The sequence below is a fragment of the Gordionus sp. m RMFG-2023 genome, chromosome 5 (assembly GCF_954871325.1).
Source record: "Gordionus sp. m RMFG-2023 chromosome 5, tfGorSpeb1-WG-v2, whole genome shotgun sequence".
NCBI lineage: Eukaryota > Metazoa > Nematomorpha > Gordioida > Chordodea > Parachordodidae > Gordionus > Gordionus sp. m RMFG-2023.
This window is the reverse complement of record NC_088779.1, coordinates 23,874,588-24,018,766: the sequence shown is the minus strand read 5'-3', so window position 1 is coordinate 24,018,766 and position 144,179 is coordinate 23,874,588. Positions and strand designations below refer to the sequence as shown.

Sequence of the window (144,179 nt, the reverse complement as noted above, 5' to 3'; positions counted from 1 at the left end):
TTTTTAAGTTATGGTTGGTATCCTGTCCCTGTGATCTCTATATCGTGTAAAAGGGTATTAAAATATAATAAATTATATTGGGAAATATATATTATTTAATATAATATTCGATATTTTAAATCAATAAGTCTAATCTATTCCATTCAATCTTATTTATCTCGATAATTAAATTAAAAATCTAAAAAATAAGAATTGTCTGAAAATGCCTAAAATTGACATTCTAATAATATTTTTGTTTATAAATAGTTATTTATTTTCTATTTCAATGATAAAGAACTTATATAATAATGCAATATCAAAAGAAACAACGATTTTCAATTTTTATTAGAGAGGGTTTGCTCCTCCAAAACAGGCAGGCTCCATGATATGCCATATTTCGCGTATGAGACTCCTTCAAGCAGAAACTCCTAAATGGCCGTTCCATCAGAACAGGAGGTTAAATTTTTTCTAGTTAAGTTTAAGTAACCCTTCTTCAAAATCCTACACTTATTTAGGTTTGAATACACATTTCTTCATTAGGATATATTGAGTAAAACAATAACAAATTGCATAAAATAAGACTCCATTTATTAATGAAAATTTTGTTTTGATATCATATTGATTTATTTAAATGAGGAATCTTTCATGGAATTATAAGACTATTTCATATTACAAAATTGTTTAATTTATTTTAAACAATTTAAAATCTGTGATTGATCAATTAATTTTAACAATATTAATAGCTTTATTTGATGATGCTAGTATAAGGACTCGTTAACAGTTTTGATATTTACACGGGAACTGTATGTATATATATATATATATATACTGATTCCAGAAATTTGGCATCGATGTGTCAGAAAGGATTATTATTTCAAGTATTTCAACAATTACATTCTAGTTGCTAAAAACATAGATATTTTTTTAGGTAATGGAGACCATGCCCAACTGAAAAGGATTTTACAAAAAGATCATAAAACCTAAAACCATACTAAAATGATGGAATAAAACATCCAAAGATAGTTCCCTCTATAATATAGCAAATCATACTTTTTCCACAATTTTTAAAATTTTTTTCGAATTTTTATGAAAAATGTGGTGTCAGAGGAGCCCAATGTAGATTTGGAACATTTATTTATTTAAGATGATCTTACACAAATGTTTATATCATTTAATTATTTTTGAATAAAAATATCGAATGTAATATATAAATTAATACAAATTTTTCATTTCCAAAATTTGACAAATATTTTCAAATTAATGTAAAAATAAAAGATGCCTACAAATTTATTTGTTCAAACTGTAAAAAAATATATCCTAAAACAAATCTAGTAACCTCAAAAACAATTAAAGGTAATTTTTTAAATTCTAATAGTATTTATTTTATAAGAATGAAGACCAATTCAATTCTAGCTAAATTGATTAATAATATTGCACATACCAATATTTCTCAGAAACGATCTGATAAATTTATTGTCGATTTTATAATTGATACAGTTCAGCCAATATCATTTGGTTGATAATCTATCATTTACCATGATGATTAAAACTCTATCCCCTCGTAAAACAATTTTTTGTTGCCAGACACTGATTGAGATAGCAGCAAAGAGGCCCTAGTTGGAACCATAAAAACGACTTCACTGATCATTTTTTTGAAATAACGGATACAAATATAGTAGAAAATCCCCTAAACGCCTTTTTTAAATTTCAAAACTAACTATATTTAAATATTTATAAATGTTGATTTTTATATATTATATACTATGCAATTTAATTTATAAGCAAAAAATAAAACTAATTTTTCTAATTTTTTTATAAAAAGTAGCCAAAGCTACTTTTAAAAATTAGTAGCTAATAGCCCGCTACTTTTTTTGATGGGTAGTGATAGCGGTATCGCGCTACTTTTTTTGACAAATATCGATAGCGGTGACGCGCTACTTTTAAAAGTAGGGTTTAACAATTCTGTAATTGACTTTTACAGTGTAAAGAAAATATTTTAATTTTTTTACTAAGAACTACTGGGTTTTTCTTTCTAATATCATATGTGTATGTCTAATAAACTTTGAACAGATAATTTAAAATAGTCGATAGATCAATAATTGGTATGTTAATGTTTCTTGCCCTGTTCCAAAGGGCCTTTACACCTCACTTTTGACCAAAAGCTAATGCTAAAATTATTATAATGAATATATATTATATACTTTATAAATGTGTTTAATTTTCATAATATTCATAATTGTTAACGCCAGTGGCTTATGTTACTTTAATAATTTTATAGCAAAAAAACGATTGCAGATATGGATACATCAATTTTTAATAGTATGGCTATTTCTAATTAATTTGATTAATGGTCTATAGAACTAATCACTCCCATAAAGATCCTGTCAAGATAAAAAAAACATTAAGAGAACATGTAGATTTGTGTAAAATACCATAGATAAAATACATTTAAGTTTTCAAATTTTAAATTTCGATCATCAAACAGTAGATTTTATGTATATAATATAAATTTAAACCGATTATTAATACTATTACATTAAAATATAGATTTACTAATAAATCTAACGATTTTAAATAAAAATCTTCAATAATTTAAATTGACAAAAAAATATGTTGAAGATGTCTGCATTTTAACTGAGTAGTTGTTAGCATTGATTAAAGCTACTACTATGTATAATGTTATAAACTCAGATCTCCCCTTCTCTCCATCAATTGTTTGTAGGGTACATAGACAAAATAGGTATTTTAAAGATGCACCACAATGATGTTGGAAGAATGAAATCATATTTTTATTAATAAATTATTAAAATATAATATTTCATATTTCATATTATATACTATAATATTAATATATGATATTCGAAAATGAAGGATAGAATTGATTTTCAAGCCTAATATCTCATTAAACATAGCTCGAAATTTATATTTTATACATGGATCATCATTCGTTATTTCTGGCAATCATACATTAATGATATAGGATAATATAATAAAATATTTGAACATAATTTGGAAAAAAAGCCAATCCAAGCCATTTATCATTATATAATATTAATAATTTATCATTGATAACCAATATTTTTTCAACATGAAATATATATAAAATCCAAAATTTATGTTAATATGAAATTGAAATAACAAAAAATTTTAATCATTTTTTTTCCTTCTTCTATAAAATATTTTTATGAAAATCATTTTAATAAAATATTATCTTATTATGTATAATATTATACAGATAAATTACTATTCAGTGAATTTAATACAAAAAAAACTTTTGTATTGTATATTATGAATATATATCTATAAATGGTATATTTTGTTAAGTAATGTTTATGATGAAGGAATATAAAAGGATAAGTGTAATATTATTAATATATTCAGTGTCATAATTGGGAAATTAGGACTTAAAAAATTAATATTATGACTTGATTTAGATAGTTGTGATTGTAAAATGACCTTTACCCATAAAAAGGAAGGGAGGTTAGGGGGGGTATTCAATATAGTATAGCCAAATCTAAACACTATCCATGAAGCAGTGGCAACCAAGAGCGTCGTTAGACATTTTTTTTTAAAAAAGGAAAGTGTTATTTTTTTAAAAAAATAATATATCTTAAATTTTTACTAAAAAACGCATCTGTAAAAAAAAAAATTCCTTGAGGTAAAAATTATTTCAGAACGATGAATTTTTTTTGTTTTTTATTATCATAATTTCAAATTAACATATATTTATTTTACGCACATGAAGGGTATATATAAAAATAATAATTTAGGTTTGACTAAAGAAGAAGAAAAATTATTATCATTCTAAGGTATAGAAACATATATAATATATGTTCGCGAATTCAAATAGATATCGTTGCGGAACGCGGGTTTCGGTAAGAATCCCATAATAAAAATATTTTAGACCCCATATAGCTAAGGCCTCATTTATAGTAGTTAAATTCAAGCATTGCGTTATTACAAAATAAAGCGTATATGGAGCGTTATGATGATAACACTATGATAAAATTTGAAAAGCATATGTTGCGATGCTTTGATAAAATATATGCTATACGATTATAAAAATAATAGTGAATTCGATAAGTATATAAAATAATTATCTCTATATTAGCTTTATCTTACATTAGTTGTTTAAAACTGAATAAGTCGTAATAACTCTGCGTTAAATAATGCAACGCTTGTAAATGCAGCGTAACCCTACCCCATACGTGTTTTAATGAAACTTATATATTAAAACAAAATTGAAAAATCATAATCAGGTCATCGCCTATATCTAACTAACCCCATTAGCCTACGTATGAAATTATCTAACCGACACCTTCATTCCATAACAATAATTAGCAATGGCAAACTCTAAAAATATAAATCCTTTATAGAGCGCCTCTTTTAAAATTTTTTTTTTGGAAGAGATGCACGTGTAATAGAATATATTTACCTTGTGATTTTCAAACAAATTTTGCAATTTTTATGTATTTCTTTAAAAAAATTCGTATGAAGAAATCTATCAAATGTTTATAGCGAAATTCCCAGGGTATAAGTATACTGTATATTGATTGATAACGATTTTGGCAAAAATCAAATTTTAAAAAAATATTAAAATTAAATGAATATAAGATTTACATATATATATATTTTAAATAAATTTAAGATTTAAATATATATATATTTTAAATAAATTTAAGATTTAAATATATATATGTTTTAAATAAATTTAAGTTGATATTTTTTTTAGTGTCATTTAATGTACAATTTAAAACAAAAATAGGGTTGATCTAGCTTATTCTGTGATTCAGTATGCTTTAATAAATTGTATTAGATTTAATCTAGATATTTTTAATTTAAATGACAACTCTCTATATAAACCACTGACCTTAATCCATCTAGCTAAATTTTATTTAAGACCTAAAATTAACTAATCCAATATACAATCTTTTAATAGGTTTTTTTTCAAAATATTTTTTAGAAAATTTTGGCCTTGAGTATAATAAAAAAAAAAGAAGAGATTTTTATGTTTTATACCCATGTTTAGTGCTTAATCCCACGTTTCGCATGTAGTCGTGAACGCAAGTTGGATCAAATTTTGATAATATATCACTATAAATACGGTGTCTTTTTTGCCCGCCGTTACTCATTCCATTTTGTTTTTTCGTAATTTCGGGGCCCGTGTCATCCGATTTCCTATTTTTTATCATAATATGTGTATCCCAATTGATGTTATCGATATCGTGAAGATAATTCGCTCTTCCAATGTCTACTTCATTCTCCATCAAAGAAAAAGGAATGAATTCGAAATATAAAAAATCAAATTATATTTAATGACAAATATAATAATTTTTTTATTATTACTATCCAAAAAAAGTGTAAATTTTTTTAAAATTTTTCTCCAAATTTTTAAATTTTCTCAAAATTTTATTTTATCTCCTTAATTATTAAGATTTTTGTTGTTAATAAAATATCGATTTGGTTTTTTTTTTACAATTTATTTTAATAAAAAATTTAATCTTAAAATTTAGGAGAAATAACAAAATTGTTTATAATAAAAAAAAATATGACAATTAAAAAAAAAATGAGACATCTAAAATATTTTAATTTAAATTATAAATATTTAATATTTTCAAGTTTGCTTTCTCCAAAAATTAATTTAATGATTTTCATATATTATTTTATTTTTTTTTACCCTTGACATCTTGTTGCATATTGAATAATAGAAATTCTCTTCCGATCATTTAATCTTAAAATCAATATAGAATTATTTTAAAAAATATATGTAAAAATCTGTAAATATTTAAAAAAATATTTTAACATTTACATTTACACTATCATATTATTAATATAAAATAAAAATATTGTATATTTAGATTTAAATTACAATAAACTTTTAAAGTATTGCAGGGTTGGCAAGTCGGTCAATTGATCGTTCACCATTCAGTCAATTGACAGGAGAAGTGTTTGACCTGGTCAAATAGGGTTATATATTCTAAAAAATCTGAAGACAAAGAAAAGTTGAAAATATGTTTAAAAAATAAAAAACGATATAAATACATGTGATCACACATCTCCTTATTTACTGGGCCCACAATATCAAGGGAAACATCTTACTAGTAGAATTTAATGAGGTATATATGATACAAGAATTAGGCATATTACAAAGGTGGTTCTGGTGGATGATCAAAGTATTTCAAGTGATATCTAAATTTCAGATGTAAAAGGGGCATGTTTTATAATAATTTATGCTGAAATCTGTAACTTCCATATGAAATAAATCAGATCGCCCCAATTTAGTGGAATGCACATTACTCACCATGCAAATTAAGAGATGACATTTTACTAACAATTCCTAGTCTAACATCTTCTTCAAAAAAAAATGTTTCGATTTAGGTTATTATTCTTACTAAAACAGAAATCGATGGAAGATCTCGACAACAAGTGGGTTCGGTTTAGGTTCAGTAATAAAGGTTAATACCGGTTTAACAATTCAAATAGTACGAAATTTCCAATTTTCCTTTGTTTTTAGCGATTTAGAATAGGAACCAAATTTTTTATAGCTTTTTCTCAAGTCGAAAGTTAATATTTTTATAAATAGAAATGTTTGGTCTTTTGTCCTACTGTAAGAGAAAATCTCCATCATTATTTTACTTTGATAATAGAAGATTTTTTTAAAATTTTTTTGAAAGACATGAGATGAGATATGTTCCCTTTTATGAATAAATTTAAATATTCATCATTTTCTTTAAAAAATGAATAAATTTGAATTGTAAAATGTAATATATTATAATATCATCATTTATATTTTAAGAAATATGTTGATTTAGAGGATGTTACAAGGAGGCTAGATATGCAATTACATTTTACTCAAGTTCTCGAAGTCAAGATTTTATTTTATTTTTTTTCATTTCAAAGTAAGGAATTGAAGTTAGCATTCGTTTTATTATTGTATAATATGTATATAATGGTTTTTTAAGAGAAAATTGAATATTAATGTATTTTTTTTTCACAGATTTTGATAACTTTCCCCGTCACATTTGCTTCTTCGGAAATCATTCTTTAAAAAATGAATAAATTTAAATGTTTTATTTTTTTATTTAAAATTATATGCCCAAATCGCTTAGAAAATAAATGAATAAATTTTAGATGTAAATAAATACATATAAGTATAGTAATTTCTATCTTTGGATAAATCTGTTATAGTTATAATTGTATATAGTGGCGTTAGACAAGGGAGGTTTGGATATGGAATCTCCCTCAAGTAAAATATGATTGTGAAGAATTATCTGTTTCATAACACTTTTATAATTAATATTTAGACAATTTCCTTTTAATTTTAAATTTATAAAACTCTCCGAGATTTTATTTTCTTCTATTTCTTATAAAATCATCCCAGAGAGGAGCTTCATCCCCCATTTAAAAATACGAGAAAAAAAATTCTATCCATGAATAAATAATACATATTTATTAGGCACATTTCTTTAAAAAATAAAATTCATAAATTCAAAAGCGGGACCCTTCCCAAATATTCTAAGATTAGGAAGGGGCTTTCTCCAAAGAACATATACTGAATTTTCTTTTTCTCAAGTATAAAGGGTCACTTAGAATTAGTTTTTTTTTAAAAACTCTTTACTAAACAAATCGCTTTACCCTAGTACTTACAAGTAAAAAATTATTTATTTTAATCTATTTATCTTTTTTTTGATATCACATTTTATGCCACAAGTCTATTCGAACGCTTTTTTAAATACTACCGCTACTAAATTATAAAGTTATCAAAGATGGAGTCAGGGCAGTGTCATTTTGAAGACAATAAATGCCAATTTTTTATATTTATGATAGTTTATTTTAAAATTTAAGGGATCCAACTTGATGTTGTATATTAAATCTAATGCTCAATTATATATCTCAGATAAAAATAAAATTAAATAACAAAATCAAACGTTTTATTATAATTGCGTTTAATTGCCTCTATATTTTTTTTCTTTATATCTTTCTACCAATAATTGAGTTTTATTATTTTTACTATCAATAAAAGGGATTGAAAAAACTTAATTAAATATATTAATTAAGCATCATATATTGATATAAACTTTAGAATCAGTGCTTTTAAAAGTGTCAAACTTTTGGCTTAAGGTTGAATCTTAGTGTGAGATCATATTCAAATAAAATTTTTAAAAATATAATTTGATTCATAATATAAAAGCATTTATTTTACTTCTATATCTATTAAATAAACAGAAAAGGATAAATAATATGTAAAGATCGTAATCATAAGATTCAAAAATACTCATCCGGGAAAAATGCATCATAATTTTTTTCGATGAAATTTATTTGTGATTCCAAATTTGATATTAAGACGCAGCCTAGAGCGTGACGTTATTATTTTTTATTTCCGCCTATAACTATTTTGCTCGATAAAGAGTACAATCAAATCTTCAATATTATTGAAACCAAATATTCAGTGCTTTATCATTTTCGTTATGGCATTTCTTACCTTGCCAATAATACTTTTTTCTTTTAAATATCTGGTCTAAGCACTAAAATACCAAATATACCCATAATTATTGATATATATGTTAAAAATGAGGCTTCTAGAAGTTGACTAACTTCACGCTTTAAGCATGATATCATATTTTTTATTTTGCTCATATTACTTATTAAGTAAGGCGATGATGCCAATTGTAGTCATTTAATCAAAGCAATTTTAAAATTATCTTAAAGGAAAATAGGTCAACCCGTTTTATATATATTTTTTTTTGCGAATGCCCTACATCACAAAATATGCCAATCTTAGATAAACAAATTTGAGGGAACAAATATTATTCTCATTAAAAATCGAGTTAAAAAATATGAGCAAATGTCGTGTGATGAAATGGCGCGTAATAAAATTTCGCATGGCAAACTGTCGCCATAAGAAATACCCGTCATGATACGGTATCGTCTTGATGATGAAGTATCACTTATTAAAGTATCTATTAATAAATGACTTCTGGCGCTTTAAATGGTAGTGTTAAAATATTAACAGATAACTACTTGTAACTATTTACCCATGCCCATGACTATTAATTGCTCCTTAGGGAAAATATAGTTCTAACTAATTAGATTATTGTGTTTTAAATGTAATTTATAACTAACTTTTTTTTACTTGTGAAAATTTTACAAGTTATTCGATTTAAAAAAATATATATAACAAATATCGGATCCAGTCACTTTTTAGCGATATAATATATAACTAGTGATGTCAAACGTTGAACGATTTTTAAAAACGATTAACTCAATATTTTATTCAGAAAAGTATTTAGCAAGTCTGAAGATTTTCTCATAGATGGTACAAAGGTTAGGGCATCTATTAGTAAAATCTTGAGGCTTTAGGCAATATTTTTCTGGCTAAAATATTGAGTTAGCCATTTTTAAAATAATTTTAACTATAAAGAAGAGTAAACTTAAGCAATACTCTTCAATATATCCTTGAATTAGTTCTCCCGTAATCTTCAAAGATATTTTTTTTTTAAACTATATTAAGATTTCTATCCAGATTATCTAGCCTAAAAACTTATTCATCTCTTGTAGTGTGTATATCTATATTTTAAGTATTTTTCTCTCTCTCAAAAGTTAATATTTATATAATAACCACAAAAATAAAGTTTTTGTTGTGTTATTATAATATTAGTAATATAAGGGATTACAAAAAAAATAGACGTAGAAGGACTAACTAAAAATCAAGAAATAGATTAACATTTAATCGATTCATATAATCTAATTATCAAAATAAAAATATTTATATAATAATATCAGTTTTTATTTTATACTTCAACGAAACTTTAAAAAGGTGACTCCATCTTATCTTGGGCACTTTGACTTACCGAGCCAAACTACTCTATTAAGAAAAGATAATGACAAAATTTATAAAATGTTTACAAATTAGTGTTGTTATAAAGGGAATTTCTCGCGACTCCGAACCCGAGCTATTAAAATCGGTTTAGACTCTAGCCGATCCTTTAAGCCGACCCTTGGGCATTTTTTACATCAAGCCATAGCCAATTACTTCCATAGGTATTTAATTTACCCTTTATTTGGCTTAGATTGGCTTTTGAATTCGAATCGAATTTTTTGCTACCTATATTTTCAGGAACAAAAATCATTTTTTTTAAAAAAAATGTGTTGCTTGTCATTTCAATAGAAAGAAAGATATTTACTTATCAATTATATTTTTCATAGTGCTTTTTTTTATTAGAAGTTATGACTTTCGGTTAAAAAAATCTTATCTGAATTTCGAAATTGCAATAAAATATGATATTTTTTAAAAAATTATGCTGCTAAAGTGGAAATTATTTTTAAGATTTATAACATAAGTTGAAGAAATTAGGGACTTCCAATCAGGAGAATAAAATTGTAGGATTTCCTTTTATTTTTACTAATTTTGATTTAGAAATCTTTTACACTTATTTGCTTAGTTTAATTTTGGCACTTTATAGGTAGGAAGTCAAATTTTACCCCTGTTACTTTTATGGGGAAGCCTCTACATCTTGTGTTACCCCTCTAAATAGAAAAAAATTATATTGAATTCAACATATTTATGGTGAATCGATAGCACGGGTTATAAAATATTAATTTTATCTGTTAAATCCTCAAATGAGCATTTTAATATATATTTTCGCCCAAAATTTTTAATTAAAGATCTTTGTAGATCAACAAAGTTCCATTTTTTAAATTCATCATTTCATCATGAAATATCTTTTATTCATAAAAAATAAGCAAGAGATAGAATTTTAAGCAAAATCTCATAAAAAAAATTTTAGTCATCAAAAAAATTGAATTTTGAATATGAGAAAGAAGTTCTATAAAAATTTAGACAAAAATAGATAAGGATAAGGAAATATAAAAATAATTTCAACAAGATATATAAAACGAATGATTGATTTTAAAAAAAAATTTATATTCTATATTTCTACGAGTATTCCCATTTGGCGACAAGACTTCTTGACAATTGTTTGATTCAATTTTCTTCAAATTTTCATATTAAATTTGTTTTTTTTGTTAAATATTTATAAGTTAGTGCGACAAATTGAGCGTTTCCAACGTTTCAAAACGCTAATAAAAAAAACGTAGCCGCAGCTCTGTTTAAATTAAAGTGGTAACTTTCATTTTTTCAATATGAAACGTTTATATTTTTTTAAAAAAATGGTTGCCTTATATCTACTTAACAGAAACAAAGGAAAGAAGAGGGCGCAAGGCATCGCAAATATATGTATTTTTTTTTGAATATATTAATTTATAAGGGGATTTGAAAAATTCATAATTTTATAATTATACATGAATGAGAAAATCAACTTTATTATACATTCTCGGGTTAATATTATGCTGATATATTTCCAAAATTTACTAATTATAACAAGCAATTGATACTGAAGTTAGATTAAAAATTTTTAAGAACGGGTAGGTGGTTGTTTATTTCTATATTTACCCTTTTTATTTTAATTTTATTTTTTATAACATAAAACATATTTTTTAATCTAATTTTTATTTGTAAATTATATTATGAATAAAGAATATATATCTAAAAAAATTAAAAATATTTACAAGTTTAGATATTAATAAACTTAAATCTTTAATGTGGGGAACAATTTAAAATTATTTTCGATGGAAATGACAACAAGCTAGATTGGATTCCCCTCAATGATTGCGAATCCATCTATAAATATAATAACAAAAGTAGCACATCCTTCTCCATCGGCATTAATGTTCATCAGCAAAATTATGAAAATTTGATAGATAATAAAAAAAAAATAAGAGGTCATTATTAAACAAAACGCTAAATCGAATTTTTATTTTAAGAATATCGTGCTAGAGACATTAGGTATTTTAATTTTTATTATATTATTCTTTAATCTTTTTTAGGCCATTTCCAGCCATTAAATGACCTGAATTTATATATCTTTTACAAAGATTTGTAGACTTAGACATATGGAAAATTGGATGTCGATAATTATTCCATGCCCCACAACAGTTAGCAGGCACGTAGCCAATGTTACTGAGGATCTTAAGGATATATTATTACCTAAAATTGGAGAAATGATAAGAATTTGCTCATGCAATATGTGGTGTGAGGCTTTTACTAAAACCTATTACATATATCTATCAATCCATTTTATACAAAATTAGAAAAAAAAATCTTCTTTGAGCAAGCTCAAAATTTTTTTTATCGAAATAATTTTAGCATTTTTTTTATCTTCAAAAGAACCCTGATTTTAAAAGTAAATAATAAAAATTATTTGTGTGAAAATTTTTTGGTTTCTTACACTTCAAAAGAGATAATGAAACAATTTCCATGAATTCTGACAAATTTTGATGTGCTTGATGATTATATTGTATTTACAGGATGTATTAATAGACTTTACTCTCGAATATAGTCACCTATTACTAAATATCTTGTATTATAGATATAATACAAGTTTTAATTTATCATGAAGTCTATTAATAAAATAAATATGCCTTTAATTCCTAAAGAAAAAAGATAATAGATATTTAACATTTTTCTTAAACAGATTTTTGAATTATTTTGAACAAAGTATTTAACACCATCTATATTAAGTTTTAAAATATCTAATATAAATTATAATATAAAACCTTAGATGTTTTTCATATAACCCCTATTAGAACTGCAATTTCTCCTACTTAAAGGAAACGGAAACTGTCTCTTAAGAGTAAATGATAAGATTTAAAATAATTAAAATAAGAGTTTTTATTTTTAGGGAAGTTTTAAGAATAATTATTCAAACAAAAAATGGCACTCGGAAAGACCCTTGTGCCAAATATAAATTATTATTGTGTTTAATTATCTAGCACCAAAAGTTGCGCTCTTATGCTCAACTATGTCTTTCAATTAATTGATAATCACTAAAAAATATAGATAGGGGCAAGCAAAAATACGAACCTTTTTCATGTATAATTAGAAATTCAAGCAAAAAGATATTTGGCCAAAAATTAATTTTATAACATAAAAAATTTAACCTATTGAACTATTAATAGAACATCTTTACCGAATTTCTAAGGAACGAATCAAAACTTAATAATTTCCAAAATGATTTTAAACCGTTTTCTTCGAAACAGTGTTCAAAGAAAAAACTGAATATTTTTTTAAGAAGATCAATCATTTAAAAATTTTTTGATATCATCATTTAATGCATAAAATTCACAAAAGATTTTTCAAAAAAGATTTGGAATTTTAGGTAAAATTTGTAAAAATTTATTTGAGAAATCTTAAAAAAATATATCTTCAAAGATCAAAATCTTTGTTGATTGTTTATTTTGAAGAGCATTTCAAACTATACTTTTACTTTGGATTTCAATTTAGTGATAATTTATTTATTTAATTTTGCTATTAAAAATCTATTTCATTATATTTTAGGTTGGTCCAATATATAAAAAAAATTAAATTTATAAACTTTTGAAACTTTAATGATAATAAATAAAATATTTAAAAATATCCTATACCATCCCTACCTTTACATATTTCGGGTCGTATAATATATATCGCTAGATACCTGCAACTATATAATATAATTAAATATAATATCACAATTTAATGATAGATATCTCTTTTTTTAAATTTCTTTGTTAAAGTAGTGATTTATTCAACAAACCTAACTGTATGTTTAGTAAAAACCTCTTTGTTGGGCTCCCTAAACCATTAGATTTCTTGCCTCATATTGAACAAAAGAGTGTTCTTTTTATTTCTTAAAATTGATAATTATAGAATAATTTTAGCGTTGTTAAAAGGCTAAATTATATTTAAAAAAATGCTGACATATTATTTTAGCCAAAAAATTTTACGCAAGGCTAGAGATTATTTATTGATGGTAGACTGGTTTGGATATCTATCAACGAACTCGAGTTATTGAAATTATAACTGTGCGAATTGGGGGAAAAAATATATGTATATAATAGTTTAATTGTGTAAAGAACTTCAATTGGAGTAGTGTTGTTTTAGAAAACGGCTAACTCAATATTTTTTCCAGAAAAATATTATGCAAGCCTGAAGATTTTGTTCATAGAAGGCATAAAGGTCTAGACATATATTATCGAAATCTCGAGACTTAGTCAATATTTTTCTGGCTAAAATATTGAGTTACCCGTTTTTAAAAATCGTCTCAAAACGAGCCGTTTAACAACACTAAATTGGAATCCATATAAAAAAAGAATTATTATAAAATTATTGATTACTTTGTAGATCGATTTTTAGAAAGATTGACACAAAATGTTTATAATCTATCATGTTTAAATATTATCCCATTTTATATCAAATAAAATGAGCCCATTAGAATCAAAAACGTTATATCATGAAATTAAAATAGCAAAAGGATTATTAGCTGTAGAAGTTTAAAAAACATAAATTTGAAAATATATTTTAAGAATTGTATAAATGCTCTTTAGCAGCCATCATCATGTATCCGGGTTTTTTCAGGTCTCATTCTCTAAACTAAAGAGAGTTCTATCACTGGAGAATCGCTGAAAGTTCGACGTAAAAATTTAATATTAATGGCTTATGGAAGAAATAATATTACAGAAAAATTTTTTGTACGCAAGCTATTATAATCTCTATATTAGGACAAAATTTAAATATAGAAATATCTTTATTTTAAAAATGGGATGAGGTGGCTTGCCCCCCCCCCTCAAGATTCAACTAGTCCCGGTCTTACCTTTCTTTTAAGGGGTGGGTTAAAAAAAATAAACAATCAGAAATAAATAATTGCACACAACTTTTTTTTTTCATTATGCCTAAATCTAAAATAATATGAAACCAAATGAGTCGAATACAATTTTTGAAAATGATAAAAATGGAAACCCGATGTTCAATACACAATATAATTTATAAATATAGAATGTAAAAGTGGTATCTCTATTAAAAATATAAAAATGCCATTTAAAGACAGTTTCCAAACACATTTCGAAACTTCAATTTTGAATAAATACAGACACTTTAAATAAAATTAAAACAAGACTTCAAATATAGTATAGTAAAATTCGTGGGAAAAGTTATAATCCCTAAAAAAAAACCTTCTTACGAAATGCGGCTTCTACAATTTAAATTTAATGAAATAAAATTATCTTAAAAATAATATTAAATTAAAATTACGAAAAATAAATATTAAAATTATAATAAATATATAATAAATACATCAAAAATTTTATAATTAAGGTTAAATTAATTTTGATCATAATAATGTGTGTCCTCTGTAGGGGTAGGCAGAAATTATTAACATCTATAAAGCGCATTTAATTTTATTAACACCAATTTTATCGGCCAAACTATTCTATATCGATGTAAAATAGATTGTATTAATATGTTTTAAAAAAAGAGAAATTTTATGTATACCAAAGATGAAATTTGATTTGTGTGATATTTCACTCCCATTTGTTTGTCGGCTTCCTTCATATGACTTCTAGCTAGGTCCCCGGGTACTATAACTCGATGTTGTTCCTCTAACTTAATAATAAATTTATTTATTTTAGAGGAGGAGGGGGGGGGAATTGATTAGGGATATTTTAGGTATGAGTACTTTTATTCTTTCCGCCAATTTTCCAATATTAGGATATGGAATTCCATGGGAATTCGGAATTTCTCAATTTTGAATCATTTATTAAGAGCAATTTATTGAAAATCGAATTTGACCGGAAATGTGTTTCAGTGTAGAGGTAATGGGGTTGTAAAATTTATAATTTTTGCATAAATTTGTGTATTTTTCAATTTATGAAAAATGTGTATATAAACATGAAGATAAATTAAAGTGTAGTTCTAAAGTTAACAGCGAAACTGTTTGAAATTCACAGTGTTTGTAATAGCGTTGTTAAAAAGCCTGATTTGGGTCGATTTAAAAAACGGCTCGATTAAGATTTTAACCAAAATAATATTGTGTAAGCCTAGAGATTTGGTAAATAATGTCTAATCTATGGTAAAAATTATCAGGCATCCATAATATTATTTTGGTTATAATCTTAATCTAGTCGTTGTTAAAAATTGATCTAAATCGGACTTTTTAGCAACACTAGTTAGTACTCTTGACTTATATAGGAATACATTTCCAATTTAGATGTTTGAAATTTAAAAGTGGCCCTTAGTAAATGATTCAAAATTTTGAGATTCTGAAAATCCCCGTGGATTCCAAATCCCAATACGATACATATAAAAAATTTTATAATAAAAAATTACATTAATTTAAACGTCCAATTTGTATTAAATAGCGTACATATTAAAAAATATATAACGCAGATTAAAAAAATAAACACAACAATTCGAAAGCATTATGTCAATTTTTTTTTTATTGCAACCCTTAATAGGATCATCGAATCATACCTTTTTTAAAAAATAAAAATTAGAAAACAAATTCCCTAATTGTGCGATTTAATAACCATGATACAAATTACAAACCTCACAATTTAATTATATAAAATATCATTCATATGATATATATAAATACAAATAATGACATAATAATCCCTCATTGCAACTATTATCTATTATTTCTTTGAGGGGCTTAAACCTTAATTACATTTAAGATAAACTCAATGAAAGGGTAAACGGGAAAATGGATATATAATAATGCAAGTCTAGAAATACTATGATATTAATAAAAAAATTATTCCTTTAATGACACACTGTCAATAAAAAATGGTATTAAAATTTTTTTGAACAGAAATCAATTTCTGAAACTCTATTATTTTACAAAAAAAAACTATAATCTTAATTGTAAAACTAATGAATAGAGCCGATAGATAAAAACGGTTCAAATAAATAAAAATGAACTTTTACTAGGGAGAGATCCCAAACCCTGAACCGGCTAAACCCGGTTTTGGGTTAATCCAAGAACCCGAAGCTTATTTATTTATTTGACTTGAACCCAAAACTAAAAAAAAAGTAGGTTCATAAAAGAAAGGGGAATTCATAGTTGGCACAAATTAGTAGCGAAGTATATAAAATTCGCGGGGGAGAAAATACAAAAATACAGCATATTTTGTAGACTTCGCCGCGAATTCGTGCTAACTGTGAACGCAGAGTAAGATATACTCTAAAAACTTGCTTTATTAGGAAAAAATATAATGTCAAGATATCATTTGGGTGAATAAATGCATGAGTGAAATGATCGATGATATATTTTTGACCGAACAAAAGTTTTGCAGGATAAACAATTAACATTGGGTATTTTCTATTATCTGGCAAAAATATATTCTATAAATTTAAGCGAACACTCCTCTGGCAACTTAGAAAAACCAATGGAAAGCAAACTGCCTTATAAATAATGAATAATATTTCATTTTCTTTTTGTCTTATATTTGGATACTACTAGAGGCCTGCAATAGGAGGGCGTTTAGCCCGCCCCCCATTCTCCGGGTGGGCTCTAAAATATCTTAACAGGGTGGGTTGCAGGCTAAGAGATATTTTAAGACAACGGACGGGAGATGGGCGGTGAATTTAAAATATTTTTCGGGCAAAATGAGAACAGACTTCTATTTACTAAAAAAAAATCATTTTTTTTTTTTTATTTCACATTAAAATAAAATTAATAAAGAGCCAAACCAGCCATATAAAATAATTTTTAAATATTGAAAGGGCGGGCTGGTCAAACAAAATTTTCAGATAAATAGGGCGAAGGGTGGATAAATTAAAAAAAGCTTAGACGGGCGGGAGAGCGAGACAAATTTTTTTAAACCTGAGACGGTCGGGTGTTCGGATTAAAGCAGCCCACTGAAGACCCCTTCGCTAAATACTAACATCCAAAGGACATACACTTTTGATAAAAACGTGCCATTTAATAAATTTATGAGGCGAGAATGAAGAAATGTAATGATTTTATTAAAATTATAGATAATGGTAAAATTAGCGACGACGTGAATTTATTCTCTAATCTTGCCCTAGTGAGTTGTTGAAAACGCAGATAATTATGAGAAAATATTTGGTCAAAAATCAATAAAATGACGAAAAGTATATTAGAAACATTTTCTTAAAAAATTAACTAAACTCGTCTGAACCTGCTCCAAACCCGCGAAGAAAAAGGGAAGTAGAAAAATAATGCATCATATTTACCGAATTCGAGTTTCTCAGATTATCCATCAAATCACTCATCCTATCTTCAAAATTAGGCGCAAACATATTTGGATTAATAACCAAAAAGCTATGTCCCTGTATTTTAAAAAAAATAATATTATTACATTTATTTTTGCCGTTTATTTCTGAGATTTTTTATAAAATTTTATTTATTTCTAAATAAAAAGTAAATAAAAATAATAATTAGATATATTTAGCAAGATATTCATTCCTTTATATTATAATCATTATTTAACTCACCAAATTAGCGGGACGCGACTTATCTGTCCACTTTTTAACGTGGGGGCCATAATCGCTTCCACTAACTATACCACTCATTATTTCAGCCATCATTGCTAGACCGTAACCTTTGTAACCGCCAGTAATCTCTTCGCCTCCTAAAGGCAACATCGCTCCCCCTTTCAATATTTTATCGTGTTTACAAGTCGGTTCTCCCTTTGAATCAACTCCCCAGCCTTTAGGTATGTCCAAACCCATCATTTGATTCATTTCAACCTTTTTTGTCACGTAGAAAATATGAAAATGTATAATCTACCCTAATAAAAAAGCACATTATTTTGTCCAAAATTTTGATTAACCTTAAATAATATTATCTATTGGAAAATTGGCTTGAATTGAAATTGTCAGAATATCATAGCTAAATGGTGCAAAATTAGGGTAGGTATGCTATACATAAGAGATAATGCCCGACTCAATACTCAGCCAGACCTATGAGTCGGATTACGTCTGAAAAAATTTTTTTGGGCCAGGCTGGACAAATAAACTAACGGGCCGGGGCTAGTGTACAAGAAGTAGAGATGCCTATCGCGCTTAATAGAGAATAGGAAAAAATTATTCTAAAGTCTAATTTTGTTAAGATAGTATATATTTTACTTTGCTTATAATTTATTCATTCATGAATACGATTTCTTTTTCCTATATTTGGCGTTTATTGCTCTAGAAAATCATCAAACCTAAATTCTCATCATAATTAGTAAGTATTTTTTTCATAGGATATATTTCTGAATTTAATAAAAAAACACCCGCCGGACAACTTTCGTAAGAAAATTGAAACCCGGCTGAGTAGACACGATCGGTCAAAAACTAAATACTAACCGGGTCGGGCTTGAAAAATTGAAAGTCTAACTTTTAGAAATAACTCACGCTATAACCAATTTGATTGCTAAAAATACGCCCACACTCAGCGAACTCACTAAAATCCTGCGACACACACGCGAATTATAATACTTATATATTCTAAAAAAAACTTTTCCAAATGCTACAACTGATGTGGCCATATCGAGAGAAAAATAATCGCCAAATAATCCCGGGGCATTTACGGATAACGGGTTTGATCCTATGACAATGTCTTTTCCTCGTGTCGGAACGTTGCAGGGGGACGTGTTTGAGCAGACGATTCCCTTCATATCACATTATTTTATTTTTATTTTATAACAACTATAATATCTTATACTATTAATCCACGATTCGAAGCCAAAAGAGAGTAAAAGCCAGCTATGCCAAAATGATTGGAATCTAAACGAAGTTATATGAAGATTATGAAAGTCAAGTAATGTGAACTTTTGCAAGTGACATATCCTATCCCGGTGTTCAAAGCTTTTTCGATGGCCAAGGACATGCAATATAACCCAACAACAGGTCCCAATAAATTATTACCATCTATCCAAGCTATCGATTGGGTTTCATTGAGAATTATAGGCTCTCCATCTTTGTTGCAGGCCCCGGAGCTGACATCTTCTACATAATTGACTAGATTATGTATTTTTTTAAATGTAAAAGTGTTAAAAATTATATTTTCGATAAAATTGATTTTTTAAAAAAAAAAAAAATTACATAGTCTATTTATCCCGTGGCTAAAATGTCCTCTGTAATCAGCTGTGTATAGCAAATCGGCCAAAGCTTTTGAATGTTTTTCACTTGTGCCTACTGACGTCATACAATCAATTATAAAATCGTGAATTTCATTTTTCCCAATTAACTTAAATTGATTGCTCTCTTTTTCTTTTACGACAGATTTGGATATATCGCCATTGGTCGAACCATTCAAATATATATTGCTCGCCATTTATAATTAACTGCTTGTAATATAATGGATTAAATAAATTGGATTAGTAAAGTATTTAACTGGCATATATTGATTAATATTAAAGGATATGAAAATTAGGGCAACAAATTGATATTGTAAACAAAATAAAAATCAAAAATTAAAAGCCATAAATTATATAGAGATTTGTTTAAAATGAAGGGAGGTTAAGAATTGGGTTTAATAATTTTAATATCAATGTGTAGCTCAATTATTGATCTATCAAATTAAATTTGTATTCAAGACTTTACGAATAATAATTTCTGAGTTATCTGAGTTGATGTGGGAGGCACATAGCCAGAAATTTCTAGTGGGGGGGGGGAACTATTTGGGAGGGCAAATATTTATATGAAATAAACCGAATAGTCAGGCCCTCATAAATATTTTAATTTGAAAAAGTATTTGTCCTCTTTGAATTGTTTTGAAATATTTCCTAGATCTAAAAGTATCTTTTAACAACTTTGGGATTTTCATTTAATTATTTATAAGTGAACGGATAACTATTTTTTTTTATTGGAGGCCTTATATGGGGGCCAAAAATTTATCTAGGGACCAGGTTTTGGGGCGAAAATCTCCCAGGGGCTAAGAGTTACCTGGTTTTCTTTGACTGCCTATATACCGTTTATTAAATTATTTGAGGATTTCATTTATAAATATGAAATATTACAATATAGAATACTTGAGTAAGCAGCTAACCTAAATATATCTCGATTTAAATATTCCAACCTAATTGAATAATTTTAATTAATATACATCTCAATTCATCATCAGACTCATCTATTCAATTTTTTTTTTAAAGATTGGGATAATAATTGTTATGTTAAACATACGATTTGTTTCAATATAAATTTAACCAGACTCATCTATTAAGTGATATTTTTTTATGGCTACTCAAAAAATGCATGTCATAAATAGTCACATTTTAAGTCATTTCAAAAAAAAATTGGGTTATAAAAGTTAAAGGAGGTGGCCAGTCTACCCCCATGACCTTTGAGGCATCTTCTTGCTACTATATATAAATAAGATATCCTACAAATGACAAAATTTTAGGCACGGGTTTTAATTTTTTTAAATTTATTTTCAAGCCTAACTGGCTTCGACTTAATTTGTATTTTCAAGCGGGACTCGAAATATTTTTTTAGAAATTTTTTGAACCTCGCGAAATTAAAAATTAAATTTTCTTTATTTTAAATAATTTTGGCTGCTTTTGCTAATTATTTTTAAAGGAAAATTATAAATATTAACAATAAATGAATATTAAATTATCCATTACGAGGTTTTCCAACCCTTTGATTAATATACCTAATTTAATTCTAAAAAATTAATATCGATAAAATTTATTGGAAGATATTCCAATGAAAACCTTCCGAAAGTACGGTCATTATTAGTTACTTGCCTTTTAGAAGTTATTTTAACAATCAAAATAAACTAATAAAATATGAAAATATTTTCAATCAAATCTGAAGAAAACAGTAAATATCAATCAGGAAGTTTATATTTAACAGAGACCCGCAGGTCCGGACCTGGACACACGGGCCGGACTCTATTCTAATTTTTTAAATATACCCCGGTCGAACCTTGCCTAAAATTTTTTTAACCAAATAAATTAAATCAATCACCATTATTATCTATTAAAATAATTTTCGTAAGGGCCCTGAAAATATATATTTTTTTTAAATCTAGGCGCCATGTAAGTGGGGCCTCTGTAGGTCTCCGATATTTATTAATAGTGAATATAAAAATTCAAAAAAAAAAGGATTTAATTTTTCAAAATTATAATAAATGTTCAGCCTTTCTCAGGTTGAATTATAATTTTTTTTAAAATATATCTATGACTATAAAAAGAACTTTTCACGATTTCCGGTTTTATCTAGCTTTGATATTTCTCTAAATATATAGTCGAAAATTATTCAGATCTAAGAATTCTAATTCAAATAGAGTTCATATTCCTATTCTTACATAATATCTTATGAAATAAGATTAGGGTTTTGAAGACCCATAGGGTTAATTTTTTTATAAATTATAATTAATAATTATTTAGATTTTAAAATAAATTCATTTCAATTAGTTTTATTATTAAATCAATAAAATATATTTTGTGGATTCAATTTCTCTTAGTATCATTAGGATTATAAAAAAATATTAAAAGCGCAGCACATAGCTAGGCTTATGAAAATAACTTTTTAAGGTTCAGTTATTACCCCTTTAGTACTAATCGTGGATAAACACACTGAGTAAAAAAAACTCTTGTGGGTTCTGACCTGTGTTTAACATTTGCTCAAATTCTAAAAATCTTCTAAAACAAAAAATATAAAGTTTTTTTTGTAAAAAATTAATAAAATGCTTTTTGTAAAAAAAATCTTCTTTGATTTTCCCTTTGATGTTTTTTTGAAAAGAATAAAAAGAAATTTACATTTTTCTCAAAATCTTCTTTTAACGTGCTCAAAATTTTTTTTTACGTAAAGATCTTCAATTTTTGGATCTTCAAAATTTTTTTTGCTAGAAATTCATTTGAAGATTCTTCGAATCCGTCACAAATGGCTAGATTTTTAAATCTATTGAACCTGGATATATGTGACTCTAAGATAAATTTAATTGTAAATGGCAATTTCCAAAAAAAAAATTAATTTTTTAACATGCTTGAGGTCCTTTAGCTGGTTCCTAATTTAATCGCTCAGAATAAAAACTGAAATGCTCAATATATCTCTTAATGCTCAAATTGAAAAATAACTTATTTGCTCAGAAAGAAATACTATATTGTATAAAACTGAAACGCTCAGAAAAACGAATCACTTATATAAATGTATGAAACTCTCAGAATTATCAAAAATTCTGAGCTTTAAGTATTTTCAAAAATATTTTGACCGTTTCAGTTAAATATAATGTCAATATAAAATTAATCCAAAAACAAAAAATATTTTTACTTGATTTTTGAGGAATATTCCGGTGGATCGTTATTTAATTTTATTAAAGTGGAATGAATATTAAATTATTTTACTATTTTAACTGATACATAATTGTCAGAATATTACAATTTTGGCCTTTTAACTAAATTGTAAAAAAAAGAAGAAGAGATAAGAAAAGCAAAGAAAAGAGGGAAATTATAGAAGTTAAAATTATAACTATTTTAATAAAACTCGGCCATAGAGTATAATTGACGACCTTTGAATTTGTTTATCATTCGAAACAATTGTAAACGTTATTAAAAATTTAGGTAACAAGATTGTTTATTATGCATAATTAAAATTATGCGTATTAACACAACAAACTGGTGGTAAGCTGATTTTTTTTTCTTTCTTCTATTTTAAATGTTTTCTATGAAGGGGGGTGGTTGTTTAAAAACGGCTAAATCAAGATTTTTAAAGCTAAATTAAAATTACACCTAAACCTCAAATAAATATATCATTCTGCAATCTATGAACAAAATTATTTTTTTGGCTAAAATTTTGAGTTATACGTTTTCAATAATCGCCTAAATCTAGCGGTTAACGAATATGAAGATTTTAAAGGCAATAATAAATCTCCGATATTTTTTTAATTTTTTTTTATAATTTAAGGGAAAATTTGATTTGCTTGAGAATTCTTTTAAAAAAAATCTTCTCTTAATCTTCATTTAAAAAGAATGCTATATTTTGAAGAACATACAAACTCTAATTCGAATTATTCGTTAAACTATTATCGTTTTAATTATATTTAAAAAAATGTAACTTATTACAGTTACTAGTTATATTTTTCGTAAAATTTACAGTTTTTATATACAAAAAACAATGTAACTATAGGAGCCACTAATGATCTCGTTTATTCCTCAAAAGTGTATTCCAGAGTATAATATTAATTTTTTTTTAATGAATTCACAAATAAATTATTTTTGTTTGTCAAAACAAGATTGAGAGGATAGGCTAATATTTTTTTTAAAAAAAATCTCGCAGTTACGATATCTTACTACTTATATTCTTTTCCTTTCTTTCTTTTTTTTTCTTTCTTTCTTTTTTTTTTTTTCTTTCTTTCTTTTTTTTTCTTTCTTTCTTTACTGTACCTTTTTATAATTCAAATTTCCTAAGGTTTTGTATCTTAGCTAATCGGTAAGAGAGATTTGACAGTAAACCTATTTTTTTTATTGAAACATCATTTGCACCCTTAATATTTGAAAGTAAGGCTTGCATAACGTAATATTGGATTTTAATTTTTAAATAATAACTTTATTTGACACTTTTTTAAATTTATAACTTTATAGATTTCGTGATCTAATTTCAAATGATTTTTTTTTTGATTATTAAAAAAATAGTAATTTTTTTTCCTCTTCCCCATTATTAAATACTTTAATTATTGGCGATTGTAATCGAATTGTTTTATAAATCAAAAGTAGGACATTAACAAGTTAAAATAAAATTCCATGTTAGTTTGCTGATAACTAATATTATATATATAATATAACGACATTGTATAATTTATGCTTGTAAAAAGTTCACATTTAATAGAAAGAAAAAAAATAATGTTTTTTGTTTTGTAATAAATTATTAAAATAAGTAATTATTCTATTATAAAATTTCAATAGATTAAAAAGCAAATTTAAAATTTTACAATAAGTGTATATAGGAAGGCAGCATAGAACGTTTAGCGGCCCAATGATACAATTTCTTCCTTTTGTATAATTTTGGGAGAGTTTTTTTCAATTCGCTGTCTATCATTCGATTAAGTATTGAATGTTTAGTTAAAACCGGTCCGTTATGGCGTTTCTTCTTACTAACTCTGGGTGTTCTGATTTTTCTAGTGTTAATATTATCTTTTATTAAACTAATTTTCTTGATCCTATTGGACATCCCTAAAATCTTACTTCTCAGTGGAGCTACAGTACTAGGTTTGGATATCTTTGTACGATTGATGTTAACACGGGGTTTATTAACTAAACTAGAAGTCGTAATTTTATCTATAATTTTACTCTTTAATGGTTTAAGCTGGGTCGTTAGATTTTTCTTGATGCAGTATAAGGCGCTGTTCGTTGGGATACTATTCGATTGTAGCTGAAGTTGGGTTTGATTTGCGACCGAATATGTTATCCTCAACACACTGGCAGTGAAAATGATAGATAATATGCAATTATTGATGAACATCTTTAGAGTAAATGAAAAAATATAATTTATTAGAATTTAAAATAAATAATATAACATAAAAATCAGATTAAATTTTAAATATAAACCTAATTATTTCATTTTAAAATAAACTAGTCTCCATTTCTTTCTTCTTCTTTCGCAAATAAAATCTTAATCTTCGATTCGATGCATGTTAATCTATGTGTTTTTTGGAAGTTTTTAAATATTAAAATGATTAAAACAATATAAGGATTCATTATCTTTGAATCGTTTATTAAAAGATGTTTATAAATTTTAATAAAGAAAAAATTTAAATATATAAAAATTAAGAAACATGCAATATAAGGATTTTATAAAGTATAGAATAAATATTTAAAAAAAATTTTTTTTTTTTAAATTTTATGATTGATTTTCCCCCTTATATATCAAGAAACCCAAACCAGGATATAATAGTCAATTGAATTATATTATCTTACCTTTTTTCAAAAAATAAAAAAGAATGATTAAATTTGACAATTATAATATTTCGATGTTTGATAAACTACTCTACAGATAAAACTTGGTCCGAGGCTACTAACTAATATAGAAGAATCTTTAAAGACATTTAAATTTGACTAATCAGATGGTGAAAAGATACTAATCTATCTGAAGCTGAACAACTATAATCGCAGTAAATAAAGAACTATTACTGACATTTAAAACACATTGTTACACTAAATGTAAAGAAAATAACCTTCCATTTTTTTAGCTAACAATTTCAAAATAACCTTCCATTTTCTTTAGCTAATAATTTCAAAATGACCTCCTTTATTAAAGTATTTTTAAAAAATTCCAAATTTTGGTTCTTCAAATCTCTCAGGAAAAAATTGATCATAAAAGATATTTAACATCTGTGGCTTCAAGTATTTTAATACTAGAACCCAGAATTAGCCTAATTTGTCCAAGAAAAAATAGTTTTTTCTGGTCCGGTCCTATCCCACCCCTAATTTTTAAAAAATCCGGTCATCCTCTTAAAATTATTATAATTTTTAATCTATTAAATTTACCGTTGTATAATGGATTTTTAAAATCAATTTCTGAGGTAAAATTTCTTATAACTAGATTAGATAGATTGGACTCGTTTATTAGTTACAACATTTACACAATATTCAGAGTTCGGGTAATTGTTCTATTTTTTTTATAGCTTTTTGTTTAAAAATATAATAAACTTTGTGGAAAGCTTAAAAAATATCTAGAGCGCCTCGATTCTTAACGAATTTTCTCTGGCACACATAAATTCGAGTCGAATCGGCTTATTATTAGCTACTCAACTGTAAATATTCAGTTTCCAGAATATCAAACAACTAATCATCATATTAATCATTCTATCCAATGGCCATGGAACTAATAAGACTCTTTTTTTAATACATATTCCTAGTTTCGCTAGATTAGTTACGCATTTCGTCATTAATATTAAAGTACTGTACCCTAAACTTTTCAGCTAAAATTAGTCAAGAATGCTCGAAAACTAAATTTCAAAATCATATTTTTCATATACACCATCTTAGTTTAATTAATGCGAAGGTACAAAATTGATTGTGGGACATGATATAAATTAAAAAATAAAATTGCTTGGATAAACGAATTAATTAGTGATAGGACTAAATATTAAAATAAAATAAAACTTTTCTCCGAGACACTTATTATCTAGGAAAGTTTAAATAAAAATTCAAAAATAAAAAGGAAGGTGAGGATTACTCAAATTTTTTTTTGTTTGAAATAATATCATTGTAATTTGTAAAAAAAGGAAGGAAACTCTTTATAAATTTCAATTTGTAAAAAAAATATATTACTAGTACTCCTTCTCTTCTTAAAATATTATACTAAATAAATTTTGAAAACTAATCCATTTTAAATGGGTAAGCAATATACAATCTAAATATATTTTTCAGGTCCGGTTAGATAAATTTTTTTATAAATATGCTGAATCAGACACCTGAGATCAGAAGAATTTTGTCCAAATCAAGCCAGGCCCATATAAACATTTTTAAAAATCAAGGTCCGACCTCACCGAAAGAATGTATCTCCGTGTCTAAACGATTCTAGTTCGGTTGGATCGGACAAGTATGAGCAACGAGGTAATAGGGAAAAAACTCCATGGAAAAAACCCCACCAAAAAACCTAAATTTTTTTTCTTAATTTATATTTTTCTTCCCATTTAGCTTTAACATTAGATATCTATCTTTTCTCAATTTTTTTCTTCTCAATTTAATTTTGATAAATAAATTTATAAGTGATTGCTCATGGATGTATTACCTTATTGTTTATCATTAAGGGTTTAAATTAATATTTAATCAACAGAATTAAAATTGTTTATCAGAATTGAAAACGCTATAATTCCTGGTATTTAGAAAATTGAAAATTTAATAATTTGTTAAAAAATATAATTGTTCGACAAGTACCTAAATGAATAGTTATTAAGATGTATTACCTTATTGTTTATCATTAAGGGTTTAAATTAATATTGCCCTAAGCTTCTTTTGTGGCATGATGGACGGCTTAGCTTCTGTTCCTTTATGTGATATGTGCAATGCAATGGCATTGCTGAGATCGGTGACTCCGACCAATGGTAAAGATATTCTTGAATATTTCGATAAAAATTACATCAATGGAGTTACAAGGGAGGTTTCAAGAAACAATTCTCAATCACGGACACGTCGAATTGGGCCCCGATTTCCTCCAGAAACTTGGAACGTGAATGAGAGCACTCTATCCGACGAAGAACGCACAAATAATCAATGCGAAGGTTGGAATAATCGTTTTTCTAATTGGAAACAAGCACCAATCAATCTGGGTATCGAATAAAAAAATGAAATGAGAGGTGGCTGCCGATGAAACCAAATTTGAACGATGGCGTATAGGCAATTGGACACCGAAAACAAAATCGCAGTTTCAATACACAGATTCGGTTAAAGAAACTTTGCGAGGAATACCGTGATGGGGTGCGAAGCCTTCCAGATTTTATGAGGGCGATTTCCTTCAATATACGATGTCAACCGATATAATTATTATTGAAAATTTATAAATTTGTATATACATAATAATGATTTTTTAATAAATAAACAGATCTTATTGCAAATTTTGTCAAATTTAGTCTACTTAATATAGTAAAAATAAGTAATACATGGGTTATTTTACTGATGTATTTTTTTGTCCCAGTACTAATTTGAACATCAGCATTTTTTAATGGAGGGTATATGAGATCTACAATATTTTTTTTCTAAAATACTAATTTGTCTATACCTTATTAAATCTAAATAAAAATATACCGATATTATTAGGTCTTAAGTAAATTCGAAAAAAAATTTCGGGGTTTTTTTCCGGGATTCAAGCAACGCACATCTCTAAATCGGAAACCCGGGGTAAAAAAAGAATTCTGATTATTTATAAGGAAGTGCTTCTAGTTCCGGTTTCGCTTAAATTTTAGAAAAGTAGGTTCTGGTTTTTGAATTTGAATGCGGTTCTGGGGGTTACCGGTTGTCGTTCTAAACTCTATAAGTCTACTGGGAAAATGAAATATAATAATTGCATTCAATATATCAAACTAGGTCTGGTCTTGCTATAAACACTAAGTAGTGCTCAATGGGTTAAAATAGAACGCCAGTTTAGTTTAAGCTGTTTATATGAAACTCTGTGCAAAAAAACAGTCGATACGTAAAAAAAAACGTAAAATAAAAATATGATATATCTTATTTTATTAAATAATACTTATTTAAAAAAATAAATAAAAACACAAATCGATATTTTTAAAAATATATTATATTGATGAAATAATATAAACAATTACAAGTGAATATTACATAATATCAAAATTATATGGGTATAATATATTTTTTTCGTGTAAAGATGATTAATGAAGAAGATAAAAATTATCATGTTTACAAAATATTCATTTATAATTATAATGTATAAGGCGATGATGATAAATTATCTTATAATATATATTATATTCATTTAAAAGATAGCATCTTTAAAAAAATTAATTCACGATATTATTTAGCCATTTCCAGTTGCGCCGATTAAATTAGTCTCGATACAAATAATGGTACATTTACAGGCATAAAACAATTATTTATTTTTATAAGGCTTCGAATTTTCGTAATAGATAAGGCTTTATTTCTTGTTCAATCAGGTCGTTCAACAAAGACGAGCTCTGACTTTTGCCATTCAAACTCAAAAGGCATGCATTGGTATCGGATTCATGATCAACCTAAGGTAATAAAAAATTATAGAAAATATAAAAAATAGTGATTGACGGGTCAAAAAAATTTTTTTGTTTTACTTTCGTTAATTTAATGAGTAAGAATATTTCTTGATTTAAAACAGATTTGCAGTACAATGATGAAGCTATTTGTCGGGGGTTGCCATCGATCTTTTCAACCACTAAGGAAAAATAATTTATAATTAAATAATTGAAATTGGAAAATTAAACCCTTGGAAAATTGAGCAATATATTTATTAATATTAGTTACACTAATATATAATATAAATCGAATGTATCTGCTGTACCACTTTATTCCCGATATCAATGGATATCAAATCGGTGAATACGGATACTGCCGAATATAGGACCAAAAATAAAAAAATTCTCTATTTTTTAAAAAGGCGTGCCAGTCATGCGGAAAATATATACCATTTACTTAGAAAGATGATTAAAAAGTAGATATTTCTTTATTAAAAAAATATTAGTTTTGAACAGGGAAGCAAGAGGGAAAAAATGATTTTTTTATAATGGTCTCAAAAAACTGACAATTAAAATTTTCATAGAAAAGTCATTCAACCTAAACCTTTAGATTTAAGAGGTTAAAAAAGCATCAGCCGCTACCATCAGTAGGTGGGCCGATGCTCGATATTAGAGCATTTCTAATAATAAATGTATGTATACTGTAAAAATGAAATCTAGTAGTTAAAATTTTTATTATTTGAGAAAATAAGGCTTCGAGCTTCGTGTTCACGCGAAAAGTCAATTGGCATTCCAAATCTTGCTTAGTCCCGAGATCCATTAATTGTTGAGAAAATTGAGAGCTTTTTAAATTAATTAATTTTTTAAAAAAAATAGTATTTATTATTTATAATATTTTTTTTTTCTACAAAAAAAACATACGGGAAAAGTATATGGATATTAAAAATCTACTTTGGGATTCAAATTAATAATAAAAAATTTTTTTTTTTAAAGGTATATATTTATCATAGGGCTTTGACAAATTTAGCGCTAAGGTTCATTGTCCTTATTTAGTGTATTAGTATTTAATTGACAGCTGTCATGTATTCAATCGGATAAGATTCAAACAAAATGTGGGTAAGGGGGGGGGGGGGTGTACAAGGCCAAAAAAACGCGGCTATAAATTGGATTTAAATTTTAAAAATGAGTTATCGAATTTTTCTCGAGCCCTGCAACATATTCGCAATTAAAGTTGAAAATATAATATTTAATAACTCATTAGCGATGGAAACGAAATGGTGTCTATTAGCTAGTATCATATTACTTTTTCTTTGCCTACATTCAGACAGGACCTAAGAACTCACAAGCCTCTTGGTCAATACATAAAACATTTTCGTAAGCATTTTAAATAAGGGACTAAGGTTTAAAGGGAGTGAAAAGGAGGTGGTCATCATAGAAGGTTTTATTGTTATTTAAATAATTATTTTAAAAAACTTTGAAATAGGGCAACTCATAACGAAATCGGACGTCGGAAGATTTAATTTAAAATCTAATTTGTGAGATAAAGATGTTTCCCCATTTACGCTCTATTATAATAAATAAATAAATTGAATATAATATAGTATTTATTAACAGTTCTTAATAAAAAAACATCTTAACTTTGAATAGAGCATTCTATTCAAAAAAGAAACTAGGACATTTTTTCTTATCGTTTTTAGTCTAAAAATCACGGAGAGCTATCTAGAATGTTAAAAAGAAATAAGATGCTTCCCTTATAAATTTTATCGATTCGACTTTCTATTCCATAAATTTTTATCGGGTTTTAATAAAACATTCGCCATGTCAGGAGAGGCGAGCCGATATTTTTCCACACGGAGATTCGATTAGCTTTTTTAAATCTCCTATAATATAAAATTATTAGGCGATGTTTAATTGAAAAGTGATATATAGATTCAATGGACTTTCCAAATCTATATTATAAAAAAATAAGATAATAATTTCTTCTCTATTTTAATAGAAAAAAAAATGATTTGAAACGAAAGCGAGCAAGTTTATTAGATAATTCATGCAAACCCCCTTGATATTAGTGCTAAACAAAGCTACTTTAACATCATACCCCTTGGACGATGATAAATAAATGGAAAATCCTGCCACACTGCAGGAGCCGAGAATAACCATTTATATGTATAACATCATGTTAAAAATAATATATATATAATTTGCCGACACTAATTTACTTGTGTTTATTAGTTTTATTATTATAATTTTCACCCATAAAAACTCCTTATTGATTATTATTTCAATGCCTGTTAGAAGATGAATATTTAAATGTTTCTCTTCATGCCCATAAATAACCAAGATACATACAGTGAGAGAAACAGTTTACATTAATCCGAGCCATCTTAGCGAGTTTTGATTCAAAATTTGGAGTTGGAATGTTTTAATTAGTTAGAATGAAACAACGAAATCGGAATTTATTCTTTTATTTTTTTAAATGTATTTCAGAAATTTTATAATGAATTTCCAATAACCTTTATTCATTTATGGTGACCATTTTTACGACATATAAAACTTTATATAAACTTTACCCAATCTTTCATCATATTCGGAAATAATTTATTCTGACAAAAATCATAAAATCCCCTACATTGGCCGTCATTCAATCATATAACATTTAACTAATATTAGACATCAACAGACATAACATTTTTTCAATATAATCTTTTGAATTTTTTTATTTAATAAATAAGTACCAATAAAGTTTCACCTAAAAATAGATTAAAGCATTCCAACCCAAAATTTTAAATCAATACTCTAAAGATCAGCTAAAGGGGGATGAAATTATCGCTCTATGTCTTTAGCTTTTTATGGACTTGGAGAGGAACATTTATGCACTCGTCTTCATTCTATCATATCGATTACAAATTTTATAAATTAAAAGGAAGAGCAAATTGTTTCGGAAAATACCACTGCATCTTTACGCATCATTAAAACTACCCGTAATATCTTTGCTTATTCGAGGTCGAGATTAGACTAATTCCACAAAATTTATAAAAAAGGGCATGATGAGACTCCTTCAACTAATATTAATAATGATGTAACCTTGGATATATATAACATATAAAGAGCAGTAAATTTTCTATATATAGACTGGAAAGTCCAATAAATTGAGGGATAACATTCTTTCCTTCTAAACACCTACTCAGTCTTTAACACTTTCTCTTTTCCATCTTTAACACTTTCATCTTTTTTTTATATTTATAAAGTTCTGAAAAAGGTTTAATCGAATCTCCATCATCTATTTATTTATAAAGGCTATATATTATGCCATTTTTAAAAAATATGATACATTTGTAAATCAACAAAAAAAACATGTGTTACTCACTATATACGTTATGCACCCTTTCAAGGCTAATTTTGGTGAGACGTTGCTAATAGTCTTCATATCGCCCATCGCGTGACTGTTAAAATCATGACTCGTTTCGGATTCAAATATTCGGTCCAGGTGGGAATATTTATCTAAGTTTTTCATATAAAATTTTAATATAACAAATATAATCTAACATTTCAAAATTTCCATATAACAAATATAACCAAGGAAAAGGAGTAAATATATATTTTTGCAGTCAAGTCCAGGGGCCCGAACCTTTATTTATAACGGTCCAGTATATAAAAATTTATAATGATTACGGTTTTGTTACTTAAGAAAAATTTATAAAGGTTCAGCTCGGTTCAACTAATTGTAAAGGTTCATTACGGTTATAAAAAAATTCAAAATTATTTATATTAAAGCAACACCGTCGTATATTTTAATTATAAATGTTATTTAATTAATTTTTTGTCATCTCTTAAGTTAATATTTTTATTTATAAAATAAATGAAATTAATTTATTCTTATTATAAGCATTTATAAATAATATATAAAATATATAGGAATCATAACTCATTTCTAAATAATATTTTATAATATAAGTGGATTTATTTGTTCGTTGTGACGATAACACAATTTTAACCCCGAAAAGGCTTTTTCCAACAGAATGTTGCGGGAAGCGAAAGTACTGTAAGAGCAAGTTTATATAAATCTAGATATTTCAAATATTTTTGACTCCCAATATATAAAAAGGGATGATTTTTTATCGGTCTATTCAACACTTTCAAATGAATCGATAATATTTCCAATGTTATGTTCTTTTCCTATATTTGAAGAAGCGTATTTAGATTCTGACACACGGGCTAAAAGTTTTTCTAATTCGTCATCTGAATTATATTCTTTGGGTTTAAATGAAAAATAAAAGATATGGCTTTTGAATTGCCACCTAGTTTTATTTAAATGATCTATAGCTGTAGATTTTTCCTCATCTTTCAGCAATATCTGATATCGTGGGCCCATGCATAATGTTGCATAAAATGCATCATTTTTAGTATTAGCTTCTCTTGCCTTGAAGAATGTTGAAAGATGGCGAGAAAAAGGTGTTCGTACCTTGAGGTATTGATAAATTTCAACATATCTTAATCGTAAATACTTAGTAAGCCTGGCAATATATTATTATTATTTCACCGTGATTATCGTAAAAACTTAGTAAGCCTGTGATAATTTAATAAATAAAAATACTATGCGAATATAGTAAAATATGTAATGCTACAAGGAAAAGAATTTAAACGAAAAAAAATGTAGAATTATTTATTTATTTTGGCTGAAACCGGTTTGACCATAAAGGACTCCTTCAAATATCGGTTCAGTTACGGTTGAAATATTTATAAAGGTTTAGCGGTTTATTCAGGTTCATTCCGCGTCCCTGGTCAGATTGAGCTTCGGTCTAAATGTACTACATCTATAAAATAAATAATTTGTCAAAAGTTAATTATTTATAACCTTTGATATCAGATATCTTAAATCCACCATCCCTCACGGCGACTGCGAAAGGTAGTTCGAAGTTCATTTCAAAGGGAGTTGTTTGAGAAGGGGGAAGTGTCGCGGATCCGCTAAGTGTAGAATATGTAGAATCATCGCGACGCACCGAAATTTCGAGGTTTTTGAGTAAGGAACGAGCGGGAGAATGATTAGAAGCGAGAAAACGAACGAGCAATCGGGGAGGTAAAGAAGATAACGAAATCGATTTCAATTCTGGGAAGGTTGAGTAAGTCTATTATTAGATTTATAAAAGGTAATAATTCACCTATTCAAAAAAAAATAGTTGGATAAGTGTATTTAATTAGCCGAGTTCGTTGAGTATTACAGTCTGACTCGGCTAATTAACAACATCACTAGTAAGTAAAACAGTAAAATACACTGATTAATTTATAGTTATTTGGAGATATGCAAGAATTGATTGTGAAGAAAAAGAACATTTTATTATAATATCAAGAGAATATTAGGGTCAAAAAAGACTGCTGTGATCTATCATGAAATTGATTGTCAACATCGTTTAATAGAAGGATTAGGGATCATCGAGTTAGACATTTAGATATTGATATTTTCTTTCCCCAACTAGAGTTGATGAATTATGGCTCGATGCCTTTCCTGACACTCTAGCCTCTATTAAATATATTTAAGCTACCATTAACAGTGCGTAGACGTTGGTAATCTCTAGCCACATAAACTGTGAATGAGGGGTAAAGCAGAAAGGTAGGATTTGGAATTAATTCATTGTATTTTTTAAAAAAATCTGTAACAATAAATGGGGGATTGGTTTGCTGATAAGTGAAGATGAATCAGGATATAAATATTTTTTTAATTACCAATTTTAGATTTTCGTCTTTGATCAAAGATTTGTACCGTGGAATTTCTTTACCAATTTCGAGCTAAATTAAAATTTTAAATTATTAATTATGTATACGATAAATTAATGCGAGAGAAATTTTATCATAATAATAAATAATGTATTTGGTTTATAAAAAGTATATATTTTTTTAAAATCATTATTAAAAATATTGATAATAAATCATTCGCAAGCTGTAACTTTAGATTTTTGTATGTCATTATTATGGTCCCCGTCTAAAATATCGATCATATCATTATTAGCCGAGATCTGATCTTTAAAGTTAGATTTGGATGATTTTTTCTTATGCTTTTTTAAAAAATAAATCATTTAGAGAGAAAAGCATTATAATAATTATATAGAAAAGAAGGATATAAAAGATAATTAAAATAATGTCATATTATTCACCCATGGCTCACTTCTAAAGCCTCGAAGGTTTAATTTCTAGTTATCAAGTTATCAATTCATTTTATAAAGTAAAAACAATGTTTAATTCACCTTTTTATGATGGTTTAATGAAGGAATCATTTCCGTATCGTTGGAAACATTAAGCATGTTCTGATCATCTATATTAGAAGTGTAACGCGTTGGAGATAACCAGAAATCTAAATCTTCCAACCGCTTCTCCTTATTTATTTTTTAATAAAGAAAGTGTTACAACTAATTATCATATATATTAATCTGTTTGTAGTGAGTAAAAGAAGGCATAAGAACTTATATTTAAACGTGCTTGATGTAATTCTAATTAAAGATTTTTAAGCAATATTCTCAACTTTCTTCCAATTATATTTAAAAAAAACACTATAATCCTGGGTGTAGTGTTGTTAACAAGCCCGATTCGGGTCGATTTATGAAGGCCCGATAAAGCCAAAATAATATTAAGTAAGTTCGGAGATTTTCCTCATAAATGGCAACAGGGTTTGGATCTCTATTTGCCAAATCTAAAGGCTAACACAAGATTATTTTGGCTAAAATCTTAATCGGACACTTTATAAAAATAGACCCAAATCGGGCTTTTTAACAACACTACCTGGGTGGGTGGGGGGAGGGGGGAACTTTTGTAAATTTAATTTGCTCTAAATAAACCGCATGCTTTTACTATTTTGTTCAAGTTAATCGCATTCATAAGTTACATTTTAAAATTTTAATATACTTCTTTTAAGGGTACGGTTTTAGTATTATCAACACTGCCATCAAAATCTACCTCCCCGTCGGCATGGTCGTATATTAATAAGAGCTCGTTTGTCTTGGATGGACTATTACCGTCAATTTTCTTTTCCTTCATGACGTCTTTGCTACTTTTCCCCTTCTTTTCCTTGTGTCGTTTTTTGGGAGAGGATTTTTTGGTCGAATCGTTTTTAAGCTGCTGATGTTCAAATTTTTCTGCCGCCTGAGTATAATGATTGATTTATTGTTTTTTTTTTCATAAAACTTTATAATGAAGCATGGTCAACCCTTTAAAACATTCACACATATATTTTAAAGGAGAAACTGTGGGAAATAATTTTTCTAGAACCAAGGAGGATACAAGTGGTGTAAATGTTGATAATGTGTTTACGAAAAAATTAAATATTATGAATAGTGATGAAAATTTGGAGGATCTTCTATTATTAGCAGGAGTAATTTTTTGAGAGTAGTCAACTAGGTATGAACAAATAATATGAAGCGGGTTCTTATTTTTATGAAGGGGGGGGGGGGGCGGGGGTATTAATTTTTTGGATTACATTGATAATTATTTTTAATCAGGCATTTTTTTGTAACAAACAACTTTTGATCTTTTATTTGTGTTCTTGATAATTTACCAATTTTATCAGGTTTATTCTTCACGAAAATATCTTATAAATTATTCGCTGGACCAATTTTTGCAATCCAATCTATAAATCAACATACCTAATTACTTTATTTACCATTATGGATAACTCAATTTTTATTAATAGCCCTATTTATGATCCATCAAATGGTTCAACCATCATTTTATCTTCAATGATATATTCGTTTGGCTAATACTTACAATATTCTTCATATCTCAATTATAATCGCTGCACCCGTATCCAGTAAAGTAGAAATTTCCCTATTTCTTGATGAAAAAATATGTAGTAGATGTAATGTGAGCAATTGGAAAATGTATGATTAAAAATAATTGCAAGATAATTGTAAACGACTAAACACGCCCCCCCCCTGACGCGCATATAAAAAGAAATCGCTTCACATTATTTGTTCATACCAAATTAACTCCTTTCTAACAATTGCTTCTAATAGAAGATCCACCAAAACTTTATCACTATTCATACTATTTAATATCCAACATAAAAATTGGTATTCGACAATTTTTTTCCACGCTCAACATAATAACTTGGAAAAATTCATCTATTGCAATCATTTTCAATTTCACCGTAATCCATCAATCTTATTTCAATATCACATTTTCAAAAGATGGTAAGAGTCTGATTGATTAGATTTTTATGTTGTCGCTAGTAAATTATAAAATATCAAAGCTACAGCCCAGAGACATCAAGTTTCATATTTTAAAATACGATAAAAATAAGTTGATTATTTTTTTATATATTTCGTCTATCAATTTTCTTATTTATTATAAAATTCTATACTTTTCGTTCTATTAACTTAAAGCAATTTTAGAAACACAAGATGATGATAACATAGAACATTTTATATATAATACGTATCCAAAACTTTGAACAAAACCAAGCAAAATTATTTTAGAGTGGAACGAGAAGATTCTCAGTTAATTTTCTTTTTAATAAATATTTAAAGAAAAACAGGTGAAACATATATTCAAAAATAATTTTTGGACACAAATAATAAAGGAGTATACTTTATAAATAAATTTATCAAATTTTGACCAATTCTTATTATCATCCTCAATTTTAAAATAAATTTGAAGAAAAAAAATCTTCTTCATCATTAGAAGGAATAATGATTTAAAATCAAGCTGTGAACCCAAATTAGGGTTCAAATTTCAAACTCTATTTAATAGAAATTTTGATAAAGGGAACATAATTGGAGCCGATTTTCTGAAATGGGTCTGAACCACCCCGGATCTATATTACCCTGGGTTCGATGGGTTGCCTATATCGATCTCCTGTTTGGTATGTGATCTCAAAATGTCTAATTCAACAATTTTTAATTTCTGAACTCTAATTTGAGCTCACAGACCTGTTTTAAATAATACATTCTTACAAAATGATTCGTTTACTTATTATTGCTATCTGCAGTATTTGTCGAGGGATCCGAAGATCCTCGAAAAATACTGCAATTTTTTTTTACAAATAAAGCAAAACATTTTTTAAAAAAAGAAACATTAATATTAAATATATTTAAATGGCAAATATAACTAGATAGTAATTCTCTTCCAAAGATTTTAGATCATTAGGAAACACCAAAAAAAGCGAGCGCATTCATAGATTTAGTCGGAGGACCTTTTAAAAATCATATGTGACTAATATTAAAAGATTCCTTTTCTAAAAGGTTAAAAATTAAACCCATAAATTTGACCACTTAAGAAAATATAACAATATTCATATTAATGTAAAAAATGGATAACATAATCAGGTAATCACTTGTATGGCAAATATGTATTAATGAAGCTATTTCTAAGCCTAATTCCATTTCCAGCATAAGGAGATTTTTTCCAAATTCAAAAAAGGAGCTCAATAAATACCGGAAATATATCCCGAAGTGTGTAGAAGGGCTATCCACAAAAAAATTAAGATATAACTAAAGGAAAAACAATACATGTATACTGCCTGATTTCGAATTTGCCTATAACTATTTGCCAAAGAAGTATGCTAAATATCTAATTGAGCAAAATGGGAAGCATAAATCTAGAAAAGCCGATTCTTTAGCATTCCTAAAATAATAAAAACATTGATTCAATTGGCTAGTTTGGGCAGAGAATCAATATAACGTAATATATTATAAACGATTTTTATTAATAACCCTCATTTGATAAAATATAAAGGTTTATAAAAAAATATCACTAAAATACCTGATTTAAAATCTTTTCGGAAACGCTGCTATTCTTAGCTTCTTTATGGCTATTTTTATTAATAAAAAAAATAAAATAACAGTTATGCTTTTATTTAGTTTTGTTAAACGGATCAATTTAACCATTTTACAAATAAAACAATATAGAAACGTTAAAATTACGCTTTCTTCTTGCGATTTATGTATTTATTCTCGCGGTCTTCGGATGAGTGAGGTGATGATAGGGCATTCTGTGGAATAAAATTAATTATTTATATGGCAGTTAAGTCGCATTCATATAGTAAGACCCGATTTAACGACTGTAAAATCATTCAGAACTGTTGAAAGCGTCCAATGTACGGCGTTAAAAATCACTTTTAAAAAGTAAGGCTTTTATAGGCTACTGCTATTTATTTTAAAGTGGCGCGTTAATCACGCTACATTTTATTTTTATTTTACGATAATTCCATTTTAATAATTGTTTCTAAATTATCCATCCTCCCTAAAGTCTAGAGCTTGTGTTTTGTTAATCACGAGTACTCTAAGCTTTACTTCTGTAAAATATCATTTTTAGAATTCATAACATCTCAAACATGGGGGTATAGAACAGGATGGAAAATTTAATTTACTGCATAAATTATAAGCATAATTTTTTTTAATGGCTCATTTATAAGTATTCATTTATCTAGTTTTGTTAAACGACTCGATATGAGCCGATTTTCAAAAAGGATCAACTCAATATTTTCTTCAGAATGCATGCCTGAAGATTTTGCTCAGATATTAGGACAAAAGCCATGTACAATTATTAGCGAAATTCTCGAGGCGTAGGCAATATTTTTCTGGATAAAATATTGATATTCAACTAAGTGCAAGATTTTTTTTAAAAAAAACTATTTTTGTGATTTTGGGAAATTTGATTAATCTTGCTTGCAATTCTAAAAAAAATTGGAAGGTTATTTATATTAAAGAGCTTACGAAACCCTGTGGTTTAGAGTAATACTTTACAGGTTTGATAATTATACTTTTTAACGAGGTATGCGATTTAAAAATTTGTATAAATTCAATTTTTTAAAACCTCAGGTAATTCGTAATCCAAAATTTCAACTTTGTGAGTGTCAGTGCCGTTATAATCCGCTTTTTGGATTTTCTGTCCATCAAAATTACCGTGAGATTTATTCGTGATCGATAACTTTCGGAGATTAAGGATAGCTTAAATTATTTGATATTAAAATAGTGTCAATAATAAATGTGGATGAAGGGATATTTGTGTCAGGAAACCCGGAAATGTGTCATAAATGGTCATGTTTGAAGACTGGTCACCACCCTCTAATTTTTTACTATTGAACCAATTTCCCTCAAAATTGGTCAAAATGTGTATATTTATGATATGTTCCTTACCTAAGTTCATTTATTGAAAAGAGAAATCTATTAAAAAAATATTCTAAATAAAATCTTTTTAGTACCTCTTTATAGAAAAATCACGTTACATTTTTGTTTGGCGAAAAAATTAAATTAGATTACTGATATTTATATAAATATTATCCTTCGGCATTTAGCATTATTCAAACAAAAAATTAGAATTTATAAGTTTTATTTAATGGAAATATTAAGATGCTGAATAATACACAGAATTGTCTGGCCAAGAATTGACTTCCACAATTCATACATTACTGAAATGAAAAGCTCGCGCAAAACAATATTTGGTGCAAAATCAAGTGATGATATAATCATTAATAGAAGATCAACATTATCAATAGCTACTAAATTTAATATTCCTAGAACAACCTTAAGAAGAACAATAAATAAATACAAAGAGACTTTGTAATATCCTCATATCAAATAGATTAATATTCACCAAAGCTCATGAGAACATTTTAAAAGATTATATAATTCAAGCATTTAAGATCCTGGTAAAATTATTGCAGAGAAGGGCATGAAACAGGAAGGATTTTTAACCTGTGAAAGAGAATCCTTAGTGATCATTACCATAGCTATAAATGCAATTGGAAATAGCATTCCTTTAACAATGTGAGGATTGAAGCCTCGAGCTTTAGCCAAACTTGTTGCTTCAGGAGTTCTCGGGGATAATGTTGGATGTCTATCTTTGAACCAATCCATGCCAGCCATTCCATCACGGATCCAACATTCAGGAAACTTTTAATATATAATTAAATTCTATGCCAAAACCCATGAGTGATTTGCTAGCTTGAATTATATAATCTTTTAAAATGTCCTCCTGAGCTTTGTTGAATATTAACTTATTTGATTTATTCATTGATCTTCTTAAGGTTGTTCTAGGAATATTAAATTTAGTAGCTATTGATAATGATGATCTTTTATTAATGATTATATCATCAATTGCCAGTTTAATTTGTTCATCACTTGATTTTGCACTAAATATTGTTTTGCGCGAGCTTTTCATTTTGTATAATAAACACAGGTAGTTGATTACGAAATACGATAGTATTACCCTCCAAATCTGACTCCATTTTTATTATTTCACCACGTGATACAAACAATAGAGTAACATTAGGGTTCTCTCGTTTCTATCAACCAAGAAGAAATATAAATAAGAGAATCCTTGAGAGAAAAAATGCAACATTAATAGGGTCGAGTAACCAGTATGCCCCTGATGTATAGTAGTTTATATCATTATTTAATTAAAACAAAGTAAATTTACCATATAATTCTCTATATCCATATCATTTAATGGCAAATAGGAAAGCCCACGGAAATAAAATACCAAAAAAACTGTCGCAGAAAAAATTAGAATATAAAACTCAAAAAAATTCCCGAGGATAAAAAAAAAGATGAGATAAAATTGCAGAAAAGAAATCTGCAGGAATAAAAGTCTTCAGAAAATAAACCTGCATATATTTAATAAACACTAAATATTAATAGGTTTGATAATATTAGAGCAGTGTTGAACCCAGTTTAGGACATTTTACAAATATAAGGTAATTTAATATGGGATTTTAAACATATATACATAAATTATCAGAAGATTAATTATTTATGAAACATTTAATCAGAATATAATGCCTATCCTATATGTTGGGATGTATAGCGAATAGATTATGAAATTTTGACAATTTAAATAATTTTTATTAAATAAATCTTTTATAAACCCATTTTTTATACTAAAATAAATTCATGAAAATATAAATATTGAAACCATTTTATTATAAGATTTCACGGTATATATAGACCGAAAATAAATTGAGAACAAAAAAATCCATTCTTTAAAATGTAAAAAAAAATTTTTTAAACCTACTTGAATGGTTTAACTGCGTCAAAAACTCAGACAAAATCTAGTTAACTCCCTATCGCCTTAAAATTTTATTGATATGGTCTCATTTGACTTCCATTATGGTAAGGATTACTAAGCGCCCCATCCCATAAGATGATCCGCCATTTCAGGCTTATAAAGAGGGAAAGAATAATGAGTGAGGGAGGCGCTTTATCAAAATATTTAATTAATTTTATTTCTAAACTGAAGGTTATGTATCAATGATACCTTTTGATATATGATATTAACTAATCCATTTTTAAAAAAACAAACAATATCAATTCTTAGTTTTCATTGAACAAGTAAATTCTTCAATATTATTGGCTCATGATAGTTTTGATAAATGGAAAATAATTTCAGGAAAAGTATGTTTTATATAAATTATTATGAGTATATAAAACCTTTTGTCTTAAAGAAAAAGTATATTTTTGGGAATTTATAATGGAGATGGAGACATAGCAGGATTTATAATCATTATTTTATAGTTAATTTTATGATTGGGAAAAAATAAATATATTTTCATAGTATCTATTTAGTATAAGTACTTAAAATTTTCACTGAGATTTAAATAATTTTTTTATATTTTTATAAAAAAATGTATTCTGTAAAGTGGTTTTAATAACATTCCCAATTGGTGCTTCCTCTAAAGATGCATTTATAGAATTGTCATAATACTATAACCATTATCCAAGTCATTTTAAGCTAGTATTTTGTCAAACATCTTACCTTCATATCATATATATGAAATAAATTCCTTGTACTTATAATTACTTATGTATTGTGCTGTAAAGTAACGTAAAGTTTTTGAGGAAAAGGAACGTCATTCATTATTTGTTTCAAAAGGTAATAAGTAACGCGATTTTTTTAACGGTAATGCTAAAAGTTACTTTAAATTTTTTTTAAAAAATATGGGAAAATAATATTTTATTTTAATATATATATATTATTTAACATTTTTAAAATAATTTAAGCCGAATTATTAATTCATATCAACCATCAAAGTTTTTCAAATTTATTTTATTTATTACATTTTTGTTGTTAAATTTTATAGTCAAGATTGCTAATCTAATTAATATTGAATCAATCAAGTTATGTTAATTTATATTATTTAATATCATTTACTTATTTCTTCAGATGAAATCTCTGCCCTAGCCCAAGTATGATATATTTTTTACACCAATAAAAAAAATCTAAGGGCATTTAGTCTACACTTAGCAGAAATTCAAATATTTCAAGCCCGATGTCCAGCTGATCAAATCTAAAAAAGAACATATGATGGTAAAAATATGAATTCAGATTAAATTCTGATAAAGATAAAAAAAATTGATGAGGAACTGAATGAAGATTCTTGTGAAGACAATCGAAAAAGTTTTTGGGAAATTAAATAAAATTTTATTAAATATAATATATTCCCATCCTCTGGCTTAGCACAGCGAAAGCTGTGTTGAACACTAAACCGCTCTTGTTTATCTGATCAAAATGAAAATCAATTGTTAAAAATAAAGAAAAAGTTATTACAAAATATTATTTTTGTATAATATTATTTTTTATTATCAATAGGGAAAAAAATTTATATATAATATTTAGAATTCTTTAAGTAACGAGTAATGCGTCACTTTCTACTTATTATCAACGATATCTAAAGATCGTTGGATCAACGTAGACTAAATATTTTATATAATATAAAAATCTTGGGATTTTAACGAAAGTGGATTATTTGGTTATTCCTGAGCCATAATTATGATTAAAGGTAAGATAATTAAATATAAAAAATTGCTCAAAAAAACAGAAGCAAATGTATCAGTGATTCAAACAAAAAAGTAAATTTATTATTTCCTTCTAAATAGAAATATTATCTCAATTATATTCCTGACAAAATTCTTAATGAAAAGGCGGCAATCACGACAAATCGTAACACATTTCCGTTACTAATAAAATAAGTAATAAATTGGAGCCTTGCATTTAAATTTTTGTCCAACCCTCGACTTTTAGAAGAATTCTGGTCAAATCTTACCTATAATCATTCCTATGTAATTAAGGGAAAAGCTTGCTAAATGATTAAAATAAATATTTTATCTTACGGTCTTCATTTTCATCTCCTATGTAATCAAGCCCATTTAACACATCGTAAGCATCGTGTATATCGGTATGATTATCCACTATCTTTAGCTAAAGGGTGTAAAAAAATTTTTTAAAATATTTTTATAATATTGATTGCTCTATCATTTATGGGTTGTTTGTTCATATATATTTCATCATATTAAAAAATGCATATAGTATCCCAGTGATAATTTTTCCCGCTTATGTTCTGGTCTCGATTCCTAAAATTTTGAAAATTGAGTCTATTCTTAAATTTGGCGCTTTTGGCGTGTTAAATTTTTGACTCATTAAAAAAGTCATAAATAGATTATAACTAGAGTTGTTAAACGTCTCTATTTAGCCGATTTTAGATTAAGATTTTAGTCAAAATAATATTACGCGAGCCTCAATATTTCGTAAATGGGTATCCAAACCTTTCTGCCATCTATGAGCAAAATCTCCAGGCTTGGGCAATACTTTTTGGCTTTTTTAAAAATCGAGCCGTTTAACAACACTAGTTATAATAACAGTACATTCATTTAATATATCAATTAACATTTATTTTGCTTTATTAATTAGTCAATAAAAAAATACATATACTTTATCATTAGAAATCGGTTTGCTTTTTAAATAGTGAGGATTGTTGGCTTGTTCCTCCAGTCTTGCTTTTCTTACCTTAAAATAAATATACATTTTTCCATATCTAAGAATAAAAAGCCAAACCAGCCTTAAAATAATTTTTAAACATTATGCAGGCAAATTGGTTAAAAAATTTGGTACAAAAGAAAAAAAATTAATAAAAAATTCAAAAAAAAATAAAACTTGATATTAATGCTCCAGAAATTTTTATCAAATCAGCTGCAAATTCCTTACCAACTAAACAAAAATATCCAGACTGGATTTCACCAGAATCAAAAAATCTTATCGCTAATCTCATTGGAAATGGGCATTATACGAAAAACAAAACAAATTATATATTTTACAATATAAGTCATAAATTAAGATCTGATAAAAGAATTTTTTTTGAAAAAAGAGCTAGTGAAATACAGAATTTATTTAATGTTAATAATTCTCATAAAGCCTTCAATCTTCTAAAACCTTTTACAACATTTAAAAAAGAACTCATCCCAAAAATCATTTACAATGATCAAATCATTACAAATACACATGATCAAATGAACCTATTGACATCTTACTATATGAACATGTTTAGCATAAACGAACCCTCTCTCTTACTAAATGATACTACAAATATTCAATCAATACCTTCTACTTCTAATATTCTCCCTTTATACAACCTATTACCTTCCACCTCTCAACTTATATCACCAAATATCATTACCTTAAATACATTACCTTCTACCTCATATCTCCCTTCTTCTTACCCTCATTTATCTCCAATCCTTCAACTTACACATCTCCCTAACCTAGACACAAATAGATTGCTGCCTCCAACTAAAAGGGAAATAATTAATATTACAAATAAACTAAAAAATCATAAAGCATGTGGTCATGACGGTATCTATCGTGAATTTCTAAAAATAGATGCTCCACTTTCTGTTGAAATTCTTCTCCCAATTATGACGAAAGTTTGGTATGAAGGTACTTTTCTGTCAGATTGGCTCTCAGCTATTTTATTCAATTTCTCTAAAAAAAACCAAAATTTCTTAAAGACTGGAGAAGTATATCACTAAACTCTGTGATATACAAAGTTTTTACCCATATCATTTTATAGATTAAAACCTATTATCGAACCATATTACCTAGACTCAATAGTTTTTTTTAGAAAAGGTCATAATGCCCTTTAAGCTATTATAGCCCTAAAAATTCGAATCGAAAGAGCCAAAATTAAGAAAAATCAATTTTTTATTGCTACCTTAGACTTTAAAAGAGCATTTGACTCTATAATTCATTCGAAATTATGGGCTGCTTTAGAGATAATAAGAATTCCTTCTCATTTATTAAAATTTTTAAAAAATTTATACCAAAATTATTTTTAATTATTCACACCAATCTCAAATCTCAAAAAATACCAGTCAATATAGGACCAAAACAAGGTTGTGTTTTATCCCCATCACTCTTTAACTTCATTATAAACTTTATTATTAAAAATGTTAAAACCTCTTATACTGAAATATTATAAATTGAAGATATAAACATTTTAGCCTTTGCAGATGATATATGTTTAACTGCAACTTCTATGCCCAAACAACATTTGGTTAACATTTTTATCATCGAAGCAAGATCTTTTGGCTTACATCCAAGTGTCAAAAAAACTAAAGTACTAACATCTATTTCTACATCCACCCATGATAAATTAATAATTTCGATATTAATGAAGTACTACATGAGATATTTAGGAGTTATCCTCGATAATAAAGGCCAAACAAGATTAGATATAATAGACAAAATAAACAAAGCTAAATTCAAATATCGCTCTCTTATGAAAATTTGGTCCTTGAATCAATTATTCATTCCTTTAAAAATCCGATTATTTAAAATTCTAATACTTTCCTCACTTTTCTATGGAATAGAAACATGGTCTATGCCTTTCTTATAATATGAAGATACAATCTTTTATCAACAAATGCTTAAGATATACAACCAAAACCTTTCATCCATTTAACACTTCTAACAGAATCCTCTCGGCTAGATGTGGTCTTCCAGTGTACAAACTAATAGAATATAGAAAAATTGAATTAATGGGTCATATCTTCAGACAAGCTCCAAATAATAATCTATAAAGCACTAGACAAAGTTTTCCCTGAAAAATTTTTCATAAAACCATTCCTATCCTATAAAAATAGCTGGTTTAGTAAAATTACTAAATCCCTAATAGATATGGATATCTCCTGAGATTTTATTAAATGGGCTGTATTAACAGATGTCTGTTCAAGAAAATTATGAAGCTAATCTATGACCCCCTAACGAATGACTGTTGATGGTAAAGGTAATTGATTATTTAAATTATATTTTATATTATCTTATATTTCTTTAATTTATAAATCTTAATATAAATTATTGCTTGACCCTTAAATCTAATTATTATCATTAAACAATTAAAAACATCTAATACTTATATAATAAATTTTAAAAAAAAACAATTATATGAATTTAATATTTACAAATAAAATTGATTAAATAAAATAATTAAGTTTTATTTGGAAAAGAAGGACCTTTTTTTATTCTTATATTCTTTTCTTCCTTTGCTATATTCATTACTAACATATATAAATGGCTTGGGTGCAGTTCCACCCTCATATACTTCATACATGGGTTACAAGGTTTGTTGGTATCCTTGAGTAAAAAAATCGGCATAATTATATGGAGGATGGGCCTTCATATAATTCACGCACACTCACCTTTAGGCAGGTCTATGACCAACGTGCTAATAAAGATTATGATATCAAAAAAGATGCCAGCCTTCTTATTTTGAACTCCTTTAGATTGAGCCCCCCCCCCTCATTTTGAAACCCTATTTATAATGCACAATCAAAATATTCGCCATTGAGTACCTAATATTATAAAAGGTTTCATTTTAATTTACCGTAACCCTTAAATACTATTTATAATCCCACTTTTAACTTCTAAAATATTGTTTCTTGATTTATTCATAAAGGGCAAACATAGACCATATACGCCGATACCTTTATTGACGGCGGGAATTAATTATTATTTAATTGTGCTAAAAGTTGGTAAAATATAGGAAAAGAAAGTTCTCAAGAGGCGTGAGTCGGTAGCGTATAAGGTTTAGGCATTCATAATTTAAATTTGAAAAAAATATATACAGTATATTTATCAAATAAAAAACTTTGGCCATTTCTTTGTGATTAGCTTCCTTGTCATCCATTTTCGAATGCTTTTCATTGGGCAATTTTTTCCTCTTCCTTTGTAGTAATCCACAAGTGAGTTTTAAAAATAAATAAGATTAAAATTAATTTAAGAATTTAATAAAATTTATTTTTTGGGAAAAAAATGAAAATAAAATCTCATTTGGAGTAAAACACAAGAATTGCATAATTAATCATCGACTAGATTATAAGGTTATATTATTATAAACTAGTCAATCGTAGGAGTAAATTAAGATAACCCCTATGCCATCTGGCTAGAATGATTAAGAACATTAAATTCTTTATTGGTAGAGATAAGGGATGACCCCAACTCATTCTCTCTATAATAATAAAAAAGAACGAAATAATATACTTTGATTCAAGAAAATTAGGTAAATAATAAAGAAAACTTACAATAATTCAAAGTATTACCACTAGATAAATGCGGATTATATCAAATTAATTTTTTTAAACTTGATTTTAGTCTTGGGCATATCGGTAGAAAGAGCGCCATCTGCTACGCTAATATCATTGACGTTGCTTTCGTCGTTAGAACTCTCGGAACGGGAAGAAGTCGAAAAATTGGAGAAAGAATAGGCCTTATCATCGCTGACCTTGGGCATTATCCCGACGGCAAATATATCGAGATTCTTATAAGCATTCCAATTGCCGTCGCCAGACTTTTTCGATAAGATGGTTTGAAAGTCGGGATTAATAGGGGCCTCCAAGTCCAGTCTTAACAAATTAAGGTTATTTATTATAGATGGCATGGTGTGGAAATAGAAATCGATTTAACGCGATTTAAATAAAATGATTTTTCTATTTCAACAAAATAAAAATTTCCTAAATTACCCTTCTGGAATAGGAACTTTCTTTTGAGCCTTGAGAGCCACCGGGTTCATATCACCTTTAAATAAATTTGAAATTAAGTCACCGTCCGATAATCTAACGTTTTTATCTTCCACACATCGTTGGATGTATTGTAATATGCGCATAAAGGAAAGAGCCTTAAAAAAAGAGTAATAATGTTTTTATTTAAGATATCAATTTAAACTCAACCAGGGGTAAGGTTAATCGTTTCCTTTGGGGTTCCATCTAAGTCGCTTACATTATTTATTTATTTTTAAACTCAAAAAAATTAGTTTTGGCATGGCGTTAAACCCTTATAAAACGGGGAGGATTTATTTAAGTTACTCTCTCTTGGACTTCTACGCTATTGCTTTGGGAAAAATGTTCTAATTTTTTCGCGGCGTCTCGGCCAAAGCTCGACAAAACCGACCACCTTGGTTCGTCATTATCTTTACCGTTGAGGTCGGTCATAAAATCGTTATTGGATGATTCCAGATTTTGGTACTCCCCTTTTTGGAGGGGGTTAATATTTTCCAGCGTGGATTTAAAAATCCTACCATAAACTTTGATAGCGTTTAGCAAAAAAACAGCTTGGACGGGATGAGTGAGCAAAAGAACCCTCGGGTCTATCATGTTTTTGAGGGCTAATTCAGGGTTTTCGATATATCTATAATACATATAATATTAATTTTTTTTTAAAAAATGTATAATTTATTGAATAATTTTTTTAATAAATCTTTTGATTCGGGTAAATGATGCAAGTCATTTAAATAATATTGTTTTTTTTTAAATACACTGTAACTAAAGCATTGTAAAATGGGGGAGGGGGGGGGGGGGTCTGAGGAGCATTAATTATAAACGTTCATTGTTAATTTTAATAATAGTTACAGTTATTTATATCAAAAGGTAAGGACGAATTTATAGTTAACGCGTTTGTTCAAGTGGTGCGGTATTTAACGCCGCGTTATTTATAAAATCAAGCTAATAATTTATAAATATAGAGTGAAATGATGAAAACGCTAAGATAAAATTTAAAAAATATGTGTTGCGAGGTATATTTCAAAAATTATTAATGCTGTGAAGAATCACAAAACACGTTTACTATAGACTCGTCGTAACGTAATATAATATTATGGGACCCGAAATGGAAACTCTAATTGGAGATGGTTATATATGGGAACATTAAAAGCGGAAAACGGAAGAAAAATTGCATTAAATAAAAGTTTCATGGATCAAAACAATTTTAAAATGATATATTTAAATGAAATTTTACTGAGAATATTCTCCGCAAATGTAAGCCACGACATATAATAATTCGGACATTCTTTTATGCGTTCCTTTGTTAGAAAAGAGATGAGAATTGTCCAATAACTTTTCCTTTTGTTAATTTTAAACAAATAAACAAAAACATTACAAAAAATTTCAATAATTAATGAAATTTGAATAATATCGTCTGCTTTTTTTAAGTAAATTTATTTATTTTTGTCATTTCCATCTTTTTTACTAAGCACTGCTATAATTCTTCGCTGATAAAATATTAGCATTCTCTTTTCAAAACGCAATAGAAACTTTGTTAAAAACTTTTTTTAAGTTTTTACCATTTGATTGACAGAAAATTTTCTAAGAGATGGCACTCTAATAGTGACGTCAAGCAATTGTGAGGCGATTAGATCGATGTTTTTGGGAGTATCCAATTTACTAAACTCTATTAAAACGTTGAGGTACCTTTTATTAGTAATTATTGATTTTTTTAAAAAAAATAAATCAATCTTCCATGAATCGAAGTTATGATCAGGTTTAAACAGTGATGTAAAGTAAATTAATGTCATTAATTGGAATGAGGGGGGGGCAATTTTGAGTATATTAACAAATTTGCTCAAAAGTATTCCCTTATCTTTTTTTTATTTACTTTCTTTCCTTGATATTTAAAAAAAATAAAGTAGAAATATTAAGACGGAATGCAGTTAACTTTTTAGTGTAACAAAATACAAAAAAAAATTTTTTTAATATTTTAAAAACCATTCAAAATCGGTGATGTATTGATAATTGTTCTGATTACAAACGTTGATTATATTTTTCAGGAGATCATCCTTGTAAGATTGCGGTCCTTCATTAGTACACAGGTGAGTAAGTAATGTTTTGCTTATGTCCACCAAATTTTTCTTATTTACCTATCAAATTATGTTTTTTAAATAAAAAAATTATTATCATGTAAAAATATCAAATTTATGTTGACAAAAATGTATACAAATAAATTAAGTGTAATATAAGAGAATGTAAACCATTTCGAGTGAATAATGTTCGAAAAACCAGATTAAAAAACATAAAAGCTTAAAAACTTTAAAAAGCGGTAAAGATTTAATTATGCGCACAAATTGAGCGCTGCAAACGCGAATAATGCATTTCAAAATGGTGCAAATTAATCAAATTACCGCCTGGAGACCATTTAAAAAACCGCCATTTCAATAATTTTTTTATTCATTCATTTTTCACTTTGTTCTACGATCAGTTCTGAACTCAATTTTTTTGCAAGAAAGCCGACAAAATCTTGTCAATCAGAATAAGGGGGTGGAAACTAAATATTCTTTCATAGTTGTTTAATTATTTATAAATTTAATTTAATATTATATAAAATGTAACAAATTAACTTACCTTTTAAAATAGAATATTTAGAAATTCATGAAATAAAAAGGCAGATGATAATATAATTTATAAAAAATCATCTCTTTTATTTTGAATCGACAATATTTTAAAATAAAAAGGCAATCTCAATTTAAACAAAGAAGGCCTTGCGTATTTTTAACGGCAAAACGCAAACGGAGCACTAAAAGAGAGTTATAACTATTTAATACTCAGGTTTCATTTTGAAATTATTGCAAAAATAATAATAATAAATTTTTTTAACCATGCCGTATAATAAATGCAGCGCCCTTATTCGAATAGAATCGTCTTTATCGTCTAAACACTTTAACACGATATCCTTGTGTGCTTGAACATTTTTAGGGTAGGATTTTAGGATTTTTGCCATTGCTAAAAGTCCCAGATATTTGACTAAATGTTATTCAAAAAAAATTTAATCAGAAAATATTTAAATTTACAATTTCGTTATTGGATTGTCAAAATAAAATTAACGTAACTAATTAATCATAATTATTGTTGACCCAAGGTATTTATTTTCGAAAAATAAGAAGGTGTCATAGGAAAACATCATTATATATATAATCAAACATAAATTTAGACTATAAACAGACTTAAACTCAGCGTAAACAAATAAAATTGATGATAACTATAATTAATTTAGGTGAAATAACAATTTTTAAAAAAAACTTATGCCAAAAAAATTTTAAAGCGATATTTGATCCAACTCAGCCCGTAATATTGAAAAAATATAAAAATGCGTGAAGCAAATATCTAGAAACTTAGAATGCGAATTTCAATTTAAAAATAAGGAATTTGTCATTCATCAAATAATGACCTAAATTAAATGAGTCAACAAATTATATAAATATTGACTAAGTCATATTTAGGCGTTCTCTGGGAAAAAAACGTGTTTTGCTTAATTAGAGAATATTTTAGAGGCGGGCGAATTAAATCTAGGCCTGCTAATCATGCCATGCCGGCTGACGCCGTTAGTTAAAGCAGGAAATAATGGTCTTAATTATATTCAACTTACGATTTTGGTCACTATCTTCAATCAAAATGCGTAGTTTTTGGAGGCAAAGCTATTATTTATATGTTTTTTTATAAATAATTTTAGATTTAGTATATTGCAGAGTATCATTTAAAGCTTGCGAGTAAGCCTCTGAAAACTATTCGGTGTTGATTAAAAAATTTATGAATACGGATAATAAATTGAAAAATTATCCGACGAATAATTACAATTCAGTTTTCTGGAGGCCTACTTGTAAGGTAAAGGTATCATTGAAACATTTGTAATATATCATTTTCTTTTTTTAAAAAAAAATATCTAAGTGTATCATTTTCTAAAGTTTTAAATTATATTTTTGCAAGTTAGAAATAAAACTTCAAGTTTGGATGATAAAATATTAAATTTTATACTAACTTGGATGGAGGCAGAATGGTTGGGTTGTCCGGAAGATATACTAACTAATACTTTTTTTTAAATTTAAAGAAAAATGAAAAAATATTTTTAGTTGATAGGGATTAAGTGGATGGGTTACATTCAGAGTTGTTAAACCCTACTTTAAAAAGTAGCGCGCTACCGTTATCTCTCTTTGTCTAAAAAGGTAGCGCGCGACTGCTAACGCTACTCATCAAAAAAAAGTTCGCTATAACAGTAGCTTTGGCTACTTTTTATAAAAAAAAATTTAAATATTTTTTGGTTTAATCCACAAAAATCAAATTTTAAATATAGTTAGTTATTGATTATAAAAAATTTTATGTAAAAAGACTAAAATTAATGTAATAAAAATAACTATTTATGATAATATTTATTTTTTATTTATTTTGTTACATTTCAATAATAAAATCATTTCCATAATATCATCCCCAAGTCTAGAGCGACGATCAAAAAGTATAAGATTTGCCTTACTAAATAATCTCCTCAACACAAATACCTGAGGTAAAGGCAGTATTCAATTTCATATAAATATTTTCAATATAAGAAAAATTATAAAAAGTAATCATTTGAGTATTTTTAGATTTAAAAAAGGCATCTAGGGGATTTTCTATTATATTGGAAACCTTTCAAAAAATTATCAGTGGAAGTCGTTTTTGGTTCTAAATAGAGCATCTAAGTTTGGTATTCGTCTATTCACTTTTACCATGAGCCAATCACGTTGATCTTTAGATTCATCGATTAAAGCATCTTTCATCACTTCAAAATTATCTGCTATCTTAATCACTAGGAGGGGATAGAGTTCGTATCATCATGGTAAATGATGAATTATCAAACAATGACATTGCTGAACTGTATCAATTATAAAATCGACAGTGACTTTAACGACCAGTTTCTGAGAAATATTGGCATGTGCACTATTATTAATTAATTAAGTTTGAATTGAATTGGTTTTGAATGTAATCTCCCCTATATCAAAATTATTAAGATGTTTTTCTATCTCTTTAAAACTGTTGGCATGAACATTCTTACAAAATAAAAATACCATTAGAATTTAAAAATGACAATCACCTTTACGTGTTTTTTGACGTTATAGCTACTAGATTTATTTGAGGATATATTTTTTCAACATTTTAAGCAAATAAATTTTTATCTACCTTTTGTTTAGACATTAATTTGAAAATATTTTTTAAATTTTGGAAATAAAAAATTTGTATTATTGTTAACGAGAACACTTCCAGGGTACCTTCCGCTTCATTAATATTATCATTGTCTAACTCAATTACATCGATTTCGATATCCATTTGCGATGACATTTTAAATCATTCACACCAGATGATTTAAGTCTATAATACAAATTGAAAATATAAATTACAAATTGAAAATATAAATTACAAATTGAAAATATAAATTACAAATTGAAAATATAAATTACAAATTGAAAATATAAATTACAAATTGAAAATATAAATTACAAATTGAAAATTTAAATTACAAATTGAAAATATAAATTACAAATTGAAAATATAAATTACAAATTGAAAATATAAATTACAAATTGAAAATATAAAATATAAATTAAAAATTGAAAATATAAATTACAAATTGATATATAAATATTAAATTACATAATACAAATTAAAAATATAAATTACAAATTCAAAATTAAATAATAAATAAAAATCATAAATAATTATATTATATTTAAATTTTCATGTTTACAATTACATTCTTTATATTTTTTGAAAGTAGCCAAGTAGCGCAAAAAGCTCGTTATTAGCTATCGCTACCAAAAAATATAGAGCGATATAGTGGCGAGCTACTTGTAGAACGCTACTTTATAAACTCTGGTTATATTAGATGATAAAACGTCAGAGACGGGTCCCGTCCAAGGTTAGAGTCTTTAGAACACGTCCCGCCATGGAATAGTTTTGGGACGTGTCTCTTTGAAAAGAGATAGAATAATTTTTTATAATTAAAAATAAAAAAAAATATATCATAATTTTAAAAAAAATATTTTTTTTACAATTAGTATTAGTATGAACATAAAAATGTATAATATTAAGATTTTAAAAAATCATATATTTTTAAAAATTAATTGGAGAGAAAAGTGAAGGTAAGCGTCTCCGGGAGGGATCCCGTCCTAGTAAAACGTCTTTGGGACTAGTCCCGTCCCAAGGTATAGAGTCTATGGGAGGCGTCTCATCCTAAAAATTAAAGATGAGATGAACGTTTGATCATCACTAAAGGCGGAGTCCTATATTCTACTTAAATGTTTAAATATCATGGATAACCTTTTCTTAATATATTTTAAAGTGGGTGAACCAATCACATTTAAAAATAATATATGTTAAAAATTGTATTAAGAATGTTAAAAGATATTGAGAAAAATTAAGTTTTGAGTTTTTACTTAAAAAGAACAAAGTGATATTAAGCCTATGCAATCAACTCAAACTAATTATAAAAATAATGATTTCACCTGCTAAAAGGGTATTAATGCATTCGTATAATAATGACATGGCTGATGTGCTAAAAATTTAAAAATTATTTTTAAAAAAAATTATTAATGCATCATTTGGAGCAGAAAAAAATATAGTACAAAAAGTATATTTTGTATTTAAATATAAAAGTATTATTGTATTATTATTATAACCTGTGTATCAAATTGGTAAGAGGCTCCATCAATCGTTTTCCCAGCCTTGGTTCAATGGGAGTCAAAGTGCCAAACTATAAAATATCAAAGGTCAGATACAGAATACAACATATGAGATATATTTATTAAAATAAAAGAAATGATTGCATAGAAATATTATTTAACAATTAATAATTACATCCTAAAATGCATTTTAAATGGGAAAAAAAATATTAGTTTTAACATTATCATTGTGTCAAAAATTATTATAATAGATTAATTTATGCTCGACAATAGGTATGCCATTTGGAGTTTACCAAAATTGTTTTGGTATTTTTTTTTAAAAAAAAATAGGAAATCTGGTTATGAAATTAAAATAATTCTTGGTAAAACTTTTAACTTTTCTTCAATTTAGAGACATACTAATATTAGTATTTTCATTAAATTTAGAGAATTATTTAATTTTTTTTTACCAATTTGATAATTTTAATCAGCATCCAGTTGTTGGTAGAATTGGTCATAAGTTTGAAGAAAATGGGAGCTAAACTTAAATAATTTTTTGGATTTCTTCTGGCCATTTCACAGATAACATTAACAACGGCTGATTGAACACCTTTTTTTAGAAGCAATAATATATAACATATTAATAAATATAATTATAAAGAGCAATAGGAGTCCTACATCAGAATAAGTACGTTGATCACTCAATAAGTGGCTTGAGATATTTATTAAAAAATTGGCTCTACCAGCCCACGTAAATTAATAATATAAATTCCCCATTTCTCCTCTCCCTGATTCAATTTCACATTCAAAAAATGAATGAAAAATCAAGAAGAGTTAGAAATAAAACAAGTGCTTAAAAGTAGGCCCAAATGACAAGACAAAGTTAGAGAAATGTTTTTTCCCCTTCAAGACAAAAAAAGAATGATTTTGTAGGGCCTAAGAAAAATTAATTGTGTCATATTATATTATAGAAATATAAAACAAAAAGGGTTTAATTTGATGTTAGAAATAGGATTTAATAAATTGTTTTAAATGTAAATTATTATAAATAAATCATTTATATAATATAGATTTAAGATATATTCTCTTTATTGTAGAATTTTATATAATAAAATACTTTGATCAGGATCTTCTAATTTCTCTCTCATCTTGGCAAAAGCAGAATCTAATGCTTCTGGATAATTAAGAAAAATTTTATACATCATCAAAATAGCCCTTTTACGAATATAAGGTTTTGTTGAAGACATCTATAATTTCATTGTAAATTTTAAAAAAGAATCAAAATAAATTTATAAAATATTTTTTACAAGACTAGTAATATCATGCGCTAAATCTCTTGCTAAATCAGAGGTTATAAAACAAGATAATCCATTTAAAGCTATTGCAGCTTCATATTGGTTACTGCTATTAATATCCTGATTATTTAATTCATTATTAATAAACATTATTTCTATATACCTTTTTAATTAAATTTGTGGTAAGCATTAGTACATCAATATCAGGATTAAAAGACTGGGCTGCAGATAAATATCCTATTCTCTTAAATTATAAATGATCGGTAATAATTATATTCATTAATAATATCACTTTATGGGTGAATTTGGTAGAACTCATGACTTCAATTATATTAAATGCTGCCCAATGGATGTTATAACCAAGCATCTCTAACTATAAAGTATAAACATTACTTCCATTAATAAAAATAAATATTCACATATATTAATTTTAGAATCGCATTTGACTTTACTGATAAATTATCTTGCTTAAGTTCCAACTTTATCTCATCAATGCATTGTGTAATATATTTAACCTAGGAATTAGTGAATACTTATAGTTTAGATAATCGTACTTCATTCTCTCGATTATTTCTGATACCGCGAATTAAATCAGTAAGATTCTTTTCAAACAATCTTTCTATGTTACCTTTCACCTTTTTATATGCATTTTCCACGTTCATAATTTCATGCAGAATTTAAAGAATTGATGCAAAACATATGGTCAAAAAATCAATTAACAATTATGCTAAGATTCACTTCTTGAATGGAAATATTCTTAGATTATATATTTTATAATACTTAACTGTAATTAAATTTAATTATAACTATCTCATATTTATTCTTTTAAAATTATTTTCTACCTTTGTAAACAACCTATAAAATACACATGATTTTCATTTCTCTTATGTAATTTACTATATATATTATAATGAGGTAGGGTCCTCTTAGAAAAGAAAAAGCAGGGGGAGGGGGGGCAAGACGTAAATTTTAATAGATTGTGAGAGGGGTAGGCACTGGTGTATCTAGAATCACATTTTACCGTTCAAAAATGATTAATAAATAAAAAAGAAATCCATCACCCCATAAATTATTTTTTAGAACCAATTTTACCCCACCGTACCTTAGATGTGCAACTAGGGATAGGATATAGATTGATTTATAAGAATTTTTTACCCAACATGCACCAGAAGGGGATTAAAATGCATTTTTATAAAGTTATTCTTTTATTACTTCCATATGTAACATATTCTTCAGATTTTATATCAGGGTCCGCAAATTTTCCAAGGGTAATCATGATTCATTCACTGTCATTTTAAAAATAAAATTTAACTATAGTAAATATGATAAATGACATTAAATGCAAATTGTAATCTGCCAGCTTTTGTAAAAAAATTCAGTCACGATGGATACTGACCATGTATAATAACGACAATGTATAAGTCTCATCACTGGGTGGGCACATGTAGAGGCTTGAGCCCTCTCAAAAATTTGGAGTTTTTTTTTAATGGCTCCCGAGCACTCTGAACAAAATAAAATATTTTGATAGCCACCTGAACGATGTTTTTAGAATTCTAATGTGTATTACATATAGATTTGATATTATTTTTAAAAAATTAATAGGACTATATGGATATCATAAATTATATTTTCACTATGTTAACAATTGCAATCAAATTCTGCGTTAAAATTATAATATTAATATATTCGTAGTTATAAGAATTTTGTATTATTTATGTATATTATTATTTTAAAACTATACTTTCTTTTTCATATTATAGGATCTTTAGTTCTTGATATTCCATATTAAATAGATATTAAATATGGACATATTATATGAAAAATAAAAAATAATTAAGCATTAATAGTCGTAGCTCAATTAATTTTTATTATTTAAGTTATTATATAATCCTAATTATTGTGATTTGTATTAGCCGAGTTCAAAATCACTAATTAACTATATTAATCATTTATAAATTTAATTTGTTATACCTCTTCCTAAAAACACTTCTAAGATCTCCAAACTAGTATACTAAACTACTTTGTTAAATTAAAACATATTTTACTTTTTTATTTTATATATAATAAAGAAAGAAGACAATGATTTTGAGATGGTTTTTTATAGTGGAAATGGAAGCAATATTAATAATATTTTAGACAAAAGAAGAGGAGGCAGTGAAAGAGTTGTAAAGTATACTTAATTAAACATATTTTACTCATTTATTTTATATTTAATAGATAAAGAAGAGACAATGATTTTTAGATTAATAGAAATGGAATTGATGTCAATAATATTTTAGACAAAGGAAGAGGGGCAAGGTAAGGTAGTTGAACAAAGTGTATTTAATTAAAACATTTTTTACTCATTTATTTTATATTTATAGATAATAAAGATTGATTTTGAGATGAATGCATTAAATAATGGAAATAGAAGCAATATTGCTGTTGATAATATTTTAGACAAAGAAAGATGAGGCCATGAAAGAGTTAGAGTTGAACAAAACATTTAAAATAGTTTTTCAATTTTAAACTATGTTTTAGATAATAAAAGAAGAGAAAATGTATGAGTGTTGTAAACATTGAAAGCAAAATAGTTTAAAGAAGGAAAGTAGATAATTTAATTTACATATAAAATATTTGATTTGTAAAACAACAGAAGCTATGTGTGGCTCATTCTGAATATATCTCTTATATTAAATTTTCTAACGTAATTAAGGATAAAATTTAATATAGGCAATTTTTTTATATTCGAAATCATAAGATATTATAAATTATAATTTAAATATTCTGCGATCGCAGATATTTAATACTGGAATAAATAGAAAAATATTTTGTATTAAAAAAATATCTTTAGCTTATCTAATATCTTGTATTGTTTTACTTATTATAAATATAATATTACTTTAAATGCATAATAAATGAAAAATTTGAAATTTGAATATTAGTTCAGAGTTTCTAAATTTCAATATGAAAAGTATTATATATTTTTAAAAAACCCGGCCAAAGGCCAAGTAAAAGGAAGCCGAAGGCCCGCAAAATAGAAGGTATGGGGTCTTTGCTCCCATAATATTTTTTTTAGTTAAAACCCCTGGGTTTGTAAAGGTTAGTAACGCCCCTGAGTAAAACTACGTTCGATTGTGCAAGTAACAAGATAGATATAAAACAATTCGATTATTTAGGTTTGGATCAACTTTTTGAGTTAATTAATATATAATATGTTTAGGTTTTATTTAATATTTTATGTTCAGTAAGTTTATATAAAACTTAAAAATAATATCTCTATTTATTAATTAAATTTTTTTGAAAAATCATAAGCGGGTGGGTAAATTTTTTTAAAAACCCATGTTAAATAACACTTAGGGCAAATGAGTTAAAAATTCACCAATTTCAGAATTATATTCTAAGCTTCTCGTGGATCTCATAATAAAAATGACGAATTTCCCTATTCTATCCTCTACTCTATAGTTTGTTCAAAGATTATAGATCTCGGACTAAAACATTTATAATTTTTTGGATTGTTTTTTTTCACTGCTCCCTTTACCTTCTTTTCTTTTATTTATTATGTATAATTTTCTTTTTAATTAAGAAAGCCTAGTCTACCTTGAAGATAAAATTTACTTGCAGCATAAAAATTTTTTTTAGAATGGATCTTTTTTAAAGATAAAAACTTATGATATAATTTAGTGCAATGCAATTAGAATAAACTATTACTATTATTTTTGTTTGATGTAATGGAGGGCTAATCTTAAATTATAATTTCTAAAGAAAGAAAAAATTTTCTAAAAAGAAGTCTTGAATGACAGGACACTATTGATGATTTTGTTTTATTGTTTTATAGCTTTATTATAGGAAAAAAAATATTATTCGAAATACTCACAAATTTTAGATATTTCTTTTGTAAAAAAAAAATAAGACAAACTTTATAAATCATATATAAGCTCGTGGTTTTATTCTACCAATTGTCACAATAATTGGAAATATTAATAGCAAAATGAATATTAAATACTATAAAATTTACCAAATAATTTAACCCATTTTCAACACTGAAAATTTTCATCTAAGTAATTTTATACTTTTTTAAAAAAAATTACATTTCATTTTTCAGTTTTTCTAGTGGTCATCTTAGACCTTTTTAAAATAATTTTGATGAATATGGGCTAGAAAAAATATTAGAGACCTGCAGAAAAATTATTTGATATTAACACTTTAAAAAATAAAACTGGGGCCAGTTCGATTATAAAAAATAAATAAATTTTATCAAATAAGTTAGGTTAAACCTTAATTAATTCAAAAGATTAAAATATATAATGTATTAGTAAAACTATAGAGGGTGTGCCCCCTTTGAAAATTTTCCAAGAATTAGTAAGGATAACTTTAAAGCTAATATTATACATACCTAAACCAAAAATTGAAAAATAATGCGATTTTGAAATTTAAATTTCCCAGGAAAAAAAGTCATTTTTTTAAGAATAAGTGATAAATCAAAATGATATTCTAAATGAAACTCCATCGAAGGCCTACAGTGAAGAGACCTAAAAAATTCTTTCCCTCGCTTCTAGAAAATTTCGTAATAGTCCGATAATATAATGTATAAAATAATGACGGATCAAAGGACATTCTAAAAAATGCCCATAGAACATTCTAGTCTGAATTAGTCCGTAAGAAAGCTGCCAAAAGCGCTTTAAAATTATCTTGCCCCAGATTCTAATAGCCATGATTACAAATTAAATTATTTAATTAATCTGTGTTTAAAAAAACTAGTGCTGTAAACATTTTAAAAAAAATCGAACGCGTTCGCGTTCAACGTTCATTGACAAAAATCGAACGCGTTCATGTTCACGTTCAAATTCAAAAAAAGGAACGCGTTCAAGTTCGTGAACGCGTTCATGCGTTCAAAATTTTATGATAAATTTTTTTTTAAATTTAATTTAATATAAATAAATGCCTTATATTTTTCGACCCAATATATTAGCCATGATAAAAAATAATAGTTTTATTTTGATAATATAATTATAAATACAATATAATAGAGCGATAAAAAAATAAATTTATAAAAAAATTTTCTTATTAATTTTTAATAATAATTGCTTTTTAAAATTTTCATCTGATAGGCATGAACGCTTGGCACTTAATACAGCGTTAGCTATACTAAAAACTCGCTCAACAGGGGCAGATGAAGGGATTGCGGTGTTATACTTGATAAACATTCTTTTAAAAGGGGGAATTTATTAAAAACATTTAATGTTTTATCCATTGTCTCAAAAAATTGAGCTATGTTATCATCCTCCAATCTGCCCTCTTCTTCCTCGTCAAAAAAAAAAGGATATCTCGGAATTGATTTTAAAACAGTGAAATATTTTTGATAGGGCCATGGTAATTCTAATTCATCTAATATTGAATTTTTATTTTCAAAATCTGATGATGAAATATTTATATCCTTGCAAATCCTAATCTATTAAATTAAAATATAAAATATTCAAATTAATAAACTTTAATCTTATCTTCTCTAGCAGTAGCACGTTATGGTACGTTAATTGCAATATGAAAGAGGAAAAAGTAAAAACAGCTGATTAAAAAATATAAGACTTTTTTGTTAAAAAATTGGATTAAATATTAATTTTTCAAATAAATAAAAATATAAGACTTTTTTGTTAAAAAATGCGGATTAATATTAATTTTTCAAATAAATAAAAATAAAAAGTGTTTTTAAAATTGAACGAACGTAAAATTGAACGCGTTCATCAAAGAAAAGGAACGCGTTCACGTTCAAAGTTCGTCAAAAAAAAGGAACGCCGTTCATCACCTTTTTTCAAAAAAACGAACTTCGTTCACGAACGCGTTCATACAACACTAAAAAAAACTGATCTATCTCACCTTCTTGGTTTACCCAATGAGTGCTTAAATTCTAAAAAAAAAACTTATAAAACAGTTTATTTCTTTATTTTTTGCTGCAAGGTTTGTATTTTCCCAAATTTTTGAAGCTCTTCAAAAGTTCAGGCTCAAGACTAAAAGAGAAGATAGAAGAACAATTTACGATTTCATCTTGTCATAATTGATGTTTTATGAGGAAGATGTGATAATGTTGTCTCATTGAATGAGGTTATTGTATTGATTACATAATGTGCTCCGATTTTTTTGATATGTATTAGATATCTGAATTCGTTGGTAGTAATAACTCCTGTCAAACGGTATTTGTTTTTTCTTTTTCTTCGTAAATAACTTTGCTCGTTATTTATTTATTCTTATGCACAAAAACAATTAGTATTTTTGATCATCGCCCGTGGCTTAGTTGGTGAAGGTGGTGAGATATATCACAAATCGCAAAAATCTTAGTTAGAATCAGACCAGACTTTTTCTGAAGCCAATTATATGGTTCTCTGCTACGGGGTATAAATGATATATGGAATATTGAAAGCGACTGCGTGATTGCGCCAATATTTTTAAAATGGATCTTATTGCATTTTAATAAAATTTGGTCGATATTTAATATGTCTCCAAAAAATTATTAGTGATTTAGAATCTGACAGAATTTATCACTGGCCTTTCATGCGTGTGATGTCGTATGGAATTATAATAATATTTATACTTTTGAAAATAATTGATTCATATTTTGTTGTAATAAATAGAATTGATAAATTACTTTGGTTTAAATTTAAATACCATTATAAAATGTCAATAACAACTCAAAGATCATTCACAATCTTTATTTGCGATACATCTTGAGCTTAGTAAAATCTATTAAAGAAAATAAATGATATCAACTAAGAAAAAATTTAGAAAATAAATATCTGTATTTAAAAAGCGATAACGAGAATCGGTATATTTAATAAATATGAAAGATTTGAAAATAGTAAAAAATGATAAAATGTACATTAAGACACGGATGCGGTATTATGGCGGAGCTGATAACATCTTTTCTATATAAAACCTACATAGAGAAGTTTTTAGTTGGATTTTATTTTACAGTTATATATGCTCGCCCGTTAACACCCCGGGAATTAGAAAATTCTATAGAATTTATAAGGTAGGGGGGAGTCTGTTCTAATCAAAAAAAGGTTGCTTGGAGAAATGATATGGAATATTACGAGCAGTGGCCTATTGCTTAAAAATTTGATGAGGGGAGAGTGGAGGGGGTGGGGGCTATATTTTTTTTATATATTATCAATGATATATTATCATGGATATATATATTCGTTATTTATATTATATTTTAAAAATAATATCACAAATTTAATATCACCGATATCCATACAAATTATATAATATATATTTAATATAATATATAAATTTTAAAAAAAAACTCCATAGAGCTTTCATTTCTTCTTTTTCTTTAGGCAGTGTTTCTTTTTGAAAGGTTTTTATTAGCCCCTCAATGATTCCTTTTCCATTATTTTGATATATAGATCTGGGATTTACTCCAAAATGGAAGGTCCATAATATTAATGAACATTGAGTTTGACAAATTATTTACTCGTGAACTCGCTCGATTATCTACCACGATCAAATCCATACGATGAAAGCCTATTTTACACTCGGCAGTACTGCATCTTACCTTGAATTCATAGTGGCGCGATTGCGATCGCGATTTAACAGCTGATTGATTTTTAAAATCTGTTTATGAGATCAATTATTCTATAATAAAATCATTATTTCTTAGATTATTATTAAAATTTGAATTAAAGATAAAATTAATATTAACAAATAAAAATTAATCTCATAAACAGATTTTAAACAATCAGCTGTTAAATCGCGATCGCAATCGCGCCACTTAAAATTCAAGGTTAAAGTATGTACACAATTAAAAAATTTTTTAAATTTTTATTAGGAATATCTTTATCGATATATTGTCGAAGCCCAACAATCGTTTTATTTAATTTAATTTAAATCTATGGCAGATTTTTTATTATTTCAAATTACACATCTAGGTTTTTATTCCAATTTTATTTTTGAATAGAGATTTAAAATAAATTAATAATTTTATTAAAATTTATACGAGTCATATTACCCTAATTTTCAAAGTTATCGACGTGACAGTATGAAACTTTCTAGAAAAATTATAAATTAGTCAATTTTAAATCTTATTAGCTTTGGATTTTTTTTAATGGTAAATTTTTAAATAATTTAATTTCTGAATAGGGTGACATCTCTAAATATTTATCTACATGATAATTAAATATTATTATCAACATATCCTTAGTGTTGTTAAAAGTGTAGTTTATGCTACTCTGAACTCAAGAGTCGTATTATACTACTTAAAATTATGCGGTTCAATGAGCTGCATGAGTTGGCTTAATGAGTCGGCTTAAGAGTCAGTTCAAATTTTTTTGAATCGGCCTACAATTATTATTTACCGAAGAAAATATTTTTAAAAAATTGAACCGACTCTGAGGCCGAATTTTCGAGCAATTTATCAAGCTAACTCATAAGCTTTATTGAGCAGATAAATTTGAAGTGAGTTTTAGACTTGAATAGAATTTATGCTAAGTCGACTCAGCTTAATCGTTTAACAATTTGGAGCTTCAGTTGATATTATGAAAATAGTTATCTTTTTTAAATATTTTAATATCCTATATTTGCACCCTTGTTATTATATTAGGTCAAGAGTTGTTTAAAACAACATTTCATGAAAATGGTAAAGATTGAGTTAATGAAGGATTATTTATCAAAATATCTTTAGCTTAAGAGAAAGAACTGATTTATATTATAATTTCTATAAATATATATGAGGGAACTTGGCATGTATACGAATTCTAGAATATTATTTTATTATATTCTTTTAAAATATTTAAATAATAAAGAAATAAACTTTGGCTCAAAATTAGACTCGAACCAGCTCCTGAGACGGCTTGATCCAACTCCTGAGCCAACTTTAGCCAACTCCTTAGCCGGCTTGAGCCTGAGCCAATTTTTACGACTCCGACTCGAGGTTAGAGCTGTAAAACTCTTTTTACAACACTACAAAACTTCTTCTTCATCAAAAATGAATCAAATATTTCTGATATTTCAATACTCGAATATGTGAACTGCTAATTACAGCAAGCTTCAATTTTCTTATACTAGCTAATGATAACGTTGAAAGATTTTAATCACTAATCAATGAATAAATGAAGGGGATGGAATTTAAATCTATAAAAGCAATTATATGAATGCAATACCATTTCAAATGGTTGTGCCCAGATTTCTTTAAATTTTTAGAGAAAAGGTCAAATATATAAAGAAAAATATCTGCAAGTGAAAAATATGGAATAAAAAAATTATCATTTGCAAGATTTAATGTAATTTATATATAAATACAATTTTAAATCAGTGCCTAATCATCAATTTAATTTTAAATTTATTTTAGTTCCTTATTTATAATACATAAAAAATAATATGTCCCCTTTTTCACTTACTAAGCAGGATCTGATAACCCTGATATGAGGCCTTTTTTAGAGAAAGGCCAAGATATATTTTCAAAAATAAATTCACTGTTAAACTTTATTTCAAATTTAAATAAAAATTATTTATTAAAATATAAAATACATAAGTGAAAATAATAAAAATAAGATATAAAGCTAAAAAAAATAGGTGAATGAACTGAGTAGTGCATTAGTGATTTGTATCGGGCCTAATTTTTCAAGCCCAGCCAGAATCTTTTTTAAAAAATAGGCCCGACCTAGCCAGAACCAATATTATTTTTCAAAGATAGATCCAGGCTCGTGCCGATTACGTGTCGGAACGGGATTTACAGATCTCAATAGTGTAAAACATATAATATGAAATTCGTTATCCAAACGAAGGCCAGAAAAAATCTTGCCAGGGCTAGTCAACTTTGTCAAAATCATCATCCATCCGAAAATAATAGTATATGAATTTATAAAATATCATGTGATAATCCAAACACTTGCCTAAATTTATACCTTTATAATTTTGTTTAAATATTTTATATATTTTTCTCAAGATTGCTTCTAGTAAAAGGGAATTTTTGCCCCAACAAACTCCAAACCTGGTGGTAGATTAATTGATTTATTATGTTTCCTATATGTTGTAATTGGTAAACCAAATTAAGCCGAAGGATATTCAAATCTACTCAAGAAAAAAGAATTAAATTTCGAATGCAAATGATTTAAAGAAAGAGGAATAAAAAAGAATGATTATTCAAATTAAAGAAAGTTCAAGATTTTTTCAGTTTGTTTGTAAAACATTATGTAAATGAATTATAGAAAAGTATATATATATTCGAGGATATTTTTATTGTAAATAGATGATGATTTTACGAACTTAATTATAATTTTTAATTTTAATTTTTTATTATTTTAATATTTTTTTAATTAATTTAGTTTGATTATATTTTTATCATATTATTTAATAAAGATTTAGTATCATTTTAGTTCTAACGTTTATTATTGGACGAATATTATAGAAAAGTATATATAATCGAGGATATTAGTCTGATTTAGTATCATTTTAGTTCTAACGAGGATATTAGTCTGATTTAGTATCATTTTTTTCTAACCTTTCTTATTTGACAACGATTATAATCACCCAATCCTTCTAAATTCTTATTCTAAATATTCAAAATGTTACAATGATGTTGGAGAGTGGAGGCGACAGGGCAATTTCAACAATTCAGTCTAATTAACTCTCCCACTAGCCTCAGCAATATAAATATCAATACCATATTGGTACAGAGGTGCCTTACAGCGATTGATCCAGGCTTTAGAAGATCAAAAGTCAGTCTAATTAACTCTGAAAAGAGATTCTAAATAAAGGGGGAAGGGGATGTATGAGATGACTATCGACACTAAGACAAAGAATGAGAGCAATAAAACAATGGTATCAATATTAATGGTCGTATTTCGGAGAATTAGTCGTTTAGCTAAAAAGAATGCGTCACAAGAGATCGTTATACGTACAAGTGATCGATGTAGCTAAAAGAAATTCGTTATAAATTTTTATTAAAGATATATGGTTGACTGTTATTTAATATTTAGCAAAATATCAGGTTGTTGATTAACCAAAAAATCTTCATAAAGAGAAACGGCTTTTCGTCATTAGAAAATTTATGCCGCAATCGAGCTCAATTAGAGATCGGATTTTTATTTTGGATCAAAAGATACAAGAAATCATTATCGTATAAGAGTTCTTAAGGCAAGATATATTGACAAGAAGACCAGGATGCTATGCCTTACTCGCAGAATGGTGGGACTAATCTAAGTGGAAGGGTGTTGTAATTGGTAAACCAAATTACAAAGCCGAAGGATATTCAAATCTACTCAAGAAAAAAGAATTAAATTTCGAATGCAAATGATTTAAAGAAAGAGGAATAAAAAAGAATGATTATTCAAATTAAAGAAAGTTCAAGATTTTTTCAGTTTGTTTGTAAAACATTATGTAAATGAATTATAGAAAAGTATATATATATTCGAGGATATTTTTATTGTAAATAGATGATGATTTTACGAACTTAATTATAATTTTTTATTATTTTAATATTTTTTTAATTCAAAATGTTACACTATAGGATAATTTATAATATAATTCCATTATTTTCATGGACAATGTTTTAATGATATAATATATCACTTGCATAAATAATTCATATAAAAATGACAAAATATGACATAAAAAAATGTGAATTAAATTTTTTATTTTTCCTGATCTTGCAATATAGAATTAATCTAAATTGGTAATAGTTGCCGTTGAATACTTTTTATATTATATTAATATATTTTTCTTCATGGAATAAAATATGATGGCAGTGCCAATTTATTACTAGATTCAAAGGTTCTAAAATATCTTTCTAATATCAAAAACTTTTAACTAGGTTTAAAACAAAGTTTTAAAAAATTATTCTTTCTTGTGGAAGTATAATGGCAGTGCCAATTTATTACTAGAACCAAAGATTTTGGAATCAACTTTCTAATATTAAAAGTTCTAAACCCGAATTAAGACAAACTAGTTAAATTTTCTACATATTTTGTTGAACCAGCGTGGGCACAATATATATTTTTACCTATTTGCTTTAAAAAAATTCAAAAAAGTTTAAAAATAACGATTATGACAATTGTCACTTTTCTATGGTGCTTCTTCACTGAAATTTTAATTTAACATGTTTAGAATATATATTTTTACCTATTTAGAAATAAAACATTAATTTTTATACCATGATTGAGCTCGGGTGGAATTTTAAGCCTGTTCAAAACAAAGTCCCCATATTTTGTTTAGTTTTAAAAAACGACCCATATTTTGGTCGAGTCAAATAAAACGACCACAACTTTGGGTTGAAATTGAAAAAGGACCCAAATTTTGAATCGGAGTCTAAATACTTTGGGTGAGGTCGAAAAAAAACAACCCCAACTTTGAGTCGAAGTCGAAAAAATCACCCAGATTTTGGATCAAGGTCACGGCGTTTTAACAACACTAGTCGGGACTAAGCCTAACCAATTAATTTAAATTGGATAAATGCCTTAAGCTTGACCATATTTTGCCTTATATTTATTTATTTTTAAGAGTAGATGTGAATATAAAATAAAGATGTCTACGGCAGTCATCAGATACAGTCAAAGGCCTAGTGTTCTTGTATTTTTAAAAATACTAAAAGTTAATCTTATTTAATTTTAAATATATGTTATGGGGACCGCGCGTACGCGGTCCACTCAAACCCATAAATTATGCGCTTGGCGTACCCACATTTGGAGTAGCCATAGCTATCAGCAGAGCCAATAGTGCAATGGCTAAGCCTCTAACTAGAGGCACCGCCTTCATGATCACGGTGTCCTCTGCGCCAAGTAAGTACCTATACATGGTTTTACATCAAATAATATAGGCATTTAATATATTTTTTTATTTGGTCGGTAAACCTTAAATTGGATAGAATCATAATCGATTATTTCTAGCAATCCATGAATTATTTTTAATTTTATAAATTACTTTACGAACAATACATCTACTATAATTATAATAAAATTTTAAGATTAATTAAATTATTAAAATAATATAAAGTTTTAAAAATAATTAAATATGAAGCCGCAAGAGGGAGCATTAAATTCATATCTTTTTAATGTTATTTTGTAAGCTTACTAAGTTAAATATATCTTGGATCATAATGTTATTTATATTATTATTGTTGATGAGTATATAATTATTGCTGAAAATTTTATATTGATTTATAGTATCATGATAATTAAAATTTATAATGAAAATTGAAAACATAACATTTGCATTATACATATAATATTTTAAATAGATATTTTTAAGAACTATATAACTTTATCAAGATTTATTTACTAAATAGTGATGGATAATAATGTATTTATGTCATCATTATAGGACTCATATTTGTCAAAGTTAACTTTTAAATATATGTATAATATAAATTCTTAAAATTTAAAATATGTAAAAGCAATTTTTAGGAACAATATAAACCTTATCCAATTGAATAAATATTTACTAAACAGTGATTAATAATATATTTATCTCATCGCTATAGTATTCTCATTCAGATTTGTCAAAGTCAACTTAAATATATGATCTAATATAAATTCTTTATATTTAAAATATGTATTAGCAATTTAATGTTAAAATATAAATAATAGAATCCATTTATATTAAATCTCACTTACTTTTTTCTGAAATGATACAAAATAAATATATGATCTCATATAAATTCTTTATATTAAAAATATGTATTAGCAATTTAAGGTTAAAATATAAATAATAGAATCCATTTATATTAAATCTCACTTACTTTTTTCTGAAATGATAATAAATAAATGTCTCATTTTATTATCAACAGTTAAATTTAACAACATGATAAGAACATATTAATATTGAATTTTGTTTATTTTATTTCTGGTTAAATATTTCATTTAATTTTGGTAAATTACAAAAGATTTTACTCAATTTTAATTATTTCAACTTGTTAATAATGAAAGTATACAATTGACATGGGTTTATATTTGAGAAACATTGGTGATGAATTACTTAATATTTTACTTCATATATTGTATTTTAAATTAGACTAAAATAATATTTTCATGTCACTGATAGTTTTCTATATGCAATTCATATTTCTGTAAAGATAATATTTTCAGTTGAGTTGATGAATATATTTTTTTATATTTAAATAAAATTTTGATATATTCATATTGAATTAATGTCATCAGTATCGCTGAGATTGCTTTAAATTGAATTCATGTTTTCACTAAAATAAATTATTATATTTTTAACTAATATGAATGAGTTAGTATTTAAATAAAATGATTATAAACAGTTAGAATTCAATAAATAAATTGGCAGTCAATTTGTAATAGAAGGATTGAAAATAAAATATTATATTATTTAATTTATAAAACAAATTTAATATTTCTAAATTAATTATTTAAAGTAAGGGACTTGCGCGTACGCAAATCCCAACTACCAGAAATTATGCGCTCGAGTTACCCACATTTGGGGCAATCGTAGCCTTCAACTCAACCAATAGTGCAATGGCAAAGCCTCCGACTAAGGGAACCGCCTTCATGATCACAGTTGCCCTCGCGCCAGGTAAGTACTTATGTTCAAGAATGTTTTACGTTATATGGGAAAATATTATTAGGTTAATGCAAGTCTTTAAAGAATAAATCTAGATTTTATCAAATTTTTGAAATCTTAAATGTTAGTCCAAATAATAATATTATTTCTAATTAGTTCAAATATCCATTTTATATATATTAATTAAATATTTAACATTTTATATAAATAATATTATATAATATCATTTTAAATTGATGAGATAATATCCGTTAGTTGGCGCTATATATATTTTTATAAAAATTGTTAAATCATTGCATCTTTTATTCAATGAATATCTATTAAAATTATTTTATAAATGCAATGCATTAAAACATTATAATCATTATTTTATAATTTAATAGCATTTATTTATAATTTAATAGCATTTATTTATATGCTATTTATAATGTGAAATGAATTGTATAAAAATAAAATATATGCCTAATAAAAATACACAATAATTTTGCATGTTAAGGATAAGAAAAAATTACATATTTGCAAGCAGATATGACGTAAGCGCCAGCATATTTAGACCTCAGCTAAACAAATATTAGAATTATTTTATTCGTACACAATAATTACATAATATTATTTATATTTTATACATTCATGACTTAATTTTTAGTTTAAAATGGATGTAAATTTATTTTGCCACTGACATAACATAACTACTACACTCAGGAGCTTGGTGTGAGTGATGCTATTTCTAGGCAGAACGTTTTTTCAAAGCGGTTTTTATGTTACCAGCAATTTTTTTTATTTCCAAAAAAAATGTTAAATTCTAGAATTAATTTTTTTATATAATATAATATTTAAAAAAAAACAAACCGGAGCCACATTTCAAAACGCCATTTAATCTTTATTAAAATCAAACCAGTTTGTTTTCTATTTACGATTAAAAAAAATGGGGATCTAGATTGTTTTTTAAAAATATTTTATTATATATAAAAAATAATAATTCGAGAAGTTAAAATTTTTAAAATTGAGTAACATTACCCAAAAACCGCTTTGAAAAAACGTTCTCTGGAAATGACCTGAGGGCTTTTTTTGTTATTAAAAATTGTCCAAATATAAAATAGCAATTTGTTTTACCCAAAATTAACAAATAATATTATAAGGAAGAATTATTACTATACAATAGTTTTCAAATAATTTTTTTGTAACAATTATATTGTAGGTTAAATAATTTCAGAGCTGGGCCAAAATTCTTTTTAATATTTTACCTGGGCCAGTTGCCAACAACGACTTCTAATTTATATAAATTAAAATAAAGGCAGTTTTTCACAATTAACAAATATTAACATTTTATGGTCAAAATTATAACAAAAATTTTATTACTAAAAATTACACTATAATACCATTTGCACGGCACGGCCCAGCCCGGATTTTTTTTTTAAAAATATTTTCGGCCATTTTTAATTTTTATAGATCATCATGGCCATTAAAAATCTTCGGTATTTAAAAATACTGCTCAGCATTAGGGCCTAAAGGTTTCTGATAAATTTATTCAATTAAATCTTTTCTTCTTTTTTTTAATACTTCATTTATTTTTATCATTTTTGAATAAATTTATATGAAAAATGTAAAGAATTCCCTTTTTTGAGATAAAAAACATATAAAAATTTTTAAATGCTATTTCCTTTTTTTAGGTAGGTTACTTTTTAATTGTCGTTTTTAAAAATCATAATAAATAATATTCTAATATAATTAATTTAATTTTTTAAAGAATGAAGAATTTTTAAAAACTCCAATGATAAAATATAATATTATGAATTCGAGATTTTATTTAGGGATTTGATTGACATTAGTTAGAGTTACAATCATTTAGCAAGATGCCAAGTGCCAACCTTTCGGAAAATATATAAATTATTCTTTTTTATTTTTTAGAATAGAATAAAATAAATATCATTCTGAACACTTATTTTTTTAAAATTAAAATGGCCTAAAAAACTAACAATTTTTACGTAAAATTATTTTAAAAAAAATCTTATTTATTTTGCACGTAATTTTATCCTAGCGCCAAATTGTACACTCAGCTAACCTAACACTTGGGGAATTGAATAATTTTGTAACGACCGGCATCTTCAAAAAAGAAATAAGTATCGGCAGATACCGGGATTCTCAGATCAAGTGACAAAACTCAAGGGAATTTCCTGAAAGTTTTAACCTATGTACAGAATATTCAGACTCTCTGGAATTGTGTAGCAAAGGGAGCTAGCTTAGCTAGCATCGGGACAAAAGGTTAATTTTGAGTTTGTTAATTCTGTTGACCTCCAGCTGAATAATAAAGTCGATTTCAAAATTTGTGCTAAAAAATATTTTGACAGGAAAAATCTTAATTACCATTTGATTTTTTCACTTTCAAACCCTGTTAGTGTAGCACTATGGGACTTTTACTTTAGGTGAAATAAAGATGGTAGGAGGGGACTTGGCCATTCGGGATTATAGCCGAGACTATGGATTTGGAAAAAAATGACGTTCATTCTGTTTCACGTAATGATTTTGAAGCATGCTAGATCATAGAGACCCAGCTTATTAACTAATGTACCACAGCTATTGCATTGTGAGCTGAAACTATAACGCGGCCTAAACATTGACCAATTCCGACTGGTCTAGGTATAGCACCATAGGAATGGGCATAGAGGCAGATAAAAAAAATAGGATAATGTGCAAAGATTGATATTCAGTGATCCACGAGGAATCAATCATTCAACCGAATGGTTATAGTCCTGAAGGCCCGACCACAGATAGTGAAATGGTATTATTTTAAACATCCGGGGCCGGACAAGGCTTATAAATAAATACAAAAGAAGGTTTAAATATAAATTTAAAAAACCATTTTAAACAATTTAAAAAATATAAGACAATATTATTAAAAATCTTGATATTTTAAAAATCCAGTTCGGACTGTAAAATAATTAGAATTTTAATAGACAGGGCCAAATATTTTTTTTACCAGCTGTTTATTTTTCGAAAATATTTTGATTTTATTAAAAAAAGTGGGATTTTCAGGATATATTCTATAAATAGAAACTTCACATTTTTCCGAATTTAAATAGATGAAACAACTTAAAGTTTCCATTAGCCATTTTTTTATTTAGAGGTATCGTGGCAAAAATTTTGAATAGGAGACAAATTCCCTTCCCCGGCAAGCAGGCCACTGATTCAAAGGATGTAATATTCGTTTAAAATGAATAGAATACATTATATTGAATTCGATTTTATTATATCTAATATTTATTGGTATTCACAATTTTTTTAATTTTCGTTTTTAGAATAAAAAAAATGTATTCATTTGGTTAATTAGTTTCAAATATAAAAAATCTTCAACTCTTTCATTTCATTAGATAGTTTCTAGTAAAAATTTTATCGTAATCGTTTCATTTATCAGTCTTTTAAGGTAAAAAAATTTTTTAAACAATTTTTTATATTATTTTAGTGGGGAAGCTAGCAAAGTGGCAGGGGCAGAACTGCCGACAGACCCTTACCCTATTAGGATCTTGAACTAAAGAATTATATCAAAGTTTCTGACAGAAAAATGTAAGGAATGGTATAATACGATAAGATGAATGTAATATATAAGTAAATTCATCATAAAAATAAAATTGTGCATTCAATAAAAATTTTTTAAAGAATTTACTGCCTTATCTAGGGACGCGCGAATAAACTTTGCGGACATGGAGTGTCGTTGCTAAGCTAATCATTCTCAGATGGTGAATGCGTTGTGCTAATTGGGGAAAAATCTTTTAATTGATGATTTTTCAGATATTCAAAAAAAATTTCCTCAAATAAGCGAAGTGGCTCAATACATCTTATAGTCGAAAATTATAATAAAATGGAAAGGAGGGAGGGGAGATTTTTTTTGAAAATTTTAAGAATTTTAGGATTTATTTATTATTAAATTTGTTTGATAAATAATTAAGATAGGAAGGTTATAGATAATTTTTAAACCTAAATAAAATCTGTTATTCCTTTATTTCGTTTTAACACCTTCGGAAAAATTCAAATTTTTTGTTTTGCCATATAATTACAATCAATTATAGGCATTATTCAATTTTTTGCCTGAATCTTAAGCTGGCAACCAGAAACCCAAACCAAGCCCTAACCCAACCATTAGCCGTTATTATTTACAGAACCTAAACCAAATCCGAAAAGTTAACAATTTTTACCCGAACCTAAATCTTTGAAGAGATATGTGTATTGGCTTGAACCTTTTGACGTCATAACATTATATTTAACTATTATTAATAATAATTTTTGATTAATAATTATCAGTAACAAGTTTTGGAAATTTTTGTATACTAATATTTGAAGGTGCCAGCTGCCCGCCAATTTAGCGTATAGAAGTGTTTATAACCAAAGAGTCTTATTTTCTCTTAACAGAAGAATTTAGAAAATATTTCTGATTACATGAGGCTCTATATTATTTTGATACGGAAAAATTTTTTTTTTAATAATGTGCTTTATCAAACATAATTCTAATAAGTTTGTATGCTGAAATTTTCGAACAAGCTTCAAACCGAACCGATTTAACCCAACAAACCGTTATTTTTATCTGAACCCAAACCTGAATCTATATTGGTTACCGGATACTTGCTAACAACTCATTAATATTTTAATAAAAAATGAATGATAGTGATGACATTAATACTTACATTAATTTATTCACTGACATTTAGACGAAATGTAAAAGGCGCGTGAAGGAAAATACCATTAGCTAAAGCTGACTTCAATATAGGTTAATTTTAATATATAGTGATTGAATTGATAGTCAAATAAAATACGATGAGAATTTTTTAATTTTTTTTTATTGATTCATAAAACAAAATACAATTTTAAAAAATTCATAAGATAATTTATTTTAATACTATTTTATATTTAAAAAGAAGAGCGTATATTATATTGTATTTAAGGTGATTTCTATTACAAAACATCATCGGCGATTCGTTAGATAGCAATCATTACTGGAAATAAATATCACAGTTTCACGAGGGCATTAAGCAAATTTGCGATTTTATAAATATAATACAGTTTTTATGTGTTTTTTTATTTATTGCAGGACTAATCCTATCTCTTCCGGTTTCATGAAACGACATCGCCAATTGAATAGGTAGTATTGCAAGTGACCATCTCCTATGCCAAACTTGAGGGGCTCCAAGAATTGCTTGTTCTCCATGAGGTCTAAAGCATTGAAAACGTCGTAGCTCTGGCTTTTAGCCACGATTAAAGCCTCCTCCATCAACTTGACCAAGGGGGTTTGAGTGCTCACGTTATAAAAGGAGTAAGCAGCATTAAGGGTCTTGTGGACGGGATGGTTGACTATCGTGGAAGGCAAGGAATAAAAACTGAACATGTCTGTAATTTCTACATTGCCAACAACTAATATTGTATTTTTTTTTAAATAATAAATAACATTTTGTTTGTTATCGATATCGAAAATGATTTTAATTCTGTTTTCTGCCCATAAATTTATATAAAATGGGATAAAAAATTAATTAGGCAGCATTTTTTAAATAGGAAAATAAAAATGCTGAATTTGAAACTTTCTTTCTTCCTTTCTTTCTTTCTAAGGCAAAACACATAAGATAACCTCGACTCTTATCAACGATATAAGTTTCGACTACGCCGGGCCGGGGTAAAAACCAGTGTCGGAACTCATCCTCGGTAAATATCGGGTATATACTGAATTTGCTTGCCAAGTACTCATTTAGAAGTTTAGCCGAAGCCGTTACGTCTGTCTCGCACATTTGCCTCAAGCCCGGAGTATTTGTAGTAGCGCGAGGCAGTTTATAAAGCTTTCGGGCCCGAGCCAGAGTCATGTTTCGAGTCAGGTGGGAGAAGCGGACCTCAACTAGTTTGACTGGGTCTATGGACCGATGCCAATACCGGGCCACACCACAAGGACGTGGTAATACTACCCCAGCTGTGTAGACGGCGTACCAAATGCCACAAGCATTGACGCGTCGTGTTATCTCGCTTATCAAGACCGGAGCAACACGCTTTGACCTCAAACGCTTGTGAACGCATAGAAAATTGATCTCGACGCAATCGATCTCCCGTGCCTGGACGGAGAGTCGGGCTGGTACTGCTGAAATGAAGCCCACTAGTTTACCAGATGATGTGGTGCGTATTCCCAAATGCCAATCGGGCCTCCAACCTGGGGGCTTTAGGGCCCAAATCAAGAAGGCAGGTGAATAAGCAAAGCGAAACATGTTATCCTCGTCTTCTACATAGTTTTCGCTTAGCAATTCGTACAGCTCTCGCAATTGGTCTTCGATGGTAACGTCGATTCGATTCCATTCAAACCCGGGGGGTAGGGGATATGGGATTGCCCTCAATTCGGATAAGCTAAGAATTTTTGCACCTTTTTCGAAGCCTTTCTTTTCGGCACCCTCTTCTAGGTCATCATCTTTGTAAACAATTATTGGTCCATTTATTTGCTCGTTTAAATTATCAAAATAGTCATCCGCGGTAAATTTAGGCACAGGTTGGGTGGCCCAAAAGGCGTAATTCTTTTTGACACTTTCGAGCGTAGATTTCGGAATGTCAGCGAGATGCGGATTGTTGTGGAGAGACGACGGTGAAGCTTCATGGTGACAACAAGGATCTACACATTTTTGAAGCGTGAGTGGGCTGACATCTTGGGTTTCAATATCGCTACTAGGTTTAGGAGTTTGAGTGGAGAGCTTTTGAAGCATGCTATTGAGTTGAGCAAGGCTGTGATTAAGATCATTTTCAGAGACTTGAAGGCCATTTTGTAATTTTTGATGTTTCTTACCACTCGATTTTTTGGGTTGGGGATTAGGCTTGATTCTTGGAGCATCATTTTTTGAAAGTTTATCGTCAATTTCGGGTTTCATGTTTCAAAAAATCTGTGGATCTAATTTAATAATAATAAAATTATATTAAATTCAATATATTTTTGTTTCTAATTAATTTTTTGACTTATTTTACAAATATTATTTAATTTATCTAATAAAAAGTTCTAAAAATAGAAATTTGATAAAATAATAATTGAGACCATTTGGGATATCCCTATCACAAAATGTTTTAAAAATAAAATATTTAAATATCACTTGCTTGAGCTATACATAACTAGAGGTCTGCAAAGTCTGGCTTTCTAAGAATTTTTGCACTAGTTGTCAAGCCCGGCCCGAAATTTTTTTTTGCCAAGCCCGGCTCGTTAGAGTTCTTTATTTCCGGCCATAGCATTTTTAATATCCATAAATCTTTTTCCAATGTAAATTAAAGCTCTTATATCTTTCCTCTAAGGCTATCTATATCTACAACAACTGTTTTATAAATATTGTGCCTGTATCTATATCGTGGTGTAGATGTATCATAAACAAATTGTTAAATTTTTTTGTGAATTTACTATTTATTTTTAGATATTTAGTATTTTAGTTAGACAGATATCAAAATACAAAGAAATATGCCTATTGAAATTTATTTTCAAATGGTATTAATCAAAATATTAAAACAAGATTTCAATGCCCAAACTGGCCTAAATTACCCGGCGTTATTTTTTTTGCCCAGCCTGATATATTTTTTATTAAAATGCCAGCCCGGCCCATGGTCTTTAGGACAGATTGGGTTTTGCAATCTCTCATACACACATCTGCTATCATTTCATATTGTGGAAATCAATTAATAAAACAAAAATTTAAAAACACATCGTTCTGGACTTAATAGATCCTTCCGAAAATTGTATCCAGATACTTAGGCATGTACAATCCAGATTTTATAAAATAACGCCGGTTTCACATTTTGTATCTTTTACCAATCTTTGCTTGCAAAAATTTTGTATGTGGTTATATTTTGACCTAAACGATTTTAAATATGATTATATAAAGTTAAGTTTCACGATTCCTCTATTTTTGTATCACTAATTTCGAAGTTATGGGTGGAAATTTATAGAAAAATTATTATAATTAAAAAATAACGCCATTTTTGAATTTCGTGCTGTTGTCAGTTTAAATGGCAATAAATAATATTGGAGTGAAAGTAAGATTATCTGCTTTTGACATCTACAACAGGTGAAGGTTAGACTATTAATTATTCACTGCATAGTAGAAGTTGGATGGCATCTCATTTATTCATGTATTGATAAGCAGGGCCGCTAGTATTAACAAATTTTTAACATTTGTGGTTATTCAAAATTTTTTAAAGCATATTGTGATATTATATGGCTTAGCTGAGATATCTTTATAATCATTATAATAATACTGTTATTAATGCATCCATGAAAAAATATTGATATTTTTATAATTATTAAACTTTCATATGTATAAATTATCTAAGGGCTATAACTTAATAAAATAAGACATTTTTTATTATATTTATTAATAAAAAACCTTTCTATAAATTTAAAAATAATTCATATTTTTAGAATTTTAAAGAGATTTTTAAGAGCTGAGATAAGCGAATATTTTGTAAAAAGCTTTGAAAAAAATTATACACCGATTTTTATTATCCCTTTTAAAGGTCTAGATTATGGGGTTTTGGCCCGCCCGCTCACTAAAAATTTTTTTTAGAACGAGCAGGTGCGCGGATTAAAAAAATTTTTAAACTATGGGCGGGTGGGTGGGTTACGAAATTTCAACAATGGGAGGTGGGTTAAAAAAAATTTAAATCATTTAAGTAAATATTAATAAAAAAATGTTTTTGGGATATTAAAAATTCATATGTCCGTTTTTGGCATCATAAAAACTTTTTTCTTAAAATATATAAACTTTTTTGTATTTAAAACTACTTGTGGAAAAGATAAGAAAGAGATTTGCCAAAGCTGTCAAGATTAGTAAGAAAAATATTGGCAATTCCTGCAACTATTGCTTTTAATGAACGAGGATTTAGCATTGCTGGAAGGTTTTTAGAACAAAAAAGAACGTGTTTGAATCCAGAAAATGTCAAATGGTAATTTCCTAAATTATAAAACTTTTGTAGGGATATATGCTGAAATTTTTTTATCAGATGCTTAAAATATTGAAAGAATGGCCATAATTATATTTAATAATAGCGGGCTTGGGCTAAAAAAATTTTATAAATAATGTGCGGGCTGGCAAAAAATTTTAGACTAATGGGCGGGCGGGTAAGGAATTTTAGACTAATGGGCGGATCTATGAGTATATTTTTTTGAAAACTCTGGGCGGGTGGGTTTAATATTTTAAAACATTGGGTGGGCGGGCTTATGGTCCAAAAACCCGTCAAATGTAGACCTCTAATTCTATTATCTTATATTATAAAAGATGACAAAAAAATTAATTTAAATATTGGCATCGGTGCCGTTTGAAATAAATCAGAGACCTGCAGGGCCTGTTAATTTTTTAAATATACCTGGGCTGGACCTGAAATTTTTTTAAATATGGGCCAGCCTGGGCCTGAAAATTATTTTTGAAAATATTTTTTTTAAAAAATCCAGACTGGGTCGTGCAAATGGTACCTCTGCAGGTCTCTGAAATAAATATTGGATTGGATCTAAACCGATGCAGCCCTAATAAATATCTAATTAATTATTTTTTTAATATAAAAAAAATTTCGAGTTATGGGGGGGTTCAACTCCAAAGCCTTCTCTTGTCTACACCACTGTCTAGATCCATATAAAAAACTACATGAATCATCATAAAGTATTACACATAGAAAGAAAAAAAATCGTGAAAACTGAAAAAACATTAAGGCTGCATTCAAAGTGGAGACGGATCCGTTTTTTACATCCATTCTGTCAAAAGTCAATCTCATTAGAAATGATATATATGTTTATAGTGTGCCTGTTCCGATATCTTCCATCTTAAAAACGGATCTGGCAAATTTTGAAGTCAAAATATTTTGACTTTTTGATCTGGAAAATTTTATAGAGCCTTTATAACGTTACTTATAATTTTTTAAAAATGAAAATCAATATATATCATTTTTAATGAGATTGAATTTTGATGGAATGGATGTCAAAACGGATCCATCTCCACTTTGAATGCAGCCTAACTCAAAAAACCCTAGAGTTTTCAAGCAATAAAGAGAAAACAATATCTTGAATTATAAATCTATTAACTTTTGTTGTTAAAGGAATGCATATTATCTCTTGTTGAACAAAAAGAATTTGTAAAAAATGATGTATGTTTCACTTATTCTTATCTTCTACTTGTCAATTTATCAGAAATATCATATTGTAATGGATTAACATTACCAATTAAAAAATTTTCTTGAAGATCTTTGCAAAAAAAATTGATGACAGCTTCAAATATGAAACTGATAATTAAAGACAGTTGTTGAAATCCCAAACATATATGCACACTATAGGTTGATCTACTAAGACTTGAAGTTTTCTTGCAATGACTTGTCACTTAATAATGAAATGACATGTTATTTAATTTATAAATTCAAGATATATATTTTAATAAGCTCTTAAAAGATAGTTTACAAAGACAATCTTGGGCCCTTGTTATAAGAAAATTTTGGGAACCACAAATATGATAAAATAGAAGTTAGTTGATGAGATCTTGATTTTGAAATTGATAAAAACCTTTTATATCAGTTATCTTTTTATAAAAATAAGATAAACATATCTTGTATTTTTTTTTGCTATTTTAAGTACAAAATTTTAATTTTTACAAGTGCCCAACCCTGGTCACTTACAACCAAACTTTAATTAAGCTTTATTTTTAGATATATTCTGAGAGATTTGTAAATAAATTTAAAGATTTACAATAAATATTTTACAATCCAATAAAAGTCAGTAAAATGTTCAAAAAAGATATGTAAAACCAAAATTATTTAAACCATGCCAAGGGCCTGCATAGGTAGCATTTAAATCATTCATGAGGGAGAAACCCCAAACCCCACCCCCTCCCCATGAAAATCACAAATATGGCTATGCTTTGGTCTAAATATCACAGATGATCCAAAAGAAGGCTTCTACCTAAGACTAAGAATATCAATTGAAATTTGTAGACCCAACTGTATATCTATACATGGCTCATTAAGCCCTGCCGACCAAACCTAAATATATTATTTTATTTTAATCTTTTCTTTTAATTATATATTTTCATATAGATAGATAGATATAGTATGTTGATTATAATTTTACTATTTGTTTTTATATAATTAATAATAAAATAAATGTTTTAATTTAAAAAAATAAATAAATATACTATATATAATTATTATTTGATATATAAGTTTAAACTACATATTTTTAAAACTATGCAAATTAGCTAGTTTTATAATAAAAATTAATGAATACAAATAAAAATTTAATTCCTATATATATCAAGATTTAATTTTAAATAAAGAATTAAGCTTTTTTTATCATTGGTTGGTTTTTCAATAATTAATTGATTACCAGAACCTAAGCTGCTTGATTTTTAAAAAAAGGTTAACCCAATAAATATTAGGCGTCTGCAATAAATTTGGATAAATCAAGTACTTTAACAACACTACCATCAATGTATATATATTAGGATAATTATTAAAAAAGATCATCACATATCATGCAAAAGAACCTATCAATGTATGTATGATTAGCATTATTTTTAAAAAAATTTATCACGGATTATGCAAAATCTAAATACTTGAAAATTCAAGGAATTTAACCGGATGACATAAAATGGAATGATTGACACCTAATCAATAAATTTGAACAATGTTTATAATTATAATTTTCAGTAAGAATTAAATCATTGATTCATTCATTCATAATATAGACTTTGGTTATATGAAAATATTAACTCAAAATTATAAGTGAAAATTGTAGCAATATAGAAATATATTGTAATAAACTATTTAAACATTATGAATTATTATATTCGTCAATTAGATATGGTAATAATAATTATTAAATATTTATTATTTTAATATAATATTGGGTGAGGTTAACTACCTAACACCCATATCAACAATGTGATATCCGGATTAATATATATTAATATATCCATACTTTTACTTGCGTGTGTTATATGGATGAATAAATATTGTGTTTGCAATTATTATTCTAATAACAATAATAATAAATATATAATATTTATCAATATATTATAGATTTGATAGATTCATTGATCAATCATTAAAAATATATTACTACAATAATTATTTTTATTAGCTTAACTTAAAAAAAATATTATAATAAAGCAGAGTTGTACAAAAGATCTTCTTTGAAGATTTTTGAGCGAGAAAATTTGAGCAAGATCTTTGAAGATCGTAAAATTTGAAGATCTTTTATTTATAAAAAAATTTGAGCAACGATCTTAAAAGATCTAGATCTTTTAAGATCATAAAATTTGAAGATCTTTTATTTTTTAAAAATTTTGTGTAACGATCTTTAAAGATCTTCACGATATTTATTTTTTTACCCCTTTATTAAAAGCCCAGATGTTTTTCAATTTTCATCAAGGCAGGAAAAGAGGTATAAAACATAAAAGAAATATTATATTAATAAAATTGAAAAACATCTGGGCTTTTAATAAAGGGGTAAAAAAATAAATATCATGAATATCTTTGAAGATCGTTACACAAAATTTTTAAAAAATAAAAGATTTTCAAATTTTACGATCTTCAAAGATATAGATCTTTTAAGATCGTTGCTCAAATTTTTTTATAAATAAAAGATCTTCAAATTTTAAGAGCAAATGTACAGCTCTGAATAAATAACGTTTTGTGAAGAAATTTTCAAAAAAAAGATAACGGATGATTTGTGCTTTTTTATGAGGAAGAATACTAATCATCAGAGGAATTAATAAAATAAACATAGAATGTATTGCCAACCAGGGGCGTTGCTACCCTTTTATATCTCAGGGGGGCTCAACTAAAAAAGATTTTATTTGGAAAATATTTATACCAATTTCGACAGACTTATTGAGATTTTCTTATGGTTCTTCAGAGTATTCTTTTGGCTGAATGAGACATAGTACTTGGTTTGGCTACAATTCTAGAAAATAAAATTGGCCTATACTTGTCCCTAATTTTTTTTTAATTACTTCAAACTGGTCAAATTTAAGTATTTAGGCAAAATTTTTGATTGAAATATTCATTACCAATTTTAACATTTTATTAAATCTTATTTGGTGACAATTTTCTTATTTAAAAAAAATGATATTCATGTTATATACTAAATTTTTAATATAGTTATTTTTAAATTGATGATTTAAAAAAGGGTTTCGATTTTTAAAAAATCGCCAAAATTATTGTTAAAATATGGGAAAATTTTTTATAAGCAACTAAAGTTTTCCGTAGTACTGGTCATACGTATAACAAGTTTATTTTTATTTTATTTAATTTATTTTTAAAATTCTCTTTTTTGAAAACTGAAAAGGTAATGCTTATATAGCATGTTACAAACAAAAAATTAATAAAAACAGAAACTTTCATAATAATAATAATCAATCTTAATTTAATAATTTATATAAAAAAATCAATTTAAGAATTTATTTTAAAAAAAATCAATATTATAATCTATATTATAATTTTCCGATGTCCTCATTACATCGTCGTGACGTCATGTCATCAGTACGTATATATTTATTTATTTTTTATTTGTTGATTTTATTTATTTATTTTATAGAAACAGTTGATCCTATAACTTAAATTTTCTTTGCAGCTGTAGGAGGGCATATTAAAATCAAAAAGTAATTCATTATTTACTATTGTTGATTTTATTTATTTAATTTATACAAACAGATGATCCTATAACTTAAATTTTCTGTGTAACTGTAGGAGTTTTAATATATTATACTTTTTAAAATTTGCAAACTCTAAACAATTATTCTGAATTTCATATTTTGTCATTTATTATATTTTGCACACAAAATAAACAAACATATAAATAATTAAAACAATACAAGACATATCTAAAAATAATATTTTTTAATACAAAGTCTATTTATTACAGTATAAAATATTTTCGATGATGATATAAAAGAAATTTGCATCTAAAGAATTACAAGTGATAAAAAAGCTTAATTAATTCATACATATGCCTTAATTGATAATGGTTTTTAAAAACCACATAAGGCTATATAATTATTAGCAACCATTGACAAAAGGTCATGAAACTAATATAACTCTCAATTACCATTTTAGACAATGTTTTATAAAATGGATTAATAAGAAAAAATTTATTAGCTTTACAATCAGCAATTCTTGAAGAAGAAAATATAAAAGACCACTCCAAATCATAAAACTATATGGTGGTTAGAACTTCCTCTTAGATGACAGTTAGATAAGTAATCGATAAAATTATTGTGAGATATTAAATTTCTAAAAGATCATCTTCCATTTTTAATGACATATAAACGACTACACAGTTGATCATTATTGCTTATCTAAAATATGCAATCATATGCTGTCAGCAGCTGTAGTAATAATCTTAAATTATATAGCCACACAAATAATAGATGCTGTGATAAAACAAAAACACTAAAATTTTTAGAAGAAATTATGCAAATATATTATTGAAGCATTGAGTTATTTACACGGTAAGGATGCCATTTAGAAATGAAACATTTTGTAACTATAAAGTAAGAACCAGAGTGATATCATGAAAGCAATTAAGATTTTAATATAATTGTCGCATCATCTCTAGTTGGTATATTATAACTTAAAATAATAGTAGTTTGTAATAATATCAAAAATATATTCGTATTAAAAATTCAACTTAAAACTGTTTTTTAAAGAAGAAAAAGGTAGCTTTCCTAAAAACACGTAAAACAAATAGAAGGAAATATAGATATCTAATTATTACATCCCTTGCTAAATAAAAAAAAGAAGATGTTTAATTATTAATATTTTAAATAAATTGATGGCATTAAATAATTGAATGCAAATTGTTACTTATATTTATTATCAAAAACATTTATTAGTAAAATTTTAAAACTATTAACTGTAGTATATTATATAACTGTCATATACGTCAATAAAAGTGGCATTTTTAGTGATGCCCTTGCTTTTAATTTCAATAATTTTATTTAAAGTGTTTTTAAAATATTATAATATTTGGCTTTATTATACCCTTTATCAAATCAAACGTATTATTGTATTTAACTTTTTTACAACCTTTAGAAAACATACACGTTTTAAATTTATTTTTATAATTTTTATATTTTGTTTTTTATTTCCTTGTCAGCACGGTCAGAAACGATTGCCAGATCATGAATAAATTGGAAATTCAATATATTATTATTTCTATCAAGATCATCGGGATGAACCTGAAGACTTCTTTTTAATCCTGGCATTTCCATGCTAACCATAAATTGATCACGTAAACGCTCAGTAATTGACAACGTTTGCCAATTGTTCTAATTTTATCCACATATTCAGTTAGAGTATCCGTTGTTCTTCGAAATCTAACAAACTCAAATTTAGACTCAAAAGTCGTCGAAGTTGGTTTAAATATTTTAAAGCATGGCTTGATCTCCTTAAAAGAACGCTTCAATCGAATCTGAATAACATCTACGATATACTAATTTGATATTTTTATTAACAAAATATGTTTAAAAAAATTTTCTTAAATTGAGATTCAGCCGGACTTACATCTTTTAAACAAAAACTGACTTTCCTAATATAAATAACTCTATATTGAATTCTCTTTATCGAATTTATCAAATTTAACAGAGCTAAATAAACCACTATTTAAGGTTAAAATATCCATATAAATATTATCTTTTTTACCTGTTCGTCGGCAAAAGAAATTATAGTAAACTAACGTAATAGCCAGAAAATATCCTAACTAAAGGACTATGCTATTTACAACTCTTCAATTAATTGCGTTTTTTTAAATTTGCAAAAATTTATATTTATCGAAAAATGTATTGCAGTAAGTGTGGCCACTTTACCCTTTACCCTTTACCCTATAAATATTTGATGATTTTGTAAGATATTACACACATCGCCTATGCCATTTACGTATTGGTCTTATTATGCACGTTATCAGTAACATATTCTGTAATTATACAGAATAAAGTTATCTATCTCAATAATATAAAAAAAAATACAATATTTTTTTAAATTTATATTTAGAAATCAAAAAAAGAAATTATACCATTTTGATCGAATTTATTCATTCTTATATATATTAAGATAAGAGCTTAAACCTTTGAAATCATATTTTCATTTGAATTATTTACAATGCGGTTTAATTATATATGAACATTTTTTTTTTTTAAATTAAATATTATTTAGCAATCTCAATTGGCTATATAAAACTGCCAGAAGAAATGCGTGCATCCCGCGGTAATTTCCCAGGATATTTTTTTTTAATACAAAAAAAACTGTCAATTTTATAAATGAATCTTATTTATAATAATTTATTAATTTACCTTATTTTTTTTTATAGTATACAATTACACTATCTAGTGTTGTTACATGGATCGTATTGAGTCGATTTTTAAAAACGGCTAAAGCCAGTTGCCTAAGCCTCGAGATTTCGATAATATATGTTTAGACCTTTGTCCCTTCTATGAACAAAACCTTCAGGCTTGCGTAATATCTTCCTGTACAATTTTTTTTTTTAAATAACACGTCCAAAGTTATAGAATTTTTCAAATAATTAATATATTATATGTCCAAACTCGATTTCGTAAATTTCAATAATAAATTCGTTTCTTTTAAAATAAAATTTCGACTTTTATATATATAATTTCATTAAATTAAACATTGATATAATGTGTGTGTCATATTTGGATATGGAATACATCAAGATTAGAAGCCTTTTTATTTTTAAATTATTTACTGAGGACCTTAACTTTAAATCAGATTAGATAAGGAAATGTATTCCAACATATATAGAGCATCTATACACTCTTATATAATTTTGGCGCCTATAACTTTTGAGGTATTATAAATTTATATCAATTTTTTTAATTATTTGTATAAATTTTTAAATAAAATACACAAAAGTTTATTGCGAAAATTGCCTAAAATTGATAAGGTTAGTTATTTAACACATGCTGTAATACATTTCTGTTCAGATCAGATTTTTACAAATTTTAAAATCTTGAGAGATTTCGGAATCACCATGGATTCAATATCCTAATAAGACATATAATAGAAAATTAATTAAAATTTTTATAATACACAAAAATTTAGTCCTATTTTATAAATGAATATTATCTTTACTGTTATTTAATTTACCTCTTAATCTTACATGAAAATATTTGTTATATGATAAATCCGTTGTTTACTTTGTTTCTGCTATATGGATAGGTGGAAAGTTTTCAAAATAATGAATATTATAAGTATACATACAATATTCTACAATATTATGAATCATAAAAAAAAAACCTTACAATATATATGTGATAAGTTAGCAAGGAATAATTATTTCTGTAATAACGTCGGGGTATTCTGAATAACCCTGGGGTAATTGGAAATAAAACCTGGGTAATCGAATCTTGATTAACCATGTTTTTTTGCAAAATCTGCCAAAACATTTTCATACCTGAACTTGAAGATTTTTTTGATATTTTTAATTATAATATCTTTTCTCCCCTAAGATATCATTTTATTTAAAAGATTAATATAACTATCAATATTAAATTATAGGAAAAAAAAGAAAGTGAGCATTAAAATTTGAAAATAAAAAACTAAATTAAATGTGATAATTTGTTCTTAACTTTAATTTTCATTACCAATACCAACTACAATTTATTTCTTTAAAAATAATTTTTTTTAAGGGAATTTATATCTTAACTCAAAGATAACTTTGCTAGAAAGCTTTGTATTATTATAATAAGCTATAAAATAAATAAATCTTTATCAATTAATTTTTACCTTATATTCCTACATTTCTTAAAATTATTATATATTTAGCCTATTTATATATAAAATCACACGATATATTTTTTGGTCTTAGGGAAAAATTGCACCCTTAAAGCCTTTTAAATATATATTTAAGGACTGGTTGATCTGGGACAGCTTAGTGAACATTTTAAAAACTTTTCTATGAAAAGATCGGCAGAAATATAGTATATAATAGCCTCCCGATTATGATTAAAAGGTAGCATGAAAGAAATACAGTAATTAGAAGAAATAGATGTTGAAATAAAAAATAAATATACAATGCGACTACTTAAAAAATACTTGTGATCAATATTTATTAGGCATATTTTTTTTTTACAATTGAAAAAAAATCTTTTATAATATTCGGTTTATGATTTCGCAAATATGATTTTTGAATCAACTTGTGAGTAATGAGATAGGTAGGGCTTTTTTAAGCTTTTTTTGATTTATTATTCAATTTGAAACTGGATGATTCCACCAATTTATTGATCGTGTCCAATTGATTCATCAGCAAATAATAATTATAATCAAGAGATTTGATGGCGTTGATATACAGTTCCAGATTTAGTCGCTCTCTGGAAGTCATAAGAAATTTAGCAAAGTATGCGTCAGATATGTTGTTGGAGGTAGATATAGCATGATCTAAATCGTCATTTGCTCCATTCGTCTCTTCAATCTTTTTAACTTTTTTTTAATAAAAATAGAAGAGCAAATTTTTTTATATTATGATTGGACAATATTTTTTTAAAAGAAAAACCAAAAATATTAACTAAACTTATCAACAGAAATACAATGATCATTATATTTGTAATAGAGGACGGCATATTCAATCCGAAGACTGAAAGTTCGCCTCGCGTTCCGGACTGAGAAAAAATTTTCGGGTAGGGAGGTATTATTTTTTATTATTATTATTAAGTAACCACAATTGTCCCTTTTAACAATGGAATGAGTATTTTTTATTAGTTTATCATTTACAATAAAATAATCAATTAGTCGTTTAAGATTATAAAACAAAATATGATATGCAATTTTTGTGTGAATGTTTAATTTGTTAAAATTGTTTAATTAAAAAGAAAATTTAAAAAATATATATAATACGATTCGTTAATTGTGTTCCCAAAAAAAATATTATATTTCAAAAATTCTATTTTAATTTATTGTCTAATATTAAAAAAAAATTCTAATCGCTTACAAAGTTTTTTAATTTTGTAGCCTAGGCTTTTAATTTTTTTTTTAAGGAATTGGCAGGAAATGATCAATTGATGATGTTACAAAGGGGTTTAAAAAAATTGTTTAAATTTTTTATATTTATTGATTTTTTAAAAAAATTCTTTAGACCACATATAATTTATTTTTTATTATAAATAATTGAATTTTAAATGTAAATCAATTATTTATTTAATAATCAATTTGTCACCCGAGTTAGAGGAATAAGAAATTAACATCTTATCAATTTAAAAAACCATTTATTTTTAAACTGAGTTAAGTAAAACCGAAGATATAAATTTTTTTTGAAGAAGATAATGATTTTAGAACAGAATGGGATGTAGATTCCAGTTCCACTTATTTTTTTTATTATTAAGATATGTTCGTCAGATATTTTTTAGCAGAGAATCTGTATTACTACCAACATCCACATCCTCTACATATCATTTAACAATTTTATAAAAAGACCCTATTATCAACTCTCTCACATACATAGTTTCAAAATAGATTGATATCATTTAGTAATGAAAATAAATATTTGCATCTCTGTGTTAAATTTAGCCCTCTTGAAATAAACTGAGATAATATAGACTAGGCAAACATTTAACCTCTTATGTTGAAGAAAAACATTTTGTTAGACTTGAAAATTCTATGAAATGAACACCACAAGAATTGGGGAAAGGGGGGGGGGTATAATGAAGAAAAAAAATTTCTAGGAGTTATTCAAGAATATTTTAAGTTCCAGAAATTTAGGACTTGTTACTAATATCTCGAAAAAAGAACTTTGTAAAAAAAATATAAATTTCTTAAACATTCACAATTTGATATATACATTATATAGATTAAATGCAAAAAAATATTATTAAGAATAATTGCGGGTATATAAAACTTACAAAATATTTATGGGGAAAAAATATAATAAAGAAGTATATTTTAAATTTTGAATATGAAATTCAATCTTCTTTGGGGCTAAGCTACTTTAATGATTTCATCAGCGCTTGGTGTTGGTATCAGCTCCCAAGTTCAATGAGCAACACAGTGCACACATATAGTTGTTAGACATTTACTTTTTATAAAAGCCTGAAGCCTACTAAATTGCCCATTCATTGCATGGGTTTCATTCATATCTTTGTCAAGGTGGCTAGGATTCTGATTTTTATTCAATGTATATTTTACTTTATCTTTGTTATGAAAAATTTCAAATAATTTTGTTGGAAATTTTAATAAGGCAGATGATAAGTGTGGCACCAAGGAAAATTTGGAATCGATATTAATTCATAAAATAAATTAGTTGCGCATTTATTTCTGCTATGAGTTTGATAAATAAATGTAAATTGAAATATAATAAGAGGTAGGAATGATTATAAAATATAAATTAATATAATCATGAAACGAAACAGTAATATTTTAAATAATATATTAGCCGGAAATTATTTTTGGTGGTCGGTTAAACTTACCTTGTATTATTGTAAATTATATTTATTATTAATTTTAAAAAATTACCTTCATTTTCGGATTCTTTAAGCAAACAATCTCTATTCCATTCAAATTTATTTTCCATATCCTCTATATAACTTTCCAGGATCTCTCCTTCTTTCACTGTCCTTTCTATTTCTTCTTTTTCCCTCTCTGCTTTGGCTAAAGTTATAGTATATTGAAAATTATCGGCCAAAACTGCTATAAAAAGATTGAATAACACAAAGTATTCTACAATTATACACGTTACCAAGAACAAAAAAATACCCCCAGATGAGTTATGAGACAGAGTAGCGTATTCTGCAAACCAATTATCCAGGGTCAGTATTTGAAATATGGTATAAGAAGCGGTAATCAAATCGTTAAAGTGTTCATTTTGATTTTTGAATAAGCTGACACCAATGACGGCGAACACGTAGACGAAAAGTATCATGAGAGAAAATATAGCCCCGAGCGATTTCATAGATCCCAAACATACAGAAGTTACGACTCTTAAAGTAGTTATGTACTTTAACAACCTTAGTACCCTTAAGGTTTTAACTATCCTTAGAGCATTCATGGCAACCATGGCTTTGGGTAAGTAAATACTTGGTATAAAATTTGCATATCTTACTATAGTAGAATAAATGTACTCTAAACAGTTGCTGCTCACAATTATCAAATCCAATGTATTCCAACGATCTTCAAAGAATTCCTTTTTCCAAACATACAACTTGGCGCTCATTTCAAAAATATAAAATGCCAAGAAAATGTTATTCATGATAGCGAGAGGCGAATCGCTTATAGCGTTGATTGTATCAAATGAATCTGATATTAGCTCTATCGTATTAATAATTATGGTAAAAAATATTATTTTGGAAAATAGAGGAGAAGCCACTATTTGATGTATAGCCTCGGAAAATTTGATTTCCTTCAAATTTGATATTATATAAAACATTTTATCCGAATGAAAGTAAAGTAGCTTAATTTAAGTTTTGAATTAATTTAACAATCATTATTGTTCGTCAATATTTTTATTATATATTTAAAATTATAATTAATAAATAAATATTATTTAATCGTACAATAAATTTCAGCGGACTGGCCCTCCCTCTCTCTTCATATTGCCCTAAGTTCTTATCATATGAAATTAGAGTGGATTGAAAGAATAATTTATGTTATGAGAAATTATATTGTATTCATTCTGCTTCTTTTATGCCTGCCATTTAAAATGTGTGATGTGTATAAAATATTATTAGTAGTCCTTTTGGGAAAAATATCATAAGTTATTAAAAAATTTTAAGTGTTATGTTACCCATTTTGTCAATGTAAAAATGTATAAAAAGTGGCTTTGTGATAGTTAGTATTGTTAAAAAATGGAGTTCGAAGACTATATATTCTAGTTCTGAAAGTTGGCTCGATGCCGGCTTTAGAGTGGGCTCGATGCAGAGCATAGATATTTCTGCTCAGATTTATATTTAATCGGCCTGCTATTATTATTTACCGCACTAGGGAAATATTTGATTTTAACTACATTTCGGGGCTGAGCAAAATATTCTTAAATTTAAAATAATCTATGAGTATTGTAAGAATATGAGCATGCTATTATTATCTACCAAAAAGTAATTAAATATTTAAAATTTAAATATTTTATTTTGAAAATTAAAGGTTTTAAATTGAATTAGCCCTTCAGTATTCCTGTGAAAAAAATAATGTATATACTCTAGAGGGGTCTAAAAAACCTTAATTTCAAATATAAATATACAAAATAATATGGAGCCCAGAGGATCACCCTGAATATCTTCACTAGATGGTATAACATATGAGTAAAATATTAGATGGTGTTAAACAGTGACATTCATGTATTTTATCTTAACTTTAAAAAATTGTTTTTTTTTACATCCTTAAGCTATTTATGGCGTAACTTAAAATATTTCAAATGTAATAAGAATTGTTTCTTTCTTTTTGTTAAAAACAACTTTTATATTTTAAAAAATCAATTTGCTTATAAACTAATATTAAATTTTATAAATCAATTTACTTAAAAAACGAATGTTCAATTTTATATTTTAACTTTAAAAAGATCAATTTATTATAAACTACATTAAATTAAATTGTCAATATATATAGGAAACTATTTTAAGTTATGTGATAATTATATTTTTTAAATTTAAATATCAATAAATTGACCTAAAAATTATATTCTTGAAGTCTGCACCATTAGAAATTTTTAGAAATTTCATGGTGGCAGCGGTGTGTTTGATCAGTTCTTGAATAGTATTGTCATAATCTTCTTCGACTAAGTTTACAAATCTATCTAGTATATTTCTAAAGACTGCTATCCAGGTCCTACCCAAAAGTGGAACCTTGTCACTCTGGACAACATAATCATCTAATGTTTGGGTTTTGTCTTCGAACTTCGCCTTTACTTGGACAGTTCTTAACACCTTTATTGTTCTCCCATCATAACCAGTTAATTTTGTGTCTGATTTATTTAATATTTTGATACCAATCTCTTTTGCAACATACATCGGTAGGATACTATACCTTGATCCGGTATCAATCTGCATCAAAATAGGCATGTCGTTCAAATATACCGTGACCTTATAAGCATCGTTAGCTGTGTAATTATTATTGGCATCCATATTGTTTATGTCTAAATTGTATAAATTATATTCTTTTCTTTCTAGTTTGTCATTATCATCTTCTTTTATCTCTTCTATATTTACAGTGTTTACTTTATTTGTATATCGTGATTGATTATTGTCGTTGTTATGATATTTACAATTGCACATTTGATTTGTTCCTCGATTTCCAATATTATGATTATCGTTATATCTTTGAATACATCTTGAATAATGTCTGTTATATCTGTAATTATAATCATTATTAAATCTATTATTATTATAGTCATTTTTATTATAACTAGCTCTATTATCATATCTCGAAGAATTATTGTATAATCCTGGGTAATTTGCCCTAACGTTATTATAGTTACCCGCATTATAGTTCTGATGTCTAGGGTTGTAATTATTTCTCTGATAATTATTTCTTTGAAAGTTGTTGTTTCTCGTAGTCCATAGTTGTCTGTTATCGTTATTCGATCGTGGATTATGTCTATCGTCGTATCTGACCACCTGTTTGTTTTCTTCAACTTTCATGCCTCTTTGTCTTTCCAAATGCTTTACACTTGTTTCTTCTTCAGTCTTTTCACTTAAAGAAATGTTTTCAACTTTAGCTATTATATTTTCTTTTAATTCTGTCTCCTCAAAATCATTTAAACTAAAGACTTCTGCTAACGTAATATTCTCTTTCAACGTAATTTTCTGCCTGATACTTCTGCTATTTGATGAAATTTTTACCTTTTCAATGACTCTACTATCGCTTAACGAACATTCACTTTGTAAAATACATAATCTACTTACCCAATTGATGTAACTTTCACTTTTACCTTGTACAGCTGCATTGAATAATAACAATTTCGAACTTGTAGATTTCCTCGGGTGTAATAACCTAAATTTTTCAATCAATATCGATGAATTGATGAAATCGGTAGGTGAAAATATCGATTTGAGCTTGATGTATTCTTCGTCTGGTAGTCTTCTTGTGAAGGATCCTGCTTTTTCGATATCAGAGATCTGAGCATCGTTGAATATGTCTTCGAAACGACTTAGAAAAACATCGCCATTACCTGTGTATGTTGGAAATTCAATATTAATATTAACGTTATTATTTGAGGTCTGTTTCATAATTTATAATTTACAATATCCTTGAATTTTTCTATTTTATAGTATTGGATTTTATAAAAATTTTAAGAAGTTAATTTATATTTAATATTTTAGAAAATTTTAATTTAGGATAAGCTGCCACCATGAAATTTCTAAAGATTTCTAATGGTGCAGACTTCAAGAATATAATTTTTAAGTCAATTTATTGATATTTAAATTTAAAAAATATAATTATCACATAACTCAAAATAGTTTCCTATATATATTGACAATTTAATTTAAATGTCGTTTATAATAAATTGATCTTTTTAAAGTTAAAATATAAAATTGAACATTCGTTTTTTAAGTAAATTGATTTATAAAATATAAAATTTAATATTAGTTTATAAGCAAATTGATTTTTTTAAATATAAAAGTTGTTTTTAACAAAAAGAAAGAAACAATTCTTATTACATTTGAAATATTTTAAGTTACGCCATAAATAGCTTAAGGGTGTAAAAAAAAAACAATTTTTTAAAGTTAAGATAAAATACATGAGTGTCACTGTTTAACATTTCACACTTTTTTTTATTTCTTATTTGATCTCTGTCTATAATTTTTGTCGTTTGTCATTCTTGCTCGTTAACCCCTTCGTTGATCTTTTTTTGTTGTATGTTTTATCAATTTAGTTCCACACACAAAAAAAATTAATTTTGTTTTAATAAAGGAAGAGAAAAAAAAATTTATTATCAAATTTAATTCATTATAAAATTTTCAAATTTTCTAGGCAACACACTATTTCTAACTGGTCTTTGAACGTTGCGATTCTGATCATTCACTTGTACATTTTGGTTTCTTGGTTCATCACCTCCCCTTCTAAAATTCAATGTATAAGGTGATGCATTATTATTAACATTCGCTTTAAAAACTGTTGCACCATTAGAAGAAGGTTCAACATTAGTTGATCTTTTTTTTATTTGGTCCAAGTGTCTTTTTATAATTTTGTTCCCAGTATCTATCTCATACAACAAATTTCCGTTTTTGCGCATTATTGTACCTTTTTCCCAATTATTATCCTTAAAAGTTTTATACCATATGCTGTCTCCTATTTCTATATCCCTATCTATTGATATCTTGCGATTTAGTATATGATCTCTTTCATCCCTCAGTTTTATCAACTCCCATTTTGTCCTAATCATTCTGGAGAACATTACTTCGCTTGGTATTTTGTTGGTCGTTGCGTTGGGTGTATTACGATAATTAAAAAGAAACTTTTCTAGAGCTATGTCTACGTCTATTTTATTATTATTTTCCATATTCCTTTTCATATTCATTTTCATTGATCTAATCATACGCTCACATTGGCCATTGGACTGTTGGTGGTGAGGTGCGGTGAGTAAGTGTTCGATTTCGTGATCTTCGCAAAATTTCTTAAATAATTTACTGGTAAAGTTAGTTCCATTATCACTGACTATTCTATTAGGTATACCAAATAAACTTATTATTTTCATCAATTCTTTAATCGTTGATTCCGTAGTTGTGTTTCTCATTCTCCTAATAATAGGAAATTTGCTGAAGGCGTTAACACATACCATAAAATTATTATCTTTGAACTCTGCAAAGTCTATGTGTACGCGCTCGAATACTTTCGTTGCTGTTTCTAGTGTTGTTAAACGGCTCGTTTTGAGCCGATTTTTAAAAACGGCTAATTCAATATTATATCCAGAAAAATATTACGCAGGCCTGAAGATTTTTCTCATAGAAGTAACAGAGGTTTAGACATATATTATCGAAATCTCGAGGCTTAGGCAATATTTTTCTGACTAAAATATTGAGTTAGCCGTTTTGAAAAATAGGCTCAAAACGAGCCGTTTAACAACACTAGCTGTTTCCCATGGGTTTTGAATATTATGAGGATTGTCTGCGTATTTATTGCAAGCATCGCAATTCTTTACCTCCTGATCTATTTCTGCATTTAAACCAGGCCACCACAGATACTCTCTCTCTAATGATTTTGTTTTTCCAGCACCGAGATGCCCATTATGCAACTCTTGCAAATCTCTTTTCTCATACCTTTCGGTATTATGATCCTATTCTCTTTAAAAAGGCAACCTTTTATTAAACTCAATTCCAATGCCATATTTTTATACGTTTTGTTCTTTATCTGCTCATGATTCCTTATATCGTTGATTATTTCCATTAGTTCTTGATCAATATTAGTTTCTTTAACTATTCTTTTAAAATTTATTGGTGTGTCCCAAAAATTGTCATCAATTATTTCGTCATCTAACTTTTGTACCATCTCTTCTGTATTCATTAGTGGTAATCTGGACAAACAGTCTGGTACAATATTTCGTTTCCCGGGTCTGTGAACTATCGTAAAGTCATGCGCTCCCATAGCCAAGTTCCATTTTTGGAGTCGCATTGATATGGAAGAATTGTCCTTGAGTCCCTTCGTAAATATATACACGAGTGGCTTGTGGTCGGTAATTATTACAAATCTTGTGCCTATTAAATACTCCTGGAATTTTTTAACCGCGTAAATTACCGACAAAGCTTCTCTTTCGATATTGGTATAATTTAACTCTGATTTTAATAGTGCTCTTGACGCGAAAGCGATGGGTTTTTCTTTGCCATCACCCTCAATATGAAATAAGACTGCGCCTAGACCTTTCTTTGAAGCATCAGTTGCAATGCCCACTGGTAGATCCGGGTTATAAAAATTTAACGTAGGCGGAGTGCTTATGAGTTTTTTTAGGTAATCAAAGCTTTCTTGATGTGTACTATCCCATGACCACTTGTCTTTATTTACTATTTTGTATAAGGGATCGGCGATGTCAGCAAAATTGCACAGAAATTTTCGATAATAGCTCGCCATCCCCAAAAAAGTTGCCAACTCTTCTTTTGTCTTAGGTTCCGGCATATTAGAAATAGCCTTTATTTTATCTGCGTTCGGATGGATTTCAGTGTCATCTATATCGTGACCTAGAAACCGTAGTTTTTTCTTCAAAAATATACTTTTTGTGAAGTTTGGTGTAAGCCCATACTTTGATATTTTGTCAAATACCATTTTTATGTTGTTCACGTGAGTTTCATCGTCCTCCCCAGTTATCAATAAGTCATCAATATAAAACACGACGTCTTTCATGTTCCCGAAAATATTGTCCATAGTTTGTTGAAATATTGCTGACGAAGTTTTTAATCCAAACGGAAGTCCTATAAACCTGAAATAGCCTTTATGAGTTGAAATAGTGAGAAAATCTCTTGATTCTTTGTGTATTGGAACTTGAAGAAATGCATTTTTAAAGTCGATCTTTGTAAATTTCTTGCCTTTCGATAACTTTGCTATAAGGTCATTGATGCGTGGAATTGGGTACTTGAAATCCTCTAACGCAGGATTAATAGTATTCTTGAAGTCAGCACATAGCCGAAGTGAACCATCGCTCTTGACAACAGGAGTGAGAGGACTGTCCCATCTTACCTCTTCAACAGGTTCGATTATTTTGTCGCTTATCCACTTCTGTAGTTCTTTTGTAACCAAGTCAATTCTTGAATAAGGTACACGCCTGGGAGGTATGATTTTCGGTGTAGCACCTTGTTTTAGATGTAGTTTGACATAATTGCGTAGTATTGGTTTCTTGCTAAGTTTTGACTCACATTGTTTGATCAGTTCTTGAATAGTATTGTCATAATCTTCTTATCCTAAATTAAAATTTTCTAAAATATTAAATATAAATTAACTTCTTAAAATTTTTATAAAATCCAATACTATAAAATAGAAAAATTCAAGGATATTGTAAATTATAAATTATGAAACAGACCTCAAATAATAACTTTAATATTAATATTGAATTTCCAACATACACAGGTAATGGCGATGATTTCTAAGTCGTTTCGAAGACATATTCAACGATGCTCAGATCTCTGATATCGAAAAAGCAGGATCCTTCACAAGAAACCAGACGAAGAATACATCAAGCTCAAATCGATATGTTCACCTACCGATTTCATCAATTCATCGATATTGATTGAAAAATTTAGGTTATTACACCCGAGGAAATCTACATTTCGAAATTGTTATTATTCAATGCACCTGTACAAGGTAAAAGTGAAAGTTACATCAATTGGGTAAGTAGATTATGTATTTTACAAAATGAATGTTCGTTAAGCGATAGTAGAGTCATTGAAAAGGTAAAAATTTCATCAAATAGCAGAAGTATCAGGCAGAAAATTACGTTGAAAGAGAATATTACGTTAGCAGAAGTCTTTAGTTTAAGAGATGATCTTGAGGAGACAGAATTAAGAGAAAATATAATAGCTAAAGTTGAAAACATTTCTTTAAGTGAAAAGACTGAAGAAGAAACAAGCGTAAAACATTTGGAAAGACAGAGGCATGAAAGTTGAAGAAAACAAACAGGTGGTCAGATACGACGATAGACATAATCCACGATCGAATAACGATAACAGACAACTATGGACTACGAGAAACAACAACTTTCAAAATAATTATCAGGGAAATAATTACAACCCTAGACATCAGAACTATAATGCGGGTAACTACAATAACGTTAGGGCAAATTACCCAGGATTATACAATAATTTTTCAAGATTGAAAATAGAACCAGTTATAATAACGATAATAACCAAAGATTTTATTATGATTACAATCACGGATTCAACAGACTCTATTATACTTCAAGATGCACGCAAAGGCATAGTAATAATTATAATGGAAAGAGGAATAAACGCATGTAATTGTAGACATCATGTCGACCATAATAATCAAACACGATACACTAATAAAATAAATACCATAAACATAGAAGAAATAAAAGAGGATGATAATAATAAAATAGAAAAGAAAGAATATAATTTGTATAACTTGGACATAAATAATATGGATGCTGATAAAGACAACACAGTCAATGACGCATATAAAGTGACAGTACATTTGAACGACGTGCCGATTTCAATGCAAATAGATACCGGGTCCAGGTTTAGCATCCTACCGATGTATGTTGCAAAAGAGATTGGTATCAAAATATTAAATAAATCAGACACAAAATTAACTGGTTATGATGGGAGAACAATAAAGGTGTTAGGAACTGTCCAAGTAAAGGCGAAGTTCGAAGACAAAACCCAAACATTAGATGCTTATGTTGTCCAGAGTCAACTTTTGGGTAGGACCTGGATAGCAGTCTTTAGAAATATACTAGATAGATTTGTAAACTTAGTCGAAGAAGATTATGACAATACTATTCAAGAACTGATCAAACAATGCGAGTCAAAACTTAGCAAGAAACCAATACTACGCAATTATGTCAAACTACATCTAAAACAAGGTGCTACACCGAAAATCATACCTCCCAGGCGTGTACCTTATTCAAGAATTGACTTGGTTACAAAAGAACTACAGAAGTGGATAAGCGACAAAATAATCGAACCTGTTGAAGAGGTAAGATGGGACAGTCCTCTCACTCCTGTTGTCAAGAGCGATGGTTCACTTCGGCTATGTGCTGACTTCAAGAATACTATTAATCCTGCGTTAGAGGATTTCAAGTACCCAATTCCACGCATCAATGACCTTATAGCAAAGTTATCGAAAGGCAAGAAATTTACAAAGATCGACTTTAAAAATGCATTTCTTCAAGTTCCAATACACAAAGAATCAAGAGATTTTCTCACTATTTCAACTCATAAAGGCTATTTCAGGTTTATAGGACTTCCGTTTGGATTAAAAACTTCGTCAGCAATATTTCAACAAACTATGGACAATATTTTCGGGAACATGAAAGACGTCGTGTTTTATATTGATGACTTATTGATAACTGGGGAGGACGATGAAACTCACGTGAACAACATAAAAATGGTATTTGACAAAATATCAAAGTATGGGCTTACACCAAACTTCACAAAAAGTATATTTTTGAAGAAAAAACTACGGTTTCTAGGTCACGATATAGATGACACTGAAATCCATCCGAACGCAGATAAAATAAAGGCTATTTCTAATATGCCGGAACCTAAGACAAAAGAAGAGTTGGCAACTTTTTTGGGGATGGCGAGCTATTATCGAAAATTTCTGTGCAATTTTGCTGACATCGCCGATCCCTTATACAAAATAGTAAATAAAGACAAGTGGTCATGGGATAGTACACATCAAGAAAGCTTTGATTACCTAAAAAAACTCATAAGCACTCCGCCTACGTTAAATTTTTATAACCCGGATCTACCAGTGGGCATTGCAACTGATGCTTCAAAGAAAGGTCTAGGCGCAGTCTTATTTCATATTGAGGGTGATGGCAAAGAAAAACCCATCGCTTTCGCGTCAAGAGCACTATTAAAATCAGAGTTAAATTATACCAATATCGAAAGAGAAGCTTTGTCGGTAATTTACGCGGTTAAAAAATTCCAGGAGTATTTAATAGGCACAAGATTTGTAATAATTACCGACCACAAGCCACTCGTGTATATATTTACGAAGGGACTCAAGGACAATTCTTCCATATCAATGCGACTCCAAAAATGGAACTTGGCTATGGGAGCGCATGACTTTACGATAGTTCACAGACCCGGGAAACGAAATATTGTACCAGACTGTTTGTCCAGATTACCACTAATGAATACAGAAGAGATGGTACAAAAGTTAGATGACGAAATAATTGATGACAATTTTTGGGACACACCAATAAATTTTAAAAGAATAGTTAAAGAAACTAATATTGATCAAGAACTAATGGAAATAATCAACGATATAAGGAATCATGAGCAGATAAAGAACAAAACGTATAAAAATATGGCATTGGAATTGAGTTTAATAAAAGGTTGCCTTTTTAAAGAGAATAGGATCATAATACCGAAAGGTATGAGAAAAGAGATTTGCAAGAGTTGCATAATGGGCATCTCGGTGCTGGAAAAACAAAATCATTAGCGAGAGAGTATCTGTGGTGGCCTGGTTTAAATGCAGAAATAGATCAGGAGGTAAAGAATTGCGATGCTTGCAATAAATACGCAGACAATCCTCATAATATTCAAAACCCATGGGAAACAGCAACGAAAGTATTCGAGCGCGTACACATAGACTTTGCAGAGTTCAAAGATAATAATTTTATGGTATGTGTTGACGCCTTCAGCAAATTTCCTATTATTAGGAGAATGAGAAACACAACTACGGAATCAACGATTAAAGAATTGATGAAAATAATAAGTTTATTTGGTATACCTAATAGAATAGTCACTGATAATGGAACTAACTTTACCAGTAAATTATTTAAGAAATTTTGCGAAGATCACGAAATCGAACACTTACTCACCGCACCTCACCACCAACAGTCCAATGGCCAATGTGAGCGTATGATTAGATCAATGAAAATGAATATGAAAAGGAATATGGAAAATAATAATAAAATAGACGTAGACATAGCTCTAGAAAAGTTTCTTTTTAATTATCGTAATACACCCAACGCAACGACCAACAAAATACCAAGCGAAGTAATGTTCTCCAGAATGATTAGGACAAAATGGGAGTTGATAAAACTGAGGGATGAAAGAGATCATATACTAAATCGCAAGATATCAATAGATAGGGATATAGAAATAGGAGACAGCATATGGTATAAAACTTTTAAGGATAATAATTGGGAAAAAGGTACAATAATGCGCAAAAACGGAAATTTGTTGTATGAGATAGATACTGGGAACAAAATTATAAAAAGACACTTGGACCAAATAAAAAAAAGATCAACTAATGTTGAACCTTCTTCTAATGGTGCAACAGTTTTTAAAGCGAATGTTAATAATAATGCATCACCTTATACATTGAATTTTAGAAGGGGAGGTGATGAACCAAGAAACCAAAATGTACAAGTGAATGATCAGAATCGCAACGTTCAAAGACCAGTTAGAAATAGTGTGTTTCCTAGAGAATTTGAAAATTTTATAATGAATTAAATTTGATAATAAATTTTTTTTTTCTCTCCTTATATTAAAACAAAATTAGTTTTTTTTGTGTGTGGAACTAAATTGATAAAACATACAACAAAAAAAAAGATCAACGAAGGGGTTAACGAGCAAGAATGACAAACGACAAAAATTATAGACAGAGGGTAAATAAGAAATAAAAAATAAAGTGTGAAATGTTAAACAGTGACACTCATGTATTTTATCTTAACTTTAAAAAATTGTTTTTTTTTACATCCTTAAGCTATTTATGGCGTAACTTAAAATATTTCAAATGTAATAAGAATTGTTTCTTTCTTTTTGTTAAAAACAACTTTTATATTTTAAAAAATCAATTTGCTTATAAACTAATATTAAATTTTATATTTTATAAATCAATTTACTTAAAAAACGAATGTTCAATTTTATATTTTAACTTTAAAAAGATCAATTTATTATAAACTACATTAAATTAAATTGTCAATATATATAGGAAACTATTTTAAGTTATGTGATAATTATATTTTTAAAATTTAAATATCAATAAATTGACCTAAAAATTATATTCTTGAAGTCTGCACCATTAGAAATCTTTAGAAATTTCAGATGGAAAGGTTTTTTTTAAGAAGAAAGTATGTAGTTGGTTAAAGTTGGGAAAATTTATAATTATCCTGTTAATACGCTGAAATCGATTTTAATTAGATGTTAAATAAAATGTAAACATAAGCAGAATGAACACACTAACATTACATAAAATAATTTGTTTATTAAATAATATTCAACATAGTATAAATTAAATTGATAGTAAAAAGTTTGGTAATGACTTTACTTAATATTTATATCCATAAAAATAAAATCTCGAAACACGCAAATGTAAGGTAAAACATCATATCCTTTCATTTAATATTAATTAATTAGGAAAATTAATAAAATACATGAAGAAAATAATAACACATTCTTTCTCAACATCATTTAAAATCAAAATATAAATTCATCAATGTAATTAGTATAAACTACCTAAATCAAAAGCAAGCCTGTTGATTGATTTGCTGGGTAACTATTATAAATGGCAATAGATAAATGTAAATATAATATAATATAAATACACGATACGCCCAAATTTTACAGTAATACCATTTCAAAAAAAAAATAATATTATTATTACATAATATTCAAAAAAAATCTATTTTAATTGTTCATTTTGAGTCAGAGTTCAACGGCCACCATAATCTCATACGTATTCTGGCATTCGATTATTTCATGGCAAATCAGAAGTTTTATGAAGCATTTATGATTTATTTTTTTATTAAAGGACGGACATTTTCCTAAATATATCGTACAAATATTAAAGCAAAGGTTTGATTCAGTGGCGTAGCTACGGGGGTGGTTTTCGTGTTTGGACCCCTCCCAGAGCAAATTTTTTTTTAGATTATACGTTCAAAAAACTTAAAAGTGATTTTATATCAATTATATTACTATTGAAATTATTCTGGATAGTATTATTATAAAGTCATTGAATCTACTAAATTATAATAACATATTAATGATGCATTTAAAAAATATATTTATTATATATTATAGAAGATATGGTTATGATTTGTAAGATAAATCCGATTGAAGGCCGGGCAAAAGGGCCGAAGGCCCGTTAGAGGGGCCCCCCAGCTTATGTATGGACCCCCTCTAAGGAAAATTCCTAGCTACGCCACTGGTTTGATGTAATATAAAAATATCAAGTTAGAGGGAGATTTGATATAACATCATAAAAAATATCAAGTCAGGGGAAATGCAATTTTATTCAGCAAGGGGACATATTTCATAAAGAAAAATACAATTTTCATGAAAGAAAAAACAATAAGATAGGAGAATATTGATAACATAACTGTTAGAAGGGGAATACATTTAAATCTTCACATCTCATCATTATAAAACAATATATTTGTGGAATAAAGTGCCAGCCTCATTTGATACTAAAAGTTTTTTAAATTTAATTCGACATCGATCATCAAAAAACATAGCAATTATTCGCTATCCAAAATTTGCTAACGTTATTTAAGCGTTAATTAATGGACAATCAACATGTCACTCCTTTTAAAAGTCCCCTTTTGTCTATTTGATTTACCAATAAACCGATTTGAGAAATTTTTAAATCAATTTAGATGTCACAGACATATTGATTTCTTTAAGCACGATATTTTTCCTCAATTAATTTGTATTTGTATCCAAAAATTTGTTATAATATTACCACAATATTATATCACCTCTACAATTTTAGATATTTCAAAAATAATCTGACAAATTATTTAATTTTAAAACATTTTTCACTAGTGCTTAAAATTTTTTACAATTTATATTCTTGGGAAATATTTATAAGAAATCCCCAATTTGAACTAGAACCCACATTTCTATAAAATTTAAACGTATCTATTGTTTTTAAATATCAAAATTCTCAATTTCTCCACAGTGATAATTAAAAACATTTCAAAATAATAATATAATTAAATAGCTCTTTATAAAAATCTCTAGTTCATTACAATGACAATATCAGCATTCTACAATTCATATAAAAATCTCTAATTTACTCAAGAAATCACATTCCAATTAAATTTAAAATTATATTTTTTAAAATAATTATTATCTACGTTAAAATTTACATTATAAATCACATTTCTATTAAAGTTTAAAGTATGCATTTTTTTGTAGGGCCAAATTCTCAATTTCACCCCAGTGAAAATTAAAAACTTTCAAACATAATTTAATTACGGTAAAAATCAAACTTTTCAACCTTAAATAACCTCAATTTTATTACAATGACAATAAAAATTTATAACATTTCTCAACACTTTTAAAATCATCAACTACTGAATCTTTACCAAAATTTAAAATTTTTTTTGTTATCAAAATGACAATAAAATTTTCCAACGATACTTATTGGATTTAAAATTCAGTTTGCAACGATTATCCACATGACAATATTATTTTTATAATAATTATCCAATTAATATTCAATGAAATTAACATTCCATTTATAATTTTCATTTCAATGATAATAGATTTTTTAAACATTTCTCAATCTTATTCAGGTTAAAACTTCCAATTAAATTTATTCATAATTATTACATATCGATGACAATAAAGTTTTTAACCATTTCCCAATCAAAACCATATTCAGTAGTGTTGTTAAATAGCCCGATTTAGGTCGATTTTAAAAAACGAGAAGATTAAGATTAAAACCAAAATAACATTAAATAAGCCTAAAGATTTTGCTCATAGCTGGCAGAAATGCTTGGTCATCTATTGTCCAAATCTCGATGCTTACATAATATTATTTTAGCTAAAATCTGAATCATACCATTTTAAAAAATCGACTCAAATCGGGGTTTTAACAACACTAATATTCAGATTAAAATTCCAAATGAATTTTTAATATTTAAACAGGTCACGGGTTAATTTTTATTATTTCTAAGTTTGTTTAAAAAAAAAGATTAATATTCGCAACTTTAAAATTTACGCATTCATTTTGTTCAAATATTTTTAATTATTAGTTATATAACATTAACATTGCGTTGTAATGATATTTATTCAAACATTAATATATAAATTTATTATTTATACCTTAATATCATAATTTTATAAGTATAGAAAAATGAATATTTATGGTCCTGGTAGGTTATCAATCGTAATTCGTTAGTTTTTAAGCGCATCGCCTATTCACGTTGAAATTTAATTTTTACTGAATTAAAGTTGCGTAGGTTTATGTTCGTGTGAGAGCTTAGTTTTGAAATACATTTTGTTTTATATAGGTATTCTAAAAATTTAACATAACATTTTATGAATCAAATATTCTAAATGACTGAAATTTAATATTAAATTGTATGTTCTTTCAAAATAAATATATTACTTTTATCAATTGTTTAAATTCAAATAAAATTATTGAGATATTAAAAGTTTATGTTCAGTTTTGTCAAAAGTAAATCTTAAGTATATATCTTTATCAAGATTCATAACGCCTTTTACTGTATATTACAGATTAGTAACAAATTGTGCTTACTTTGTCAATTTACGTATTATATTATTATATTACCTTTTCATTTTATTATTACTTGTACTTACCAAATCAATTTATATTACTTTTTTACAAAATGTTTACTTGAGGCAGTAAATTAATACCGATATATATAAATATCGTGTAAAGAGATAATAGTTTATTTTAATTTTTAATCTTAATAAAGAAAAATCATATTATTTTTAGTTTTATAAGATATTTATTCCATATCAATATTATTGCGAACTTCTTGAGGCGAGTGAATTTTCTATACAGACTAATCCCCATTCTACAGGCTAATTCCCCCAATACCGACTAATAGAGAGACCATAACAATTCTCAGGGCAAGACTTTACCCTCTTGTCTATAGTATATTTTTATTAATTTAGTTTATATAAATAAATTATTACTTTTCTACTGGTTAGAATATAAAAATTTAACATTGTAGTTTATATCTAACATAATTACTTCTTACCAAACATATGTTTTCTTACCTGATCAATAAAGTATGCGATAAAATATTTTTTTAATATTTTTAATTATAAAGATTGCATTGTCTAATAATGTCAAATTAAATGATATTCAATGGAACTATAGTAATAATGATCTAGCTTTTTGTGGTGATAACTCCTTGCTTAAAGTAATAAAACTAAATAAGGACTTTGGTAAATTATAAATTTTTTACCTTAATTTTTAACTATTATAAAGATTATACTGAGAACAGTGAAAATTTAATAGAGTTTAATCAAAATTTAATAGGACATAAGGGTTTATTATGAATTATTAAATAATTTAATTTAATTATAGAAAATGTATTAAATATTACTTGGAATGTGCCGCACCATAAGTTGACTAGCTGTGATTCATCAGGATTAATTATAATATGGGGGTTTAAAGAGGGTATTATATCACATATATCTATATATATATTATATTAATTAAGGCAAATGGCAAAGAGAACTTGAAAATAATCGAAATGAATCCAATATTGTATCTTTGAAATGGAACAATGAGGGAGATAAAATATTTATAGCCTACCAAGATGGTTTTTATTTATATTAAATTATTAGTTGGAAATTTATATTTAATGTTACAGGGACATTTCTTGTTGGAAATATAACTGGTTCTAGGCTATGGCTTAAGAATTATCCACACATTAAACCAATTTATTTTACCTGGTCCCCAGATTCTAAATATTTCTTGTTAGCTGATGCATATGGAATTATAAATATTTATGAAGGAAATGGGAATTATAAAGTTTGAACACAGTTTTATTTTTTATAATCAAGTATTTTATAATAAAATTTTTTTTAACATTTATGGAATTTTTCTACATTTATTTTACATTTTATATATTTTAATGTAACATAAAATTATATATAAGCCTGGCCAGAACTGCCTTTTTAAGATAAATAATTTTTTTGGGCAGGCCTAGGTTATAATTTTTACAAGTTGTATATCCCATAATAATTTTTTTAAAAGGTAGAAAATCATAAATTTACATTATTATAAGTTTTAAAAAAACTGAAATTCCAAACAGCCTTGTAAAAAATTTTGACAATTAACCTGGCCTGTAAATTATTCCCAAACTGTCCACTTTTTTCTTAATCAGCCTGAGGAGTGGGAGAGGTAGAAAGAAAAAAAGAATGAAATGGGATTTGGGTTTTAGTCTATCCATGATACCCATAAATGTAAAATTTATAAATGACTAAATAAATTATGATTTTTTAATATTATTTTAATACAGGAGAAATTGTAAATTAAATTTTTTTTCAGGAAAAATTAGATGTTAGATGTGTGGTCTTAAGTGATGTTAAATCACAAACAATAAAATATATGTGTTGGATAGATAAATATAATATAAGTTTCAGGCCACTATTAAGTTATTCAATATTAGGCTCAAATTTAATGAATAATGAAATGATAATAATTTGTTACAAAAATGGTAATTGTCAAATATCTTATCCTGCTGCTAATAAAGAATCTGAAAGTAATATTTATAAAATATTAGTATATCTTTTTAAAAAATTGGATAATTTTTTGATAAATTAAAATTATATTGTTATTTTTTTTGTTATCTTAGATATTATTAAACTTATAATATTCTTATCTACGAGCTAGTACTCAATAATTTTCATTTATTTTTAAGATCCTCTTATATTGGAGACTCATTTAACTATTCATTGTTGCCATGTAAGTCATTGCCATAATTATTTGGCTATAGTAGGACAAAAATCGAAAGATATGCAGAAGAATAAACAGGACGCCCCAATCAAAACTTCTGATCCAATACTTATACATATCTATTGTACGATGATTGGAAAAGTAATCACTTTTGTCATCTTAGTGATCTAACTACAAAAATAAGAAAAAAGGTTTTTATTCATATTTTTCTTTTTATAATATCTAGCTTTTGAACGTTATCACAATTTTGGATTCAGGGAAGGATAGTATAAGCGGAATATCATGGCATTCCTCCTCCAATTACCTAGCTTTTATCATAGCCGACAATGTTTACATTTACAGAATTCGACATAGTTATTTGGTTACAAATCCCTTATGCTTTTTCATTTAGAAATAATTTGATTTTTGTTTACATTATTTTACGCTTAATATTATAATAAATATTTTGTTTATGCTATATTAGTGGTCTTACATGAGCCAAACGGGTATGTTAGCTTACTGTTGGCAGGTAGCAAAGCAAGAAGGGCCCGAACATCCCACTCGCGCATTATCACATACTACCCAAAATTATCGTATGACATTTTGCGATATCGAAGCTCATAAGTTTCTGACCGCTGTGAAGGATTACGATTTGAACGAAGCGATTGGTGAACGGGATAATTATTTCCAATTATCGATTTGTTCCAATCACGATACAACCGTGCTAGCTATCCACAATATTAGTTCGTCCAAGGAATATTCTGACACTGAGAAATGTTTATAAATATATTTGTATATAAATATAATTTTTTTAAAAATATATCAATAATCGTCTGCTTAGAAATGTTTACCTTGCCCTTGTTGATGGATATCATATATACATTGAAAAAACGTATTTTTTGTTTCATGTTCTTGTATTATTCAATCCCCCCCCCCACCCTTCCCTGTCTTGGAAAGTTTTTGGATACTAGCATGATTGGGTTAAATTATAAATATTATAAGTATAATAAGAACATTAGGAAATATTTAGATGGATAAATATATTATATATATTTGTTTTTTTTACAGGGAACCATGTCTATCTTGACTTTCTATAACTCGACGGGTAATTTAATCTGCAAGCACGCATGTGATATAAGATCTAAACATTTAGCATTACCACAAAATCATATAATTGGCAATGACGTTTATACGGCTGATAATTATGTTAACGTGAATCGGTTGTTGATAGTCGCCTCCAAGACTTCATTTTGTGTCTTGTTTTTGAAAGAGTTTCCTAAAAATTATAACGACCTTAGATACTCACCTGTCACATATCAGAGGTAAATTTATATATATTCATTTTTTTTAATCTGAAGAAAGAGGCCATTATAATTTCAAGGGAGTAATCTCATGGTCAACGCACTTAGTATCCGTTTTATATTTGAATTCTTTTATATTATGTGTTTGACTATCGGAAAAGGGGGGGGTGGATCTCCTCATCGTTGGCTTAGGGGAGAGGGGTTTAGAGAGTTCTGATGGAGTGTAATATTATTGTATTCATATTTAGTATTATTTTGCTTTTTAAGCATGTATATATTTTTGTATATAGAATATTTCATATCGATGATATTCCATCTTCTACCCATGATGCCATCACCGATTTACCCCAGGCCTTTAAGGTTTAATTTTTTTTTTGTCCTTATTTTATTTCCTAAATATTATAGACAACCAATGATTCTATATGCTGCCTCTATTGCTCAAATGATTATTTAACCATCGTGAGTTCATAATTATTCATAAATTTTTACCTTTATTTGAGGGCAACGATTTTTAAAATTTAATATAATTGCATTTTGATCTAATAAAAGTATCATACAATAATCATTAATTACAGAATAAAAAAAAATAATTTTTTTGTAGGTTTGTTATTTTATTATGTAAAAATGCTACAAATTATTCTTTATAATTAAATTTGATATGTTAAAAACGTTGCGTAATAGTAAATTTTAATGATGTTTACATATGCTCTTCAAAATTAAAGTAAAATGAAGAATTTTTTTATAAATACTCAAGCAAGATTTTTGATCAAATTTTATCTATAATTCCAAATCTTTTATATAAGTAAATCTTTTGTGATTTTTATTTTTTATGTATAAAAATAATCTCTCATGATGAAATCATAAATTTTTTTGAAAAATAATCTTCAATTTCAATGAAGATTCAAAAAAAAATTTCAAATCTTTTAAGATTATTTTCGAACCATTTTCATACATTTTATATTTTAAAAGAAATGCTTACAATCCCTAACTGCATGGAAAAATATTATAAAAGTTTTACATTGTATTACATTATTTCTAATTTTAAAATAAACAATTTCTTTTTTTAAGGGAAGAACATCCGGAGATATAAATTTGTACAGCCTTCCTAAAGTCACATTTTTATCCAAGATTTCTAATCCGTATGCTACTGATCGTTCTATTAAATTTATCACACCTCTTCAATCTATCTCCTTAAATCGTGATTCATCGTAAAAAAAACTTGGCTAATCTATAAATACATAATATTTTTTAACTAAATTATAAATACTTTTAACAAAAGTAATAGCATTTTTTTAATATATATTTTATAAATTCAATGGATAATATTTACCGTATTCATTACTCCTATTAAAAATAATAATAATTTTAAAAAAGATACCAATCTCATTTTAGTCGATCATATGGTAAACCTTTAAACTGGGTTTTTTGGCCAAAATTATTTTGAGCATAAATCTTTTAAAATTCAACAAAATTTAAGTTTTTTTTAAAAAATATTTCCTCATGAAAAGCATTCTTTTTATGTTCTTAAATCAAAAATCGTTGAATTTTTATTTTAAGTTGCCTACCTTATAGGCTTTTGTTTTTAGCTGTTAATAGGTATGTTTTTAATTTTTTTTTGAAAGGGTGTAGGGGGATAATTGTTAACCCTATAATTGCTATTCTTATAGAGTTTTACAAATATATATACCAAACTTCTATTTTTATATAAGAAAATTTTTTTAAAATAGGATAATAGCACTGTTAGATTGTAGTGGAAACTTGAAGTTCGGAATGATGTCATCCTTTGAAGAGACCGCCAAGATTAAGGATACACCGAAGCTAAATGGTTCCCAGAATTTTAATGAATGGTTTCGCAATGTTAAAATCGAAAACGTTTGGGCGTTCAAATGGGCGCAAGTTTAGAATTCACTAAATATTTTTCTTAATATTTTGAGGTCATAACTTATTGAAGCCTTAGCTATAGTTGGGTAATAGTTAAATGTCATTTCGGCTCAATCTTCAGGCGCTTGCCGAAAAAATATCGTTAACATTAAGGCCATCTAATTTATAGTAGTTTCTTCCAAATTTGTGCTGCTGTTTTTTTTAAGAAAAACACCGAGGACAAAGTGATAGTTTTCGGTTAAAAACTTAAGCTAAAAATATTACTAACGTTAAGCTAGGTGGGAAATAATTTGTCCGATTTTCCTGAAATAAAAATTTCAAACTTGATGCTGCTATAAATTTAATTCGAATATAAACAAAATTGATTTTCTTATTTAACATTTTACTCATTTATTAGAACAAAATAATCTTAGATTGAAAATAAAATTAACAATCAATTTCTTGAACTTTAAATTTATTTCTTTCTTTCTGTCAGATCAAACTTGCGAAATATGTTAAAATTTTATTTTGCAAGTTAGAAACAATACGTTACCTAGGGTAATAAGAATCAAACTCAAATTTTAGGTCGATTTTTTCGAGTTCAACCAAAGCGAAAGCCTTTAAAAAAACATCCGAATCAAGGACCCATAGTTGGGGTCACAATTTTTCAACCACATAATCCTGGCAAAGGAGATTACAAATTGTGAACATAAAAATTCTAGATGGGTATCAAAATTAATATTTAAAATATAATTTTATACTCTAGTACCAGTGTTGTTGAGCCATTGTTTAGCAAGAAAACACTTATAAAATTATTTTCTCTTTTTTTACAAATTTAATGGTAAGTATTTTGACGTGGAAACTTTGTGTTTCTCGATCGATATTATATCAAGTTCTTATTGGGATTATCAGGTCCTCGCTATGTGGCAAGGCAGTGTTTTGACAGAGGCAGATTTTCCCTATATAATAAATCACAGAAATATCTTTTTACTCTTAATTTTAAAATCCGCCATTTTATCAACATCTTATCCCCCTGAAAATATCCAACTCTTTCAAAACAATGATAAAATAGACGGACATGAGGGGTTATTCATATCTTTCTCTTTAATATCCTTTACTTTTATTAGACTCAGATCCAGTTTTGGGGCTGGGCTCCTTTTTTGCATATTTGACTTGGGTAGAGACCGAGAAATCATTTGAATTTCAGATTGAACCTTGATTCTAGCCTATTATACAAAATCATATTAATCATTTTTGCATCTTTATAAAGAATGACCCGCAAGCATTTTGCTACAATTCTAAATCGAAAATCCTCCAAAACACCGATGGCAGCAGCAGCGATAAATCGAATTCCTGGGCCAAGGGCCCCATCTTATATTACGATATGCAAATTGTTATTTTAAACTTAAATTCGTTGTACGAGGGGTTGGCGAATAAATTAACAGATTTGCCCTGCAAAGAGATTCTTATCATCATAAATTCTAGGGTATTTTTCATTTTGCAGAAATTCCTGAGAATTTTTTAAAACAAATTTCAACAATGATTTGTACATTTCAATTTTCGATTTTCCGCTTTATTTAATTTTTCTTTTCTTGGAAAGAACTAAATTGAAAATGCATTTATTTTATAAATCGAAAATTATAAAAAAAAAAAAATTAATTTTTTATACGCAGTTGGTGTCAAAACTGAAAAGTATTCTGAAATCTGGCGATATTAATAAGGCTATCGAGTACGTTAATAGAAAGCCCCATAAAATTTTGTGGTAAAATATTTTATCCAAATTAATATTATAAATAATAATAATAAAAGTTCAGAACGCATTTTACCATCACAAATAGGTCATTGAATAACCTTATTTCATTTCATTTTATATATTTTATTTTTTCAATTAGGAAAATGATATATGATAACTCATTGGATCAATTTGATCTCCAAACTGCCGAATTATCCGCCCAAAAATTAGAAGATTACGCGTCACTTTATCTAATCAAAAAAGCCCAAATGGTGAGATCTTTATGCTATATTTTATAAAATAAAATTGGGTAGAATAGTAAAAAAAACATCAATTCAGGAGAATTAAATCCTCACCAACTGTTTATTTCCATATTAACCAATATTAGTGCCTAACAAATATGATAATTAACTCATAACTATTTTATATTAATACAATTAAGCCATAAGTCAAGTAACCTGTTAGGCTCGCTCGGTTAATTTTTAAAAAATTATACTATTAAGATTTTATAGAGGTCCAAACCGTTTTTCCATCTATGAGCAAAGATTTACATCATAATAATCTATCCAAATCAGGTTTTTTAACAAAACTACCCCTGACTACTGGTGCAAAATATTCCTAAGAATTCTGTCCAAAAATTTTGCAACTTCGTTTTTAAAATTTTTTTTTACCTTCTCTTACCACCCAGATCCTTTCTTACGATAAACTAATTCCATTAAACACGTTTTAGATACATTTTATTTCTCGAAAAATACTATTTAAAACTTCTTTTAGTATAAAAGTTCTTCCCTGTTATCGCCTCTAAATGACATGACCGCTTCAAAAATTAGGACAAAATCAAAATACCCACCTTATATTCTAACTGATTTACTGACATCATCACGCCTGACCGACACCGGTAAGTGTGTAGAGTGGGGTGAGTTGATAAATAAAAGAAGTTGATATACAAATTTGTAACCCGATATGAAAATAAAGATAAAGTGCTGTTAATTTTGTTTTCATTAGAATTGTGTAGCGGAAGTAACCTTTTATTATGAATAATTTTAAACATTAAAAGAAAATATTTCCATAAAGATTAATGAAAAAGTCATTAATGAAATTTTTTATGCCTTAAATTGTTAATCAATAAATGTTGAAATGCGAGGTCATATGGTATTTGATTATGGCTCAACTCAAGGAAATTATTGTTACTCACATGATCTGTCAGATTTTACAAATCATTAATAAAAATGTGGAGCTTCAAAATATAGAATTTTATTGAAAACGATTTTTAATATATCTTAATCCTAAATGCCATATCTTTCAAAATTTCAATTAACCCCACCCCATATCTTTCTAACCTTTAATTCTATATTGTATAATTTTAAATATATATCATCCAATTAAAAAATTTCCTTGAATTGGATTATTATCATGATTCATGATTATAAACCAATGGCATCTATTTTAAAAAAAATGTTGTCCTAGTGCAACTCTAAATCAATTTAACACTTTTAGTAACATTGTAATATTTGGGATAGGTTCTAAATCACTAAAAATTGCAAATCTCGCTTATATCTCTTAGAAAAAAAAATTTAAGTAAATTTGAAATTAATATTAATAGATGCAAGAGAAGTAAACACTTGTATAAATTGAGTTTTTTATAAAAAAAATCGCCAACAATAAGGAAATATCCATATTCCCAATTTGATTAATGGGTGATCCAATTTTTAGCGATATAGAACGGGAACCTAAATCTTATATTTAAATATAATCAAAACTTTTTTCCCCACATCAAGTTATTATTACACGATGGTCACCAATTTTTCGAAACTTTAATTAAAAAAAATTTAAATTGTGAAGGAAATTACTTTTTTTAAAAAAAAGTAAATCATATTAACCATTCATATCAATCGGCAGGCTAACCATAGAAATTTGGTGCATCTTAAGAATGCTTTAATCTTTATACTGATAAAGGACTTTGAATCAGCGGAGACGGAGCTCATTAACTCAAACCTAAAGTTTTTATATTAAAAAGTTAATATTATTGTAATGACGTAAATAGCATGAATCAATGTTCGTCCAGTGTGTATTTGGTGTAATTAATCGTTGTTTTATATTAAAAAAGTAAATATTTGTCTGACATGACCAAAAATATAATTTTTTTTTTTGTAAACTTAGATTTATTATATCGTTACCTGAGAATTAGGTTATTCCATGTCCACTTTTTTCAAAAATGACTTTTCATAAATCAATTTTTTATTACATATATAAAATCCAAAATATTTATAAAAATATAAATTATAGCCAATGTAAGGTTAACCATCCTATTGAAAACAACTAAAAACCTAATCTTTTAAATTGTTCTCCTGTAAAATTACGAAAAATGGAGATGGAATAATCGAATCCTCATGCCACGTTATGAACCTTTTCTTGTCATATGTTGTTCTTTTTCGGATATATAATAACCCACTATATGGCTAAAAAGACTCTTCAAACTAATTAATTAATAACATTATATGGCTAAAATTGATATTCACTTAAAAAAAGAAATTTATCTCATTTTATATATTTCTTTTGTCAAGGTTAGAATTATTGAAGTTTTATAGATCTATTGGTAATCTTAACAAGCTACTCGAAACGTCGCGAAAATTTATTCAAGAATACCGACAAAGAGAACGTATTTCTACCTCTATAATCATGATCGATCCTAACCCCATTCAGAGGAAAGAAAAGGAAAATGATGATAGGAATAATATATTGGATCTTATGAATACTAACGAACATCTCCATGACGATGATGAAGCTATCCTGAAAAAGATATACCAATTCAAAACACAAGCCCTTATGAGTATAGGAGATCATTATCTTTCCAAAAATAATTGGTAAAAACTTCTCTTCTTATTTTTTTTTTAAATATTCCGTTAGTAAAGTTAAGAGAGTGGAACCAGAACCAAAGAGGTTTTTTTATTTTTTAAATAAAGGTAAAGTTTATTGTTAGGAAAATTTATTATTTAAAAGCTTTCTTTTTTCTTTCTCTTTCTTTCTTTTTTAAATTACTAGAAGACTACTCTCAGATTGGTTTAAAATTTACGTTTTATTTTTAGGGATCGGTCCATTTTAATGAAAATTTTTTTATACACATGATTAGGAAAAAGGCGATACCCTTTTACAAAGAAGGTAAATCTTATTTCAAACTCATAGAATGTTATCTCAATTCGGATGATCATTTTACAAACATGGTGCAGTTACTTAATTCTTTAGACCCTGACAGTGATAAAGACGTGCTTCAAGTATTATTAGTATAAATGAAACTACTTTTTTAATGCTTTAATTAAAATTGAAATAGAAATTAGCATCCATTTTCAGGGCTCAAGGTATGTACGAACAGTTGATACAATGTTTAGCCAAAGTATTTATTTTCCATTAGTTATTTTGTTGATTTTTAAACATATTTTTAAATTTATTAAATATTTGGTAGAATTAGTCTCTATATTTTTTTTAAAAAATTGAGGATTCGTCTGAATAATAGGTAAACCCGAACTGAAGGGCCCGCAAAAGTATGGAGGCTAAACTCTAATGTATTTAACAAGGTTGGTAGGAAAATTATCCCACGAGTTCTGCAGGATTCCCGTGTCTCCTCTAGTTGCGATGTGTGAAATATATCCTAAAAAAAATTCTAATTACAAACACTTATGATTAGCTTTGAATTTTAAAAATTATTGTTAAGGTTTGGACCATGTATTGAATAGAAATCGTTTTTATAAAATCTTAATGGCTTCTTACCCAATCACGGTATTCCTCGCAAAGTTTCTTTAACCGAATTTTGCTTTTATAACTGAGATTTAGTTCTCGGTGTCCATCTACCCACACGTCAACGTTAAAATTTGGTTTCATCAGTTGCCACATCGCATTTCATTTTGTTAAAATTAATACTCAATTGATGTGTGTTTATTCCCAACAAGGTTAGGAAAACGGTATTTCCATTCTTCACATTATTCGTCGGTTAGAGTGCTTTGATTCATGTTCCAAGTTTCCGAAAGAAATCGAAGCTCAATTTGACGTGTCTGTTTCATATGAGCAATTTCTTTCAATATTAGATGTCAATTAATAATTATTCTATATTTAATTTGTATATACATAATTATGATTTATCTAATAAAACAAATATATCATATTACAAAGTTTAGTCAAATTTAGTTTTAATATCTTAATTGTGGATGGAGATTGTATTTCTCTTAATAAATTTAAATGTCGAAAAAAATTATTATAGCCAATAATTTTTACGAAAATAAAAATACAGAGGTTTTTTACCTCCGGTTCTAATTTTTTTTTTTCACTTACGAGGTTTTAAATCGTGTAAAATATTGTGAATTTGCGTTTTAAAAATATTTTTATCAGGAAATTAATTCAGAAAGTATAATATCGACACCCCCCCCCCCACCCCCTTCCATATTTCTTTCGAGCAATTTGTAAATGTTTTATTATAACAAAATAGATTTTTATTAAAAAATATATTAAAATTAATATGCATCCAAATTTTCCCCAATTATACGACTCCTACAGCTCTGAAAGTCGATAAATATACGATTCCATCCCCACGAGCAATGTATACAATAATGGGATCCCCTTGGCCCGGAATTATTTTGTTTAAAAATTCAAAGAATAATCACAGATATAAATGCGGTATGAATCTGAACACCCAGTATCTTGATGTCGGTACCATGGCAGGCCCTCTACTTAGTATATTGAATGAAAAGTCCCCATTATTATCAAAGATTTATCAGATTTTGTTAAATATCAAAACATTGGCATCGCATATTAATGATAAGAGCTAAAGGACACCACTCTTCAAAACATTATTTTATATGAATACAAGAAAGAAAAATAAATGTAACTACATTTATTATATAATTCATATTCAGATGGGAGAGTGCCAGTCTGCGATCGACATTTGTATTGAAACGAAACGTTTTGATTTATTGAATCAGCCCAACTTAAAAGAAATAATGGACATACAAAATATGGAAAAATTAGCGCTTATGGACCACGAATCAGCTAATTGTTCCTTAGACCTTTTGCCATTTTCTGATCGCATGAAATTTTATTCAGCACAAGGAGAGTTTTTGTTGGCTGCCCAAAATTTATCACAGGTGTTATGTTGTTTATTGATTATTATTTCCAGAGTTATTAAAAGATACTCTTCAATAAAATTGATCTAAATAAAGATAAATTCTTAAACATGCTTGATACAGATAACTTTCCCCCAAATAATTGTTGGTTCTAAAAGGTTACGTTTTTTTTCCCTTTTTTCTCATCTTTGGAAAATTATACGGGTTTAATGTTTTGACAATTAATAAAAGAGGAATTTTCAAAATTTGGAAATGGCTCAATACCATCAAATAACAAAATGAATTGTTAAATCGTTTAAAAGGGTTTGGGTTATGTTTTGAGGTCTTTTGACAAAATAATCAATGACACACTTTATTTTACGCATTGGATGACGGCAACATGGAAAATAATGCTATTAATGATGATTTAAAAAAAACTAAAAAAAGGATCAGCCAAGCATCACAGGGTTCAAATATTTAATTTCCTTGGCCAATTTATAAAGCTTATTTTAAAATAATCTCTCAAAATAAAGTTAACAAGTCTCTGATTGATTATAAAATGTTTGCTATTTTAAATCAACCTGGTTACCAAATAATAGCATTTTAATAATAATTATCCAAAAATTAACCAAATTTATTTATTTAAATTGTAAATCACAATATTTTACTTTAAACAAACAAAAAACTGATTCATATTATAAATTTTTCTAGACTTTTATATAACATTACATTTTCATACTAAATAATTTTATGAACAACTAATTATATTAATATTTTTTCGACTTTTATATCACATTTGCATTAAATAATTTTATAAAAATCTTTTGTTCAATTTAATACATCATAATAAAATATTTAAATGTTCTTTCTCCCCAAATTAAATATTTGAAGAGTAAATCTAAATATATACAATTTTAAGAGAAAGCATGGGATGCTTTTAATGAAAATACAAAAGCAAAAAGAAAATGTAGAACTAGACTCCTCGTCGCCCTCTTCATTAACAAAACGACCCATCAATATATATATAAATACCTCAAAACATAACCCAACCCCTTTTTAGACAATTTAATTTTGTTATCGATGGTATTGTGCCATTTTCAATTGAAAATCCCTCTCTTAAAATGATTAGCTCTACATAAAATATGTAATTTGCTGGCAAACATTGATTGGCAAAATTTTACGAAGATGTGAAAAAGAAATCATAAGAAGTCTTTTAGAACCATAGATTATTTGAAAAAAATGGAAAATCATCTTTTAACAACTGGTAATTTTATAAAAAAAATTATGCAAATTTTATTATAATATAATTATGATCTAAAATTTATCTTTATATAATAATTTAAAATTTTAACCAATCAAAAAAAACTCTTGGAATTCAAACCTTACCAAAACTTAATATAAAATAAAATTGATTATCTATTCAAATTTTTATTAATTTTAGAAATTGACGCATTTGCCCTTTACGAAAGATGACCCATTATCATGTATAACTCTTAAAAAAATTTACGTTTTAATGGCGTTGTTGTACATGAATCATTGCAAAGTATTGAGAAAAAATAAGAAAAAATTAGAAATTTATGAAGAAAAACTGACCCCACAAGGCTCCGAGGCCAAGGTAAATATATAGTATGTTTTGTATTTTATTTTATATAGACGATTTTGTTGTTTGTAATTTGTATAAAAAAAAATATTACAAAAAGTTTTTGATATACATAGAAATGTTTGTGTGTAGTGTTGTTAAACGGAACCGATTTTTAAAAACGGTTAACTCATTATTTTTTCCAGAAAGCCTCGAGATTCCTCTAATAGATATCCAAATCTTTGTGCCATCTATGAGCAGAATCCACAGGTTTGCGCATTATTTTTCTGGATAAAATAATGACTTTTTTAAAAATCGGCTCAAAACGAGCCATTTAACAACACTATTTGTATGAAGATTATATTAAATAAAAGAATCTTGGTAGAAATAGTTATCACAAGTCTGCTTGTTGGAACCTTATTTTCCACGATTCATAATTTAAATATAATCGTTCTCCTTTTAATTCATATTGTACTTTACTATAATAATAAAGATAAAGAATAAGACGAAAAACAACATTATTTTTTATACCTAGGTTCTGGTTCCATTTTAAAATATTTTTTAGGCCCGGCTTTGGGCTGATTTACAGGATTGCAATCAGAACCTATTAAAATGATCATAATGGCACATGTGTTTTCCATTTTTTTTTAACTCAACGATTCAAATATAAAAAAATCCATATAATATATAAATTATATAGAATAAAGGTAGCTTGGGCAACATATTGGACGCAGAAATGAGATCGCACGAATTCGTGCAGTTATTAAAAGAATCCTTGTTTAAGGCGGACGTGTACCATTTCTTAGTGTTGGCTCAAAAGCAGTTTTATCAAAGTATAATACGATTACATATAAATATAGATGGCAATTAATGAATAACAAAATTAGCTAATGCAGCATATAAAAAATAGTGGATATTATTTAATATATCGGTTCGGACCATGGTTTAGGCCAGAATGTGACTATCACCGATAATTTTTTTATATATATTATCTTTTTATAATCAACATAGTAAGTATAAACAATAGGAAATTTAAAAAGTAAAAAATGTTTATACATTCAATAAACAATTACTTTACCTTTAAATCACTTTCTATTTTACTTATTTAGAAATTTTTTTATTTTATAAATTTATGGCTTAATGTGCCACTTTTTAATTAAAAGTATCGGTGAATCTGATTTTTTTTCAAAGCAGATGCCCTTAGCAAAAATGAAGATTAATAGATTTATCAAGCAAGATGATATAATCCTGTCATTTGTGAAATATTTTAAGAAAATTTTGCAATCTAATCTTAAGGATGCTGATCTATATTATTTCAATAGTAATAAATATATTTACTATTGCGTTTACTTTATTATCATTTTTTAATTAGAAAATAAATATAAATTTTTTATAACCGGTTCGAACCAAGATTCGCAATTTCCGAATTTTAAGGTTTGATCTTTAAAAACCGGTTCCAGACCGACTAGTAGCCTTCATCTCTTATTTATATCAATTATCAGCAGATATATCGAATGGACCACTAAAAAAATCAGGGTCGATATTTTAGAAAAAATTAATAAAATTAATTTTACTAGATACAGATTTTTATTTTGAAGATAAGCTCCTAAATAATTTTATATTTGACAGTTAATGCATGAATGGGTGAAAAATCTCTGATATTAAAGGATATAAATTGAATAGAATTTTGATGGAATATGTCTATTTTTATAATTGAACATGTCCTCTTAAATTATATTTGTCTTAGAAAACTATGGTGATGCAATCAACAGCTTATTGTTTCTACTGCAAAATTACGAACTAGAGCTTAATCTGACACAGTTATATACGACTTTAAGTAAAATCACGCTTAATATTTATTAAAATATTTAGGTTTTCTTATATAATATATTAAATTAATTATATTTTCCAAGTTTTTGCTTCTATCCGCTGTTCCTTTTACAACATTTGCTTATGGGGTCTCTCTAAGCTTAAGGAGTATCAAACAAACTCCCATCTTTCGCATGCGGATCCTAACCAAGGTACCATGATACAAATCTGCGATAGCATGAAAAATCGCGTGTCATACACGAAATCCTTATCCAAAACCAACAAATCCGTAATTCAATGTCCAATCGAATTAAAATGCGTCTTGTGTTCTAAGGTTTTATCTTCAGATACCCTTCGAGTGATTTACCGTGATTTTAAAGATCATAATCAAATCGATATTTCGAAAGTTTGGAAAGACTACATTTCGACCGACAACACTGACATGAACGATGATAATTTCATTAATTGCGATTCGTGTGAAATCGATATAAAACTCGATTTCAAAAAGATAATTAGCGTGGTAAGCGGGAAACCACTGGCTGACTTGACCACCACCTCTCATTCTACTATACTTAGACAGAAAGAGGACATAAATAACATATGGACGTGCAGGTTATGTAAGCGCAAGGCCTATACCTCAGAAATTCAGGCTATAAAAAATTGCCCCCTTTGTCATTTCCCCATTTCTAATAAAAGTGATTGATAGAAGAGTGCCTGATTGGGTCAAGATAATATAATGAATGAAAATATTTATTATTCATATATTAATAAATTAACTATAATCATATTTATTTATAAAAAAAATATCTTTGTAAGCCCATAAATATTTCTTGTAAGACTTCATAATAAAATTTACATCAAATTACGCGATAACAAAATTTTTAGGACTTCCTCTAAATTTAAAACTTTAACACAAATGTCATTCAATATTTCTGTGAGCCGTTTGCTATTTTTGAGAGTATCGTCATATTCTGCGTCTATTTCTTTCAAATTTTCCTCCAATAACAAGCAGGTCCCACGATTTAGGTTTAAAATTAATAAGGCATCACATGTCCTGCAATATGTTTCACATAAAATAGAATATTTTAATCAATATAAATTATTCTCAGAGAAATTATATTAAAAAATATATAAAGGAATATCGATTAAATTAATATATGCCATATTTTAATAATTATTGGGAAAAAAAATTGTTTGAGTGTGTATAAAATTTTGAAAATTCAAATATTAATTTAAGAACAAAAAAAAATTATCATTTATTTTTTGAATAATTTCAAAAGCCCAAATTTTTCTTTTAATTTTTTCTTAGCCCTACCTAAACCCATTTAATATCTTATGATATTTTTTTTCACCTTTTAAATAAAGTTTCGGGGATAATTGAGTAAGCCGAAAATAGGACGAAAAATCCGTTTTTTATATCGTGAGTTAATTGAGCGATGCCGCCTTCGTTGAATCTGTTAACGCAGATGACCTATAATTCGATTATAATTATAGTCGATCTAATGACATAATATCTGTCTTGACTGATTATTCATTCATTAAAATGCATTTCCAATTTGAATACAAATCAGCTGACGACATGCCATTTTGGTTTCCATTATAAGAATTTTTATTAAGGATTTCCAAAATCTTTTTTAAAAAATACGAAAAAAAGTTTTAAAGCTTTTCAAAAGTTTTAAAATTTTAATGAAATCGTATAATTTTTTAATTTTTATTAGAAATTATATTTTGGACATGTTTTTATTTTTGTATTTAAAGGAAGCTTATTTTTACTTTTTTCGATAAAAATTTTAAAGTTTGCTAATTAAATTTTTAAGTATCTTGGACAGAGCCTGAATAAATGTAACTATTTTTTGGAAAAAAAATTTCATATAAAATATTTAGATGGGCATGTCCCAGCTAATTTGTATTGATACACGTTTATGAATCAATCCCGTCATTGAGTAAATCAGAATCTTAATGTTCAGTGAGTTTTACATATTAATTCACAAAATTTTTAAATGTTTTTTATGCCTTAAAATTTTAAATATTATTTATTTTATATATGGAGAAAACGAAAACCCATGATTTTCTGGTATTTTTATTTATGAGTTTTTTTTACATACCAAGTTTTATGTCATTTTAAATTAAAATATAAAGGATTTTTTTTTAGTTTTTATTACTTCATCGAAAAAGTAGGAATCCAAATTTTTGGCCGATCTTATCCAAAATTTTCGAAAAATGTCTTCAGTCAAACCATTTTTTGTGATAAATAATATTTCTTTCATGAAGCTCAGGGTGTCACAAGCGTCCACTGACAATTCGCGATTAATGAAGTAACTTTTTGGAGGGTAAACGTTCCATCTAAATCATAATAACATTATTATTTTTTTATATTTTTTTTAGTTGTAGCCAATCTTCAAATTGTTATCAAAAAAATACCTTTGATTCCTATAAAATTTGAGTTTGGATTTCCATAGAGCGAGAGAACAATCAACTAATTGCGACAAGGCGTCATCGAATGCCATATTGTAAAGTTCTAAGGTTTGAGAAAATATTCTAGTCGAATTTTCATCACTGAGATCATCGTTTGAATCTAATATAAAAATCCGGTTTTAGTATCTAAATTAAATTAATATAACAATAACGATGCGTCAATTTTTTTTTTTTAAAATGTCGAGTATCGATTCATATTTGGATATTGTTATTTAAAAAATAGGCTCCGTTTCTAAAATCGGTATCTTGAACTATACCTCTAAATGTGGAAGATGGAAATAATAAAATCACTATTGTTTTTTGTATTAAGGGGAAAAAATGGTTAAGTTAAATAGGAACCTATTTAATCTTATTTTGATAATTTTGTTTTACACACTCTAAAACTCGTTATCAAATTATTTTTCAAACTTGTTATATCGGAATTATTTAAAATATCTTTCTGCGAATCAAAGCAGGAGGCTCCTTTTTCATCTGATTCATATCCGGCCAATAAAAATTTGTAAAAATTTTCGCTTTCGATTTCTTGAGTATCACTTTCTGTGTCAAAATTTATTGCTGGTGTAAGATTATTATTTTCGACTGGTGGATTTTCACATTTATGCTTAGCTTGGGTATAATCATTTGAATCCTCCGAAGGGTAGGAAGCTATAATAATTAATTTCAAAAAATTATAATATAGGGTTGTTTTTTTTTAAATTTAAATTAATGATAAAAAATAAAGAAATACAAAAAAAAATTGATCAAAATATTATTTTTTTATTTTGTAATAATGACAGGAAATTTCAAAACTATTTTTAAGTAGAATTCCTTATAGGTTGAAACTTATATTAGAATATATTCATACATACCTTGGCATTTGAGCGCTTTTGATGAGGCCAAAAATTTAATATACCTCCTTTTTATGTAGGCAAGCAATACGAATGTCTGAAAAAAACATTTGATTGTTAGATATAATTAGAGATAGTTAAAATAATAATTGGTAATAAGGAGTAAAGATCTGCAAAATTTCGGATCGGGCCTAATCATTTTCAAAAAAATCATACCGGGGTACTTTGGGCCATAATTTTTGAATAAAATTAAATATAGTCTACCATACCATAAAAATAATATATGTACTAAAAGAATTATGAAATTAAATGGGTAGGGGGGGGGGGTTAAACTAACATCACTTATCAATAAAATTAATCAGAGCAGTTTTTAAGGTTATTAATATGATTTTATTTTACGCCGGTGTGGAGGGGAGAGAGAATTTTCCCTGGAAAATGATAATACTTACGGGTGTATCCCGCCATTTTTCCAGTAGCTTAATGATAATGTGAAACGAATTAATCAAATAACAGAACGGCTTCAAATTGATCTTGATTTCGGTCAGGGAGGTGTTATCCAACTTTTTCTGTCGACATATTTGCAGTAATCTTATCCTAAAGTCGTCTAATAATTCTATTTGCAACGACAAAAATTGGATTTTTTGCAAAGGGTAAGGGATGTATTCGTAACGATCTTTTAAATAATAATAATACAGAGAATTGGTTTATTTTAAGGCCGCCCTTTCTAAAACATTTTTTTAAAAAATTAAATTTACTACACTTTCGAAACCTTAATGAAAATAAATACAAATAAAAATGTAATCTATAAAGTTTTTAAAATTTAACATAACGATTTCATTAAAATTTGCGAGCTTTTCGAATTTTTTCAAAATATTTGTATTTGATAGGAAAAATGGTACATATTATTTAAGCTCTCAAAAAGGTTGTAAAATTTGTGGGAAAAAAATTTAGAATTGCAGATTCTCTAGATGTAATCGGGGTAAATATTTTATGATATTCAAGTAGCGCAATGATAATTCTTGGTTAATTAAAACAAAATAAATTAAAAAATATATATATATACAAAGGACAAGAACTGGAAATGGCTTTAAAAATAAAATGGTTTCTTTTGTTTCCCGCTGAATTATAAAGCATATATTTTAGAGGTAAATTCAAATAATTAGGTTGGACACTAAACTAGAAATTTGTCCTAATCTACAATATTTAATATAAATTAGCGTTTTTGAAGCATGTTGGATATTATTTGATGATTCTTTATTTTTTAAATTGGAAATATGTTTTTGCCTTGTTGAATGTTTTTTTTACATCATGGACTCCTACGTGGCTGATATTAAATTTTTCATTACATATTATACAAATTGTATTTAGGGTACATTCTTAATCTTCTCTAACCTATGAATAAATAGAATTCCTTGTGATTTTTATATTACGATTTAAAAAAAATTTTGGATGTTAAACTTGTTTCCTTTCTCAAAATACGGATTAAAAAATACACAAACACAAGATGCTTTTTTAAATATATGATTGAATTAAAATAAAAAATGATAGCGTAAGTTTCTGGTTAAGCTATTTTTAACTATTTTAAAAAAAATTTACAAATCGAGCGAATTTATTTTGAGAAAATCGGGAGAAATCGTATAGACGGTGTGTTTTGGCACTAAGATAAAAAAAAATCGGGAAATTACGCCAAAAACGGGAGAGCTGCAACCCTGGGATCATTCGAAGGCTCCATTGTCGGAAAAACACATTGATACTAACATATATATTATCAAAACACTAGTATTTAAGGTAATAATTTCTAATTAATTGAAATAACTAACCATTTAGATATTCCAGTAAAACGACGTATTTTTCAACGAATTCCGGTATTTTATCCTTATTTGTTAATTCGTTTAGCAAATTTTCATCGCATTCACAAGACCAGGCGTCGGGGGAAGATAAAAATTCATTCATTTTTTCCGTGGCAGCTATATAAAAAAATAATAAATCAGTTTAGTAAGCCCCAAGATGCAAGTCGAATAAATCGGCGAACAACTCGTCCAATAACTTTATTAAACCAACACTAGATATTAAGAGAAAAGACAACGAATTACTATATTAAAAAATAAGACCACTGATCAAATATAAGGCTTGTAAATTAAGGTTAAGAAAGCGGGGCATAATTACTCAAAACTGTCAATCCTAAAACTAAGAATGAAATTAAGGTAATAAAAGATTAGCAAAATTTTATTACTTTGAGAGGAATACATTGGAAAATAAAAAAAATATAAATTTTTCGGCCAAGGAAAAAAAAATGGATGTATTTATATATATTTTGTATTTATATTGTATTACATTTGTGTTCAATTGATATCCATTTGTTAAAATAATATTTTTCGCAAAATATTTCCAAACAACTTGGCAAGTTCAAATCGTACCCTGTTATTATATACAAATAAAAATTCGAATACATAATGAAATGATATAAGTCATTGGAGGGAAAAAAATTTTGCAGCGCCTTTTGATTTTTTTTCAAATAAATCAATTTAAAAACCACGCAAGCTAGCAATGCCACTAGTATAAGATCTATTAATTAACGTTAAGTAGTGTTTGTCATAACCCACAAATAATGTTTAGGAATTATATAAAAATCGTAAACTTGTTTTATATTATAGCTCTCTTGTGTAGTATATCAATTATAGAAAATTAACTAATGCTTAACAATGATAATAAAATAAATAAATTACACGTAGTATCCTTTTATTTTAAAGTTATGTAATCTCCTGTTCACGTCTATCTATACAATATCTTGCATGTTGCTTTGTGAGATGTAAACGAAATATACTAGCGATGAGGATGAGTTGAAACATTAATGTTATCCCCCCCCACCAAATTCCAGTAATTGACAAATTTTTTCAGAGTCGAAACTTTTCGAATAGTTTCGACTTCCTAACGTGTAAAGAATGGCGACCTAATATATCGGCAACAAATCATTTCTAGTCTTTCCTTATAGCTATCACCTTATAATCTATGAAAAACAATTTGTAAAGATGGTCCTCAGTGTTCTTGGCCGTGGCGAAAAGATCATAAGGATACCCGTCATTCAAAATTATGTTAAAAGTTCTAGCTTAAATATAAGTTGCCCCTTTTTTATTATTTAGGTTAACCATTTAAGACGGGGTATTCTGGATCATATTTATAAAAAAATAATTTAAAAATGACCGTTACAACATGATATATAATAAGTTAAAATTTTTTTTTAATATCTGAATTGAAAAAAGGACTATACGTGTGACTAAAAATTCTATACATCGTGTAGAGTTATATTGTAAATGTATTATAGAAAATTTATTGATTATCATTTAGAAAGCGAAAATTGAAAAAATCAAAATCAATTTTACAAAACTTGAAAAAAGAAATAAAAACTTGCATTGGTAATTTTCCTATCGATAAATATGAAAAATATAAATGGCTCACTGGATACGAATTTTCTAATTCTCTATGCCAACTATTCCCAAAGGAAAAATATGCCTGGAATGATAAAGGATTATTGGATATAAATAATTTAAGACATGAAGAATTAATTGCTCATTTGCAGTTGTTGATTCAATTAAAACAATTTTTCGCCTAATTAGAATATTCTATCTCCACTTTTTATAATTTTATAGGAGATCAATCTAAAAAATAAGATTCTATTGTTTTCACTAGGATAGTTATAGTTAACCTTGTATCGGATTATAATTTAAATTTCATAAATATTTCGATTTTTTTAATGTATATAGAATTGGTATAATTATAAAAAATTGATTTATGTAAAAAAAGTCATTTTTGACAAAAAGTGGATATAGAATAAACTAATTCTCGCGGCATGCTAGATTCGATGAGCAAAATATCAATCGAACAGCATAATTTGAAAATGGAATCAAATAGAGAAATTGGAAATATTGATCAACTTTATATGTTATCTAATTCGGGTGCTTGCCTTCAGTGGTAATGGTGAATCTTCTATAATTCAGTAAATAGAGGAAATTATATTGAATTAATTTATTTGCTAATGAAGAAAACATCATTCTGAAAATCGTAGTTTTCATTGGACGCGATAATCAAAATAATTTAATTAATTCTACATGTCTTACATCAAAAAATATTAAACGCTCTTTTATATTTCATCCCAATGCTTATATTTTTTTAAAGAAATTAATAAAATTACATAAAAAATATATTGTTATAATGACCATTATATTTAATATTAATAAAAATAATATTCATTTTTTTAACGAAGTAAAAATAATAGTTTATTTTTTTAACCAAGTCAGATTAGTTAAATATAGTATAAAGATAATATTAAATTTATTTAAGAATCTTGTAAAATTTCAAGAGAACCATTGTTTCTCTCGAAATTATATGGGCACTTCATCACTGGTACGCTATATTGCAATGTTTATAATGAATAAAAGTATATAATAAAAAATATTTTATTTATTTACCAAGCAAATTGAGACTCTTGTGAAACAAAATGCTCTCGTCAATTATATGGGAGAATGTGTCGTCGTCGGTAAAGGCTGAAGGCAAATCGCGTCTTAATTTGTTTTGAGCTATGTACACGAAACCTTTAATGAATTCTATCTAAAAAAAGAGCGTTTAAAATATAAAATTTGTAAATAATTTATCCCCTTCTTTTATAGTATAAAGTAGGTTTAATAAAAAAAAATAGATATTTCGGCTTTGTTTTGATTCATTTTTTTAAAATATATTTAAAAAATAGTTCGACGTGTATATATACACTACTAGATTGATAATTCATTCATTAAATGCATCCAAAAGTGTCCATACATAAGAGTCAGCTGCAGCGCCACTTTGTTATTTAGGCGTCGATTAAATGGTATTCATATGCAATCATCATAATTGGTCGTCGCGCAAACCACAAAATGGCGCTATAGCTGACGCCTATGTATGAAAACTTTCAACTAATGAATCGCTAATCTAGTATATATGCATCATTGAATAGTTCACATAAAAATATGAAGGAATATGTATATTTTGGGAATTAGGATATGGAATTCTGTGGGATTGAAAATCTATTAGGGCAATTTTAATATTTAAAAAATCTGATTTGACCGGAAATGGATTGCAGCATGTATGGAGTATTTACACTGTGAATTTCAAACAATTTTGCCATGAATTTTTTGATACTATTAATTTATATAAATTTTTTGCATAAATTACACGAATATTTATGGCAGAAAATATCTGAAATTTTATAAGGTGGTTACTCTAACACATGCTGGAATATATTTCCGATCAAAATCTTTAAAATTAAAACCCTTAATAAATGATATAAAATTGAGATTCCTAATTCCCATAAATTACCTAACCCAATATGACATTATAGAATAAGTCATATAAATTATTCATTTATTATAAGCGTATTTTAAAGGTATCATCATATTTTTTCTAAAAAAACAAGCACAAAATGGGGTGCCCTATGTGGTTTTCTTAAAATAGAATGCTCTTGTCAGAATCAATAAAAGCTAGGATACCGCCTTAATAATTAATATTAATAAATATTAGTAACCTGTATATCGGTAGCAGCCATACCTAAATTATCAAGCGAATTTTGAAGTAAAGAGCATAAAAATGGAGAGTTAAGCTTGATCCACTCTAGTATTTGACTGTAATACCATTCAGGCTTTTTTTAAAAAAAATAAAGGCGTTAAATTTTTTTTAAGAGGCTTTTGTGATTTTATAGTATAATGGCCCTTTTTATTTTTTCCTCATTTATCAATTTATTTCTAATTTCTAAGGATCCGTGGGAATGGGATTTGAAGTGAGGAAATTCGGTTTTTTATTCTTAAATTTCATTTCGAAATGGGATATCTCAAAGAAAATAAAACTCGTAGAAATCAAGGGATAACAAAAATTAAAGCTAGAACTGGCATTAGTAAAATTTGGCATCTGAGAGACGAGCGTCGCAGAATGAGGATTTAAAAAATGAGATATTCATATTATAAAATAAAAAGTTTAGGCTGGTTATTTTAACAATTTTACTTCTGAGCATGAGCATATCAAAACAGGTAACAGTGGGAAATAAAGTAGACTGAACTGACACTCCAACAATGGAATCGAATCTCATTTAATAATAAAAGTCAGATTTATCCTGTTTCAATAAAAAAAAATGGCCGCTTTATATTTTATAATTACTCCATTTTAAAAAAATATATATCATCATATAATGTTAACAAATTTTAAAGTTAAAAAAAACGAAATATAAAATTACGTAACATTCTATGGCATCATTAATGACGGCTCTATTTTATTGGGGATATGAAGGGTTAATTAAGTTTTTAGAAGTGTTCTAGTAAATTCTAAGAGCTAATCTCCTAAGTTTTTAAAAAAATCATACACAAAAAATAATCTATGGTGACCTATTTTTTTTAAAATGAATCCCCCCCCCCGCAGATAGGATAAGGCGGTAGATTAATGTTATGGGCGGCGTAAATAAAATGGCGTCAAACTTTTTAAATTTGTTAATCTATTTCAATGGCGGAAATATAGAAACATTCCACAATTTAATGTAAAGTTTTTTAAATGAATTATTTTAAAAATTTTTTAATAATTTGGAAAAATAAATGGAGTAATAACAATGGTGGCCCGTATTCTCTACGTAATAATTACGGATTTGAATAGGGTGTGGGTGTAATGCTTTTTATAAAAATAAGTATTTTACATTTAATTATTATTTAGGGCTATATTATATAAAATTAAGAGTCATTTTTATAATAGGTGCATTATCAATTTTAATTGAACTTACTCCAAATATTATAAAATATTTATAATAACTTTGTTTAATTGGTTCGTTTTTCTAAGATCGGTAAAGTGATACTTGAATCTTTTGTAAAATGGTTCCAGCAAAAGGATGGTGAATAGGTCAACTTTATTCATAGGCATAATGTCCAGTAGATCGCAATGCCTTTTCGATGTTTCTTCATCAGTTTTTGATTGTAAAGACTTGATCCTTTCCAAAATTTTCTTATCGAGCATCCAGAGCGGTTTAGTGTATAATGAACCATGTCAATCAAAATTTATTTTTCAAAGTTAAGGATTCGTCAAGTTATTCTGTTCGTTTGTTCCCTTATATGTTACCCGCGAGTTTCGTTAATCAAGCGCGGGTAATGAGCGTATTGTCAGTTATTACTATAAGAGTAATATCATGCAATTCTAAAATTTATAGGGTAAAATTTCTACAGATATTGGAATATACTTCCGCCAAAATCATATTCTTGTTCGCATTAAAAAAACATACATCATTTGTCGAACGCTATTTTCTTTTAAATTAAAAAAAAAAGAAGATTCTGCCTAAAGCATACTACAATACTTTAAACAATCTATAAATAAATTTTTGAAGAAATTAAAAATTTCATAATATACTCGAATTTTCCGATTACTGTCGTCTGTTAGGCCATTTCCAGACAGGACGTTCTTTCAAAGCGGTTTTTGAGGCATGTTTACAGCAATTTTTTTTATTATTTCCAAACAAGAGATAATTACGATTAAATGGCGACTGAGATACATGATTCGTTGAGTTTGTTTTAAAAATATTATATTACACAAAAATTGGAGATATTTTTTTACTAATTACTAGATACATGCCTCCGAAACCGCTTTAAAAAAACGTCCGCTTTGGAAATGGTCTTATATATATTAATTGCAAGGATCATTCCCCAAAAAAAGTTTGCAGCGCATAAACTCTAAACCCTAAAAAAAATTTTACAAGTTAGAACGTTTGGATTCTCGAGGAAAGATTTTTAAATTTAAAAAATTTGATTTGACAGAAAAACATATGTAGGAACTACCCCTACGATTCACTAGTGTTGTTAAACGGCCCGATTTGGGTCAATTTTTAAAAATGTCCCAATTAAGATTTTAGCCAAAATAATATTATATTAAACCTTGAAATTTGACAAATAGAGGTCTACCTTTTTGCCATATAGGCAAGATCTCCAGGGTTATATAATATTATTCTGGTTAAAATATTAATCGGGCCGGTTCTAAATTTCATATGATTTTTATCATCAAATTTTGTTTTAATTAATTAGTATGAAAAAAATATTATTAGTTCAAAAATTCGGCCAATTTGTATAAAAATTTACATGGGTAACTCTATAAGTGCTAGAATACATATCCAGCCAAATATGATTTTCAAAATCTTAAAAGTCACCCCAAGTAAACGATTTACAATTGAGTTTCGAATCCCCATGAATTTTATATCCGAATACGACATGTATATTAGACATTGTGGAGAATAAAACGTCTCAATTCGAAATATATTACTGTTTACATTATTATAGAACGTTTGTTCAGACCCCCCCCCCCGATAGGGAGCTAACCCCTAAAAATAGCAGATTTCCATAATTATGCCAATTATATTTTTTGAAAGGTATTTTTAAAAAATTTTAAAAAAAGGATATGGTAAATCGGAAATTTTTTTGATAGTGGATGTTAAAATTTTCTTCCTGTTGTGCGATTCGTCTGCGAATTTGACGTTGTTTTCGTTGGTAAAATCTCGCAAGTTTTGAGTATCGGAATTGATAACGGGCCAACCGTATTGACTAGCTATATCTTTGTATTCCCTTTTTAGGGACAAAAAAAAAATTCAGGTAAATTTTATAAACCGCTTCCTTTAAATATTATAAGGTTCCATCCCCATTTCTGACCAAATGTCTAGAAAGAATAAGTGGACTTAAAACACGATTCACTAGTAACGATGCCAACTAATCAAGATACTTTATATAGTATTTATTAATCCAATATTTTTTTTAAAAAGATGTTATTTTATTTTAATGAATAAATGATTTTAAAAAATATACTCGAATAATTTAAGGAAATAGATGTCGAACCAAAAATACGTGACGTTCAAAATATAATCAAACAAATTCCGACATTTTGTTTGGCCGCCGTGAAGCCTCGAACCAACGCTTGTCAATTCTTTCAGAAAAAATAGGACCTGGTCGTAGGATTTTATGAGCAGGGCGGAACGTAATTGCGAACTTTTAAATAATATGTTATAAAATATAATTGTCTACCATAAATCTACTGGGTGTACGCCAAATTGGATAATAGCTCAACTTAAGGAATGATCAACTGAAGAAGATTTTTAATTTGATGAAAAAAACAAGTTCTTAAAGTAAGGAGTAGGATTAAAAGTTTAGAGATATGGTTTAGGGTTAATATATATAAATGATTTTATAAAATTTAATCAAATTAATCTGACAAGTCATGTAATTGTAAATAGACTAATAAAAATTTAAATAAATCAGCTTTTGTAATGGTAATTTCTTTGAGTTGGACCATAGTCGTAAAATGGTAATTTTTTTAAAAAAAATTGGATTGTATAAAATTCAAATATAAAAATGGGCACTTCAGCAGATCTCAATTTTTTTTAAGATCTGCAATAGGCCAATGTAATACATTAAAAAAGAATTTTTTTGGTGTAGAAATAAAAAATGAAATGAATCAATAAATTAGAAATATTGAATTTTTTTAAAAATGAGAAAGGATCAGTCTATATATAAAATTTAATCATTATTTAATTACATTTCCTTTTTGTAAGCAGATTTGGGCCTCTAAACTAAAAAAAATTAATTTGCTTCCAATGATGTATATATACTACTAGATTTGCGATTCATTCATTAAATGCATTTCAAAATTGTCCATATATAAAATTCAGCTGTAACGCCATTTTGTGGTTTGGGCATAAAATGGCGCTAAAATGAAAGATAGGAATATGCTATTATTGATGTAATAATAAAATAGTGGTTTAAATTACTATTTTTGAATTTAAGAAATTTTATTAATGTTTTTTTTTTAATTTATAGAAATTAATAAAATTTAATATATTTTAGCTAAAAGTTTATAAAGTTGTAAAATTTATGAAAAAATAAGTAAGAAATATTAGTTTATATAATAAAATGGGCATCAAAATGGGAAGTATAAAAATAATTTGGTAGAAATTATAGATTTCAAAATTTACTAAACTTTTATAAAAATTTTAATGGAAGATTTTGGACATGTTTCATAATTTTATAAAGTTAAAAAAATTTTGAAATTTATATTTATTTAGATATAGTCATATCCTAATATGTATAATAGATTTTGGACATGTTTCAAAACTTTAAAAAGTTACAAAAATTTTGAAATTTATATTTTTTTTAGATATTGTCATATCCTAATGTGTATAATTTTTATAAGTATTAATAATTTTAACTTCATTTTACAAAAGACAAAGTATTTTTAAAATTTTAGAAAAAAAAATAATCCCTTTATTTCGAAAATATTTTTACAATTTAATTAAAAATTAGAAATTTGACCATTGTTTTTTAAAGAAAATAAGGGTGGTTATTTCACGTACCAGGTATCTTCAATGTATTGTATGAAAGACGTATATAAATAATATTTTTCATTTTGGATACATTCATCTAAATTCTCATTTAATTTTCCCAAAATCTATATAAGGATTGAGTATTTCTATAGTAAATTTTGAATAACTTGCAAGCTATTTTCCACATGCGGTGGTAGCTTAGGATAGAGTTTATATTTTTGTATATTATTTTTATTAGATTCTTCATTTATACTGTCTTCTAAGTGTTTTAGATTTTTTTCATCATTTTTAATTAAATCTACTAAACTCAAAATCTAAAAAATATATATTATAATCTAATTAAAAAACTTTGTTTTCAATCTCAATTTTCTCTTTTGAGCTATTTTGATATAAAATTTCTAATTTTTCGATATTCAATATATCATTGTTAATTTTCATATTTATCTTTTTTTTAATTCTTATCTTATCTAGCACGTTGGTCATGGACCTGCCCAAAATGAGCGAAGGGGCCCTTTCCTCCATTAAATAAATTCTCTTAAAAAAAATATAACAGATGTTTTTGTTTGACAAATAGAATTAAAATTGTCAATCAATCATTAGAAAGATTTTTGGTTAGTGATAATATGAATTCGTAAATGTATTGTTTTTTATTGAAAAGATAAATTCCTTGATATTATTATCAATGGCGTAACCAGGATTTAGCTATAAGAGATATGGGGGAGGGTGAGGTGGGTAGAGGTCTATCAGCTATATTTTTAGGTTTAGGGACAAAATATGTTGCTTCAAAAATTAATTCAATACTTTTATTATGGACTTATTAAAATATACAAATATTTCTAACCATACAGACTATATTTTTCAAATAAAACTATATTTCTGGATAATTTTCTGTTAAATTTTTTAATTTAATTTAAAGGGATTAAACATTTTGTCAGGAAACTTATATTCATAAGGAATTACCATTATAATTAAAACTTATAATTGATAAAGGGGCTATTTCAGCGGGCGGGTAGGATAGGTTTTTGAAGGGTGTTTTCTCATGTGAAGATCTGTCATGTAACGTTGTTCATCCCTATACTTCGATCAGGGTCGTCGCTTCTCGCTAGCCTTTATAATCTCAGGGGGCTCAACTAAAAAAAAAATTATGGGGTGCTTCTCCCCCTATGCTCCCGAATTTTTTCTATTAATATATTATACTTTTTTTAAATTTGTTAACTCTGACTGAACAATTATTCTGAATTTTAATTTTCTCATTTATTATATTATAATACAAAATAAACTTGCATATAAATAATTAAAACAATAAAAGGTATTTCTAAAAATTTTATTTTTTTAATACAAAATCTATTTATTACAGTATAATATTTTAGATAGCTGATATAAAAATAATTTGCGTCTAAAGAATTACAAGTGATAAAAAAGATTAATTAATTCATACTTATGCCTCTATTAATAATAGTTTTTAAAAACCACATAATGCAATAATATAATTCTTAGCAAAATTACATTGACAAAAGGTTGTCAAACTAATATATCTCTCTGTTACCATTTTACACATTTATAGAATCGACTCATAAGGAAAAATTTATAGGCCTAAACCAAATCAACAATTCTTGAAGAAGATAGTATAAGCGACCAATCCAAATTATAAAACTATTAAGTGGTTAGAGCTTCCTTTTAGATGACATGATGATAGATAGATAAGTAATCGATAAAATTATTGTGAGATATTAAATTTCTAAAAGATTATCATCCATCTTAAATGATATATAATATATAAACGACTACACAGTTAACCATTATTGTTTATCTATAATATGCAATTATATGCTTTCAGCCGTTGTAGTAATAATCTTAAATTAAATAGCAACAAAAATAATAGATGCTGGTTAATTTGCAGGAATAGACATGACACTCACGATGTAAACTAGTATCAGAATTTATTATGTTGGACATATTGATAAAATAAAAACTCTAAAAATCTTTGGAAGAAATAATTGTGCAAATATATTGAAGCCATGAGTTATTTACACGGCAAGGATGCCATATTAGAAATGAAACATTTTGGAACTATAAAATAAGGATCAGAATGATTTGATGAAACAATTAAGATTTTATATATTGTCGCACCACCTCTAGTTGGTATATTATATCTTAAAATAATAGTTGCTTGTAAAAATATCAAAAATATACTTGTATTAAAAATTTAACTCAAAACTGTTTTTTGAAAAAGAATAAAAATAGCTTTCTTAAAGTAAAAAAGAAAAGAAAAGATATGAAATTTATTACATCTATTGTAAGATGAATAATAAAATGTTTAATTGTTAAAATTATTTATAACTAAATAGATGGAGTTAAATACTTGAAAGCAAATTGTTACTACATTTATTATCAAAAGCATTTATTAGTAAAATTCATTATAATACTAGCTGTAATATATTATAACTGTCAAATACGTCTATAGAAGTGGCATTTTATCAAATATTTTATAAACAACAACTGTATATAATAGAGGAATATAAACTATATGTCTACTTACTTTTTATTATATTTATTTGGACCTTGAAAATAATTTTAGGAATAGGGCAATCACATGTCATTGGACTTTCTTTCTTTCTTTCTTTCTTTCTTTCTTTTCTTTCTTTCTTTCTTTCTTTCTTTCTTTCTAGGTATGATAATAAAATTTAAAAATAAATATACAATTGATTAGTCCGTTTGAACTCTGCTAATTACAATATTAATTTTTTTAGTTTTCAATTAATAAATGATTAAATTTATTTAATTATGGTTATAAAATAATTTAAATAATAATAGTCAATTAAGCTTCAACTCTTATTGCTAAATTAATATTTATTGAGTGATATTGATATTCTATTTTCGACACAAAATTTGATTGCTAGCTGACATAGTGAAAATTTATATGTATTAATTAATTTAATCTAATATTTAAAATAGTATTCATTGAATAAATATATAGGTAGTCTTATTAATTTTTAAATAATAAAATTAAATCTTTATTTTACTTAATAGAATTATGTTAATTGTGTTGTTTATTCAAATTTGTGAAATAATTTATTTAAATGTTTTTTTTACATATTGTGTTGTTTATTCAAATTTGTGAAATAATTTATTGAGTTACATATACCAGTTGATTGAAATGTTTTAGTATATATACCAGTTGATTATTATACATATTATTATTATTATTATTTGATTTTTAAAAGTAGGAATAAAATTTAATATAAAACAAAAAAATAATTTGTTAAATTCTTGTTTCTTTTATGGCGCCCCGGTACGTTTTTGTAAAAAAAAAAAGAAGAAAATATATAAAATTTGCCTAAAATTAAAAAAAAAGTAAAAATTAATTTAAATTCGAAGGACATGACTTGTTTTTTAAAAAAATATATATATAGTCAAATATTATTCACTACCTTATCTATTGATATGACTACCTATTGTGATGACTACCTATTGTGATGACTACCTATTGTGATGACTACCTATTGTGATGACTACCTATTGTGATGACTACCTATTGTGATGACTACCTATTGTGATGACTACCTATTGTGATGACTACCTATTGTGATGACTACCTATTGTGATGACTACCTATTGTGATGACTACTTAATCTATGGAGATGACTGCTTAACCTATGGAGATGACTACCTATTAAGATGACTACCTTATCTATTGTGACTGCCTAATCTATTGATATGACCAGTGCCTAATCTACTGAGATGACTATCTAATCTATGGAGATGACCAAGAATCAAACCTTAGCACGTTCTTTCATGCAAAAAGCTTCTTTCTTCATGGTGTCCTGGCTCTGGATGTTGGACTGGAATGGATAACCAGCACCTAACCTAATGTGACAACCTAGAAAGAACCAATATGGAAGTTGAACGTTAGGTTATGAATTCTATATTCCAATGATGATTACTTATTATTCTAATCCACGTAAGAAGAAAAGTTATTATAAATTAAAATTTTATGCCGAGATAAAGGCATGTTGTAAATTTACTTATTAAAATAACTTAAATGTAAATCAGTAATTGACATATTTGAACACATAAAAAGCCTTAAAAAAATTATTTACTTAATTTTTTAGTGAAATATTGATATTTTTTTGATTTCTTTATGATGACCAATTGTTGTAAATTAACTAAACCTAAAGATGAATTTTTAGATATAATTAAAAATAAACCATTAAAAATCCTAAACAAGAAGATAAAACTTTAATTTTAAATATATTAAAATGTAATTAAAACATGAATTAAAAGGTTTAAATCACATGATAGATTTAAATAACCCTTATAAGTAATACTTAATATGATAAAAATGTTTTTGAAATAAAGCTTTTGAAGACAAGTTATGTAACATCTTCATTTTAGATAAGTATTTAAATGATGTGTTGAGATCATTTTCTAAAAATTATCTTATGAAGAATTTTTATTAAAAATAACACTTTTTGAATTAAAACTAGGGTGTGAAATTTAAATTTTTTATTTAAAGAGAGGGAAATGTGAATAATATTTTATTTGCATATTTAAACCTCGGAGATTGAAAATAAATAAAAATAAATTAAATATTAAAACGCAACTTAAATTATTAAAATAAAACGCTAGAAATAAAATATTAAAACGCTACTTAAATTATTAAAATAAAATATATAAAACGCAAAATTTAAAAAAAAGACGCGAAATTTTATATAATCTTTTTTGATTTATCATTCTTACGGAATTCTACATATTTATCATTCCATACTCCAAAATTTTTATTCCAAATTCTTTTTTCCTAATTTAAAATTTTATTCCGTATTCCATATATTCAAATTTGATCAATTATTCCTTATGATAATGATAAAGTACAACAATTTTAACAAACCTACGAAAACGTATGGACTCACGCGACTCAGACAGACTTATGCGCCCACCGAGCAGCAACTTGATGCTTTGTCGAGGAGGGGAATGTTAATTGTGTTGTTTATTCAAATTTGTGAAATAATTTATTTAAATGTTTTTTTTACATATTGTGTTGTTTATTCAAATTTGTGAAATAATTTATTGAGTTACATATACCAGTTGATTGAAATGTTTTAGTATATATACCAGTTGATTATTATACATATTATTTGAAAAGGTTGCAGAAATCAAAGGCAGAAAACAAATGTTATAAACGTATATTACGTCAATTTATTGATATTTAAATTTAAAAAATATAATGATCACATAATTCAAAATAGTTTCCTATATATATTGACAATTTAATTTAATGTAATTTATAATAAATTGATCTTTTTTTAAAAGTTAAAAATAAAAAATTGAACATTAGTTTATTAAGTAAATTGATTTATAAAATATAAAATTTAATATTAGTTTATAAACAAATTGATTTAAAATATAAAAGTTGTTTTTATAAAATTTAAAGTTTAATATTAATTTATAAACAAATTGATTTAAAATATAAAAGTTGTTTTTAACAAAAAGAAAGAAACAATTCTTATTACATTTGAAATATTTTAAGTTACGCCATAAATGGCTTAAGGATGTAAAAAAAACAATTTTTTAAAGTTAATACTGTTTAACATTATTATTATTATTATTTGATTTTTAAAAGTAGGAATAAAATTTAATCCAAAACACAATTAAATTGTTCTTTATTTGTTTCTTTTAAATTATAAAAGAAATCTTTCAGGGGGGCAATCAAAAAAATTTATTTTTAGTTCAAGGGGTTAAGATTCCATTAAAAAAAATTTTTGTTTATATTTTATCAATTTATGCAACATATTAAATTCTTATATTAGTCTACATCGTGAGTGTCATTATTACTGCAAATTAACCAGAATCTATTATTTGTGTTGCTATGTAATTTAAGATTATTACTACAACTGCTGAGAGCATATGATAGCATATTTTAGATAAACAATAATGGTCAATGTGTAGTCGTTTATATATCATTTAAAATGGAAGATAATCTTTTGGAAATTTAATATTTCACCGATTACTTATCTAGCTTTCATTATGTCATTTAAAAGGAAGCTCTAACCTCCATATAGTATTATGATTTGGATTTGTTGTTTATACTCTCTTCTTCAAGAATTGTTGATTTGGTTTAGGCCTATAAATTTTTCCTTATTAATCCATTCTATATATGTATAAAATGGTAACAGAGAGTTATATTAGTTTGATAACCTTTTGTCAATTTGCTAAGAATTATATTATTGAATTATGTAGTTTTAAAAAACTATTATCAATTGAGGCATATGTATGAATTAATTAATCTTTTTTACCACTTGTATTTCTTTAGAAGCAAATTTTTATTATATCATCAATCGAAAATATTCTATACTGCAATAGATTTTGTATTTTTAGAAATGTCTTGTATTGTTTTAATTATTTATATGCCAGTTTATTTTGTATGCATAATATGGTAAATGACAAAATATGAAATTCAGATTAATTGTTCAAAGTTAACAAATTTTATAAAAGTATAATATATAAATATAAAACCCGGCCAAAGGCCCGCAAATTAGGGGGCATATGTGCGAAGCCCCATTAATTTTTTTTAGTTATGCCCCATGAGATTGTAAAGGCTAGCGACGCCCCTGCCAAAATATACTATAGATGTTTATTGGCAGATGGTTTAAATGGGAATAAATTATTGATAAAATAAATAAAAATAGTGTCACAATCTTGTAAAATTTGTTTTGGTTTTTTTCAGTAATTAATTTTTAACATCCACATTTCTTTAAGATATTTTTAATAAATTTTCAACAAAATTACAATTAACATGTTTTACATTAATTATTGTTTTTAAATTTGAATAAAATTTTGTTAAGAATATAAAAAATTTTCTTTCTCTTTTATTTATTAAAAAAAATAAACATATTTTTATTTGCTTCCCCAACTTATATTTTTTAAATGTGAAATTATAGAATACATTTGCATGATTTATTCTTTATTCATTAAAAAAATATAAAAATTTTGTATTTGCTTACCTATTTATATTTATTTAACGCAGTATAAATAATTAATTTTATAAACGTAGTAAAAATAATATTATCCTGAAAGTAAAATTAATATTTTTAACGTAGTAAAAATACTTTTAATTATTTTGCT

General features: G+C 26.8%; 8 protein-coding genes, 1 long non-coding RNA gene and 2 other non-coding genes across 18 annotated transcripts in view; 3 read left to right on the top strand and 8 right to left on the bottom strand.

Annotated features, from left to right (window-relative positions):
• Window positions 1-5,739, bottom strand: part of LOC135929666 (homer protein homolog 2-like) — a 13,531-nt gene extending 7,792 nt beyond the window's left edge. Inside the window, exons 1-2 of one of the 2 annotated variants that reach the window (XM_065466353.1) lie at window positions 5,657-5,739; window positions 4,999-5,240 (exon numbers count right to left, since the gene is read on the bottom strand). In XM_065466353.1, coding sequence (XP_065322425.1) covers window positions 4,999-5,240; window positions 5,657-5,665 — 251 coding nt within the window. In that variant the 5' untranslated portion in view covers window positions 5,666-5,739. The remainder of the gene's footprint in view (window positions 1-4,998; window positions 5,241-5,656) is intronic. The other variant, XM_065466352.1, reaches the window with a different exon arrangement.
• A 9,079-nt stretch (window positions 5,740-14,818) lies between these two features.
• LOC135929613 (uncharacterized oxidoreductase YjmC-like) lies at window positions 14,819-23,246 on the bottom strand. 2 transcript variants are annotated; one of them, XM_065466278.1, is made up of 9 exons: window positions 23,078-23,246; window positions 19,904-20,148; window positions 19,631-19,819; window positions 19,524-19,585; window positions 19,318-19,470; window positions 18,311-18,565; window positions 18,050-18,145; window positions 15,344-15,454; window positions 14,819-15,281 (listed from the first exon to the last, which is right to left on the bottom strand). In XM_065466278.1, exons 2-9 carry the CDS (start codon window positions 20,133-20,135, stop codon window positions 15,231-15,233), a joined length of 1,149 nt encoding a protein of 382 aa, XP_065322350.1. In that variant the 5' UTR covers window positions 20,136-20,148; window positions 23,078-23,246; the 3' UTR covers window positions 14,819-15,230. The 2 variants fall into 2 exon arrangements, with proteins under 2 accessions (XP_065322350.1, XP_065322349.1); XM_065466277.1 differs by having other exon boundaries at window positions 19,904-20,145; window positions 23,078-23,245.
• A 5,886-nt stretch (window positions 23,247-29,132) lies between these two features.
• Window positions 29,133-57,918, bottom strand: LOC135930406 (AP-3 complex subunit delta-1-like). Its single transcript, XM_065467199.1, has 34 exons — window positions 57,797-57,918; window positions 57,662-57,757; window positions 57,535-57,615; window positions 57,406-57,486; window positions 57,255-57,362; window positions 57,065-57,194; window positions 56,418-56,557; window positions 55,966-56,039; window positions 55,792-55,841; window positions 53,298-53,347; window positions 52,908-52,956; window positions 52,140-52,285; window positions 51,254-51,405; window positions 50,833-50,959; window positions 50,508-50,611; window positions 49,580-49,901; window positions 49,238-49,392; window positions 48,860-49,120; window positions 48,367-48,442; window positions 45,156-45,230; window positions 44,558-44,645; window positions 40,263-40,396; window positions 39,371-39,438; window positions 39,210-39,258; window positions 36,357-36,593; window positions 35,702-35,830; window positions 35,405-35,512; window positions 35,184-35,246; window positions 34,318-34,588; window positions 32,830-32,963; window positions 30,939-31,030; window positions 30,168-30,307; window positions 29,565-29,665; window positions 29,133-29,492 (listed from the first exon to the last, which is right to left on the bottom strand). The coding sequence occupies exons 1-34, from the start codon at window positions 57,902-57,904 to the stop codon at window positions 29,361-29,363; spliced, it is 4,131 nt and encodes a 1,376-aa protein (XP_065323271.1). The 5' UTR covers window positions 57,905-57,918; the 3' UTR covers window positions 29,133-29,360.
• Window positions 57,919-69,833: 11,915 nt separating this feature from the next.
• Window positions 69,834-69,999, bottom strand: LOC135930594 (U1 spliceosomal RNA). Its single transcript, XR_010572817.1, has one exon. It is a non-coding gene; the product is annotated as a U1 spliceosomal RNA (small nuclear RNA).
• A 1,591-nt stretch (window positions 70,000-71,590) lies between these two features.
• Window positions 71,591-71,755, bottom strand: LOC135930602 (U1 spliceosomal RNA). The gene has a single exon (XR_010572824.1). It is a non-coding gene; the product is annotated as a U1 spliceosomal RNA (small nuclear RNA).
• Window positions 71,756-76,618: 4,863 nt separating this feature from the next.
• LOC135930455 (glycylpeptide N-tetradecanoyltransferase-like) lies at window positions 76,619-83,374 on the bottom strand. 2 transcript variants are annotated; one of them, XM_065467252.1, is made up of 3 exons: window positions 83,318-83,374; window positions 77,347-78,636; window positions 76,620-77,135 (listed from the first exon to the last, which is right to left on the bottom strand). In XM_065467252.1, the coding sequence occupies exons 2-3, from the start codon at window positions 78,614-78,616 to the stop codon at window positions 76,807-76,809; spliced, it is 1,599 nt and encodes a 532-aa protein (XP_065323324.1). In that variant the 5' UTR covers window positions 78,617-78,636; window positions 83,318-83,374; the 3' UTR covers window positions 76,620-76,806. The 2 variants fall into 2 exon arrangements, with proteins under 2 accessions (XP_065323325.1, XP_065323324.1); XM_065467253.1 differs by lacking the exon at window positions 83,318-83,374 and having other exon boundaries at window positions 76,619-77,135.
• A 6,572-nt stretch (window positions 83,375-89,946) lies between these two features.
• On the bottom strand, window positions 89,947-93,135 carry LOC135930273 (cation channel sperm-associated protein 1-like). Its single transcript, XM_065467052.1, has 2 exons — window positions 92,226-93,135; window positions 89,947-90,200 (listed from the first exon to the last, which is right to left on the bottom strand). Exons 1-2 carry the CDS (start codon window positions 93,133-93,135, stop codon window positions 89,947-89,949), a joined length of 1,164 nt encoding a protein of 387 aa, XP_065323124.1.
• A 15,273-nt stretch (window positions 93,136-108,408) lies between these two features.
• On the top strand, window positions 108,409-109,083 carry LOC135929903 (uncharacterized). The gene is made up of 5 exons (XR_010572662.1): window positions 108,409-108,529; window positions 108,573-108,632; window positions 108,672-108,764; window positions 108,808-108,909; window positions 108,961-109,083. It is a non-coding gene; the product is annotated as an uncharacterized LOC135929903 (long non-coding RNA).
• Window positions 109,084-109,750: 667 nt separating this feature from the next.
• On the top strand, window positions 109,751-110,811 carry LOC135930271 (WD repeat-containing protein 35-like). Its single transcript, XM_065467051.1, has 4 exons — window positions 109,751-109,854; window positions 110,014-110,189; window positions 110,275-110,409; window positions 110,512-110,811. The coding sequence occupies exons 1-4, from the start codon at window positions 109,773-109,775 to the stop codon at window positions 110,809-110,811; spliced, it is 693 nt and encodes a 230-aa protein (XP_065323123.1). The 5' UTR covers window positions 109,751-109,772.
• A 290-nt stretch (window positions 110,812-111,101) lies between these two features.
• Window positions 111,102-124,256, top strand: LOC135929349 (WD repeat-containing protein 35-like). The gene is made up of 17 exons (XM_065465882.1): window positions 111,102-111,349; window positions 111,619-111,688; window positions 111,734-111,787; window positions 112,397-112,536; window positions 113,056-113,224; window positions 114,459-114,674; window positions 114,862-114,950; window positions 115,081-115,192; window positions 116,820-116,920; window positions 117,485-117,784; window positions 118,051-118,192; window positions 118,249-118,311; window positions 119,825-120,052; window positions 121,452-121,625; window positions 122,290-122,422; window positions 123,337-123,426; window positions 123,503-124,256. The coding sequence occupies exons 1-17, from the start codon at window positions 111,102-111,104 to the stop codon at window positions 124,099-124,101; spliced, it is 2,928 nt and encodes a 975-aa protein (XP_065321954.1). The 3' UTR covers window positions 124,102-124,256.
• LOC135929350 (RAD50-interacting protein 1-like) lies at window positions 124,186-137,499 on the bottom strand. 5 transcript variants are annotated; one of them, XM_065465885.1, is made up of 18 exons: window positions 137,406-137,499; window positions 137,225-137,371; window positions 137,088-137,182; window positions 136,347-136,443; window positions 136,274-136,307; window positions 135,547-135,726; window positions 133,520-135,309; window positions 132,255-132,368; window positions 131,167-131,305; window positions 129,035-129,118; window positions 128,521-128,667; window positions 127,150-127,373; window positions 126,722-126,797; window positions 126,282-126,518; window positions 125,820-125,973; window positions 125,561-125,741; window positions 124,751-124,869; window positions 124,187-124,452 (listed from the first exon to the last, which is right to left on the bottom strand). In XM_065465885.1, exons 7-18 carry the CDS (start codon window positions 133,718-133,720, stop codon window positions 124,251-124,253), a joined length of 1,878 nt encoding a protein of 625 aa, XP_065321957.1. In that variant the 5' UTR covers window positions 133,721-135,309; window positions 135,547-135,726; window positions 136,274-136,307; window positions 136,347-136,443; window positions 137,088-137,182; window positions 137,225-137,371; window positions 137,406-137,499; the 3' UTR covers window positions 124,187-124,250. The 5 variants fall into 5 exon arrangements, with proteins under 5 accessions (XP_065321956.1, XP_065321957.1, XP_065321959.1 ...); XM_065465887.1 differs by having other exon boundaries at window positions 136,274-136,302; XM_065465884.1 differs by lacking the exons at window positions 136,274-136,307; window positions 136,347-136,443 and having other exon boundaries at window positions 124,186-124,452; window positions 133,520-133,736; window positions 135,149-135,309.
• Between the last annotated feature and the right edge of the window lie 6,680 nt (window positions 137,500-144,179).

What these genes read in the sequence shown, in the direction of transcription:
- LOC135929613 (XM_065466278.1), bottom strand. Translation starts at nt 20,135, where the DNA reads ATGGCGAGCAATATATATTTGAATGGTTCGACCAATGGCGATATATCC. An exon ending in AGGATATGTCACTTGCAAAA is followed by an intron (nt 19,586 to 19,630) that starts GTTCACATTACT and finishes AACTTCGTTTAG; the next exon opens with ATTCCAATCATTTTGGCATA. An exon ending in CAGTTGTAGCATTTGGAAAA is followed by an intron (nt 18,566 to 19,317) that starts GTTTTTTTTAGA and finishes GTGACAAAAAAG; the next exon opens with GTTGAAATGAATCAAATGAT.
- LOC135929349 (XM_065465882.1), top strand. Translation starts at nt 111,102, where the DNA reads ATGTCTATCTTGACTTTCTATAACTCGACGGGTAATTTAATCTGCAAG. An exon ending in TATCTTTCCAAAAATAATTG is followed by an intron (nt 117,785 to 118,050) that starts GTAAAAACTTCT and finishes ACACATGATTAG; the next exon opens with GAAAAAGGCGATACCCTTTT. An exon ending in GTGATAAAGACGTGCTTCAA is followed by an intron (nt 118,193 to 118,248) that starts GTATTATTAGTA and finishes AAATTGAAATAG; the next exon opens with AAATTAGCATCCATTTTCAG.
- LOC135930406 (XM_065467199.1), bottom strand. Translation starts at nt 57,904, where the DNA reads ATGAACGTGGAAAATGCATATAAAAAGGTGAAAGGTAACATAGAAAGA. An exon ending in ATTTGCGGAGAATATTCTCA is followed by an intron (nt 49,902 to 50,507) that starts GTAAAATTTCAT and finishes TATGTATTATAG; the next exon opens with ATATATCGAAAACCCTGAAT. An exon ending in ATGCCCAAGACTAAAATCAA is followed by an intron (nt 48,443 to 48,859) that starts GTTTAAAAAAAT and finishes ATTACTACAAAG; the next exon opens with GAAGAGGAAAAAATTGCCCA.
- LOC135929350 (XM_065465884.1), bottom strand. Translation starts at nt 133,720, where the DNA reads ATGCTCGATAAGAAAATTTTGGAAAGGATCAAGTCTTTACAATCAAAA. An exon ending in TGGCTGCTACCGATATACAG is followed by an intron (nt 131,306 to 132,254) that starts GTTACTAATATT and finishes CTCTTTTTTTAG; the next exon opens with ATAGAATTCATTAAAGGTTT. An exon ending in AAATAATTCCGATATAACAA is followed by an intron (nt 125,974 to 126,281) that starts GTTTGAAAAATA and finishes TTTTTATATTAG; the next exon opens with ATTCAAACGATGATCTCAGT.
- LOC135930455 (XM_065467252.1), bottom strand. Translation starts at nt 78,616, where the DNA reads ATGAAACCCGAAATTGACGATAAACTTTCAAAAAATGATGCTCCAAGA. An exon ending in TATCGTTGATAAGAGTCGAG is followed by an intron (nt 77,136 to 77,346) that starts GTTATCTTATGT and finishes ATACAATATTAG; the next exon opens with TTGTTGGCAATGTAGAAATT.
- LOC135930273 (XM_065467052.1), bottom strand. Translation starts at nt 93,135, where the DNA reads ATGTTTTATATAATATCAAATTTGAAGGAAATCAAATTTTCCGAGGCT. An exon ending in TAAAGAATCCGAAAATGAAG is followed by an intron (nt 90,201 to 92,225) that starts GTAATTTTTTAA and finishes ATTAAAAAAAAG; the next exon opens with TTAAAAAGATTGAAGAGACG.
- LOC135930271 (XM_065467051.1), top strand. Translation starts at nt 109,773, where the DNA reads ATGAATAATGAAATGATAATAATTTGTTACAAAAATGGTAATTGTCAA. An exon ending in ATTGTACGATGATTGGAAAA is followed by an intron (nt 110,190 to 110,274) that starts GTAATCACTTTT and finishes TATAATATCTAG; the next exon opens with CTTTTGAACGTTATCACAAT. An exon ending in GAATTCGACATAGTTATTTG is followed by an intron (nt 110,410 to 110,511) that starts GTTACAAATCCC and finishes ATGCTATATTAG; the next exon opens with TGGTCTTACATGAGCCAAAC.